The sequence below is a fragment of the Salvelinus fontinalis genome, chromosome 12, assembly GCF_029448725.1.
Source record: "Salvelinus fontinalis isolate EN_2023a chromosome 12, ASM2944872v1, whole genome shotgun sequence".
In the NCBI taxonomy this organism is placed as follows: Eukaryota; Metazoa; Chordata; class Actinopteri; order Salmoniformes; family Salmonidae; genus Salvelinus; species Salvelinus fontinalis.
In genome coordinates this window covers 14,011,731-14,146,388 of record NC_074676.1, presented here as the reverse complement: position 1 = coordinate 14,146,388, position 134,658 = coordinate 14,011,731, and the positions used below count along the sequence as shown (strand labels likewise).

At 43.3% G+C, this 134,658-nt stretch overlaps 4 protein-coding genes and 1 pseudogene across 7 annotated transcripts in view; 3 read left to right on the top strand and 2 right to left on the bottom strand.

Annotated features, from left to right (window-relative positions):
- Positions 1–13,724: 13,724 nt before the first annotated feature.
- On the bottom strand, positions 13,725–63,216 carry LOC129867693 (zinc finger protein 536-like; annotated as a pseudogene).
- Positions 63,217–72,786: 9,570 nt separating this feature from the next.
- Positions 72,787–85,090, bottom strand: LOC129866844 (unconventional prefoldin RPB5 interactor 1-like). The gene is made up of 10 exons (XM_055939817.1): positions 84,708–85,090; positions 83,502–83,536; positions 83,193–83,271; positions 82,658–82,793; positions 81,410–81,501; positions 75,102–75,364; positions 74,690–74,951; positions 74,414–74,565; positions 73,981–74,221; positions 72,787–73,712 (listed from the first exon to the last, which is right to left on the bottom strand). The coding sequence occupies exons 1-10, from the start codon at positions 84,777–84,779 to the stop codon at positions 73,530–73,532; spliced, it is 1,515 nt and encodes a 504-aa protein (XP_055795792.1). The 5' UTR covers positions 84,780–85,090; the 3' UTR covers positions 72,787–73,529.
- A 1,621-nt stretch (positions 85,091–86,711) lies between these two features.
- zgc:112052 (protein C19orf12 homolog) lies at positions 86,712–95,437 on the top strand. Of its 2 annotated transcripts, XM_055939816.1 has the most exons (4): positions 86,712–86,857; positions 87,167–87,211; positions 87,604–87,764; positions 94,403–95,437. In XM_055939816.1, exons 3-4 carry the CDS (start codon positions 87,605–87,607, stop codon positions 94,666–94,668), a joined length of 426 nt encoding a protein of 141 aa, XP_055795791.1. In that variant the 5' UTR covers positions 86,712–86,857; positions 87,167–87,211; position 87,604; the 3' UTR covers positions 94,669–95,437. The 2 variants fall into 2 exon arrangements, with proteins under 2 accessions (XP_055795791.1, XP_055795790.1); XM_055939815.1 differs by lacking the exon at positions 87,167–87,211.
- A 14,834-nt stretch (positions 95,438–110,271) lies between these two features.
- Positions 110,272–114,117, top strand: rxylt1 (ribitol xylosyltransferase 1). The gene is made up of 6 exons (XM_055939814.1): positions 110,272–110,924; positions 111,133–111,312; positions 111,491–111,593; positions 111,702–112,016; positions 112,375–112,545; positions 112,864–114,117. The coding sequence occupies exons 1-6, from the start codon at positions 110,777–110,779 to the stop codon at positions 113,264–113,266; spliced, it is 1,320 nt and encodes a 439-aa protein (XP_055795789.1). The 5' UTR covers positions 110,272–110,776; the 3' UTR covers positions 113,267–114,117.
- Positions 114,118–120,806: 6,689 nt separating this feature from the next.
- The window catches only part of LOC129866838 (SLIT-ROBO Rho GTPase-activating protein 1), a 163,266-nt gene continuing 149,414 nt past the window's right edge, over positions 120,807–134,658 (top strand). For all 3 annotated transcript variants that reach the window (XM_055939809.1, XM_055939811.1, XM_055939810.1), the window contains exon 1: positions 120,807–121,309. In XM_055939809.1, the coding sequence (XP_055795784.1) occupies positions 121,246–121,309 (64 nt within the window). In that variant the 5' untranslated portion in view covers positions 120,807–121,245. The remainder of the gene's footprint in view (positions 121,310–134,658) is intronic.

Here is a 134,658-nt window from a genome sequence, read left to right as displayed (position 1 = left end):
GCCACCAACAGTGCCTGGGACATGTTCCAGAATTACCGAGCGAGGTCAAGACCCCTTCCACAGACATCTGCTTCAACTTCATATTTAGCGTGTCAGCTCTGCTGCACCAGGGAGCTAAAGGTATGACACCGTACTCCTAAAAGTCATGTATGACTACTTAAACATCCTTAAACATACTTGTATGATCATTTACAGTATGTGTTTCTTAACTTAAGGTCTAAGGAAGTTTCTAAGTTTCTTATGGCTCAAAACTGACAAATGGCGTGGATTGTACATCCCTCATAGTGACGTCTGCCATCCCATTGTGAGGCAAACATGCAACAGCTCTGTGCCATTTTATCTTTCCTTATTTCCGTGCCTCCTTTATAAAATCCCATCGGAGTAGAGGACCCAAGGTTCCTCTCCCCGGACCTCCAAACAGTAGCAGTGCGTGAGTAAATCACTGGGGAAGCCAGAAAAAAAAGCCATATTATAACCTATTTGTTGTGATAATTGCATTGTTTGCCGCTAAACAACTATTGATTTAGAACCATGGAGAGTTACCACAAGTCACAAAGAAAACAGGAGCTGCCTCCACTATTCCATTTCAACTTCAACATTTCAACATTTTCAAATCACCTCTGCTTAGTCTAATACAGTGACAACTGAAAGATACCAAAAGCAATTTAGTTCAATCAACGTAAGCTAAATATGATGTAACTGTCCATGTTTCTGAGATCTGTGTGCATGTGTGTGTTCGTGCGAGCACGTTCGTGCTAGTAGAAAAACATGTTGACTCAACCTACTTGTAGAGAATGCCAATGCCATCCTCCTCTCTTTCATGTTGACGAAACGGTATATTACTCTGTCATGCAGTACACACTTATATTTTTTGTTGTCTTGGGGTACCTGGCTAAAATGCCTGCTCGCTAGCCTAACTTTCTTTCATGGGCAACGTTAGCTAGTTAACATTAGCCTTTATATTGAGCTCCCATCCTCTCAGGTTCTTAACTGACTTGCCTAGTTAAATAAAGGTTAAATACAAATACAAATATTGAACTTCTGTCCTCTCAGCTACGGGCACAACAATGTATGAATTAGTGGTTGGATCAGAATCACCATTATACTTATTGGACAGTATAGAGAATTAAGTAAAACCACAAGTCCAAATCCCTATCTCCATCCATGGCTAATTTAGGAAAGGGCCAATTTTAGCAAGCTAGCTAGCCACTGGAAGACAACACAATGAGATGCAACAATTCAAGTTGTTTCCGTCAATGACGTATACTCTCGATGCGATTTGATTGGAGTGACGCCAAATCCAAACTGGCTTCCCTTGACACTTTTTTTTGGTGCGCCAGGACCATTCACAGTTGAGCTCACACAGTTTATCTCAATGCTGATTGGCTATTTTATACTTTTTTTATCAAGGGAGGCCAAATGCTCGCTGGCTTCCATTGCATTCAATGCTGAGGGCTGGCTTCCCTTGGCAACCATGAATACACGCCATTGAGTTAAGTGATTAAGTTAAGTGACCAATGTTTTTATTTCACCTTTATTTAACCAGGTAGACCAGTTGAGAACAAGTTCTCATTTACAACTGCGACCTGGCCAAGATAAAGCAAAGCAGTGCGACAAAAGCAACAACACAGAGTTACACATGGGATAAACAAACGTACAGTCAATAATACAATAGAAAATCTGTATACAGTGTCTGCAAATGAAGTGAGGAGGTAAGGCAATAAATAGGCCATAGTGGCAAAGTAATTACAATTTAGCAATTAACTCTGAAGTGATATGTGCAGATGAGGATGTGCCAGTAGAAATAGAAATAGTAGAAATACTGGTGTGCAAAAGAACAGAAAAAAACAAATATGGGGATGAGGTAGGTAGTTGGTTGGATGGGCTATTTACAGATGGGCTGTGTACAGCTGCAGCTATCGGTAAGCTGCTCTGACAGCCGATGCTTGAAGTTAGTGAGGGAGATATAAGTCTCCAACTTCAGTGATTTTTGCAATTCGTTCCAGTCATTGGTAGCAGAGAACTGGAAGGAAAGGCGGCCAAGAGAGGTGTTGGCTTTGGGGATAATGAGTGAAATATACCTGCTGGAGCGCGTGCTACGTGTGGGTGTTGCTATGGTGACCAGTGAGCTGAGATAAGCCAGGGCTTTACCTAGCAAAGACTTATAGATGACCTGGAGCCAGTGGGTTTGTAGCAAGGACCAGCCAACGAGAGCATACAGGTCGCAATGATGGGGAGTATATGGGGCTTTGGGGACAAAACGGACGGCACTGTGATAGACTGTATCCAATTTGTTGAGTATAGTGTTTGAGGCTATTTTGTAAATGACATCACAGAAGTCAAGGATCGGCAGGATAGTCAGTTTTACGAGGATATGTTTGGCAACATGAGTGAAGGAGGCTTTGTTTTGCGAAATAGGAAGCCGATTCTAGATTGGAGATGCTTAATATGAGTCTGGAAGGAGAGTTTACAGTCTAGCCAGACACCTAGGTATTTGTAGTTGTCCACATATTCTAAGTCAGAACCGTTCAGAGTAGTGATGCTAGACGGGCAGGCTGGTGCGGGCAGCGATTGGTCGAAGAGCATGCATTTAGTTTTACTAGCGTTTAAGAGCAGTTGGAGGCCACGAAAGGAGAGTTGTATGGCATTGAAGCTCGTTTGGAGGTTTGTTAACACAGTGTCCAAATAAGGGCCAGATGTATACAGAATGGTGTCATCTGCATAGAGGTGGATCAAAGAATCACCCGCAGCAAGAACGACATCATTGATATATACAGAGAAAAGAGTCGGCCCGAGAATTGAACCCTGTGGCACCCCCATAGAAACTGCCAGAGGTCCGGACAACAGGCCCTCCAATTTGACACACTGAACTCTATCTGAGAAGTAGTTAGTGAACCAGGCGAGGCAGTCATTAGAGAAACCAAGGCTGTTGAGTCTGCCGATAAGAATACGGTGATTGACAGATTCGAAAGCCATGGCCAGGTCGATGAAGACGGCTGCACAGTACTGTTTTTTATCGATGGTGGTTAAGATATTGTTTAGGACCTTGAGTGTGGCTGAGGTGCACCCGTGACCAGCTCGGAAACCGGATTGCATAGCGGAGAAGGTACGGTGGGATTCGAGATGGTCGGTGATCTGTTTGTTCACTTGGCTTTCAAAGACTTTAGAAAGGCAGGGCAGGATGGATATAGGTCTGTAACAGTTTGGGTCTTGAGTGTCTCCCCCTTTGAAGAGGAGGATGACCACGGCCGCTTTCCAATCTTTAGGAATCTCAGACGATACGAAAGAGAGGTAGAACAGACTAGTAATAGGGGTTGAGACAATGGCGGCGGATCACTTTAGGAAGAGTAGGTCCAGATTGTCTAGCCCGGTTGATTTGTAGGGATCCAGATTCTGCAGCTCTTACAGGACATCAGCTGTCTGGATTTGGGTGAAGGAGAGGCGGGGGGGATTGGGCCAGTTGCTGCGGGGGGTGCAGAGCTGTTGCCCGGTGTTGGGGTAGCCAGGTGGAAAGCGTGGCCAGCCGTAGAGAAATGCTTATTGAAATTCTCGATTATTGTGGATTTATCGGTGGTGACAGTGTTTCCTAGCCTCAGTGCAGTGGGCAGCTGAGAGGAGGTGCTCTTATTCTCCATGGACTGTACAGCGTCCTAGGTTTCTAGACATGCAGAGTTAATGTGTGGGGGCACCAGTTAGTCGAGGTAATTGAGGTAATATGTACATGTAGGTAGAGTTATTAAAGTGACTATGCATAAATAATAAACAGAGAGTAGCAGCAGCGTAAAAGAGTGTAGCCATTTGCAAATAGTCTGGGTAGCCATTTGATTAGATGTTCAGCAGTCTTATGGCTTGGGGGTAGAAGCTGTTTAGAAGCCTCTTGGACCTTGCGCTCCGGTACCTCTTGCCGTGCGGTAGCAGAGAGAACAGTCTATGACTAGGGTGGCTGGAGTCTTTTGACAATTTTTAGGGCCTTCCTCTGACACCGCCTGGTATAGAGGTCCTTTATGGCAGGATGCTTGGCCCCAGTGATGTACCTCCTTTTCCTGTAGCCCACAATCATCTCCTTTGTCTTGATCACATTGAGGGAGAGGTTGTTGTGGCCAGGTCTCTGACCTCCTCCCTATAGGCTGTCTCATCGTTGTCGGTGATCAGACCTAACACTGTTGTGTCATCGACAAACTTAATGATGGTGTTGGAGTCGTGTATACACGCTAGTATATACTGTTTGACAGTTATTGACTGATAGCCTATGTCTGTTTGTGCTCTCTTTCCAATTCCATTTATGTCATGTGCGTTGGCAAAACAGCACAATCCCATTTGAGATTAAAACTTGGTACAACAATAGGTCCATTAAGCTGGAACTTTGATCCAGGGGTCATCTGGGGGACTGACAGGAGAGTGATGATGCTATATAACGCATCATTTCCCTTACATGACATCAGGGCGAACAATTAAAGGTTTGTTCTCACTAAGGATGTATTCCAGTCTCCGGGGTGGGCCGTGAAACTGATCTCAGGAACGTAGTTGACAAACTATGCTGTATACATACATTCAGACACAGACACACAAATGCACATGCACACATAAGCATGCACACGCACACACACACACACACACACACAGATAGGCACACACATGCACATATAGAGACAGAGAGAGATATGGTAACTCTTGAACAATATAACATACACTCTTAGAAAAAAGGGTTGCAAAAGGGTTATCCAGCTGTCCCCATAGGAGATCCCTTTTATGTTCTAGATAGCAAGTTTTTTTTCTAAGAGTGTAGTAGTAATGCTTATAGTAAGTAATACAAAGATGTAATCTGCTCAAGGTGTTGTCTTCCAGGGCTATTGTTAAATGAAAGTATGTCACTTATCCACCTCCCCTCGCTCCCTCCACTACCTACATTGTCGGGACACGTTTAACAACTGGAAGCACCATGTTTTCCTGTCACACATACACTCCTAGCGAGGCAAGGCCCTTCGAATACGCACCGTGTCATCAGTGAGGTGCTACAGCTTGTCAAGGTATAGAAGTGTCAGAGGGCCTTGACGGGACCACACGTTACCTCAGATGGAAATGACCCAATAATGTCAAAGGCTGTGAACCAGAGGCTTCCACTCTGTCCGTCCATCAGCACGGTGTCTCTGCACAATACAGTCAGTGTCTCTCTGCTGAAGCCCGTCTGAGTGTCCAGGTACTGTACACAACATCATTAGCAGCCTGTGTTACACATCGCAATGCCATGTAGGGATTGACCTCATGTTCTGAAAAATGATACACTATTGAATTCTCATTGAAAAGCAATTGATTGATCTGTGCAGTGAGACACACGTCTAGAGATAACAATGTTATGTACACACGCACGCAAAAACACACGCACACGCACACATAGACACACATACGTACACCAAATGTTTTTGTTAGGGCAAATCAAGGCTGATATTTGTAAGTGGAAATTACAACCTTTTGAAGCCTTTTTAAAACTCAAATATAATAATCTAATTAACACACACATGGAGAGAGAGAGACCCCACCCCCAGCCTTTTCAAGCTGAACCACAGTATCTACACCACAACTGACCTGAGACTGACCCAGTCTATAGGAGTGAGACTGACCCAGTCTATAGGAGTGAGACTGGCCCAGTCTATAGGAGTGAGACTGGCCCAGTCTATAGGAGTGAGACTGACCCAGTCTATAGGAGCGAGACTGACCCAGTCCATAGGAGTGAGACTGGCCAAGTCTATAGGAGTGAGACTGACCCATTCTATAGCAGTGAGACTGACCCAGTCTATAGGAGTGAGACTGACCCAGTCTATAGGAGTGAGACTGGCCCAGTCTATAGGAGTGAGACTGGCCCAGTCTATAGGAGTGAGACTGGCCCAGTCTATAGGAGTGAGACTGGCCCAGTCTATAGGAGTGAGACTGGCCCAGTCTATAGGAGTGAGACTGGCCCAGTCTATAGGAGTGAGACTGGCCCAGTCTATAGGAGTGAGACTGGCCCAGTCTATAGGAGTGAGACTGACCCAGTCTATAGGAGTGAGACTGACCCAGTCTCGAGGAGTGAGACTGACCCAGTCTCGAGGAGTGAGACTGACCCAGTCTCGAGGAGTGAGACTGACCCAGTCTCGAGGAGTGAGACTGACCCAGTCTCGAGGAGTGAGACTGACCCAGTCTCTAGGAGTGAGACTGACCCAGTCTCTAGGAGTGAGACTGACCCAGTCCATAGGAGTGAGACTGACCCATTCTATAGGAGTGAGACTGACCCAGTCTATAGGAGTGAGACTGACCCAGTCTATAGGAGTGAGACTGACCCAGTCTATAGGAGTGAGACTGACCCAGTCTATAGGAGTGAGACTGACCCAGTCTATAGGAGTGAGACTGGGGCTGGAGGACTCCAAGGTAACAATGAAAACACAATAAATAATACATAACGTAGGAACCAACGTATAATTAAGCAGATGTTTCATAATGAAAAAGACTACAAAGATCCATGATAATGGGATGAGACCAGAGACATGATAATGGAATGAGACCAGAGACATGATAATGGGGTTGATGATGATGATCAAATCAGTCGAAAGCAGAGGGCACGTTTCGAAATCTATATTCATGTAGATCCCCTGGCTTGACATCTATGAGCCTCTGTGGAGAGAAAAGATGATTTAGAGTTGGTGCAATGTCAAAGGAACAAACCCTCATGCTTACACAGTTTACTTATATATAGACAAGAAGAATAAATCACATCAGAAGTTGAAAAAGATAAGCACAAGGACATCGGAAGAGACAAAAAAGGAGCTATAATATATTAAATATAAAATGTTATCATTTTAATGACATCAAAAGCACTCAGGATTAATGGCGTATCAATCTGTAATTAAAGTTGTTTATCTGAGATTTAATGATATCCATGACCTGATAGAAAAATACATGAGATTATATTTTCATTAGAGTTGAACTAATGATGAGCCTGACCTCTAAGAAGAAGTACAATGTTAATAATCCAAAACAGACAGTAATCATGCTCATTACAGGAAGTACTAAGTGGTCTGTGAATCTGTTTTGCTCTGCATCATCATTACTCAACATTGCACTATATTATCTTTAGGAGGAAACAATAACAATGTCAAGATCATCAATCTAAAAAATGTATTCAACATGTTTGTCTTCTCACCCCTGATCATTTTCTTTCTTTACAGTCCTTTGTTTGAATAGTTTAATTCTTTCACTCTCAGAGTTTTTACTCTTATATAAGGGAATACACCTTCATATACTCTTGTGCAAAAAATAGACAACAAAGATAGCAATAAGTACATGGATTGAGAGAACAGAGCATACAATACCCACATCTCGATTTTTTTTTTTAAGTACAATTTTGTGTGACCTCTCTACGTCTCCCTCAACACTTATGGGTGGGCTGTCGAGAAGGGTTCACTTCAACGTTTTTCCCATCAACCCATGGCGCAAGAGATGGCACCAACACCTTCAGAGTCAGACATATGACATCTAGTGAAGCTATGCAGAGAGACAGGAAAACAAAGACTATGTGTATCTCTGTAGTGCCAGAGACTGAAACACATCCGTGTGCCAGGTTATATTCAACCTGATTTGTTAGCATTTGAACATCCTTTATGAAACCCAAAAACTCTTGGCACTTTCAATGTCATTCACAGTGAGGGGGGAGATAACAGTGAATGTCACCCTTCTCTGATCTTTCAATCATCCACTTTCAATCTATCCCTGTCCCAGGGTTTTTGAGACAGCTTGGTGATGATGCCAGTAAAATGGGATCAATAGAATAAGGGAGAAACCGACCAGACAATCTCTTACCCCCTTGAACTTATGTACTCATGATTGATTTGTCCCTTGTCTCAAGAGAGGAGGCATTACAGCAAAGGAAACATGAGGTACGGTGTGTGCGTGCGTGCATACTTGCGAGTGCATGGATGCATATGTGTGTGTGTGTGCGGGCATGCTTGCATACATGTGTTTGGGTGTGTGCGTGTGTGTGTGTGTGTGTGTGTGTGTGTGTGTGTGTGTGTGTGTGTGTGTGTGTGTGTGTGTGTGTGTGTGTGTGTGTGTGTGTGTGTGAGTATGTGCGTGTGTGTATGACGTACTTTCACACTAAGCCCAGTGATTGATGATCTGAAGCACACACATCATCAGTAAGGCATTTGTGAGGTGTGTGAGTCAGCTATCACCCCCCTTAGTCTCCCCCAGCAGAGCCTACTGTGGCTGATTTATAGTAAATCATTAAAATCTGCTTATTATTGCAGCAGCTCATCACCCACCTCCTCCCTCAGTCCCCATAACCAGCCCCTCCCCCAACACTGCCATTGCAGAGAGAGAGAGAGACCAATTCTTCAGAGCCAGACAGGACTTGACCAGTCCTCACCCACTCTACCCTAGCCTGACACACAGAAGCCATGCAAACAAAAATGAGTCTCTAGGACGTCCCCAGAACATCCGGAAGTGATCATCTGAAGTGATCAGAACGTTGTGTCGTGGTTTTTGTCTAGGTCTCAGCGTTTTCCCAAGGACGTTTTTAGGATGTTCTTAGGACATTGTGTCATACATTTGAGTTAATCTCATTTAAAGTAATAATTGTATCCAACTCAAAATAACAAGTTCTCCCAGCTAAGGGGTAGCATCTATTTCTCAATGTGTTGCTTGGCATGGCAAAGTAAAACATTGCCGTTTACAGAAATGTATCCCGAAGAGACACACAAACAACCACACACACTTTCATAGCCTCGCTTGTGTGATACTGACAATGCAATGTGACGACCCAATGACAGGTGTATATTTGTCAAGGACGTGGCTGTCTCTTCAAATCAAGATACAGAACCATCCACTAGAGGAAACTTTCCACTTCTGAAGGTTGGGTCTGACATGATTTCATCAAAAAATGCTCACCGGTCTGTCCCTCAATATATAAAGATGCACAATAAAAGGGTTTGAGGGTCAAGCCACATTACTAGTGTAAGACATGTCTAGTGAATATCCTAGCATCTGTACTGTCAGTTAGCATTGTATCGTCTGGTAAAATAGATTTCAATTAGAGGTCCTAACTCAAAGCTGTATCACATCCCCCATGTAGTGCTTATAATGGAGTTTGCAGTGGTGCAGACGTTTATAACGCAAGACAGGTCTTATCTGCAAATAGCAGAGAGAAGGCCTCAAACCCAAATTAACTTCAGGGGTAAACAGACACGATTGGCTGAGCATTTGACTGATACTCCATGTACAAATTGAACCTAACCGATTCACAATGTATGTCGTCAGCCTATACTTTTAATGCATTTTCTGCAAAAGGTGGGTGTCACGCCCTGGCCATAGAGAGGCTTTTATTCTCTATTTTGGTTAGGCCAGGGTGTGACTAGGGTGGGCATTCTAGTTTCTTTATTTCTATGTTTTCTATTTCTTTGTGTTTGGCCGGGTGTGGTTCTCAATCAGAGGCAGCTGTCTATCGTTGTCTCTGATTGAGACCATACTTAGGTAGCCCTTTTTTCCACCTGTCTTTGTGGGAAGTTGACTTTGTTTAGGGCACATAGCCTTTGAGTTTCACGGTTTGTTTTTGTAGTGTTTATTGTTTAGTTCGGCGTCATTTTGATTAAATAAAAGAAAATGTACGCTCACCACGCTGCACCTTGGTCCTCTCCTTTGAACAGCCGTGACAGTGGGTAAACACTCGCACAGAATAAAAAAGGTGCGAAAACAGTTTTTACGTGCATTTACCCTCCACTACACCACTGGTCATTCCTGTGTATGACAATGTGCATTTATTTATGTAGATTAGGTTCATCTCCCCATTATGTATGTGGGTTTTGGAATCCAAGCATGCAAAGTTTCTCAGGGCCCTCTCTCGCTCTCTCTCTCTCTCTTTCTCCTACCTCCACCCCCTCTCTTCTCTCCCACATCAAAGCGTCTTCCCTCTTTCCAGCCTTCTCTAAATCCCCCTGGAGGTTTAGAGCACAGGTGCAGGACTCAGGGGCTCCAGTCTGCAGGCCGGCAGCTACTGTAACAGGAGAGGAACGTACACACGGAGAATTATCCAGCCTCCATTTCTCACACTGGCATAATCCTTGTGTTTGATTTGTAATATTTTTTTATTTATCTTGAGCTTGTGTTCTTTGGCAAGCACTCAATCCCAGCCTTGGGACATGGGCGGCTGTGGGGACAAAATGTGTGCCTAGTTGCTGTTAACGGGCATTAGTTTCTTTGTAACTGTGACTAAACTCGCACGTCTCAGTTATGTGGGAGGGAGCGTGTCTCGTTTTTTGACAGACAGGCCTCGACTGGATTCTGTACTTTAAGTCTCACACGGTCTTGTCAAACGTGTGGTATGTCAAAAGCATTCTGTACTCAGCCCCCACCCCCCACCCCCCCCACCCGCCCTGCCTGGCCTGCATGTCTGTCAGTCAAACATGTAAAAGATGGAGAGTCATGTTGATATGTCGAACCATTATGTCCCTGAATTGTTCTAATGTATAGACCATGTTTACCTCGACAAGATGTCGCTAGTCTTGAGATCTGACATGGAGAATGTGAGTATATTCTACAGTGGGCTTGGTTTCATCACACACTCTATCCTACCTGACAACTATTTCAGTATTCAGCAGATGTCACCGCAAGTACACTGAGGGTGTGTTGAGATGTCTGAGGTTGTAAACTGTCGGGGGGGAAATCTGTTAAAACTGTGGCACTACGATGCCAACGGTCTTAAATAGTGTTTTCACAACTGTGCGAGCTCATTTTTCATGGCGGTGTTCAGTGTGAGGAACACAGTGCCTGTGTCCCAAATGGCACCCTATTCCCATAGGGCTCTGGTCAAAAGTAGTGCACTAATTATGGATAGGATTCCATTTTGGATGCAACCGGTGATTAGTGTTCCATTAGTTCTCATTACCTCTCCTGTCACAGTGTTTCCTTTACTTCCTACAGGCTGATTAGCTCAACATGACCTGTCTCTTAGAACTAAGAGTTACAGTAGTGTATGTGGTGGCCAACTGGAAAGAGATCATAATGTGAATGAAAGGTTGAGTGTATTACACTTGAAAACACAATGATGACAGCGCTAACCCATATTTTAACTTGGCAAACTTTAACCTTAGTGAAGTTGTGTGGAGGCACATTTTTAAAGAGATGCTCAGAATGTGAATACTGTAGTAAGTGACTGAAAGGTGGGATGAGTAGGTTTACATTACTGTAAGTTGTATTACACTTAAAAACACAGTTATGAGAGCGGTATCCCATTAAGTTACATCAACTTTAACTTGGCAAACTTTGAATGTCCTCGAGGTTCCTTCACATCTTTACTTTAGTGAGACGTGCGCACATCAGTGCTGAACATGTTAGGACTATTTTCCCCATCAGATGTAGTCAAAGGTTAATTGTTTGGGAGTGAGAAATGACATTTCCTCCAGGGTCTGATGGAGACAAGGCTATTTCTGGATGTTACGCAAAATGTATTAACAAGGTAAGCATCAAACATACAGGTGGAAAACAAAATACAACCCATGTTCGTGGTCTCCTCTGCTTCTGTTGAACTGAGTAGTGAACCCCTCTCAGTATGACATTGGCTTTGGTGCAAGATGACAACTGAAACATTAATCACGATTAGGAGTAATTAAAAAAGCTGATTAATGGGGTATGCTTTAAGAGAAATTGTACGTAATTAAGAGTTTGACATGACAAGGTTTGGGGTGATGTATACTGAGTCAGGTGTGTGTGTGTGTGTGTATGTAAGTTTGTTCACAGAGTTTGTTCAAAGACACAGGTTTTAATAGTCACTCTAAACTCTGTGTCCTCTGTCACACATCACCCCACCCCAGACAGGTAGGGTAGGGTAGGGTACAGCATAGCCAGGTTTGGCATGGCCTGGGCAAGGTATTAACAGGTATGACAGGTCTCTGATTACCCAGTCAGCTGGGCTTTGTCACCTGTCAGGTACAGAGATGGAGGGATGAGTGAGCAGAGAGAGGGAGGAGAGGAGGAGGGGGACAAGACAGAGAGGAAGAGAAGGAGTGGATTTGAGAGAATTCGAGTAATCACCAATGACAACAGACAGCACAAACATTAAATACATAGATGCAAATAATTGCCTCATACTGTACACAAGCAAACCTCACAGGGACTTAACATATGCAAGAGTCCCCTGCAGAGTTGTTGTGATCTCCTTCAATACCAGCACAGATCATTTCCCAGAAAGACAGACAGACAGACAGTTGAAACCCAAGGAATTGTGGGGATTAAACGGCACCCATGTCTCAGAAGGGAAATGGAAGGAAAAGAAAGAAAGACAGACAGAAAGAAAGAAAGATAGAAAGAAAGAAGTGAATGTGAGGGAGGGGGAGAGTGTGGACTGCCAGGCAGTGAGGGAGAGCAGGAGAGGAGAGCTTTGACAGACATGTCTCGCCCAGGCTGACAGCTCCGTCAATAGCCCCGGGATGGCCGCCCTGATTGACAGCTAACAGGTGGCTGGCTGAATGGAGTTGTCAGACCACCTGTCAATCAAACACATCGCCGTGGTTACTGCGACCAGCTGCAGACACACAGCTGCCCAAGGTGAGCTCTTGTTCTACAGTCTGAATGTTGGCACACTGGTGGAGCTGCCGCCTGCCTGAATCATACTAACATTACTGTAGAGAGCCACTACTGTGTGTGTGTGTCTGTGTGTGTCTGTGTGTGTCTGTGTGTGTCTGTGTCTGTGCAGGGCTTACTTAATTAAAATTGGCCAATATATAGTAAGTAGGCTTATCCACTGAGTGTACACAACATTAAGAACACCTTTATAATATTGAGTTGCACCCCCTTTTTTGCCCTCAGAACAGCCTCAATTAATCGGGGCATGGACTCTACAGGGTGTCGAAAGCGTTCCACAGGGATGCTGGCCCATGTTGACTCCGATGCGTCCCACAGTTGTGTCAAGTTGGCTGCATATGCTTTGGGTGGTGAACCATTCTTGTTGAGCGTGAAAACCCCAGCAGTGTTGCAGTTCTTGACACAAACCGGTGCGCCTGGCACCCACTACCGTACCCCGTTCAAAGGCTCTTAAAACTTTTGTCTTGCCCATTCACGCTCTGAATGGCACACATACACAATCCATCTCAATTGTCTCAAGGCTTAAAAATCCTTCTGTGACATGTCTGCCCCCCTTCATCTACACTGATTGAAGTGGATTTGAAAAGTGACATCAATAAGGGATCATACAGCTTTCACCTAGATTCACCTGGTCGGCAGGCTATGCCATGGAAAGAGCAGGTGTTCCTAATGTTTTGTATACTCAGTGTATACATATATGGATGGTTTATCATCTTTGATTTGTAATGCATTTCAGTGCAACCATGATATCAATGAATCTACACAGTTTTCCATTTCCTTGGTTCCCCTTAATTGAGCATTGTTGCATTGTTCCACAGAAGAGGGCATGAAGCATTGGAGTTAATGGGAGATAATGATACGTGTGCGAGGCTTTACCCCCCCCCCCCCCCCCCGGGGGGAATAGAGAGCAAATGGAAGCATTCTACTCCATTACATCTGCCATGATTACACCCTGAACATCTGGTGTAGGATTCTGACTGATAACTGTTCTGAAGAACTCATATCAGGAGATATTAACAAAAACACAGGCATTTCTACTGCATGAAAGAGCTTAGCTTGGGGGAGTTAGTTTGGTGCCTGCTCACGATCCGACAATCAGTCGGTGTTGAACTGATAGATTAATGTGGGTAAATATAAATCATTATGACACTGAGTATAAATGAAGTAAAAAGCACTCAATCTCTCCGTGCTACACATACCACAAAACCTTTTATTATAGGCCGTTTGTTTCTTACAGATAAATATATTTTGAAGTCCACACTGGAATGTACATCAACTTTTCTTTAAATCTCTTCCAACTCCATCTCCAACAACAACCCTATCCTCCGTCTCTCATCCTTCACATGTGAAACTAAACAACGTATCAGTGATTTATAAATGTCTATATGTAGTTGCCATAACAATGTCAAGTCCCACACAGTGATGTCACGGTGATATCTCTCACAGTGGGTGTAGGCCTAGGGGCGTCTCCCAAGCCCATGATGCTTTGGGGCAGGTAGGAGGAACCAGCGGAGCCTTCCTGGGAGGTCACAGGGGCGTTGGTATGGGTCCGTCGGAGGCGTCTGTCTGGGTACAGGCTGCTGTCGAAGGGCCTGCGGTGGACACACAGGACATGGGTTTTCAGGTTACCCTTCTGGGTGGCGCTGTAAGGGCAGTACCTGCACTGGAAAGGCTTCCCACCTGGCAGAAAGGAAAGCATTGCTTTAGACAAATCAACCTCCCAGCCCTCCCTCATTCATTGTTACTACTGCCAACTCTTTATTGGTAATCATAAAATATTGTCGACTAAATCATAATAACACCAGCAGTGGAATAAGGGAGAAAATGATTCTGTTTGCACTTTGGGAACTCCATCCCCATGTGTTCCACATATACAGTAATTCCACCTCTGACTAGTACTACATGCTACAGGTGTGGTTTCTTCATTTTACCAGATTCTCACAGCAGGAAAACAACCCTGCAGCAACAGGAAATGTTAAATATTGTGTGGATTATAATTAATGGCCATTTGTGGAGGGTTTGATTAATTTTAGCTAGGGCAAATCAAGTCAAATTACAAACTTTAGAAGCCTTTTTAAACCTCTACCTCTTTAAACACTACAAGGTTGCATTTCCTGCAACTACAGGGTGATCAAATTAAGACATCTGTACATACTACTTTCATTGGCAACAGAAGCACACACACACACACACACACACACACACACACACACACACACTTCCTGGGCTCATGGTGGTGATGAGTGTTGGGCTGATGAATGACAGACGTCTGCAGCTGGCTTCACTAAGACCTGCTAAAGCTTCCTGACTGTTCCCCTCTCTCTCTCTCTCTCTCTCTCTCTCTCTCTCTCTCTCTCTCTCTCTCTCTCTCTCTCTCTCTCTCTCTCTCTCTCTCTCTCTCACTCTCTCTCTCCTCTCTCTCTCTCCTCTCTCAATTCAATTCAATTCAAGGGGCTTTATTGGCATGGGAAACATGTGTTAACATTGCCAAAGCAAAGCAAATCTCTCTTGGATAGTCTAGCCTAGACACAAATGACCATAACACACCAATGTCCTCTATTACTTGCTTCCAGTACTGTCTTATTTAAACAAGCACTTTACACCCAATTTGAAGACCAAAGCATTGCATCTCATCTGACACATTTCCACTGGATTATACTCTGTTTTTACTTTGCCACCAACACAATGTCTATTTCAGGCTCAGTTACTTCACCACTACAGCACCATGCTTCCTTTCCTTCTAAAAACTCTGGGACTTCTTCTATCATTCATGATTACAGTAAACCGTTATGGGATGATGTCATATGACATCACTTCCCAAAACACAAGCTGCCACAACCTTTTAACCTCTCCTCCTCTCCCTTCTCCTGTAGGCTATGAAACTGAAAGCTCTCTTTCACATCTACATAAAAAGTAATTTTGGGGAAAAATGTAAAAAGCCCACAGAAGGTGTTGGGCAATAAAAGTTAATGCTCCATCTGTTGGTGTATAATAACCTGCTGGTTATAAAGGACAGCAGTACAGGAAATGAGACTGAGTGACACATCTGAATACCCTCTGAATATCACTAACCTGTCTGTCTGATAAGCAACATATGTCTGAATATCACTGACCTGTCTGTCTGATATACAACATGTCTGAATATCACTGACCTGTCTGTCTGATATACAACACGTCTGAATATCACTGACCCGTCTGTCTGATATACAACACGTCTGAATATCACTGACCTGTCTGTCTGATATACAACACGTCTGAATATCACTGACCTGTCTGTCTGATATACAACACGTCTGAATATCACTGACCTGTCTGTCTGACATAGAACATGTCTGAATATCACTGACCCGTCTGTCTGATATACAACATGTCTGAATATCACTGACCTGTCTGTCTGATATACAACACGTCTGAATATCACTGACCTGTCTGTCTGATATACAACACGTCTGAATATCACTGACCTGTCTGTCTGATATACAACACGTCTGAATATCACTGACCTGTCTGTCTGACATAGAACATGTCTGAATATCACTGACCCGTCTGTCTGATATACAACATGTCTGAATATCACTGACCTGTCTGTCTGATAGACAACATGTCTGAATATCACTGACCTGTCTGTCTGATATACAACATGTCTGAATATCACTGACCTGTCTGTCTGATATACAACACGTCTGAATATCACTGACCTGTCTGTCTGATATACAACATGTCTGAATATCACTGACCTGTCTGTCTGATATACAACATGTCTGAATATCACTGACCTGTCTGTCTGATATACAACATGTCTGAATATAATCTTGGAAACCCAGAACTAAAATCTTGCATAAATGCACTAGATGTTACGTACTCTGTCTATGAAAGACTATTCTGAATATGACATGTCTGTCTGAATATCACTGACATGTCTGTCTGAATATCACTGACATGTCTGTCTGAATATCACTGACATGTCTGTCTGAATATCACTGACATGTCTGTCTGAATATCACTGACATGTCTGTCTGAATATCACTGACCTGCCTGACTGAATATCACTGACCTGCCTGTCTGAATATCACTGACCTGTCTAATTGACACTGGGAGCTAAGATATAATTACTTTACTAATTTAAAAGCTTTTTCATTGTATTGGAAGAAGAAAAAAACAACATTTAAACTCTGACTTGGCAGTTTAGGGATGTAATATATAGTTTAATGCAGAATTAAATGTGTTTGGAACAGGTCAGGGCAGTACATTTGGTTAACCATATGTTTCAAGGAAATCAAATTACTACCAAATTTACTTTTTTCTTAGAACCATTACAAAATGCAAGTAATTTTTTTCTTCCTCCACATTAAGCAACATCAGCAAATAATACGATGTATAGCCGGTCTTATCCGTACACGTATAGTGCTTTCCCTATCTCTCCCCTCTTTCTCTCTCCTCTTCCTGTGTCGTACATTCTTTCTTCCTGGTATTTCCCTCCCACTGGAGGAGAGGGGAGGTCCAGGACAGGGCAACCTCCAAATAAGTTCCATTAATCACAGGCCACAGTCTAATGTAACTAATATTTTACAATTAGAGGAGACAGGACTGAGCCCAGAGCCATCCATCTCCCCAGCACATGATCATCCATTCATAGGCTACACACTAGCCTGAGACCAGACCAGCTCACACACACATTTACCAGGAAACAAGAAAGGATGGGAAAAGGGGAGGGAGAGGGAGAAAGTGTATGTGTGAGCGTGTGTGTGTGTTGCAGGCAGAGATAATGACCATGATGACAGTGGCGGGGCTGTGGGGGCCAGAGGAGCTGAATGGTGACGGATGACACAGCGCGGAGCTCTGATGGCACACAGACAGTGAGTGATGACTGCACATCATTCCCAGCGCTCCACCCTTCATTATCTCTATGGGGAGACCCAGTCACAAAGGCAGCCCGCTCTGCCTGCCCTCTCTCTGCCCTCAAACGACATCTGCTCATAGAGACAGCCACACTAGCCTCCTTCTTTCACCTCTCTGTCTCGCCATCTATCTCCATCTATATTCCCTCTCTCGCTCTCTTTCTCACTCTGTGTTTCTCTGTCTCTCTCTGTCATCCTTTCAGTAGAGGGTTTACACCCGGCAGACAATGAGGTAATGACTCTATCCCCTTTCAAATCAGCTCTTTTCTTTCTTTTTCTTTCTTTCATTCTTAGATAATCCGCTCTGTATCAATCTACTCATATTTACCAAGCCTCACGTGTTGGGAGGCCCAATCTGATGTCTCCCATATGTGGAGGATGTGGTATGCAAGAGTCGCTGTCCTCTCATCTATTCTCTCATATAGGATGAAACTCCTTTGTCAATAACATTCCGTATATACTGCATTATCTAATGACACATTAAATAGCAACGGACAGTGAACTAACGTGTAAATATTTCCTAACATGGCATGATGCCTTGAGCAAAGTAAATATGTAACCACAGCTATATGATTATATCGCCATCTAGTGGCCATGGGTGGGAGATGTAGTGACAGGGCATTAGCCATGAGGGAGGACTCTATATGAAACTAATGAGCATGCAGACAGATTCATCCAGGGGTCACCATCTGGCCAATTACCACTGTTGGCACACTGTGTCCGACCTGAACTGTCATCGCACACACATCGCAAATCACTCCATGTCCACGGTGCCCTGCAATATGTCACAGAGTGACTAGACCTAGACCACATTATGGGGACATAGGGATAGGAGGCAGTTACTTGACAATGCCACCTAGTTAATACTGCAAACAGGGCAGGCAGAAGCAGTTTGCGTGATGAGAACAATGTCTGACTGGCCACCTGCTTGTTGTTTGTAGTTAGAGCAGCCAAGTCACCAGTGATACAAGTCAGTATTCGATGTCCATCCATGTCTGAGGAGGTTGGGAGATAATGTGGAAACCAGCCACTAGGGGCAACAGTGAGCGCTGTTACCTTCAAGTAGGTTTCGTAGGTTTCGTAAGCATCTGCCTCTGGTGCCAAAGGTTGTATGTTTGTATCCAGCGATAGAAGGTTGTTTTTGAAATTATTTCAATAAAGTACGACTGGAATTTATATATAAACGCCTGGAATATTTCCATTTTGGAGAATCTCTTATAAAATGGATTAAAGTTATGTATAGTAACCCTAGGTGTAGAATAGCAAATGGTGGCTACTTCTCAGAAAGTATTAAAATGTCAAGAGGATTAAAACAAGGTTGTCTATTTATTATGGCCATTGAAATGTTAGCTGTTAAAATCAGATTCAACAATAATATCAAGGGGTTATAAATCAAGGGCTATTTGGAGTATCTAGATACTTTTTGTAACCTCTCTGGATTACAACCAAATTATGATTGGATTGGTATTGGACCACTAAAATATACAACTTTTACATTACCGCGTAGTTTACCCAAATAATTGTCTGCCGGTGATGTGGACATACTCGGTATACATATCCCGAAAGAAAGAAATGATCTCACAACAATCATTTTATTTACCCCCTTTTTCTCCCCAATTTCGTGATTGCGATCTTGATTCATCGTTGCAACTCCCCATTGGGCTCAGGAGAGGTGAAGGTGGAGTCATGCGTCCTCCTCCAAAACATGACCCACCAAACCAGACTTCTAAACACCCACTCTCTTAACCCAGAAGCCAGCTGCACCAATGTGTCGGAGGAAACACCGGTCAACTGACGACTGAAGTCAGCACGCAGACGCCCGGCCCACCACAAGGAGGCGCTAGAGCGCAATGAGCCAAGTAAAGCCCCTCCAGCCAAACCCTCCCGTAACCCGGACAACGCTGGGCCAATAGTGCGCCGCCCGGTCACAGTAATGACACTGCCTCGGATCGAACCCCAGGCTGTAGTTGACGCCACAACACTGTGATGCAGTGCCTTAGACCCCTGCGCCACTCGGGAGGCCACCACAATACATTTTTTTATAGAAAGTTAGCAAAAATAGATACGATTTTGCTACCATGGAAAGGAAAATACCTGTCTATTTGTGGAAAAATCCCCCTGATTAACTCTTTAGTCATATTCTCTCCAAGGTGGCTTAGCAGTTCAGACGTCTTTTCCGTATTGTCTTGTCGTGTCCTGTATATATATATATATATATTTACACCTTTTCTTCACATATCTTTTATTTATTTTATTATCCAAGAACTCAACTACAAAAGCTTTCCTGCAAAAGCTTTCTTGCAACCCGCTTCACCAATTACAATAAGTAATATTTACCTCAATCTGAAAATCCATCGTGGAAGATAGCCAGGGGCTAATTCAGAAGCTAGCCTGATAGCTAACCAGAAGCTACTCCGATAGCTAGCCAGAAGCTAATCTGTAGCTGCCCCGAAATTAGCCGGTTTGCTAGCTAGCGTTGGTGTTTCAGCTGCCCACGTTTTGCGGTCATCAGCTATTCCTTTAGCTCGATAATCTACCGGCACTTTTGTGCAACGCGACTCGGACCGGAGCATTCCGGGACTTTTTTTCTCCCAGTTTCCCCGGATTCCAACCGCAGGCTCTGGACACTTGCACCTTGATTTCGCAGCTAGCTAGCTGCATACCGTGTGACTATTGGCTTACGTCGACCCCGGAGCAAACTCAAATCATGCTGGAGCTAGCCAGCTGAGGAGTTCCATCACCATCCGGACCCGTTTCTTTTGTTGCTGCTGCAGATACGGAACCCCACCGGGCCTTCACGACTGACTGCCGACGTTATCTGCCCGAGGGATTTATCCAACCGGCAATTCCGTCCCGACGTTACCTGAACGCTCACCTGAGGCCCGCTAATCGTTAGCTGTCCAATCGGCTGCTATCTGAACAAAACCCCACTACACGGAACCTACCGACGGAAACGCACGAGGTATCTACAAACAGACCTCCATCCTATGCTGCTACCGATAGCCATATACCCGGCCAGCTGTCTGGATCGCCACGACCCCAACCAACCTCTACTCACTGGACCCTTACTGATCACTCGATTAAGCATGCCTCTCCTTAATGTAAATATGCCTTGTCCATTGCTGTTCTGGTTAGTGTTTATTGGCTTATTTCACTGTAGAGATTCTAGCCCTGCTCTCTATACCATATCCAACCTATCAGTTCCACCACCCACATATGCGATGACATCACCTGGTTTCAATGATGTTTCTAGAGACAAGATCTCTCTCATCATCACTCAATACCTAGGTTTACCTCCACTGTATTCACATCCTACCATACCTTTGTCTGTACATTATTCCTTTAAACTATTTTATCGCCCCCAGAAACTTCCTTTTACTCTCTGCTCTAGTAGCTCTAGGCGACCAATTCTCATAGCTTTTAGCCGTACCATTATCCTACTTCTCCTCTGTTCCTCTGGTGATGTAGAGGTGAATCCAGGCCCTGCAGTACCTGGCTCCACTCCTATTCCCCAGGCGCTCTCTTTTGATGACTTCTGTAACCGTAATAGCCTTGGCTTCATGCATGTTAACATTAGAAGCCTCCTCCCTAAGTTTGTTTTGTTCACTGCTTTAGCACACTCTACCAACCCGGATGTTTTAGCCGTGTCTGAATCCTGGCTTAGAAAGACCACCAAAAATTCAGACATTTTTATCCCCAATTACAATATTTTCAGACAAGATAGAACGGCCAAAGGGGGCGGTGTTGCAATCTACTGCAAAGACTGCCTGCAGAGTTCTGTTATACTATCCAGGTCTGTTCCCAAACAATTTGAACTTCTACTTTTAAAAATCCACCTCTCTAAAAACAAGTCTCTCACCGTTGCCGCCTGCTATAGACCACCCTCTGCCCCCAGCTGTGCTCTGGACACTATATGTGAACTGATTGCCCCCCATCTATCTTCAGAGCTCGTGCTGCTAGGCGACCTAAATTTGAACATGCTCAACACCCCAGCCACCCTACAATCTAAGCTTGATGCCCTCAATCTCACACAAATTATCAATGAACCTACCAGGTACCACCCCAATTCCGTAAACACGGGTACCCTCATAGATATCATCCTAACAAACTTGCCCTCCAAATACACCTCTGCTGTTTTCAACCAAGATCTCAGCGATCACTGCCTCATTGCCTGCATCCGTAATGGGTCAGCGGTCAAACGACCTCCACTCATCACTGTCAAACGCTCCCTGAAACACTTCAGCGAGCAGGCCTTCCTAATCGACCTGGCCGGGATATCCTGGAAGGATATTGATCTCATCCCGTCAGTAGAGGATGCCTGGTCATTTTTAAAAAATGCCTTCCTCACCATCTTGAATAAGCATGCCCCATTCAAGAAATTTAGAACCAGGAACAGATATAGCCCTTGGTTCTCTCCTGACCTGACTGCCCTTAACCATCAGAAAAACATCCTATGGCGTTCTGCATTAGCATCGAACAGCCCCCGTGATATGCAACTTTTCAGGGAAGCCAGAAACCAATATACACAGGCAGTTAGAACAGCCAAGGCTAGCTTTTTCAAGCAGAAATTTGCTTCCTGCAACACAAATTCAAAAAAGTTCTGGGACACCGTAAAGTCCATGGAGAATAAGAACACCTCCTCCCAGCTTCCAACCGCTCTGAAGATAGGAAACACTGTCACCACCGACAAATCCACTATAATTGAGAGTTTCAATAAGCATTTTTCTACGGCTGGCCATGCTTTCCACCTGGCTGCCCCTACCCCGGACAACAGCACTGCCCTCCCCTCTGCTACTCGCCCAAGCCTTCCCCATTTCTCTTTCTCCCAAATACAGTCAGCTGATGTTCTTAATGAGCTGCAAAATCTGGACCCTTACAAATCAGCCGGGCTAGATAATCTGGACCCTTTCTTTCTAAAACTATCTGCTGAAATTGTTGCCACCCCTATTACTAGCCTCTTCAACCTCTCTTTCGTGTCGTCTGAGATCCCCAAAGATTGGAAAGCAGCTGCGGTTATCCCCCTCTTCAAAGGGGGGGACACCCTTGACCCTAACTGCTACAGACCTATATCTATCCTACCCTGCCTTTCTAAGGTCTTCGAAAGCCAAGTCAACAAACAGATTACCGACCATTTCGAATCACACCACACCTTCTCCGCTATGCAATCTGGTTTCAGAGCTGGTCATGGGTGCACCTCAGCCACGCTCAAGGTCATAAACGATATCGTAACCGCCATCGATAGGAAACAATACTGTGCAGCCGTATTCATTGACCTGGCCAAGGCTTTTGACTCTGTCAATCACCACATCCTCATTGGCAGACTCGACAGCCTTGGTTTCTCTAATGATTGCCTCGCCTGGTTCACCAACTACTTCTCTGATAGAGTTCAGTGTGTCAAATCGGAGGGTCTGTTGTCCGGGCCTCTGGCAGTCTCTATGGGGGTGCCACAGGGTTCAATTCTTGGACCGACCCTCTTCTCTGTTTACATCAATGATGTCGCTCTTGCTGCTGGTGATTCTCTGATCCACCTCTACGCAGACGACACTATTCTGTATACTTCTGGCCCTTCTTTTGACACTGTGTTAACAACCCTCCAGGCGAGCTTCAATGCCATACAACTCTCCTTCCGTGGCCTCCAACTGCTCTTAAATACAAGTAAAACCAAATGCATGCTCTTCAACCGATCGCTGCCTGCTCCTGCCCGCCTGTCCAACATCACTACTTTGGACGGCTCTGACTTAGAATATGTGGACAACTACAAATACCTAGGTGTCTGGTTAGACTGTAAACTCTCCTTCCAGACCCACATCAAACATCTCCAATCCAAAGTCAAATCTAGAATTGGCTTCCTATTCCGCAACAAAGCATCCTTTACTCATGCTGCCAAACATACCCTTGTAAAACTGACCATCCTACCAATCCTCGACTTCGGTGATGTCATTTACAAAATAGCCTCCAAAACCCTACTCAATAAATTGGATGCAGTCTATCACAGTGCCATCCGTTTTGTCACCAAAGCCCCATATACTACCCACCACTGCGACCTGTACACTCTCGTTGGCTGGCCCTCGCTTCATACTCGTCGCCAAACCCACTGGTTCCAGGTCATCTACAAGACCCTGCTAGGTAAAGTCCCCCCTTATCTCAGCTCGCTGGTCACCATAGCAGCACCTACCTGTAGCACGCGCTCCAGCAGGTATATCTCTCTAGTCACCCCCAAAACCAATTCTTCCTTTGGACGCCTCTCCTTCCAGTTCTCTGCTGCCAATGACTGGAACGAACTACAAAAATCTCTGAAACTGGAAACACCTATCTCCCTCACTAGCTTTAAGCACCAGCTGTCAGAGCAGCTCATAGATTACTGCACCTGTACATAACCCATCTACAATTTAGCCCAAGCAACTACCTCTTTACCTACTGTATTTATTTATTAATTTATTTTGCTCCTTTGCACCCCATTATTTCTGTCTCTACTTTGCACTTTCTTCCAATGCAAACCAACCATTCCAGTGTTTTTTAGTTTTTATTTTACTTGCTGTGTTGTACTCACTTCGCCTCCATGGCCTTTTTATATTTTATTTATTTATACATATATCTGTTTGCCTTCACCTCCCTTATCTCACCTCACTTGCTCACATTGTATATAGACTTATTTTTTTTTCACTGTATTATTGACTATATGTTTGTTTTTACTCCATGTGTAACTATGTGTTGTTGTATGTGTCGAACTGCTTTGCTTTATCTTGGCCAGGTCGCAATTGTAAATGAGAACGTGTTCTCAATTTGCCTACCTGGTTAAATAAAGGTTAAATAAAAAAATTAAAAATAAAAATTAAAAAAAAATATCCCAGCCTATTTATAAAATGAATTCGGAGGGCAGAAATTATTAAATATTAAAGCATTAGACCTCTCACTAAAGGCTTCGTCATACAAAAGTTATACTTAAATTCGAACTGGTTCTCTAGCAGATTAGTAAAAATGTCTCACCCCATGTTCAAGAATGGCCTTTTTTCCCTTTATTCAGATTACAACCTCTCACTTTCGTTGATTTGAAAATGAAGTCATCTCCAAAATATCGCAATTTAAAAATAAAATAAATTATTTCACCAACTTGGGACATTTTGTTAGTCCCCATGAGGTCAAATGCTATTTCTATGGGGTTTAGGGCAAAGGTTAGAATGAGTGTTAGGGTTAGAATTACGTTAAAGTTTAGGGTTAGGAGTTAGGGTTAGTTTTAGGGTTAGGGTCAACGGTTAGGTTTTTTGGTTAGGGTAAGAGTACGGGTTAGTGTTAGAGGTTAGGGCAAATAGGATTTTGAATCGGACTGAATTGTGTGCCCCCACAAGGTTAGCTGTCTGTACAAGACCGTGTGTGTGTGTGTGTGTGTGTGTGTGTGTGTGTGTGTGTGTGTGTGTGTGTGTGTGTGTGTGTGTGTGTGTGTGTGTGTGTGTGTGTGTGTAACGATGTGCGCTGAGTGTCGGGAAGCAAGTTCAGGGAGTGAGTGTTTTAATAAATAAACACAACATAATACAAAATAAGAAACACGAACAATGCACAGGAACAATAACGCCTGGGGAAGGAACCAAAGGGAGTGACATACAGTTGAAGTTGGAAGTTTACAAACACTAAGGTTGGAGTCATTAAAAGTAGTTTTTCAACCACTCCACAAATGTATTGTTAACAAACTATCGTTTTGGCAAGTCGGTTAGGACATCTACTTTGTGCATGACACAAGTCATTTTCCCCTTACAATTGTTTACAGACAGATTATTTCACTTATAATTCACTGTATCACAATTACAGTGGGTTAGAAATTCACATACACTAAGTTGACTGTGCCTTTAAAGAGCTTGGAAAATTCTAGAAAATGATGTAATGACTTTAGAAGCTTCTGATAGGCTAATTGACATCATTTGAGTCAATTGGATGTGTACCTGTGGATGTATTTCAAGACCTACCATCAGACTATGTGCCTCTTTGCTTGACATCATGGGAAAATCAAAAGAAATCAGCCAAGGCCTCAGAAAACAAAATTGTAGACCACCACAAGTCTGGTTCATCCTTGGGAGCAATTTCTAAACGCCTGAAGGTACCACGTTCATCTGTACAAACAATAGTACGCAAGTATAAACACCATGGGACCACGCAGCCGTCATACCGCTTAGGAAGGAGACGCGTTCTGTCTCCTAGAGATGAACGTACTTTGGTGCGAAAAGTGCAAATCAATCCCAGAGCAAAAGCAACGGACCTTGCTGGAGGAAACGGGTACAAAAGTATCTATATCCACAGTAAAACAAGTCCTACATCGACATAACCTAAAAGGCCGCTCAGCAAGAAAGAAGCCACTGCTCCAAAACTGCCATAAAAAAGCCAGACTATGGTTTGCAACTGCACACGGGGGACAAAGATCCTACTTTTTGGAGAAATGTCCTCTGGTCTGATGAAACAAAAATAGAACTGTTTGGCCAAAATGACCATCGTTATGTTTAGAGGAAAAAGGGGGAGGCTTGCAAGCCGAAGAACACCATCCCAACCATGAAGCAAGGGGGTAGGAGCATCATGTTGTGGGGGTGCTTTGCTGCAAGAGGGACTGGTGCACTTCACAAAATAGATGGCATCATGAGGATGGGAAATTATGTGGATATATTGAAGCAACATCTCAAGACATCAGTCAGGAAGTTAAAGCTTGTTCGCAAATGGGTCTTCCAAATGGACAATGACCCAAAGCATACTTCCAAAGTTGTGGCAAAATGGCTTAAGGACAACAAAGTCAAGGTATTGGAGTGGCCATCACAAAGCCCTGACCTCAATCTTATAGAAGAATTTTGTGCAGAACTGAAAAAGTGTGTGCGAGCAAGGAGGCCTACAAACCTGACTCAGTTACACCAGCTCTGTTAGGAGGAATGGTGCCAAAATTCACAAAACTTATTGTGGGAAGCTTGTGGAAGGCTACCCGAAACATTTGACCCAAGTTCAACAATTTAAAGGCAATGCTATCAAATACTAATTGAGTGTATGTAAACGTCTGACCCACTGGGAATGTGATGAAAGAAATAAAATCTGAAATAAATCATTCTCTCTACTATTATTCTGACATTTCACATTCTTAAAATAAATTTGTGATACTAACTGACCTGAGATAGGGAATTTTTACTAGGATTAAATGTCAGGAATTGTGAAAAGTTTAAATGTATTTGGCTAAGGTGTATGTAAACTTCCAAAGCATCCTTCACTCATGATGCCAAACTTACCCTCGTAAAACTGACTATCCTAACGATCCTTGACTTTGGAATGTCATTTACAAAATAGCCTCCAACACTCTACTCAGCAAATTGGATGTAGTCTATCACAGTGCCATCCGTTTTGTCACAAAAGCCCCATATACTACCCACCACTGCGACCTGTATGCTCTCATTGGCTGGCCCTCGCTTCATATTGGTCGCCAAACCCACTGGCTCCAGGTCATCAATAAGGCTTTGCTAGGTAAAGCCCTGCCTTATCTCAGCTCACTGGTCACCATAGCAGCACCCACCCGTAGCACGTGCTCCAGCAGGTATATTTCACTGGTCATCCCCAAAGCCAACTCCCCCTTTGGCCACCTTTCCTTACAGTTCTCTGCTGCCAATGACTGGAACGAATTGCAAAAATCACTGAAGCTGGAGTCTTCTATCTCCCTCACTAACTTTAAGCATCAGCTGTCAGAGCAGCTTACCGATCATTGCACCTGTACACAGCCCATCTGTAAATAGCCCACCCAACTACCTCATCCCCACATTGTTATTTTTTTCTTCTTCTCCTTTGCACCCCAGTATCTCTACTTGCACATTCATATTCTGCACATCTATCACTCCAGGGTTTAACTGCTAAATTGTAATTATTTCACCACTATTGCCTATTTATTGCCTTACCTCCCTAATCTTACTACATTTGCACACATTGTATATAGATTTTTTTATTGTGTTATTGACTGTAGGTTTGTTTATCCCATGTGTAACTCTGTGTTGTTGTTTGTGTCGCACTGCTTTGCTTTATCTTGGCCCGGTCGCAGTTGTAAATGAGAACTTGTTCTCAACTGGCCTACCTGGTTAAATAAAGGTGAAATAAAAAATAAAATACCAGTAGATGGCGTAGTATAGGCTTGGGCCTTTAGCAAATGATTTGTCTGAGAATGATAAAGACACAAATGAGCCTTGTCTAGAATAACCGACTGAGCTGCAAAATAGAAAGTATTTATGTTTTAGGCTAGGCCTATTCCGTTATCTAAATATGGCATGCTGTTGTGTATTATTTAATAGCCATATAATTGTATAATACATGTTTATAGCCGTGTGGGGCTACTGTGGTGATCATGTAACTTAATGAATCACACTTTTTCCAGTATTTGGGAGCACGGACTGTAGGCCTTATATTAGGCATTTTGACTGTTGTATTTGTGAATTCCACTCTGTGTGTAGGCTTGTTATAGCCGTTTGCATTGCACAACCTCATCACGCAGAGGCTATAACCATATCAATAAATGAGACAAAACAAAATATTGATTAAGTATTGGCTATAACCTGTCCTGAGCGAAATAGCCAAGGGGCCCCAAATGGTCAAAACTATCCATGGCCTATTCTTATTGCCAGATCTGTTGTCCCTATCAGCCACTGCATGTGCTTCTTCAAGTATTTTGTTAAAAATCTATTAGGAGGCTATAATTAGAGGCCTGTGAGCTAAGGTCTCTTGTTAAGGGGAGCCCTGTAATAAAAACAGTTATAAAACACAAATAGAGTTCTAACATTATTCTGCAAGACACCAGTACCAAAATAATAGCCTGAATGGCAATGCCTCCAAGTTGATGGCCTATTTTGTATTTGGATATGCCTAAATAAAACATTGACCTGAAGTGATAGGCTAAAGAACTTTAGAGAATTTCGATAGTTTTGAATACACACATGGATTTCAACAAACAAATGGATAAGACTGTTCTATTCTCTTTGATTTAGTTCCTATTGCAACTCAGACAAATGACTGAATGGATGACATACTGACTGAACTGAATAAAAGATTAATTAAATGTTCAAATATGTTGGAATGATGAGTTGCAGGCATCATGCATGCTCTGCACTTTATTTGGCTAGTAGGCAAATAGGCCCACATTAGGGTATAATGACTCCATGGCTGCAGGCCTCCAGAAGGGCTTCCTTTTAGGCTGAGCTTTTCTTAAGGGACATTGTGCTGTAGTGCTGCATAGAGATCACAAGCTCTTCAACTGGGCAGCAGTGTCACGGTGGCGGGAAGAGCCTATACGGAGACTAAGACCACTGCAACAGAGTTATTGTAAAGTGTGGAAATAAGATTGTCAGACTTAGCCTCTGTTTAACCTCTCTCTTGTTCATTTCAATGTCCATATGTTCATGACCCGATTTATATAAATCGTGTCAAATGATTTAAAAAATCATATTAACCCCTCCTACAGAATATGTTTTGGCAAGATTTTGAGTGATGAAATAAATAAATAAATATTATATAAAAAATATTTTGAGTGGCAAAGATTCCAGTGGTCATGCATAATTCATAGATTCACCAAACATCTGTTATTATTCTGTTTCATTATTCCTGGTAGATACTACTGGTTATGATTGCAGACAGAGCCCAGAGAATAGGATGGTGCAATATTGAATTAATCTTATTTTGATAAGGTGGATGCATGGGGATGTCCACGTCACCCAGAGATATGCTGTACAGATACACCTGGCGGTCCTAGCGACTCACTGTCGTAGGCATAATACAGCTCGTGCTATCTAGATTTGTGCTGGCAAACAAATCCATTACATTAGCTACCTAAATGTTAAGTATACTCAGCTGAGGAGTAATAGAGACTTTTAACTTGAAAACATGCAGGATACCTCTTTCAGGTTTCCCTAACTTCCGTTTTTTTATATTGTGTTATGCTTGTTTGCATAGCACTCCTCACAGGCCGTTTGGTGTACTTTTTTTTAACTGCCAAAACTCTGAAAGGTATTATTGTACTTCAGAATTGCAACACAAGATTTGTTCAAGCCTTAAATGTTTGTCCGTAATTGTAGCATTGTAGTTTGTATGTTCACATATGACATTTCACGTTTATGTTTCACGCATTACCATTGCTTTTCTTACGATCCTAACAATTTACCCATGGATTTTCTTACGATCCTAACGATATGTACATTTTGGCAGGTATCTAGCTCCATACATCTCTCCCTGTCAAACATATGTGCAGTGTATTTTCGTTTGCAGGATAGGTTAAGCGCAGTTTCGACATGGTGGGATCTTTTTGTGTCAGTATAATTAATTGTTCAAGAAATGGCGGTGGAAATGCCTTTATGCGCAAATATTGATATAATAACCATCATATTGAAAGTAAACTTGGAGTCACACGATGATATGTAGTCCTCCCACTACGACTCGGAAAAGCATGCAGTTTATTTGTCTACATATGAAATAAGTTATGATGAACTTCACAGGGTGGTGAAAGTGCACGGCGTTGAGTTTGATGCATCTTACCAATAAATATCGAGAGTCTTATTCTGGTGACATGATGATCAATGCTTGACTGCCGTTTGACAAATACAAACAATGTCATAATAATAATAATGTCCATAATATTCTCATCATGTAGGTAGCCTACCTGCACTGTATCTGTCAGCTGTTGGTAAGAGCTCATGTGCCAAGACCAGCGTTTGCACATTTGCAATGTAATGCAACAGTTTCTGTGACAAAATCAAATAGGGTTGAACGTGCAATGGAAACCCATTTCACTTGTATTTTTTATTCGATACGTTGGAATTTAACCGCAAAGGTGATTTTTTATGTGCTCCACGTCATCACGCACAGCCTTTTATCCAACAATAAGACAGTTTGATGGAAACACATCTCTAGTAGGAAAATGCGCATATTGTTTTATGCAGATTTTAGAATATTCATATGAATATCTGTTGCCAAGTAGATGGACACCTAGCTCCTGACACATTTGTTCATGTGTCATTGGTGCTCGTGGCCTGTGTTCGAGACTCGCTATGGGAATCACCCTACTCTCATATTCTTAGCAAAATTGTATATGTGGTGTATATATTTTTTAAAGACCATAGAGTTCTCTTTGAGATGCTCAGCTATATAGAATTAATACATACTATTCATTCATGAGGTAATGGAAATGTGGTCATAATTCGTGCTCAAGGGGAAATCCTACACATTCCCATTTTTCAATGACAAACTCATTTAGATCAGAGAGGTGTGTTGTAACTGTTGCTAAATAATGACATTAACATATTTTGCTAAGAATATGAAAGTAGGGTGATTCCCATAGCGAGTCTCAAACACAGGCCACCAGCACTAATGACAAATGCCCTAACCACTGTCCCAATATGGGATATCTCTAGGTCGTGCTTATTGGGCCAGTATAGTTAGGCCCTGTACTGTCCAGAAGAAACCCTACCCCTCCTCCCTAGGCAATTGGGTAGATCCGAAACAACTTGATAGGTGTAAGGCTGTAAGCAATAGGATGAATGCACTTTGAAGTAAATCTCAGCTCTGTTAAAAGTAAACTCAAGAAAAACTTTTATTGATCATAGTGATTCAGAAGTATCATTAAAACAGGTTAATATGCCCACCAACATTAGACAACTATACTGAAAGCCCTTAAATTGCTGAAATAAGTAAATGAAATAAATGATGAGACTAGTCAGATGAACTCGTACATGACATGGACATGGTGGCGCAGCAGGAAGATCGGCGCACCGTGAACCAAGAGGTTGTGAGTTTTAATCCCAGGTGAAGACTATTGAATAATAATTACTTTAGAAATTAACATGCACAATTTTATCATTTATGTCAAAGTGTGTCAGTTGAAAACACCGTAGGTGTCAGTATCTCTAACCTTGCCGGCAGACAAAGAGCTACGAATGGATCAGTGGTTCACCAATCAGGGCCTTGATTGGCCCCGGCAACAGTAACAGGACGTGATGTGTAATGATACCATTTTTTGGTGGGGAGAACGTTTCTTTGGTTCCATCAGCCGACGTCGTGACAACTGATACACAGAAATGTTTTTGCAACGTTCCCATGAAACGTGTCTAGAACATTAATATCTTGTGTTCTGAGAACATGGCAACCACAATCTGGGTATGTTCTGTTTGACATTCTACAAAGGGTGGGTCTAATTCTGAATGCGGATTGGTTAAAAGTGCATTCCAGCCGGTGTCTATTCCACAAGTTACCACCAGCTAAGTTTATGACGTTAAAATGCCTATTTACTCTGTTCCATCTGTTCCATCCACTGTCTCATCAGCCCAGCCAGGGAAGTTATAAACTTGATCTCCACTATAAATGGAACATTTAGAACGAACGACTGGGTCGCGTCCATAGACACAGAACAAAAAGACTGAATGACTGGGTGGCGTCTCTGGCAACCGAACTAATAGAACAAACAATCAGCCGGCTTGGCTTTGGTAGCAACCCTAGATTTGTTTCGGGACTATATCTTGTGGAAGGATGAAATAGTATGAATAAATTAATCAAAATAACATTTTTAATGAAAATATGTCAATCATTATTTGAATATGTTGGTAACCCGTTGTATAAAGTGATAATGCCCTCGAAGCCAGTGTTTGGAGGATATATCGGCATGGTTTGCCAGCCCTCCACTTCGTATCGGGCCTAACAACACCCGAGCCAATATATCCTCCAAACACCGGCTTCTCTGGCATTATCACTTAATTAAGGGAATGTTCTCCTAACTATGACACCAAAACATGCTAACATAGAATGTTCTCCTGACTAACAGAATACTGGAAATTCAAACATTAGAGGAACATTACGGGTAACATTACAAAAACATTCTCTCTACACTAGAATTGTTAGCTGGGATACTGTACACTTTTGAAAGCAGTAAGTCACACAAGAACAGAACAGATGTTGTGCCCAAACAGAGTTGACAGGCACTTTAATGTCTTTAAAGAGCATATTGTGTGTCATATTGTGTTTCTGCATCAGATGGATCAGAATGACAGAGTTTCGAGCTGCACTCATATTACATGCATATAATATCAAAGGATCCCAGCTGTCTGAAAGATCTCTCTAGAGAGCCAGGTGATTAAATCTTGCTCTCTGCAGGCGTATCACACAAGAGTTAAGCCACTCTATCAAATGGGTCCCATTGCCTGGGTGATTTGTTACTGATCAGATGGTGAAATTGTATCTTCCTCTAAGTGGGGATGTAATCAGTGCCACACACCTATGACTCCAATACCCTTGTTTTAGTCCTTCTGAGAATCACAATCAAAAGGGTTTAAACTAACTGCAGTGCAACCGTTTCCTCTGACACATTGTCTGCTGAGGTAAGCCTATCTACCTAATGAAACAGTGTTCTAAAGATCCAAACATATAGGAGAGGATAGTATAGGAAAGGCATATGATGTTATAAGGAGGCAGGATCACTACTTGACCACTAGATGGCGTTGAACGCTCATGTAATATGAAGTTACTACGGGGAAAGAGTAAGATTAGGAGACAGAGGTACAGATGACATCATTCATGGGGTAGAGAGAGAGGCACTCACCTGAAGTCTCTGCTCTCTCCATGGGCCCTCCACCGCCACCATTCAAGCTGGCTGCATGGCCGTTGAGGAGCATGTGGTTCTGGCCCCTGGAAGACTGGAGGACTGACAGGAGGTTTCTGTGGAGGTGGTGGTGGTGAGGAGTCGGCACTGGCTTCAGCAGCTCCAGAGGAGAGAGGAGAGGCTGAATGACTGACCTGTCCCACTGGGCATGCTTCTCCTGGGGACACTGAAGGGCCTCACTGGGCCCATGGGGAAGGCCAACCATCATCTCTGTCATCTTCTCACTCAGCCGTGCTTCGCTGCTGCTACTCTTCATTATCCTTAGCTTGTTGAATTCCTCTTCTTCCTCAACTTTGTTAAACGCATGGCTCTCGAGTGCACAATCCTCATTGTGAGCTGAGAAGTCATAGTTGTGTTGGTCGTCCTGCTCTGTGGGCATCTCCAGGTCACCAGTGCCAGATCCAATCTCTGACTGTTCAGCCGTGTGTTTCCCAGTGTGTGCCTGGAGCCTGTTGCTATTGGAGGAGAGGGAGCCATTACACACACTGCTGTGCTGCTGGAATAACCCAGTCAATCCCCCTTGAGACCTGTCCATGTGGGCTGAGCCAGCCTGAGGCGACAGCACCCAGTCTGGCCTGAGAGACAGATCCAGAGGCTCATACTGGGACTTCCTGGTCCTGGGTGTGACTGCAGAGCCACCAGTACCTGTCTCCCCCTCACTGTCCCGGTCACTCCCCTTGACTCCAACACGGTCCTCCCCCTCAGAGCTCCCCTGTCCTCCCCCCCGAGTGCTGACCATACCTCCCCCTGCCCTCCTCTTTCTGTCCCCTCTCAGAACACTAGATGTCAGGCCATTGATGAAGGTCTGTATGGATTGATGAAGACCTTGTGGCTTCACACTGTTGTCCTCCATAGCTGGAGGTCCTCCATAGGCCTGGTGCAGGTTGGAAGGGTTAGGCAGATTGGGTGCTAGCCTGTCCATGTGCAGAGTTGTTGGGTTTCTCCTGTTCTCATCAGGATCCTCCAGCCCACTGTAGAGGCCAGAAGTAGGGCTCCGGTCCTTGGGGCGGGGGGTCTGTGGGGACGAGGGGTCTATGTTGTCCCTGGTGTCATGGTTCCACTGGGGGTGGTGGTGGAGGTGGTAGCCTTCCAGACGATAACTGAGAGAAACTGACTGTGGGCTGGTGTAGTCACTGGGGGGACAGCTGTAGGGCTTCTCCTCACCTGTTAGAGCTACAAGACAGAACAACGGCACAGCCTGAATCAGACAGTCTCGATTACCAATCTTTCACATTCATATTTCTATGGATATTTGTCAGTATGTGCTATATTTCAGAGACAATTGTCTGACTTGTACAACTAAATCATTGGCAATTCTGAAAACCAACCTAAAGAACCTGAGCGATTGGATCATCTCTGTGAACTTGGGAAATGTGTGTGTAAATATGGTCGCCATTTCTGAACATGAACAATGTTTGCAGCGCCACACAATACTGAGTTGAATGATTTAAGTTGTGCTCTGCAGTAAATCAGGCTTGTAATCAGCTTTCAGGCCAAGCGATGCATCATCGCACAGTATGGAGTGCAGAGCACCATACGCAATGAATTTACTCAAAGATGTTAGCAGCAAATAAGATTCTTTATAATGACATACTGTAGTAGCTATCTTCTAAATGAAATGAAAGAGGGGCACATGTTGCAGACAGAGGGCCCCATTCTATGGAAAGCAACTAACTGGGTTTCCAAGTCAAAAAGAACATTCTTTCTCTGCAACGAGAGAGAATTTCAGTTAATTTTTGCAGAGTGAGGAAAATTATATTATTGTCTTTTCCACAGAAACTTGGTGAGCAACTTGGATTGACGTCTCACCTGTACGATGTTCATATCAGGCCAAAGTCACATGTCCATGTAGCTTGTGTTTGTCAGAGCTTCTAGGAGTGTTGGGTGGTATGGAGTCAAACGCAGAGAGCACAGTTAAGGTACGTGGATTTATTTTCCAATACACGGGAAATCCTGCCCTAACACATACGGGCACATCAGAAAAGTCCAAATAACACCAGACTAAACTGTTCCGAGGAAACTAATAAAATCCACTACAAGAATCCTACACCAACGTAACAGTAAGTAAGCCCGCACAACAGCCAGCGGGCTACCTAACCTTATATATCCTACCCAACCAACCTAAACTAAAACAGGTGCACCCAATCAGCCCAAATTAACAGAAACCAAAACGAAAGAAACGATGGCAGCTAGTAGGCCGGTGACGACGACCGCCGAGCCCCGCCCGAACAGGAAGAGGCACCATCCTCGGCGGGATTCGTGACAGTACCCCCCCCCTGACGCGCGGCTCCCGCAGCGCGCCGACCCCGGCCTCGAGGACGACCCGGAGGGCGAGGCGCAGGACAATCCGGGTGGCGACGGTGGAAATCAGCCAAGAGGGAAGGATCTAAAATATCCTTCCCAGGTACCCAGCACCTCTCCTCCGGACCGTACCCCTCCCAGTCAACGAGGTACTGCAGGCCCCTCACCCGGCGTCTCGAGTCCAGAATAGCTCGTACAGCGTACGCCGGGGACCCCTCGATATCCAGAGGGGGCGGAGGGACCTCCGGCACCTCACCTTCCTGAAGGGGACCAGCTACCACCGGCCTGAGGAGAGACACATGAAACGAGGGGTTAATACGATAATAAGAGGGGAGTTGTAATCTATAACACACCTCGTTTATCCTCCTCAGGACTTTAAATGGCCCTACACACTGCGGCCCCAGCTTCCGGCAGGGCAGGCGGAGGGGCAGGTTTCGGGTCGAGAGCCAGACCCTGTCCCCTGGTGCGAACACAGGGGCCTCACTGCGGTGGCGGTCAGCGCTCCTCTTCTGACGCTCACTGGCCTGCCTGAGAGAGGCCTGGACTGCCCGCCAGGTCTCTCTAGAGCGCTGGACCCACTCCTCCACCGCAGGAGCTTCAGTCTGGCTCTGATGCCACGGAGCCAGGACCGGCTGGTACCCCAATACGCACTCGAATGGCGACATGTTAGTTGAGGAGTGGCGGAGTGAATTCTGGGCCAACTCCGCCCACGGAACATACCTTGCCCATTCTCCAGGCCGGTCCTGGCAATACGACCTCAGAAACCTACCCACTTCCTGGTTCACCCGTTCTACCTGCCCATTACTTTCAGGGTGATACCCAGAGGTAAGGCTGACCGAGACCCCCAGACGCTCCATAAACGCCCTCCATACCCGGGACGTGAACTGGGGACCTCGATCAGATACGATGTCCTCTGGCACCCCGTAATGCCGGAAGACATGAGTAAAAAGAGCCTCCGCAGTCTGTAGGGCCGTAGGGAGACCAGGCAATGGAAGGAGACGACAGGACTTAGAAAACCGATCCACAACGACCAAAACGGTAGTGTTCCCCTGAGAAGGAGGAAGATCAGTCAGGAAATCTACCGATAAATGAGACCATGGCCGTTGTGGAACCGGGAGGGGTTGTAACTTCCCTCTCGGTAGGTGCCTAGGAGCCTTACTCTGTGCGCATACCGAGCAGGAAGAGACATAGAGTCTCACGTCCTTAGCCAAGGTGGGCCACCAGTATTTCCTCCTAAGATCCCGCACTGTTCTCTCAATCCCCGGATGACCCGAAGAAGGTAGTGTATGAGCCCACCGAATCAAACGATCACGAACACCAAGCGGTACGTACTTACGGCCAGTAGGACACTGGGATGGCACAGGTTCTACCCTTAACGCCCGCTCGATGTCCGCGTCCACCTCCCATACCACCGGGGCCACCAGACACGAGGCTGGAAGGATGGGAGTCGGATCGATGGACCGGTCATCCGTGTCATACAGACGTGACAGCGCGTCAGCCTTGGTGTTAAGGGAACCTGGTCGGTAAGAGATCTTAAATCTAAAACGAGTAAAAAACATGGCCCACCTAGCCTGACGCGGACTCAGTCTCTTCGCCTCTCGGATATACTCCAGATTTCGGTGGTCAGTCCAGATGAGAAAAGGGTATTTGGCCCCCTCAAGCCAGTGTCTCCACACTTTCAGGGCTTTTACCATAGCTAGTAACTCCCGATCCCCCACATCATAGTTCCGCTCCGCCGGCTCCAGCTTCTTAGAAAAAAAAGCACAGGGACGGAGCTTCGGTGGCGCGCCCGAGCGCTGGGATAGCACGGCTCCAACACCAGCCTCGGACGCATCCACCTCCACTATGAACGCTAACGAAGGGTCCGGATGCGCCAACACGGGAGCTTCAGTAAACCTTGCCTTCAACTGGTTGAAGGCTCCATCTGCCTCAGCCGACCACCGTAAACGCACCGGCCCCCCCTTTAGCAGTGAGGTAATTGGTGCCGCCACTTGACCAAAACCCCGGATAAACCTCCGGTAGTAATTGGCAAACCCTAAAAACCGCTGCACCTCCTTTACCGTGGTTGGAGTCGGCCAATTACGCACGGCGTTTACGCGGTCACACTCCATCCTCACCCCCGAGGTGGAAATGCGATAACCCAGGAAGGAAACGGCTGGTTTGGAGAACACACATTTCTCAGCCTTGACGTATAAGTCATGCTCCAGCAGTCGCCCAAGCACCCTGCGCACCAAGGAGACATGAGCAGCGCGTGTGGCCGAATAGATCAAGATGTCATCAATATATACTACCACACCCAGCCCCTGCAAGTCTCTGAGAATCTCATCTACAAAGGATTGGAAAACGGCTGGAGCATTCTTTAACCCATACGGCATGACGAGGTACTCATAGTGGCCTGATGTGGTACTAAACGCTGTTTTCCACTCGTCTCCTCCCCGAATACGCACCAGATTATACGCGCTCCTGAGATCCAGTTTTGTGAAAAAACGCGCTCCGTGGAATGATTCCATCGCCGTAGCGATAAGAGGTAGTGGATAACTAAATCCCACTGTGATTGAATTTAGACCTCGATAATCAATGCACGGACGCAGTCCTCCCTCCTTTTTTCTCACAAAAAAGAAACTCGAGGAAGCGGGTGACATGGAGGGCCGAATGAACCCCTGTCCCAGAGCTTCCGTGACATATGTCTCCATAGCCAACGTCTCCTCCTGTGACAAAGGGTACACGTGACTCCTGGGAAGTGCAGCGTTCTCCTGAAGGTTTATCACGCAATCCCACCGTCGATGAGGGGGTAATTTAGTCGCTTCCTTCTTACTAAAAGCGATAGCCAAATCGGCATATTCTGGGGGAATGCGCACAGTGGAAACCTGGTCTGAACTCTCCACCGATGTGGCACCGATGGAAACTCCCACACACCTACCTGAACACTCGTCTGACCACCCCTGAAGAGCTCCCTGTCGCCAGGAAATGAGGGGATTGTGAATGGCTAGCCAGGGAATCCCCAATACCACTGGAAAACCAGGTGAATCAATAAGGTAAAAACTGATCTGCTCCCTATGATTCCCCTGGGTTACCATGTCCAGCGGAATCGTGGCCTCCCTGACCAGTCCTGACCCTAACGGTCGGCTATCTAGGGAGTGCACAGGGAAAGGAGGGTCTATCTGCACCAACGGGATACCCAACCTACGGGCGAGTCCGCGATCCATAAAACTCCCAGCTGCGCCTGAGTCGACTAGCGCCTTATGCTGAAGAGAGGGGAAAAACGCAGGGAAAAAAATAACCAAAAACATATGACCTACAGGGAGCTCTGGGTGAGTCTTGTGCCTACTCACCTGAGGTGGCCGAGGAGTATTCCGCCTGCCATCCCGACTCCCAGATGGACTCCTCCAGCACCGGTCCGAAGTGTGTCCTCTCCGGCCACAGTAGGTGCAGGAAGAGCCACCTCCTCCGGTCCCCCTAGATGCAGCTCCTCCCAACTCCATTGGAGTTGGAGCGGGAGAGCTGGGAGGTGGAATGGACAGGACCCCCTCTGAACGCCCGCGGGCAGCTAGCAGGTTATCCAGTCGAATCGACATGTCGATCAGTTCATCTAGAGATAGTGTGGTGTCCCGACAAGCTAGCTCCCGACGGACGTCCTCCCGAAGGCTACAACGGTAATGATCTATTAAGGCCCTGTCATTCCACCCCGCTCCAGCAGCCAAAGTCCGGAACTCTAAAGCGAACTCCTGGGCGCTCCTCGTCTCCTGTCTCAGGTGGAACAGACGCTCACCCGCCGCTCGGCCCTCTGGTGGGTGGTCGAACACAGCCCGAAACCGACGGGTGAACTCTGCATAATGGTCCCGAGCAGAGTCTGGGCTGTTCCATACCGCGTTGGCCCAGTCCAGGGCTCTCCCCGATAAACAGGAGACAAGGAGGCTTACCCTCTCTTCCTCCGAGGGAGTCGGACGCACGGTAGCCAGGTATAGCTCAAGCTGGAGCAAAAACCCCTGGCAACCAGCCGCTGCTCCATCGTACTCCTTCGGTGGGGTGAGACGCAAAGAGCTGGTCCCAGCCGATGACCCTGTGGGAGTGGGTTGTGTCGTCTGCAGGGGAGCTGTAGGGGGCGTCGGGAGACCACTCCTCTCCCATCGTTCCATCCTCTCCATCATCATGTCCATCGCTGATCCGATACGCTGAAGTACAGCTGTATGATGCTGGACACGCTCCTCCATAGTTGGGAGAGGGGTGGTCGTGGCTCCTGCTGACTCCATAGGTGGTGCGGGCTTCTGTCAGAGCTTCTAGGAGTGTTGGGTGGTATGGAGTCAAACGCAGAGAGCACAGTTAAGGTACGTGGATTTATTTTCCAATACACGGGAAATCCTGCCCTAACACATACGGGCACATCAGAAAAGTCCAAATAACACCAGACTAAACTGTTCCGAGGAAACTAATAAAATCCACTACAAGAATCCTACACCAACGTAACAGTAAGTAAGCCCGCACAACAGCCAGCGGGCTACCTAACCTTATATATCCTACCCAACCAACCTAAACTAAAACAGGTGCACCCAATCAGCCCAAATTAACAGAAACCAAAACGAAAGAAACGATGGCAGCTAGTAGGCCGGTGACGACGACCGCCGAGCCCCGCCCGAACAGGAAGAGGCACCATCCTCGGCGGGATTCGTGACAGTGTTAAAGTAATTTGTGTACCTGTCCTAATATGGACTCTGTATACATGAACATTTCCCACCATGTGTCATGTTAGGTTGAGCTGTGTAATAACAGCCTTTCCTATAGGGTTACATAAACTTCCATAATTTTGAGTTAGTGCTTGTCTGAGAGATCCTTGGCTGTGTCCCAAATGGCACCACATCCCCTATATAGTGCACTACTTTTGGCCAGGGCTCTGGTCAAAAGTCGTGCTGTATATAGAGCATAGTATGCCATTTGAGACACACTGCTTCAATTCCTCTGTCTTTAAGCAGCCCAGCTGTTTCGGTGCCATTCCAATTACTGTAAAAGTCATCCGCCGCCATTAAGCCACAAATATTGGCAGTTTATTGTCCAACACTCTCCTGGCATTTGAAGGTCAGGTCATATATTATACTGTGTCTTTTAGGGATGTGGCGTCTGGGATGGCGAGATAAAGCCCAGCGCTGTTCATTTAATTCTATGCATATTGATGCCTTATTGTTCTTCTTTAATGGACTAATATCTGACTTACAACAGTCATTCCTTCCCCTTGGCTGAAATATACATTTTATAACAACCCCAGATCAGACCTGACCCTGAGGAATTTCTCCCTGAGGTCAATCTCTAATGATCTAGAGTTGTTTGTTATGCTGTCTCCAACTTTAATACTAACACCGTCCATCATTTAATGATAAATTATTTTATTTTTAAAGAGCCTTTCTTTAAATATCAGAATTTTAAACGACATAATATAGCTAGAGGAGAGAGGAATATGAATGAATTGGATGGAGCAGATCATAAAGCCCCACACAAATAATGAGGTAGAAAGCACTGCTAGTCACATATAAATGACCTTGAACTACACACAGTCAACTACACACAGTGTGTGTGTGTGTGTGTGTGTGTGTGTGTGTGTGTGTGTGTGTGTGTGTGTGTGTGTGTGTGTGTGTGTGTGTGTGTGTGTGTGTGTGTGTGTGTGTGTGTGTGTGTGTGTGTGTGTGTGTGTGTGTGTGTGTGTGTGTGTGTGTGTGTGTGTGTGTCCAGCCAGGACAGTGAGCAGGTAAGGAGCCTCCTCAGAAACACCACACCCATTGTCTCCCCACTGGGCACAGACGTCAGTTCAACGTATAGTTTTGATTTACATTAGATTGAGTTGTCAACTAACGTGAATAACAAAAAAATTTACTATGTTATTCGATTTAGGTAAAAATTCCATTACCTTGATCCAATCAGTTTTCCAAGTTGATTCAATGTCCTCACATTGAAAATGTTGGTTGAAATCAAGTGGAAATAACATTGATTCAACCAGTTTTTGCCCAGTGGGTCCAGTAACAAAAACACCTACTGCTTAACGGCCGTCTTTCAGACAGACACACTAGCTAGGTTTCGATCCAATTGGTGACAGATTTTCATGCAAATATTAAAACATTTGCATGATGAAAATATGCGCATATTCACACCAGTAGTGTATTTTCACAAACTGGCTTGTTGCGGATAAAATAAAATAAACATTACCATGAAATTACCAGCAGGCCTAAAACGCAGAACACAGACATATGTGACCTTATCTTTGGCCACTGTCTCTTTCATAAACACATTTGCTCGCTAATACCCCCCCAGAGCAGCAAAACCAAACAAAGATTCAACACCCGACTCTCCCCTTTTCTCTTGTCTTTGGACGGGTGCCATCTTTGTAATTGTGTTGTTCATGCTAACTTAATCAGTTTTAGATTTACTTACACTGCTGAGGCCCACATTATGTGCGAGAGTAATTTTAGCGCTTCGATTGATCAACCAAACTCCAATTACTGTATCATTACAGGGCCCTGCCTCTCTCACCTAACACAGAGGATCATACAATGAAGTGATGCATATGAGTTATACAGCCTGCGATTAGAAATGCAAAATAAGAACTCAAATAATGTGCTGTGGCAAAGCATCCAGCTGGTGGGGAAAGTGATTCATTTCATATGGAAATGCATTCTTTATTCAATGTATTCACCCCCCATGTATACGGACACACATGCACACACACACAAACACACATGAGTGTGCACACAGACACGTGTACACACACACATGTACACACACACACGCATTATTGTTCTATTGTAAAAGTATACATGCAGTATGAACTAAAGCACCTAAATGAATAAACCTAGGTGGTTTGCTTTAAGATGAAACCATCTGAGAGGAAGAGACACAAGACTGCTGGGGAGAAAATAAGTGCACCAGATGTTCTTTGATGTTTATAATAGCATATATTATTAATATTAATTAGACCACATCGTCAATGACGCATTTGGGACATTTCCAAGTCAATTAAGCCAAATGGCATTCAGGAGACGTGGAACAATATTTCAAGGCAGGTGTTCACAACTCCCACGGTAAATCTTTTTATCAGTGGCTAGGAAAACAAGCATTTTGAGCTTCGTTTGAGCCTCATACCTCTTATCTGCAATAATAATTAAAAAGAGGATTAAGGGACAGAAGTGAGAATGGGAAGTCAAGCCAAAAGGTAATCCGGTTTACAAATCAGAAATCAGAAGTGTTCAAATCTACTTGTATAGGCCCAGTTTGTGCATTTAAAAAACCCCAGCTATGGTAGACATTTAAAGGGATTGTTCAGCAAAATTACAAATGTAGATGTTTTTTCTGAACTATCCCTTTAAGCATCACCAGATGGAACTAGAAGTTAGAACGATTAAATACAGTTGCACTGATTTCTATACCCCTAAACATGATCCTTCCTTCCTTGTCTCTCTGTAACCACTCGTAACGTGTTAACATGTATACAGTAGAAGTAGCGTGAAGGACGCGGAACGGAACAAAGACTAAGTGAGGACGATATCATTACATGCTCATTGACCTTGGGGTTAAGAGTTTGAATAGGACTAATGAACAACTGTCAGAGGATTTCAGGCATGTTTATGTTCCCAATTCAAATCCAGACACTCTGATGTAGGTCAGGGGCCTCTAAAGCACTCCCATTAGTTTATCTTTTTAAAACGAGCAATTATTCACGATCTAAGATTAGAATTAGACTTTTTCATCTGTCTTGATTAGATTTTAAGAACACCATTCTCAACACTAGCTACTATCCATATGAGTAAACAGACCATAATCTAATATGTTGACACTTGTATCACTACTGTATTTGGACAACTTTATCTGCATGTACTGTATCTAGTAAAGCAGCCGCTAACTCTGACAACTGTATCCGCTATCCATGTTGGAAACATCAGTATAACTTCATGACTACAGCCATTTTGGATAGGAATAAAACGGCCACTTATTCAGGCCTAATCAATGTGTCTCAAGCTGAAACATCTGGCAACAATGATAATTCCTCAACATCTCCTGAATTAGAACTCCTCCAGCCACTGTAATACTCCAGCCCATCGAGACACACTCGATCAGTTCGCAGGCGCAGCAAACTTATCCCATTCCTAAAGCCCCTCATCAAGACTTGCACTTAGTGCCTGTATGTTCTCCATATGTGTAGGATTTACCTATCTGTCCCGCAGCAGACCTGCGTGTTGAGCCGGGGCCAGCAGTGTGTGATTGTGTTAATTAGTCTGTCATTGTGAGCACGGGGAGCAGCTGCAGAGGTCTCGGGGATATATTGTCAGAGCAAAACAATGCAGTCCTTAAGCCCCTGAGTGAGTCCTCCATTACACAGGAACTAGGGGAACAAGATGAGGAGAGGCGAGCCGGGATCCATCATTTAAAGAAGCACTGACGCCTGACCTTTAAAATGAATTAGTTTCCATGCTTAATATCGACTCAAATTACACTCTGATACCGAACGTGGCAGCCCAGACTTCCTCCGATTCATTCTCAGCTAGCTTTTACAAACATAGGCCTGTAGTATTGGCTGGGGACTGGGGAAGCAGGAGAAGCTGAAAATACCATAGATTGTAGCTGTTTTGTAAAGGGCTGTGGCAGGATTACCCTTAAAATGCTGGTATTTACATGTGCATACAAGTATAAGTAGACAATATGTCAACAAAACATTTAACAAGATTAGACCTGATCCATTTATCTCTGTTTCACGGCCTTCATTTGGGGAAGCAGTGGATCAAATCCCCCAAAACCGTGTCAGAGACACTGACTCTCACCAACCCTGCTAGAAGATCAAACCTGGGTTCAAAGACTATTTGAAACATTTCCAATACTTTGCGTGTTTGCTTTAGTCTACCTAGAGTGCTCAGGTGCCTGGTGGGAGTTTGCACTTTGGGGATGTTTCTATTGGTTCCATTGCAACACGCGAGCTCAATCGACAACAGCTAAAGTATTTGAAAGAATTTCAAATAGCATTTGAACCCAGGTCTGTAAAAGATCCAGAATTCTAAGCTAAGGAGGAGATGAGGAAGCTTATATTTTGATTTGAAAATACTAGAACTGCAGCTAGAATCCAGACAATGTGTTAACAGGATGCCATGACACGAAAAGCATGCACCCAGGGAGTCAAATCATCAAAATCACCAGGTGGAACAGAAGACTATCAATAAAAATACCATGTGGTATATCAAATCATAAAAATCACCAGGTGGTATATATCAAATCATTAAAAACACCAGATGGCATGCATTAACATATTGTGCCCCGTAGGAAAGGCAAGGGGTTGGAATTGGACTGATATAAAATAGCAGAGGCTAATTATCTCCAGCATTCAACATGACAACATTAAAGTTAATAAGCAAAGAAAGGCCTTATTATTACTGATTATATTTTTTTGTATGAATATGCTGCTGTACTGACCCTGTGCTTCAAGACAAGTTCACCTGAATACATTAGTGAAGTTTAGCCAAAGGCATAGTTTTATCTCCTAATGGAATGGTGCAGTTGTGTTCCATTCTAGTCTATGCATGATGGGAAGGATAGCAAATGGTATACATTTGGAACATATGGCCGATTTATGGAAGTTCTCAAACATCCTCTCTATATAAATGTTCTATATGAAGTCCTCATATGCTGGTCATCTATTTGACCTTGACCCTGAAACTGAGGATATGTGAGTTACTGTAAAATATTGACCATAGAATACAGAATGCATTAACAGACCTATAACAAATCATTTAGAAAAACCGAAACAACAATGTCTTAAACAATCTGCAGCCACTAAGTAAGGAAAGATGGTTATGTACCTGAGACTGGGGAGGAGGGTAGGCTGCTGTCATCCTGGGTACTGCCAGTCTGAGAGAAGCATGGTCCTATGAGGCTCTCCTGCAAGACATGGCTCAGTCCTGGGCTGCTAGGCCTACTAATAGCCTGGTTCTCTGGGTCGCTCACAGACGCTTGTCCCTCATCTAATGACACCCTCCGCTTAGCCAGGTAGGCCCGCTGCTGTTCTTTAGCTGTGTATAGGTCTCCCTGATCTACAGCCGGTCCTGGTGCCATGACCTGCCAGCCTGGGTAGCTGTTGAGGTTGTCTCCCTTGTTGGCAGAAGCCTGTAGTTGATACTCCCTGCTGCTGGCAGTCAGAGGAGGCACCAGATTATTCAAGCCCAACAAAGAGCGATTATTCTCCCCCTCAGTCATTGAATCATGTCCTGGTGCCAGCATCCTACCCAGCATCTCTTTCACCTTCATCCCAATGCCAGTCGTGGCGAAGATCTGCTGGAACTCCGAATGGCCCGCTCTCTCAGCGGAGAGGAACCTGCTGTTGAGGCTTGAGATGTACTGGGAGTAGAGGTGGATGTAGTGGGCATCCTGGGCTACACTAGTCATGCTGACAGATACCCCCGGGTCAGCGGGGAGCTGCTTGTTCTTAGTAGCCAGCTTGTTGAGGTGGACCTTCATGTGGTTCTTGAGGAACCAGGGTTCTTTGAATCGCCGGCTGCAGATCTGGCAGCAGTGCTCGAACGAGTCCTTGTGCTTACGCATGTGTCCCTTGAGGAACCAGGCCTGACTGAAGGTCTGACCGCACACCTCGCAGGGGAACTCCCCACCAGGGTGCTTCACGCCCCGACCGCTGCCCAGCGCGGGCCTCTGAGTCTGGGCCGACTCGGAGGCGATGTGGGTCGTCTCCACATGGCTGATGAGCTCCTCCTCATGGGAGGTGGCGAACTCACACAGGGTGCACTTGTAGGGCTTGTGGAGGATCCGGATGTGGCGCTCTAGCTCCTGCTGCTTCCTGAACTTGCCCTTGCAGAAGGAGCAGCGGAAGCCTGCAGAAGGCTGGGCCTGGGTGTGATCCTCCTCGCCTGTGATGGTCATCTTGGGGGAAGTGGATGGCAGTGATAGAGTCTCTATAGGGCCAGAACCTGTGAAGGTCAATGGGAGCTGGGTGGTGGTAGAGGCAGGCTTGGGTTGCTGGGGCTGGGCTATGTGGGGTCGTGGTGGCTGGGGCAGACCACCTAGACCACCCCTGATGTGCCTGTCCCTCAGGATGGCCCTCTCCTCCAGCTCATGGAGCAGTCTGTTCTCCTCTCTGATCCGGCCACGGCCTTTCCCAAGGTTGCCCTGCTTGTGAGTGCGCAGGTGGATCTTGAGGTTGCCCTTCTGTGCTGCCCGATGGTCACAGTAAGGGCATTTAAAGGGCTTCTCGCCCGTGTGTGTGCGCATGTGCAGCGACAGGATGCTGTTAAAGCGGAAGCGCTTGCCACACAGTTGGCACGGGTACTTCCTGTTCTTGCGCGTGTCTTCCTGGGTGCCATTGACCTGGGTCATGTGACCCTGGTTCTGTACCCTCAGGAACTGTGGGAAGTGGTCCACCCTCCCATTTATGCCACTCACAACCCTGGCTGAATCCATCAGCTGATTGGCTAGCAGTGCCATCTGGCTCCTTTAGTGTGACTGTCCTCGTCCAATGGCGTGGCGGCTTTATCTACTCAGGGATCTGTGGACTGTTACAGTATGGAGGTCAGAGATTGGATGTCCCAGAGTCCTTCAGAAGCTTCTGCTTGTGGTTGATGGTATAGCGACCTTTGATACCTTTTCCTCAGAGATGGGAGTTGGACACACCTAGGCACATAATAGAAACTTCCACCTAAAAAGAGAAAATAATAGAAAAGACACATAAGGCATGAACGTGAGCAATAAGTGCAATAGAGCCCTCATATTACATACAACATTTACAGAAAACTCAGAGTGAAAATGATGAAGTATTCTATTGAAGATTTGGTGGAAATGTTCTAGTTAAAGGCCCAGTGCAGTAAAAAACAATTTTTCCATATTTTGTTTCATATTGTAAAACAGCTGAAAACTAACACTCTAAAAGTGTGAAAGTTGGTCAGTGTTATTTCCTCATACTTGCTGGTTGAAAATATCAGCAGGTTTGCATGGGCGGGAGTTTTGGCTTGCCTGTTGACATCACCAGTCGATAAATTGGATAATAGACCAATAACAAAGAGAGTTTAAAACCTCTCTGCCAATAACAGCTAGTTTTCAGTTTTCCCCTCCCCAGTCAGACCACTCCCAGACAGTCCTAGAATAATTATTGCTTGAGAAATATTTTTCTTCTAAAAGCTATTTTAGTTTTTTGGAAAACTATTACAGTAACGTTGTAACGATCTGAGTGTCGGGAGGTGCGAAGTCAGACGCAGGAACAGCAGAGCTTCAATATGTTGAGTCCTTTAATACTCAACTTGAAAACACAATGTCCAACACGGACATACTGGGTGTCACATACAACGGTCCAACGACACGAATAAACGAACCCAGTCCACAATAATAATATCCACTCCCGAAATCCAAAAGCCACAATGAAACAATCCCGCACAAAGAAGCGTACGGGCTGGCTGACTAATAAAGCCACACTAATTAACAATTAACTGAACACAGGTGATACAAATAAACACATAAGGAGGGGGGGGAAAAAGAGTCAGTGGCAGCTAGTAGGCCGGTGACGACAACCGCCGAGCGCCACCCGAACGAGAAGGAGAGCCTGCCTCGGTTGAAGTCGTGACAAACGTACTTAATTGTTACCATGAAATGTTTAAATATTGATATAAAAATGGCTGCATCGGGTCTTTAAACATATCTGACAAATGAAGTATGTATGTTGTTAACATGCTTTGATCATTTCAGCTCGGAGATAATGCACCTGAAATAGGTAATCAAGCAGAGTAAGACAAATACTGCGTGTTTCTTATTCCTGTCTTTAGTATATTTGTGGTCTCACCTTATTGTTGTAGGAGCTAAAAGCTGATTACGCCTAACAACAAAGTCTTCCTCTCCATTTACACAATACCAATACTATGATGTGAGATGGAAATCTTTCTCTTGGTCTCATTTTAGACGGACAGTAGGTAGCTACAATACTTAGCAAGCATAAACAACACAGCACCAAGCAACGTATCAAATCACGTCCTGCAAATCCTACCAGATATTTCGCAAATATTTCAAATTGTTGTACAACTAAAAGCCAAAAACCAATGAAACATAACCTCTTCTCCACCGACTCATTTCCTCTCCATCTCTATGTACTAACAAACAGAGGCAAGTTCAAAACGTGCTACGATGGCATAGGTTACATAAATACTATAAACAAAAAGTTCTATATAAAAGTTATTTGGCTTGTAACCATAGCAGATACCTTTTTGGTACTATATAATTAAAAAATATATATAATTACAATCGATATAAATCAGAATTAAACAACAATTGGACTGATCCTACAGCCTTCTTAGACTCAACAACCTTGAATCAATTATCAGCCGACAAAATAATCACTAAAAACAGAGAAGACCCAAAAATATACATTAGACACTGTTAAAATATTAGAACGGAGAGAAGCACCAAGAATGAACGGCTTTCCCATAGAATTATATTTAACATTTTGGGATAAAGTAGCGCCCCTACTTACACAAATACAAAACACCTCACTCAATTCAGTACTTCCTAGTTCCATGTATCAAACAGTTATTTCAGTTATATTAAAATCAGGAAAATCTGGAGAGTCCCCTGCTGATTACAGACCCATAAGTTTAATTTACATTTACGCCATTTAGCAGACGCTCTTATCCAGAGCGACTTACAAGTACATACATTCATATTTTTTTTGTACTGGCCCCCCGTGGGAATCGAACCCAAAACCCTGGCGTTGCAAGCGCCATGCTCTACCAACTGAGCCACACGGGGCCCATTAATACATTGTGACAATAAAATAATAACAAAGCTCATAAGCAATAGAATGACAAAAGTCTTATCAGACTTGATACATATCAATCAAACAGGGTTTATTAAAAATAGACAGTTACAAACAAATACAAGAACATGTTTTAGTTTAATACAATACGCAAAAAACAAGATATAGGTTGATCAAACTTTCGACCATCTTAAATGGCATTTTCTATTCAAATCTTTGGAAGTTTTCAACTTTCCAGCTGAAATAACAAATGTAATAAAAGTATTATATAAATGTCCTAAAGCAAAGATATACACAAATAATACATTATCTGATGAAATTGATTTAGCAAGAGGCACAAGACAGGGATGTCCTCTTTCCCCCTCATGTTTGCACTGTCAATTGAACTGCTTGCAGAAAGAATTAGACAGGTATCAGTATTGGTAAACATGAATATAAACTAAACATATTTGCAGATGATCTCCTGATATACCTGATCAATATTGAAAACTCAATGCCCCCCTTGTAAACAAATACAATAAAATCTCAGGCTCTAAAATTAATGTGGGAAAAAAAGGAAATAATGGCAATAGGAAAAATATAAATAATAATTATACAGCAATCCTTTAAGTGGACCACAAAAAAATGTTAAATACATAGAATGCTTAATAAGTGACAACAAATATATAAAGATAACTTTATCCCGTTCCTTAACAATATGAAAGCAGATCTAATTAAATGGAACAATCTTCCCATAAATCTTACAGGTAGAATAAACCTTTTCAGAATGGCATGGCTCCCAAAGTTTTTATAGTTATTCTCAGTAATACCAATTACCCCACCGAACATATTCTTTAAAAAAGTATACTCTGTCATAACAAACTTTATATTGCTAATAAAACTCATAGAATAAAAAGGAGCGTTTTACATCTTCCTAAGTCTGAGGGTGGTTTTAATCTTCCAGACATGAAATTGTATTAACTCGCCACCCAAGGCTTTTACTTGTGATATATAGTTAAATGCAGTAAAGAGGAACAATGGGTACATAATGAAGAGGTGCAAGCTACATAATGAAGAGGTGCAATATTTTCACGTGTCTGTTTTCAAAGGAAGGAGCAAAGAACATTAACAACTTCATAATTAAGAACATTAGAACAACATGGAAGAACCAATATCACTCCCCACATAGCATTCCCAGAAGGCATGGATTATTGAGTCATTGTTCATTTTAAACTTAAGACATGACTCAGCCATTTTGCTGTACAATTCATATTTAAAAATCTATACATTAGTTCATAGTGAATTATATGTACATTCTATGCCTTTAGATTTTCATGTGGACCAATGTATCTGTGAATTCTAAAAAGCTATCCAAGGATTGTTCCATAATGACTCAATAATCCATGCCTTCTGGGAATGCTATAAAGTCCAAAAGTTATGGGCGGGGTTAGAATGTTGGCTGCCAGAAGTATTACAATGTAAATGTACTTTTAACCCTCCTGTCAGCATATTTCAAGACATGGTATTTGAGGGTGCAGTGAGATACCCGATGGGTTGGACAATACTTTTCTTGTCAATCATCTTGAAAAAATGTATACTTAAAAAACTGGAAATCAACCAATCCTCCGTCGTTAACACAATGGAAAGGTCAAATGCTTTATTATCTAAATGTTGTCAGTGTGTGGGCTATGGAGAGAAACAAAATGGTGCAGTTTGAGGCCATGTGGCGGAGAGTGATGCTGGAGATGGGGGTATGAGCAGGTGAGTCTGGGGCTGGGCAGGGTGATGTTGTTGATGTTTGTGTTTGTATGCTGTTGTTTGTATGTGTATGTTTTGTATTGTTTTTGGGTTTTTTTACTTTTTCTTAAGGTTTTATAAAGAACCATTACATTTTACAGTTGAGTAATTCAGCAGAAGCTCTTATCCAGAGTTACTTACAGTAGTGAGTGCATACATTTTAAGTGCATTCATTTAACAACATATTTATATGTATATATTCTTATTCCATTCCTTTACTTAGATTTGTGTGTATTAGGTAGTTGTTGTGGAATTGTTAGATTACTTGTTAGATATTGCTGCACTGTCGGAACTAGAAGCACAAGCATTTCGCTACACTCGCAATAACATCTGCTAACCATATGTACGCGACCAATAAAAATGTTATTTGATTTGATGCTCAAAAGGTTCTGAATAGAACCTGTCTGGTGCTATTAAGAACCCTTTTCTGATACTGGCTCTCATGAGGACCGCCACAGGAATGGAAAACCCAGAGTTACCTCTGCTGCAGAGGATAAGTTCATTTGAGTTACCAGCCTCAGAAATTGCAGGCCAAATAAATGTTTCACAGAGTTCAAGTAACAGACACACCTCAACATCAACTGTTCAGAGGAGACTGCATGAATCAGGCCTTAGTGGTCGAATTGCTGCAAAGAAACCACTACAAAAGGACACAAATAATAAGAAGAGACTTGCTTGGGCAAAGAAACATGAGCAATTGACATTAGACCGGTGGAAATCTGTCCTTTGGTCTGCAGTCCAAATTGGAGATTTTTGGTTCCAACAGCTGTGTCTTTGTGAGGTGCGGTGTGGGTGAACGGATGATCTCCGCATGCGTATTTCCCACCGTAAAGCATGGAGGAGGTGTTATGGTGTGGGGATACTTTGCTGGTGAGAATTCAAGGCACACTTAACCAGCATGGCTACCACAGCATTCTGCAGCGATACGCCATCCCATCTGGTCTGGCCTTAGTGGAAGTATCACTTGTTTTTCAACAGGACAATGACCCAAAACACCTCCAGGCTGTGTAAGGGCTATTTGACCAAGAAGGAGAGTGCTGCATCAGATGACCTGGCCTCCACAATCCCCAGACCTCAACCAAATTGAGATGGTTTGGAATGAGTCCGACCGTGGAGTGAAGGAAAAGCAGCCAACAACTGCTAAGCATGTCAGAACTCCTTCAAGACTGTTGGAAAAGCATTCCAGGTGAAGCTGGTTGAGAGAATGCCAAGAGTGTGCAAAGCTGTCATCAAGGCAAAGGGAGACTATTTGAAGAATCTCCTCTCATATTCAGACCCTTTGACCTTTTCCACATTTTGTTACAGCCTTATTCTAAAATGGATCAAATAAATGTTTTCCTCATCAACCTACTCATAATAACCCATATTGACAAAGTGAAAACAGGTTTTTAGGAATTTTTGCAAATGTATTAAAAATAAAAAACAGAAATACCTTATTTACATAAGTATTCAGGCCCTTTGCAATGAGACTCGAAATTGAGCTCAGGTGCATCCTGTTTCCATTGATCATCCTTGAGATTTTTCTACAACTTTATTGGAGTCCATCTGTGGTAAATTCAATTGATTGGACAGGATTTGGAAAGGCACACACCTGTATATATAAGGTCCGACAGTTGACAGTGCATGTCAGAGAAAAAAACAAGCCATGAGGTCGAAGGAATTGTGCATAGAGCTCTGAGACAGGATTATGTTGAGGCACAGATCTGGGGAAGGGTACCAAAATATTTCTGCAGCATTGAAGGTCCCCAACAACACAGTGGCCTCCATCATTCTTAAAAGGAAGGAGTTTGGAACCACTAAGACTCTTCCTAGAGCTGGCCACCAGGCTAAACTAAGCAATCGGGGGAGAAGGGCCTTGGTCAGGGAGGTAACCGAGAAACCGATGGTCACTCTGACAGAGCTCCAGAGTTCCTCTGTGGAGATGGGAGAACCTTCCAGAAGGACAACCATCTCTGCAGCACTCCACCAACCAGACTTTTATGTTAGAGTTGCAAGACGGAAGCCACTCCTCAGTAAAAGGCACATGACAGCCCGCTTGGAGCATGCCAAATGGCACCTAAAGGACTCTCGGACCATGAGATAAAGTTTCTCTGGTCTGATGAAACCAAAATTGAACTCTTTGGCCTGAATGCCAAGCGTCATGTCTGGAGGAAACCTGGCACCATCCCTACGGTGAAGCATGGTGGTGGCAGCATCATGCTGTGGGTATGTTTTTCAGCAGCAGGGACTGGGAGACTAGTCAGGATTGAGGGATAGATGAACGGAGCAAAGAGATCCTTGATGAAAACCTGCTCGAGAGCCCTCACCAAGGCGAAGGTTCACCTTCCAAATGGGACAACGACCCTATGCACACATCCAAGACAGCACAGGAGTGGCTTCGGGACATGTCTCTGAATGTCCTTGAGTGACCCAGCCAGAGCCCGGACTTGAACCAGATTGAACATCTCTGGAGAGACCTGAAAATAGCTGTGCAGCAACGCTCCCCATCCAACCTGACAGAGCTTGAGAGGATCTGCAGAGGAGAATGGGAGAGACTCCCCAAATACAGGTGTGCCAAGCTTATAGTGTCATACCCAAGAAGGCTCGAGGCTGTAATCGCTGCCAAAGGTGTCTCAACAAAGTACTGAGTAAAGGGTCTGAATACTTATGTAAATGTGATATTTCATTTTTATATTTGTAATACATTTGCAAAAATTTCTAAAAACTTGTTTTTGCTTTGTCATTATGGGGTATTATGTGTAGATTGATGAGGGGGAAACAATTTAATCATTTTTAGAATAAGGCTGTAACGTAACAAAATGTGGAAAAAGTCTGAATACTTTCCGAATGCACTGTTGGTTCTACAAAGAAAACAATGGTGTCATATGAAGCTCTACTGCTTTCTCTGTAATATGTGTAGCATTATGATTTCAATAACATTTAAAAATATAAACATGAATATAGAAAATTTACTATTTTTGATTTGCCATTTTTTTTATATATATTCTTGAAAATAATGTATTCTACGGGCATATCAAAGTTCCAGAGTGGGATCTCTGCTACTTTTAAAGATATGATCCAATTTGTCAGCATTACCAACAGAGTGAATGTGAAAATGGACTCAAAATGGTTGCCCTCTGCTGGTGATCAACAGGAATTCAGCAAAAAAATTATAATATCTCAGAAATCAGTTCCTAAGCATTCCCAAGAATAAAAAAATAGACATATGTGATCAATGTAATCAAGGTATGAAATTATTGCTATTTTCAAATATAATCTCTTATTGGGCTTAGTTAAGGTCAAAGTTCAGTGTACAAATTATTATAATTATGTTCCGGCCCACTGACCATCCGCTATGACCTAAAATCAGCCTGCGGCTGAATCTAGTTGCCTATCGCTGATTTACATTATATTGTTACACACAGATAATGAGCTAGCCTACTAGCTAAAGTCCAAACAGTACTTTGGTCCCATGTCTAATCAGGAATCTACAATACAAAGTATAGTATCAGTTTTGCTTTTAGATAATGATGAAAAATATTATATGGACAGGGCGGACCTGATCCTAAAATACAATCTAATCTTCCTGAAGCTAAGCACATTTGACAGGTGTGAGAGAAACATTGAAAGACATCCACCTCATGTTTGAAGAAGCGCTGTCCTGATCATCTAGGTGTGTAATCACAAGGCTTAGAACCATGATCAGGTACTAGTTTATATGACAGGCTGGATAATGTGGTGGTGGAGGGAGACAGGGTTGCTGGCGAAGTGAATAGGCAGACCTGTCAGGTGCTATCTGTCAGAGTGAATTACACTCTTTCAGGGGGAGATTGAGAGAGAGGGTGATTGGTATTAAGCATTGTGTGATTTGATTGTGCTCCCAAGATGTGGCCGTGCATATACACTGAACAAACATATAAACGCAACAAGTAAAGTTTTGGGCCCATTTTTCATGAGCTGAAATATAAGATCCCAGAAAGGTTTCATACGTAAAAAAAGCAAATTTTCTCTCAAATTTTGTGCACAATTGTTTTTTAAATCCCTGTTAGTGAGCATTTCTCCTTTGCCAACATAAACCATCTACCTGACAGATGTGGCATATCAAGAAGCTGATTAAACAACATGATCATTACATAGGTACACCTTGTGCTGTGGACAATAAAAGGCCACTCTAAAATGTGCAGTTTTGTCACACAACATAATGCCACAGATGTCTGACTTTTGAGGTTGCGTGCAATTGGCATGCTGACTGCAGGAATGTCCACCAGAGCTGTTGTCAGAGAATTGAATGTTAATTTATCTACGATAAGCCACCTCCAATGTCGTTTTAGAGAATTTGACAGTACTGTACATCCCGCCAGCCTCACAACCGCAGACCACGTGTATGGCGTTGTGTGGGCGAGCGGTTTTCTGATGTCAACGTTGTGAACAGAATGCCCCATGGTGGCAGTGAGGTTATGGTAGGGGCAGGCATAAGCTACGGACAACGAACACAATTACATTTTATCTATGGCAATTTGAATGCACAGAGATACTGTGACGAGATCCTGAGGCCCATTGTCGTGCCACTAATCCACTGCCATCACCTCATGTTTAGGCATGATTATGCACAGGCTCATGTCACAAAAATCTGTACACAATTCCTGGAAGCTGAAAATTTCCCAGTTTTTCCATGGCCTGCATACTCACCAGACATGTCACCCATTGAGCATGTTTGGGATGGCGTGTTCCAGTTCCTGTCAATATCCAGCAATTACGCACAACTATTGAAAAGGAGTGGGACAACCTTCCACAGGCCACAATCAACAGCCTGATCAACTATGTGTGAAGGAGATGTGTTGCGCTGCATGATGCAAATGGTGGTCACACCAGATACTGACTGGTTTTCTGATCCACGCCTCAACCTTTTTTTTTACTGTATATGTGACCAACAGATGCATATCTGTATTCCCAGTCATGTGAAATCCATAGATTAGGTCCAAACTGTAACTCAGTCAAATCTTTTAAATTGTTGCATGTCTCATTGATATTTTTGTTCAGTATATATGCTAATGACATGCATTTTTATGTCCCTTATTAGGTATGCTCATTGACTAACTGCTAATACAGACCAATGACACTTCTAGAGCAGGTATTCCCAAACTGGTGTACGGGGTACGCGCAATGCCGTCAGCGGTACCCCTAATAAAAATGTGATTCACATTAAAAAATATATAAACATCTTTTTTTTCTCACATTTTCAAACAGTCCATTTATATTTTCCAACGGGGCTATACATTTGGGGGAGTTTTTTTTCCCGCCTGAGTAGCCTCGATTCACTACCAAAAATGTAATTAAACCATCTAGTGTTCAGCGAAATAACAACACAATGTCAAATACAGGTAGCGTCGTTAAATAATGACATCTTGTCACATTAACCGTTACTCTCCACTAGCGTCCGTATGTAGCCAAACATAGCTGCTGCTCATGTTGGTATTTGTACTGATGGCGCAAAAGCCATGACAGGAAGACATAGTGGAGTGGTAACGGCGTGCAAGCAGTTGCTCCCGGCGCCACTTGGGTACACTGCAGCATCCACAGAGAGGCTCTTGCTGCCAAAGGACTGCCTGACAGCTTGAAAGACGTTTTGGACAATGCAGTGAAAATGGTTAACTTTGTTAAAGCAAGGTCCCTGAACTCACGTGTATTTTCTGCACTATGCAATGACATGGGCAGTGACCATGTAACATAAAGAAGTGCGCTGGTAATCAAGGGGCAATGTATTGACACTGTTTTTTAATTGAAAGATGGGCTTAAAGTTTTCTTTACTGACCATAATTTTACTTGTCTGACCGCTTGCATGATGATGGGTTTCTCACACAACTGGCCTATCTGGGTGATGTTTTTTCTCGCCCGAATGATCTGAATCTAGGATTACAGGGACTCTCCGCAACTATATTCAATGTATATATTCAACTATATTCAATGCAACTATATTCAAATTGAGGCCATGATTAAGAAGTTGGAGCTCTTCTCTGTCTGCATTAACAAGGATAACACACAGGTCTTTCCATCATTGTATGATTTTTTTTGTGTGCAAATGAACTCAAGCTTATGGACAATGTCAAATGTGATATAGCAAAGCACCTGAGTGAGTTGGGTGCACAATTACGCAGGTACTTTCCTGAAACGGATGATACAAACAACTGGATTCGTTATCCCTTTCATGCCCTGCCTCCAGTCCACTTACCGATATCTGAACAAGAGAGCCTCATCGAAATTGCATCAAGCGGTTCGGTGAAAATTTTATTTAATCAGAAGTCACTGCCAGATTTCTTGATTGGGCTGCACTCAGAGTATCCTGCCTTGGCAAATCATGCTGTTAAGACACTGATGCCCTTTGCAACCACGGACCTATGTGAGAGTGGATTCTCGGCCCTCGCTAGCATGAAAGTAAATACAGGCACAGACTGTGTGTGGAAAATGCTTTAAGACTGAGACTCTCTCCAATACAACCCAACATTGCAGAGTTATGTGCATCCTTTCAAGCACACCCTTCTCATTAACCTGTGGTGAGTCATTCACAATTTTCAATAAACAAATAAGGTTTAATATGTAAGATGGTTAAATAAAGAGCAAAATTACTGATTATTATTATATTATTATTTGTGCCCTGGTCCTATAAGAGCTCTTTGTCACTTCCCACTAGCCGGGTTGTGACAAAAACTCACACTCATTCTTATATTTAATAAATGTATCGTAGAGTGTGTGTGTGTGTGGCAGGCTTACAATGATAGCAAAAAACAACATTTGAGAGTGTGCTGACCCTGGTGCTAGAGGGGGTACAGCTGGAGGTTGAATGTTTGAACGGGTACGGGACTATAAAAAGTTTGGGAACCACTGTACTAGAGCATTGGACAGATTCTCAACAGACATTGAGCAGATGTAAAACCAATTGCAATCAAAATTCTGATTCTAACATGTTCTAATTTCAAGTAGGGGTATGGTTTATGATGCAATGTTGCACCTTTTCAACTGTGGAAAAAGAATACCATGTTGGCTGAGCCTGCAATTGCTTTCAATTAACAACAAACAGCAACCTAAGCCAAGTTCTATAACAACATAGTACCACACTAATGTTGTGACCTACACTTTTTTTACATGAATGAAGAAGAACATAAACAGCAGTCACAATAGTTGTCCCACTTGGACTGAATAACCCAGAATCCTTGGCTTAGCCTTGTTCATCATGACCATGAAAGAAGACATGTTGTCAAACTTTTCACATAAACGTCTGATTTAAAACTTCTATGGAGATACAAAGGATAAGAATTACTCATTGCAAAAAATGTAGCTCATGTATAAAAATCGACATTTGAAAAATCTAAGTACATATAGGCACCCTGCTTATCCATTGTGCATATCCACCCCACACAGCCTGTGGATTGTCAAACTGTTGATAAAGAGGATAGGCCTACTGATAATGCAGCTGACCGCCATGGCCTAGCCCTAGACAGAAGATACTCACAGCTCTTCTGACAGGGGGATTAATGAAGCCCTATAGGAGCTTCACTGTAGGCCCCCAAAAACCCTGACTGATACAGAATGGCCTAACCAGTCCCATTCATTACTGCACAACTACAGCGCACAGAAAGAGCACGTGAGTAATAGAGAAGACTCATATACGCTTGTTGTGCATGCAGTATCTTTACCAGTCTTTTGGGAAATATCCAAATTCTAGTAAACGATATGTCAAACAAAGGAGGCAAAGGGAAATGCCTTCATTCACAACAATGCAAGACAACGAGACAAGGATCATGAGGGTCTGTCTTCACGCTGTGTAATTTGAGGTACACATACAGTACGTTCACAAAGGCCTGTTTAACATGGCTTTTACTCAGTGTTTGCACACACAAGGCATGTGTGAACAGCACCATCAGGAAACACACACAGTGACAAACACACAGTGATATTAAATCACTAACGTGTAAACAGTTGCACTTGTTTGCACAGACCAACTGTTCATTCTGGACAAAAACAAAGCTCTGGCTCAAATTACAGGAAGTGCTAACACTGAGACAGACAGGGAGGGGACGTCTTTCACCTGAGCAGTGGATCAGTGTGTATCTGCATGGGGTAGTCCTCTTCAGATGGTTAGACTCTTCAGATGGTTAGACTCTGCAGATGGTTAGACTCTGCAGGGGAACAGCCCTCTCCAACCATCTCTAACACAGCTCAGAATAGCATAACTCCAGAACACGGCCAAATCCTTCATGTTCACCAACATGCTGCTGGGTGCCCTTTTTCATTTTGAGTTCCTGCTCCCTGAAAGATCCGTGCACGGCCCTGAGTCAGTGTACGTTTTACTTTAAATATTCGGATTTACTATAATTATGTCTTGCTTGGCAGTGATTTGTCATCTGTTGTGATACATACTACAGGGCACCATAAGACCCAATAGGGGCGGCAGGTAGCCTAGTGGTTAGAGCGTTGGCCAGTAACCGAAAGGTTGCTGGATTGAATCCCCGAGCTGACAATGTAAAAATCCGTTGTTCTGCCTATGAGTAAGGCAGTTAACCCACTGTTTGCTGAAGACGTGGATGCCGATTATGGCAGCCACCCCCCCCACCTCTCTGATCCAGAGGGGTTGGGTTAAATGTGGAAGACACATTTCAGTTGAATGCATATCCCCTTTCCCCAAGAAGGAAATGTATATTTTAAGACTATATTTCCTAAATACTATATCCACCAATTTTTCACATTTGTGCCTTTTTATCAGAAATTATTGCTTATGTGTGTGTAAAATATAACTGTTCTCCAATTTTTTTCTTAATAGATTTTAGATGTGTATGAAAATCGTTTTTTTTTGCAAAACGCTATGTATGTTCTTATCCTGTATATGTGACTGTGATATGTGGTTGTCTCACCTAGCCATCTAAAGAGGCACTTACTGTAAGTCACTCCGGATAAGAACATATTCTAAATGACTCACATTTAAAATGTAAATGTTTTACGTACAGATCTCATATTACTGTATTGAGTATTTTTTTCCAAACATTAAATATTGATGTCACAAATGTATCATTTGCACAGTTATTTATAAAGAAAATTGTTATTTGTTACTTTTGTAGGTGTAAAACCTAGCAGGACTACTTACACTATATACACACCATATATTCAAATTAGTGGAATCGGCTATTTCAGCCACACATATAAAATCATATAAAATCGAGCACACCGCCATGCAATCTCCATAGACAAAAATTGGCAGTAGAATGGCAACTGAAGAGCTCAGTGACTTTCAACATGGCACCGTCATAGGATGCCACCATTCCAACAAGTCCGTTTGTCAAATTTCTGCCCTGTTAGAGCTGCCCCGGTCAACAAGTGCTATTATTGTGAAGTGGAAACGTCTAGGAGCAACAATGGCTCAGCCGTGAAGTGGTAGGCCACACAAGTTCACAGATCAGGACCGCCGAGTGCTGAAGCGCAGAGCGCGTAAAAATCGGCTGTCCTCGGTTACAACACTCACTACCGAGTTCCAAACTGCCTCTGGAAGCAACTTCAGGACAATAATTGTTCATCGGGAGCTTCATGAAATGGGTTTCCATGGCCGAGCAGCCTAAGATCACCATGCGCAATGCCAAGCGTCTCCTGGAGGAGTGTAAAGCTCGCCGCCATTGGACTCTGGAGCAGTGGAAACGCCTTCTCTGGAGGGATGAATCACGCTTCACCACCTGGTAGTCCGACAGACGAATCTGGGTTTATCGGATGCCAGGAGAACACTACCTTCCCGAATGCATTGTGGCAACTGTAAAGATTGGTGGAGGAGGAAGAATGGTCTGGGGCTCTTTTTCATGGTTCGGGCTAGTTCCCTTTGTTCCAGTGGGAGGAAATCTTAACGCTACAGCATACAATGACATTCTAGACGATTCTGTGCTACCAATTTTGTGGCAACAGTTTGGGGAAGGCTCTTTCCTGTTTCAGAATGACAATGTACACAAAGCGAGGTCCATACAGAAATGGTTTGTTGAGATCTATGTGGAAGAACTTGACTGGCCTGTACACAGCCCTGACCTCAGCCTCATTGAACACCTTTGGAATGAATTGGAACGCCGACTGCGAGCCATGCCTAATCGCCCAACTTCAGTGGCCGACCTCACTAATGCTCTTATGGCGGAATGGAAGCAAGTCCCCGCAGCAAAGTTCCAACATCAAGTGGAAAGCCTTCCCATAAGAGTGGAGGCTGTTATAGCAGCAAAGGGGTGGACTCCATAATTTCAGAATGAGTTGTTCGACGAGTCCACATACTTTTGGTCATGTAGTGTATTTCTCTGAGAGTGAGGTGGATATACAGCATTTTGCAAAAATAAACAGGATTATTTGTTTTTCTGAAATGAAACCATCAAGTGATATATTTTAAACAAATACACATCTGTCATTGAACCCCATGCCATAATTAGATAGTGGAAAACCCCACCATTCTCTTTCCTAATTTCTTTAAACAATAAAAGCTCCTTTACCAACATTTCTGAAAAATGGATATATAGCGTTTTGGAATGAAACTCTTCATTTCTAGTTTACGCAGCGACACTAAGAAGCACTAGAGCAAAAGTAATTAACCGAGTCATCACAAAATCACAGCAGGCCTACGGTAATGCCACTTATCTCATTAAGGCTATGGCATCGACAGAAAACTGACAAACAAAGAAGCTAATCCACGGCACATTAAGTGTGCTGGTAATTCAATAGAACCTTCATTTGGCAGCCATCTTGCTCTTCGTTCGATGATGCTCTTTCTTTCCAAACAGTATAGCACACAGACCCATCATAAGGACTCATATGGTCTCTCTCTGTCTTGCTCTCTCTCTCTCTCTTGCTCTCTATTTCCTAGAAAAAAAAACATCAACCATTAGACAATGGGTAGCAGTCTTAATTAGAAAAATGACTTCCTTTGCAATCCTGGCTAAGTAGTTTACATACTGTAATTACAGGGACCAAATCATCTTTTCATCATTTCACTGATTGAGCTCATCAACCCAGTAGGATCTCTTGTGTTGTGCTGCTTGTGCTCAGGGAACATCTGGGCTCAGAGAATTAGCCTTTATTGTAGCAAACATTACTACATGTACCCTCCTGCTGCATTACATTACTACATGTACGCAATACTACAAGTTCCCATTTCACTTTATTGTGATCATTTCTGCGTTAGATAGATCACAATAAAATCTGAATACATGGGCAGGTAAATATTTGCAATCACTGATTTCCCAAGGACATCATTTGATGATGTTTTAGGGATTGTGGTTCGGCTATGAAGCTCCACATTCACTGTGGAGTATAAACACGTTGCACTGTGGTTAAGTAGAGTAGATGTAACCAGCACATTTCGAGATTTCATAAACTTTTCTATGCCTTCAGTTCACTGTGACAATGACCCTTAGACTTTGGTCAACTTAGTACATTGAAAAATAGTGAGGCTCATTCTATGCAGAGGATTTTTTTCTGCATCTTTGGTCACACATAATCTCCAGTCTAAACTACCTGTCACCTTTGAGTTCATAAGGTGAAGTTTTTCTCTCCCGGTCCTATGATGCAACTAGATCTGTCACTATGTGTCGCCAATAAAGCCAATAGTTTAATGAGGCAGCTGTTGGATTTTCACTAATCACTCTACCCTGATTACTCTGATGAGTGGATGATGCTCTTAAATAATCACCCATACAAAAAATTGGCAAAATAATTATCATCATCTCCCTAAGTACTGCAGCTGCACCGCCTGCAATAATTACAAATAGAACAGAGCGCTTTCTGTCATCCTTTATAACCACTTATTATTAGAGCTAATGCTGAGTGGAGCAGTACTGTAAAGACAGTACTCTGTAGCACATCAGTTGAATACCTAGCTACATAAAGACTTCATAACACATTCATAACCCATAAATAAACCATTCATAAGCAGTACATAAGGAAAGCTTATATTAACAACGTCAAGACGTCCTTTATACAACGTCATTTATACTGCCATTATTATTAACCCTAACTTATTCTTCATGGGATTTATCATATAATACCTTGTTTGGTTTTCACAATACCTAGATGGAAGTATTGTAGCCAGTTTTGTGGTATTGACAGTGCATACTGAGTGAGGAACACTGATAGGGAGTGCAGGGAGGGTAGTAGACTTCATATCAGATCCCCGTGGATCTGTTGTTGCCCTCACCCAGCCACTCCTCCCCCTCGCCCAGTAACGGCCTGGCAGACACAATTAACATTTCCATAAAAACAATTCCCTGCTTCCAATAGTCCAATGCAATTTGTTTTCCATCTCTGTTCATTAATCATTGTTTAAATCAGTGAGCCATCTTTTCCTCACTGCCATCTGCACTCAGCTGTGTTACAGAGATGACACCTCGCCTCTTAATCGAAGCTGACAGCCAAGAGGACGCCTGTCCAAATAGCTTTCTGCATATTTGCACCACTTCTCCACTCAACGTCCCTCCTTGCAACCATCAGGTAAAAGTGGGTTATTCAATGGATTTCTAATTAATCTAAGAAGTGCACACACACACGTGCACGCAGGCACGCACACATGTATGCACACGCACACACACACACACACACACGCACACAAACACACACACGCACACACGCACACAAACACACACACACACACACACACATCAACAATTTCATTTCTGAAATGTAACGCTACGGCTGCTCGTAAAGAGAAAAGGAGAACAACAAACGCAACAACAAAGGAATCTTCTACATTCCACAATTTGTTCAAGCTGGCAGGATCATTTTTTTCTGTTAAATGAGTGCACTTTTTCCTATACAACACTATTGTTTTCCTGGAATTGGGAGCAAGGTTATTAATTATTCACTCTTTAGTGTTCTTGTATGAGGGAGCTGTGCTTTTCATTCCATTGCCTCATAGTTCACAGACTTAAGGCCATGGAGCTTTGGCAATTTCTTCAGGCAATATGCTGAAAGAGTGTTGTTTATCAAAAGCCAGCTATTAAAATGAAACTTCACTATGTTAAGATAAAAGTAACAGTTTGGAGGGTTGAGAAGGTTTTTGAACTCATTTATCCTTCTCTGACTGGATACCAGATTGACCAGTGTACTGCCGAGGACCAGAGCGTCCAGACGAACACCTCAAAAAACTTTGGCTTCACACTTTTATCAAAGTGTTTTAAGCCGAACGGCAAACAGCTTTGACCTTTTGTGAGAAAATCTGACATGTGGTGGCAAGAGAGTGCCAACAAATTAATTTGGCCTGTTCATCTGAGCTTGGATTACAGATATTCAAATCATGTGCTTGGTGTTTAAACAAGTGATTCCATCAAGGGAGAAAGTTGCTAAGCATATCTTTGCCATGTATTGCACTCTAACATCACTTGCAACATAGTAAAGAGGATAAGATACTAGCACCTGACTTGACGTTGATTTCAACTTCAGTCAACCTCAATCTGAATTTTTCCTTTTCGTTTCACTCACATTTACTCATATTTTGTAAAAAAAAAAAAAAAATTGTACTTCCCTGTTGTATTTTGCATTATGATAGAAAAAAGCTATTCTAACATAAGCACAATTCCATTAGCCAGGATGTCAGTCTGTTCTGCTTTCTTGCCAACTTCTCATGGAATTACCATGCCAAACTCTGGTACCCAGGCTACAATTTCATCATAATAAACATGTAATATTCTGAGACATTTTCAAATCAAGACATGCCTTGCATTTCACAGCTTGCTTATTCTCTCATCAACAACAAACATTTATCAACTAGCTCCCATTTTTGCTTTTCTAATAAAGAGGGTTGCGGTTAAATTATGTGTAAATTCCAAGGCTGAATATTTAATGCTGATTGATCGTACTGGCTGCAACCCACCTGCTCCTCCTCCTGTCCCCTTGGAGCCTGTGAGAGGAGAACTCTGTATTGGAAAGGAACAGAGCATCATGGACTCTTAGCTCACATATGACAGATGGGGCATCATGGCTTCAAAGGCAAGCATTTGCAGATGAGAGGGGGGAGTGTAGGTAAGGGCTAAGGGGTATTTCAACAACACCTCTCTATCTAGGTGAGAGTGATAGATATTAGACTAGAGGTTCTCTATTATCAAAGCATTCACTGCACCCATTCACAACCTCTGTGTGTCACCATTCACATTACACACAATATTATACATAAGGAGAAGTCTGACAATAATGAAATATCTGTACATCCAACAGACCTCAACACAATTACCAGGGTGGATGACTTGATATGTGTTGCATTAAAACGAGTGTTTACTGCAACAGATTATCTATGATGAGAAGATCACAGTGGACTGTCATTACACCACATCACATTGTCCTTTTCATTGAAAAGAGAGAAAGAAAAGAAGCATTAACCCGAGAGTCTAATTAGGAATCAACGATCAGCCACACACAGTATATTTTGACATACAGTCCTTTAAAAAGTATTCCCAGCCAATGTTCCCTAAAGAAATGTCGGCACTGAGCAAATGTCAGGTCTGCTGAGCGCAAACTTGAACCTTGTGAAAATTCTGTGCAACTTCTAAGTTAGTTATAACAGTGGTCAAGTAGGCTGCTGTGGCTATTTGATAATGATGTAGGCCTATCAGAGTGCCTACCATCAAAAACAATGCAGAAAATGCATCCCAAAATATTTTTACATGAAAACAGCTGTTTTGTCATTCAGCCTACAGTAGCAGCTAATGTGTAGTGTTCAATGTAGGCCTACATTCCGTAAGACTTTTGGAAAAAACATGCAGGGCTTGACATTAACCTGTTTATCCACTTGTTCATCAGACAAGGAGACTGAAAATGTGTTGTTTGATGCAAGAAACTACTTTACAAAATAAAGATTATTATTATTCCCATACCATTACTATAGAGAATCAGACAAATTGTGCTACCCTCTGCCTATTGGCTACTTCACTTAATCAAGACCGTCTCAAAATACAACACTGCCCCTTTAAGACAGAAAAAAGCTCTGTACCTGACTTGGTTTTCAAATATGTCTAGAAATGTACATGTTTTGTGCTCTTGTTGGAAGCAACCACACCCCCATTGCTGACTAGAAATGATCTATAACTGGGTTAATAACTCACTAACTAGCAAAGGATATGAACAAATGTGCACAGGTGGCTACATGCAGTACTCGCTTTGATCTCAAACCAAGCATATCTACTCACGACCACTCATGCTGTAAACACAGTCTAGTTCAAAGTGAATGGCACAGATCCATATATGGCAATGGTCTTTTTGCATATAAGGATAATGCAGCTCTGATTGGTTATGCCTCACCGGTCTGTAGAGTACAGGCCGAGGGCCTGTCAATGCAATAGAATCCTACTCCGATGCAATTTGCCTACAAGAAAATCTCTTGCATAGTTAGTTTTGTATACTAAGTCTTGCATAGTTCACTTTGTTTAGGTATGTTGCATTGAAAGTGGCTAATATTGGCAATTCCAACAGTAGAGGGAAACTAGAAAGTTTAGTGAAGTTCATTCTCGTGCTTCTCTGCGCAGGCTAGTATTTCTTCTGTGCAGCAGGCCCGGGGGAGCAGTTTAGAGGGAACATTGTTCACACATCTTGACAAAGTAGTATTAAAATTGATTTCATTGTCATTTCTTTCCAACTATCCACACAAAATACTCTGTAATGTCAAGAAATTAAGAACAATTCTAACATTTTCTTTTTTTTATGTATGAAAAATACAAGAGTAATATATCTTAATTAGATAAGTATTCACCCCCATGAGTCAATACATGTTAGAATCACCTAAGGAAGCGATTACAGCTTTGAGTCTTTTGGCGTAAGTCTCTAAGAACTTTGCACACCTCGATTGTACAATATTTACCCAGTATTCTTTAAAAAATTACTTGAGCTCTGTCAAGTTGGTTGTTGATCATTGCTAAAAGCCATTTTCAAGTCTTGCCATAGATTTTCCAGCCGATTTCGGTCAAAATTGTAACTAGGCCACTCAGGAACATTCACTGTCTTCTTGGTAAGCAACTCCAGTGTTTATTTAGCCTTGTGTTTCAGGTTATTGTCTTGCTGAAGGGTGAATTTGTCTCTCAGTGTCTGTTGGAAAGAAGACAACCAGGTTTTCCTCTAGGATTTTGCCTGTGCTTAGCTGTATTCCATTTATTTTTATCCTAAAAAACTCCCTCGTCCTTGCCGATGACTAGCATACCCATAACATAATGCAGGCACCACCATGCTTGAAAATATGAAAAGTGGTACCCAGTGATGTGTTGGATTTGCCCCAAACATAACACTTTGTATTCAGGACAAAAAGTTTAAAAAAATTGCCACTTTTTTTGCAGTATTACTTAAGTGACTTGTTGAAAACAGGCTGCATGTTTTGGAATATTTGTATTCTGTACAGGCTTCCTTCTTTTCACTCTGTCATTTAGGTTCATATTGAGGAGTAACTACAATGTTGTTGATCCATTCTCAGTTTTCTCATATCACAACCATTAAACTGTGACCGTTTTAAAATCCCCATTAGTCTCATGGGGAAATCACTGAGCAGTTTCCTTCCTCTACGGCACTTGAGTTAGGAAGGACACCTGTATCGTTCAGTAACTGGGTGTATTGATAAACCATCCAAAGCCTAATTAATAACTTCACCATGCATGATCGTTGCCCTTCTTTGCAAGGCATTGTAGAACCTCCCTGGTCTTTCTGGTTGAATCTGTGCTTGAAATTCACTACTCAATTGAGGGACCTTACAGATAATTGTATGTGTAGGGTACAGAGATGGGGTGGTAATTCAAAAAGCATGTTAAACACTATTATTGAACTCAGAATGAGTCCATGCAACTTATCTAATTTGTTAAGCACATTTTTACTCCCGAGGCTTGCCATAAGGAAGGGGTTGAATAGTTATTCACTCAAAACATTTCAGCTTTTCATTTTTTATTAATAAAAAAAAAATCTACAAAAAAAATCCAAATTGATATTATGGGGTGTTGTGTGTAGATCAGTGACACAAAATCTAAATGTAATAAATTTTAAATTCAGGCTGTAACTCAACAAAATGTGCAAAAAACAGGGGTGTGAATAATTTCTGAAGGCACAGTACATAAAACCTGCTATTCCACCATCATACACAATCCTGTTTTGTCCATTCGACATGACTTATGAATGAATTTGGGGTCAATTCAAGCATTGAAATACATACACTATCCTACACTGTATGACTACCCCACCTATACTTACTTTTTGACTATATTTCCCAAGTTCCCTTCACTTAATAGCCTACTGACTTTGGCATTACCAGGGGCAGCCAACCTCTCCATAAGGCGCTCATGCATGCACGCACACAAATCTATTCTGAGAAACCATGTAATTCTGAGAAAACGGCATTCGAATAAGCTGAAAGTCAGAGTTGCTGGAGATGATAAATACGTTTGACTGAATATTGTTTAAAAAAAATCCTTACCTGAGCATTTAGATGAGCGCATGTAAAAGACTCCAGCGCGTATTGGACTCGAAGTGACAGCTTGAGTTCAGTAAGTGACAAGTGATGGCCTGTGTATCTGACTTTTCCGTGATCCTGCGCTAAAGGGTAATAATAAAATCAGACCTCCGTCAACATCCTTCAACTATTAAACATGCATGCTTTCGAAATGAAGTATGGAAGCATATGAGCTTATAGTTTAATGTCCGTGAGAAGGAGGGGATGTGACCACTTCGAGATGGCGTGGACTCCCCCATCTGGTAGTTGACAAGCACTGCGTAAATTATGCATAGGTTATTTACACTCCAAGATTATCAACTACCCGTTTCACTTAAATTAGTCATCATGATGCACATAACATTCAGTATTTTTTTGCTCTGTAAAAACGTCACATTTAGTGGGTTATTTTAAATTAGGCCTAGTCACCATGCACATTAATTGTTGTGAATTTTGGCACCGTAAAAACGTCACATTTAGTAGGCCTGGCAGAGTTAATTTTCGGCATCCTCTTGTTTGTGACAGACACAGGATGAGGTTTGGTATGACTTTGGTATGGCCCACTTCCTTATCATCTTAATCTTTCCAGATCTCTCTCTCTCTCTCTCTCTGTGGTGTGGTGTGGTGTGTGTGGTGTGTGTGTGTGTGTAAAATGTTTGATTGAGCCTTGCTCCTTAAACCCCTGGACTGTGTCAACATCGAAAAAGTAGCCCTGTGACCTCCGATCGTCTTCTCAAAATATTTATAATGAGGATTTTAGCCACTCTGACCCTTTGTAAAACATAATGAATAATGCAGGATACCTCTGACTTGTGATTCAGCTGTTTTTACAGTTAGTGCTTAGAGCGCTCATAGGCTTCTTTTCAGAAAGCTTAATTGGGTGCTTCTAACATCCATCACACTCCTGCCATCCCAATGACCTTCCCAATGGATTATTTTCTAATAGAGAGATGGAATTTATCTATACAATAACCACACACAAAAAAGCACCTATTGTGTATACATCTTCAGGCATTCTACTTAGATGAAATGTATAGCCTCAAAGTACTGTACTGATGTTAGCTGTTGTTAGCCGCTGGTGCACTTTGACACCATTTACAGAGGTCTGACTTTCATTCAAATTAACTATATGACCCCAGATTGCTGAAATATTAAATAGATGCAAGAACATGTGCGTGTGTGCATACTTACATTATATAGACACAGATTAATGTAACACTTCAGGGGATGTTTCATAGACCAAGCAGTGATTCTCTATGGAACATGTTTTGAAGTACAGGAGTAGGCTTTATCTGGGCCCATGAAACCGGTCCAGGTGTACAGCAAGGAACAGTTTAATGCCCCATTTGTAGCTGGGAGCATGAGCCTCTTTTCTGAGCAACTGTCTGGTCAACAATACCTGCTTGTCTCTGCAAGGAGATCCTAAATAACCTAACTCTTAAATCCTGTTTAAACCCTGCAATGTAGATCTCACTGTTGTGTTTCAGATTAAAATGTTCCTTAGATCTTTTTGAACTGTTAAGTATATGGTCCAACATCTACCTTCAAATATGAGCTTTTTAAGTCCAATGATCTGTGTCTAACCAACGCTCAAGCATGTTAACCGTTAGCTAATTTGTCTCGTGCTACCTGGATTGGGTTTTCATATTGCAGCCCTAATCCTGATGGTGAGGGGATTACCTCAGGACCAGTTCAGTTTAAAAGCTGCTTATCAAACCCTGCACTCTCACCACTTAGCAAGCAGCAAGTGATACAGTGCCGTGAAAAAGTATATACCTTCTGATTTGATCTATTTTGGATTGATTCATTTTTTACACTGAATGTTATCAGATCTTCAACCAAAACCTAATATTAGATAAAGGAAACCGGAGTGAACAAATAACATGTTGATACTTATTGAATATATTTAACTTAAAAAAATTATGCAACACCAATTGGCCCTGTGTGAAAAAGTAATTTCACCATCACACTACCACCAACATGCTTGACCGACGGTATGACGTTCTTACTGTGGAATGCAGTGTTTGGGACAGACATAACCGGACCCATGTCGTCCAAATAGTCGACTAGAATTTGCCAAAAAGCACCTGGATGATCGTCAAGATTCCTGGAAGAATGTTCTATGGACAGATGAGTCAAAACTAACTTTTTGGACGACATGGGCCCCGTTGTCCGCGAACACCAAACACTGCATTCCACAGTAAGAACCTCAAAACAACAGTCAAGTATGGTGGTGGTAGTGTGATGGTTCTGGGATGCTTTGCTGCCTCAGGACCTAAACTACTTGTCATCATTGAAGGAACCACGAATTCTGCTCTGTATCAGTTAATTCTAAAGAAAAATTTCAGGCCATCCATCCATGAGCTGAAGTTGAAGCACAACTATGTCATGCACCAAGACAATGATCCAAAGCCTGCAATCAAGACATCAGAATGGCTGAAAAACAACACGTCTTGGAATGGCCTAGTCAAAGTCCAGACCTAAGCCCGATTGAGATGTTATGGCAGGACCTGAGACGAGCAGTTCATGCTCGAAAACTCACCAATGTCGCAGACTTGTTCAGTGGTGGAAAAAGTACCCAATTGTCAAAGTACAGATACAGTACCTTATTAGAAAATGACTCAAGTAAAAGTGAGTCACCCAGTAAAATACTACTTGAGTTAAAGTAAAACAAGTATTTGGATTTAAATATACTTAAGTATCAAAAGTAAATGTCATTGCTAAAATATACTTAAGTATCAAAAGTATACATTATTTCACATTCCTTATATTAAGCATACCAGACTGCACAATTTATTTTGTATCTTTTTTTACAAATGTCCATAAAAAAATGTACATAGGAAAGATGATCTATTGTTGGTCATTGTGTTTTGACATTTTCAAGATACAAAAGTATGTGGATAAGCCTTCAAATTAGTGGACTTGGCTATTTCAGCCACACCCGTTTCTGACAAGTGTGTAAAATCTAGCACACAGCCACACAAACTCCATAGTTAAACATTGGCAGTAGAATGGCCTTACTGAAGAGCTCAGTGACTTTCAACGTGGCACCGTCATAGGATGCCACCTTTCCAACAAGTAAAATTTCTGCCCTGCTAGAGCTGCCCCGGTCAACTGTAAATGCTGTTATTGTGAAGTGGAAATGTCAAGGGTTTCCATCCCCTGCGCAATACCAAGCATCGTCTGGAGTGGTGTAAAGCTCGCCGCCATTGGGGCACTGGAGCAGTGGAAACATACTCTGGCGTGATGAATCACACTTCACCATCTAGCAATCGAACGGACTAATCTAGGTTTGGTGAATGTAAGGAGAACGCTACCTGCTCGAATGCATAGTGCCAACTGTAAAGTTTGGTGGAGGAGGAATAATGGTCTGGCTTTTCATGTTTCGGGCTAGACCCCTTAGTTCCAGTGAAGGGAAATCTTAACGGTACAATTCTGTGCTTCCAACTTTGTAGCAACAGTTTTGGGAAGGCCCTTTCCTGTTTCAGCATGACAATACCCCTGTGCACAAAGCAAGGTCCATACAGAAATGGTTTGTCGAGATCGGTGTGGAAGAACTTGATTGGCCTTCACAGAGCCCTGACCTCAGCCCCATCGGACACCTTTAGGATGAATTGGATTGCCAACTACAAGCCAGGCCTAATCACCCAACATCATTGCCCAGCAAGTCCCTGCAGAAAAATCCCAGAAGAGTGGAGGCTGTTGTAGCAGCAAAGTGGGTACCAACTCCATATTAATGCCCATGATTTTGGAATGAGATGTTTGACGAGCAGGTGTCCACATACCTTTGGTCATGTACTGTATGTGGCATACCTGTTACGGACAATAAAGACCAACACGAACATCAGCAGTGAGCAGCCATCCTATCACCTCTGACCAAAGAACATCAGCAGTGGGCAGCCACCCTGTCACCTGACCAAAGAACATCAGCAGTGGGCAGCCACCCTGTCACCTCTGACCAAAGAACATCAGCAGTGGGCAGCCACCCTGTCACCTGACCAAAGAACATCAGCAGTGGGCAGCCACCCTGTCACCTCTGACCAAAGAACATCAGCAGTGGGCAGCCACCCTGTCACCTCTGACCAAAGAACATCAGCAGTGGGCAGCCACCCTGTCACCTCTGACCAAAGAACATCAGCAGTGGGCAGCCACCCTGTCACCTCTGACCAAAGAACATCAGCAGTGGGCCGCCACCCTGTCACCTCTGACCAAAGAACATCAGCCGTCATCTTGTTAATTTCCCGACAATTCTACATGTTGAATCACCACCCTCTTTGACACTCAGCAGGTGATCTACTGCGCACAGTCAACGATTGTGTTGGTCTGGCTCGTTCTTTAGTGAAAAAAGGAAAAAAGGTTTGAGAAAATCTACCCAAATGGGAGTAACACGTGACTTCTCCCCAAAAATCTTTTATTTTCCTTCCAGTTTACAACAATATTTATTCTGACATAAAGCTGGTCACAGAGGTGGGCATTAGGCAGGTACAAGGGGATTGGGGACAATAAAGGGCAGTCAGCATATGACACTGTGTAGAATAATAATAGAAAAGAAAAAAGGAAAAAAAGAAATGACGCAGAACATGTCGTTTTTAGCATAGCAGGCAAAATGATGGATCAAACAAATAGAGTGGTAAACCCCTAGCCTTGTCAAGACACTGACACGAAAGCAACCACCATAAAATGAGCACATAGGCACTGTGGACTAGTGTAGTGCCATAATGTTGGAGGATGAGGGCTCTAAATAAACAACCTCTTGACTTAAATACATATTGCAATGAAGTGCTTACTTAGCAACAAAAGCTTGATGTTCCTTACAAGGCAGGTAAATGGGTAAAGGTAAGGGCATTGGGCTGCGTTCTAAGCAATGCTATGCTTCTCTTACAGAGTACTGCCTCTTATAGAATAGTCATACTGTAATAGATACCCTGTGTACTAACAGGAAGAGCTTTATGAAAGAGAAGAAGAGAGGCTTGAAGAGTGATGACAAAAAAAAGAAGAGACATGGCAGATATTAGGGAGGCTTCACAGTCTGTCCAGCTCAAAGTGCTGGAGTAGAAAATCTATGTTAAAAAGGAGCCAGTAGTGTGGATCCTGGAGAATGGCTTTGCAGGGTCACTTCTGCTGCAGCCGGGCAGCTTTGAACTTGGACACCCGCTTAGGGGCCTCCCGGGGTGCTTCGGGAGCTACCTCCTCCAGCTTCCGCTCTGGGATAGTGGGCAGAGCTGGAGGGGCGATGGTTAGGTGGGGGATCGACGAGGGAATAGGCTCCTTCTCCACCACTGTGCATGAAAAGGCCTGGATGATCAACAAAAAAATAACAGGAGGTTAATGAGAGGCTGTAGAGCTGGAGAGTGCACAGACACACAACTTGTTCAAGGTGTATCTCTATTCAACATTCAAAGATCATGATTAGAAAAACTAAATCAGCAGAGGACCAGGGTCGTATTCATTAGGGCCTGCAACGGAAAATTAATGTTTTTTTATTGCACAAGATGTTCAGGTAGTCCATCTGTCAGTTGTCTTCCGTTTAGTGTCTAATGAACACGACCCAGCTGAGTTTTACCTCGAAGCGTCTGATGGGGTGTAGAGGGTTCCCGGTGGGGCTGTCCTCCTCGGTGATGCCATCGCTGGTGTCACTGCACGTGTTCTCGTCGTGGCTCAGGGAGCGTCCGAACGTCCTGCGCTCTTCGAAGTCGGCAGCGCTGCTCTCGCTGGTGTCGCTACACCCGCTGTTCTCTCTGCTCCGGGACTTTAGGATGGACTTCCTGGGGATGGGCTCGCCATTCTTCACATCCACAAACAACCTGACAAAAGTCCACAAACATAGGCCTTCAGATCGCAGAACTTGTTAATAGACACCATTCCGAATCAGAACAAAGTACCTGGAAACATTCAGAGTAAATAACATTTAATATATGCCAATACATTGGACACAAAATGTTGCTAATAGGTATGCCAACCAAGATCTAGATAAGTGATGTGTAGTGTGGGTTTACTTGTAGATGTCTGTGGGCGTGGTGATGTTGTGGAGCCCGTGGTGAGAGTGACCGTTGCTGGTGCCGTTCTTCTTTTTCCTCTTGGCTTGCTGCTTCTGTTCTTTCAGCTCACTGAACTTCAACATGGTGTTCTTCCCTGTGTTTATCCTCACCTGGAAACGAAGCGACAGAGACAGAGAAATGTAGTACATTGATTTACGTGACTCAAATAACATAATTGACTACATTGTTGACTGTTGACTGCATTGAGTTAAATACGATTAATAAAACACTGACCTTCTTGGGTTCCACCGTATGAGAGAAATAGATGGTAGGCAAACCGTTGCCTTCCTCCTCCTCACCCTTGTCTTCCTCCTCCTCCCTGTCCCTGGTTGTACCGTTAACTTGGCCACTGTTGTGAGGCACAGTCATCTTGCCTTCACTCCTCTCGTCATGTCCGTTGACGCGATGATGGCCGCCACCATCTCCCTCCTTCTCTTCCTCAGAGGAAGAGGATGTTGTGTCCTCATTGCCGTTGGTGTCTGCACTTCCAAAGTGTCTGAAAACAAATCAAAACAATGCATCATGAGAAATCTAATCTTCACCTTTGCAATGAAACAGGTGTGAAGGTGGGAAGAGGGCGCTGAATCACTTCTCAATGTGAACGTCCATGTGTTCTGTGTGCGTGAGTGTGTGTGTGCAACTCTACCGGTCATGCTCCTCCTCAAGCTTCTCCTTTGCTTCCAGCTCATCCAGTCTGGCCCACAGCTCCTCCTCAGACAGCACTCCTCTCCTACTCCCTCCATCTCCATCTCCCTCTCCCTCTCCCTCTCCACCCTCCTCCTCCATCTTCACAATAGCCTCCATTTTGGGCTTAGAGTGGGGCTTAAGGGCCACACGCTGCTTTCCTTTGCTCACAAATTCTTCAATACTTCTAACCTCTTCTCTGATGTCCACATAGTCCCCTTTAGCCTGAGGAAACAGAAGGGTAGAAGCCAGCATGTTAACAATATCTGCTCATACAAATTGCTTTATCTGCACAGATGAGTTGTCTATCAGATAAGCTGGCTGAAGAGGATCCTCAAAGCTCTTTGTTTTCACTGTAATTACACTTTTTTATATATTTAACCTTTATTTAACTCGGCAAGTCAGTATAGAACAAATTCCTATTGACAATGACAGCCAACAGGCTGTCAACACACACATCACGACAAGAGAGACACCACGACACTACATAAAGAGATACCTAAGACAACAACACAGCATGGTACCAACATAACATGGCAACATGGTAGCAACATAACATGGCAGCAGCACAAAACATGGTACAAACATTATTGGGCACAGACAACAGCACAAAGGGCACGAAGGTAGAGACAACAATACATCACGTCAACCAGCCACAACTGTCAGTAAGATTGTCCATCATTTAGTCTTTGAATGAAGAGATGGAGATAAAACAGCCCAGATTGAGTTTTTTTTTGCAGCTCGTTCCAGTCTCTAGCTGTAGTGAACTGAAAAGAGGAGAGACCCAGGGATGTGTGCGCGTTGGGGACCTTTAACAGAATGTGGATCGAGCCTTGGGTTACTCCCTTGGTGACAGGCAGTGGCTGAAACAGCAGATGTTCTGACTTTATACACTGTGCTCTTTGAGGTAGTTAGCAAACCAGGCCAAAAACCCCACAGAGACACCAATACTCCTTAGCCGGCCCATAAGAATGGAATGGTCTACCGCATCAAAAGCTTTGGCCAAGTCAATAAAAATAGCAGCACCACATTACTTAGTATCATGGGTAATGGTGACATCATTGAGGACCTTTAAGGTTGCAGTGACACATTCATAACCTGAGTGGAAACCAGATTGTATACCCGAGAGAATACTCTAGACATCAAGAAAGCCAGTCAGTTGACAAGTTATTCCTAAACTTTTGATTAACAGGTCAAAATAGAAATTGGCCTATAACAGTTAGGATCAGCTTCATCTCCCCCTTTAAATAAATGACGCACCGTGGCTGCCTTCCAAGCACTGGGAACGTCCCCAGAGAGGAGAGACAGGTTAAACATGTCAGAGATAGGCGTGGCGATGATAGGGGCAGCAACCTTAAAGAAGAAAGGATCTAAACATCTGACCCAGATCTTTTTTGGGGTTCAAGTTTTTAAGGAGCTCCTTTAGCACCTCGGACTCAGTGGCTGCGGTCCAAACACTTAAAAGACAAACCCTATCCCCTCAGCCCTCAAATTAAGTGAACACTTCTGATGACGTATGACAAGTATACACTTGCTGGGCGAGGGAGGCAGAAATTATTTTTTAAAATGGACCACCCTTGACCGGAAATTCATCACTCGTTCATCCCGCAATGATTGCCTTTTCAGCCACCGGTAATTTGTGGGTGCTTTATATGCGCAACAGTCAATTATGATTGCATGTCTACTTATATTAAATAAATATTAATATACACCACCGTTCAAAAGTTTTGGGTCACTGCGTCCGTTATGGGTCCGCGGTCAAACGACCACCCCTCATCACTGTCAAACGCTCCCTAAAACACTTCTGCGAGCAGGCCTTTCTAATTGACCTGGCCCGGGTATCCTGGAAGGATATTAACCTCATCCCGTCAGTAGAGGATGCCTGGTTGTTCTTCAATAGTGCCTTCCTCATGATCTTAAATAAGCATGCCCCTTTCAAAAAAATGTCACTCCAGACCTGACTGCCCTTGACCAGCACAAAAACATCCTGTGGCACACTGCACTAGCTTCGAATAGTGCAAACGATATGCAACTTTTCAGGGAAGTCAGGAACCAATATACACAGTCAGTTAAGAAAGCAAAGGCTAGCTTTTTCAAACAGAAATTTGCATCCTGCAGCACTAACTCCAAAAAGTTTTGGGACACTGTAAAGTCCATGGAGAGTAAGAGCACCTCCTCTCAGCTGCCCACTGCACTGAGGATAGGAAACACTGTCACCACCGATAAATCCACGATAATCGAGAATTTCAATAAGCATCTCTCTACAGCTGGCCACGCTTTACACCTGGCTACCCCGGCCAACAGCTCTGCACCCCCCGCAGCAACTAGCCCAAGCCCCCCCCGCTTCTCCTTCACCCAAATCCAGACAGCTGATGTTCTAAAAGAGCTGCAAAATCTGGATCCCTACAAATCAGCTGGGCTAGACAATCTGGACCCGCTCTCCCTAAAACTATCCGCCGCCATTGTCGCAACCCCTATCTCTTTCATATTGTAGTCTGTTCTACCTCTCTTTCGTATCGTCTGAGATTCCTAAAGTTTGGAAAGTGTCCACGGTCATCCCCCTCTTCAAAGGGGGAGACACTCTAGACCCAAACTGTGACAGACCTATATCCATCCTGCCCTGCCTTTCTAAAGTCTTCGAAAGCCAAGTGAACAAACAGATCACCGACCATCTCGAATCCCACCGTACCTTCTCTGCTATGCAATCCGGTTTCCGAGCTGTTCACAGGTGCACCTTAGCCACACTCAGGGTCCTAAACGATAGTATAACCACCATTGATGAAAAACAGTACTGTGCAGCTGTCTTCATCGACCTGGCCAAGGCTTTCGACTCAAACACCTTTTTCTTATCGGCAGACTCAACAGCCTTGGTTTCTCTAATGACTGCCTCACCAACTACTTCTCAGATAGAGTTCAGTGTGTCAAATCGGAGGGCCTGTTGTCCGGACCTCTGGCAGTCTCTATGGGTGTGCCACAGGGTTCAATTCTCGGGCCGACTCTTTTCTCTGTATATATATCAATGATGTCGCTCTTGCTGCGGGTGATTCTTTGATCCGCCTTTACACCATTCTGTATACATCTGGCCTTTCTTTGGACACTGTGTTAACAAACCTCCAAACGAGCTTCAATGCCATACATCACTCCTTCCATGGCCTCCAACTGCTCTAAAATGCAAGTATAACTAAATGCATGCTCTTCAACTGATCGCTGCCCTCACCCGCCCGCCCGCCTAGCATCACTACTCTGGACGTTTTTGACTTGGGTATTTATAGTGATCCACATATTCTAAGTGTCTGGCTAGACTGTAAACTCTCCTTCCACTCATATTAAGCATCTCCAATCCAAAATAAAATCGTCTTCCTATTTCGCACAAAGCCTCCTTCACTCATGCTGCCAAACATGCCCTCGTAAAACTGACTATCCTAACGATCCTTGACAAAATAGCCTTTTTTCAACAATGAAGAGGCAACTCTGGGATGCTGGCCTTCCAGGCAGTTGCAAAGAAAAAGCCATATCTCAGACTGGCCAATAAAAAAAAGATTAAGATGGGCAAAAGAACACAGACACTGGACAGAGGAACTCTGCTTATAAGGCCAGCATCCCGGAGTCGCCTCTTCACTGTTGAGACTGGTGTTTTGCGGGTATTATTTAATGAAGCTGACAGTTTCTCAAATCAGAAACTCTAATGTACTTGTCCTCTTGCTCAGTTGTGCACCGGAGCCTCCCACTCCTCTTTCTATTCTGGTTAGAGCCAGTTTGCACTGTTCTGTGAAGGGAGTAGTACACAGCATTTTACAAGATCTTCAGATTCTTGACAATTTCTCGCATGGAATAGCCTTCATTTCTCAGAACAAGAATAGACTGACGAGTTTCAGAAGAAAGTTATGTTTCTGGCCATTTTGAGCGTGTAATTGAACCCACAAATGCTGATGCTTCAGATACTCAACTAGTCTAAAGAAGCCCAGTTGTATTGCTTCTTTAATCAGTACAACAGTTTCCAGCTGTGCTAACATAATTGCAAAAGGGTTTTCTAATGATCAATTAGCTAATCCAAGTTTATCATTTTAAAAGGCTAACACAAAGTGTCATTGGAACACAGGAGGGATGGTTGCTGATAATGGGCCTCCGTACACCTATGTAGATATTTTTTTTTTTTTTTTAAGAATCTGCCATTTTCAGCTACAATAGTTATTTACAACATTAACAATGTCTACACTGTATTTCTGACCAATTTGATGTTATTTTAAAAATGGACAAATATTTTGGGAGTTTTCTTTCAAAAAACAAGGATATTTCTAAGTGACCCCAAACATTTGAACAGTAGTGTCTGCCTACTGTATGATAGCAAATGAATTAGCTAACTGTCATTAGCCAACTGTCATTAGCCTGCCTAGCTGTAACTTCTGAAGTAACGTTTTTATTTCTACAATTTCCAAAAGATAACCAAACAAAAACATATTTACGAGACGTGTTTGTGCCGTCGTGTGCATTAGTAGCACAATTTCTAACTTATTTGCATTCGTTTTTACTTACACTTGTATGTTGACTTCTCCATTGATGTTGTTTTTAAGTTCACAGACTTTTCTTAGCGGATGTACAATCGCCACAAACTGAATTATGGGGAGTTTCAGGCCCCGGAGTGAACATAACTATACACTCACAAAGCCGACTAAAAACGAGGGCTGAGGGCCTTACGTTGCAAAGTTCCCTTGCTTGGCTAATCATTTGGACCACCCATCCAAGATGTCGACAGGGATTCCCCCAAGGGCATAAGGTGAGGGTAAGTGGACGAAGGTGTGTCTTTTAAGTGTTTGGACCGCAGCCAGTGACCGCCTGCAGGGAGAAACTTTGTAGCGGGGCAAGAGAAAAAGAGGGAGGAGCATTGGGGATAGTCGCATTAGAAGGGGTGGGAGATGAGGAAATGTTGGATGGGCAAGAGTCAAATAGGAATCCTGACTTAATGAAGTTGTGACTAAAGAGCTCAGCCATGTGCTCCTTGTCAGTAACAACCGCATCATCAACATTAAGGGACATGGGCAGCTGTGAGGAGGAGGATTCATTCTCCAGGTCTTTAACCATTTTCCAGAACTTCTTGGGGTTAGACCCACAGAGAGAGAACTGCTCCTTAAAAGTAACAAACTTTTGCCTTCTGGATAGCCTGAGTGGACTTATTTCTAATTTGCCTGAACGAGAGCCAGTTAGCCTGAGTATCCGTGTGCCGAGCGATTTGCCAAATGGAATTATTGAGGTGGAGTAACTCTGCCAGATCTCAGTCGAACCAGGGGCTGAACCTGTTTTGAATTCTCATTTTCTTCATGTATCTGTTAACGATAACACTGAAAATATCAAAGAAAGGTCCAAGAGTCTTCGACAGAGGGGATCAAGCTGATTCTATACCAATTTACAGAGGCCAAGTCATGAAGGAAGGCTTGCACATTAATGTTTTTTAGCAAGCGTCTATGACAAATCAGGACAGGCCGTTTCACTGAGCAGCCATTGCGAGCACAGGCTGTAAAACAGTGATCACTAAGGTCATTACAGAAAACACCAGGCTGATACCTATCAGGATTATTTGTGAGGATAACGTTGAGGAGAGTAGACTTTTCTGGGTGTTTGGAGTCATACCTTCTGGGATTGGTAATAATCTGAGAAATATTTAGGGAGTCCCATTGCTTTAGGACCTGGTCAGGTGGTTTAAGCATGTCCCAGTTTAGGTCACCTAGCACGACAAATTCAGACTTAGTGTAAGGGGCCAGGAGAGAGCTTAGGGCATTTAGGGTAAAGGCCGGTGCTGATGGTGGCCGATAACACCCAGCAACAGTCAACAAAGAGTTATTTGAAAGTTTAATGCGTAAAACCAGCAAATCAAATTGTTTGGGGACAGAATTGGTGGTGACAACCGAGCACTGAAGGTGTTCCTTGGTAAAGACTGCCACTCCAACACTAACATCAGTGTTCAAAACACAGTTTCTTAACCACGTCTAAGTAATGACCAACACATCTGGTCTGGAGCTGTGAACACACACTTTTAGGTAACAAGCTTCTAGTGTTAACGTGCAGAAAACCCAGGCTTTTTACAAGAGCAGAAGTCAGTGAAGCAGATATCGGAGCACAAATCAGAATTGGGGCTAGCAACAGTAGATGGGCCAGGGTGTACATGCACATTTCCAGATATAAATCAGCAATAACACAATCAGGGCATGGCAGAGGACAGTGAGAAGTCTGCAATGTTGATTTAGAACATTTGAATGTGCTTTAGATGGCACTTACGCCTGAGAGCTTTTCTAGATCCTCTGTGAACCCAACTCTGGCTTCAAAGTTCTTTGTCGTCTTGTGCAAGTCATCCAGCGCACTCGTTACATCTAAAAAACAAAAATATTTGATTTGATATAATTTGACAAACAAAGCACAAAAATTGTGTGATTAGTGTGGAATTGGAAAAATGTGTGTGAGGGGTCAAGACATGCAGCTTGTGAACCAGTTTGGTCGCAGTCAGTAGAAAAGAGAAACAAAAACCACAGTATTCGGACCAGTAAGGGGTTAAATCCTGAACACACTGACAAAAAAGGGAAAATGATGACACAAACAGTTCATAATATCTCATGCCCTCGGTGCTACTTCGGATCATTAAATCTTCACAACAATTAAACCCCCATTTGCTAATGGCAGCAAAGGGCCCCGTCGTCATGGTGACGGCGAGCCCTCAAGCCGTACGTCTCCGAAACGTTGGGGAAAGGTCAAACACGGACAGCCTGACAACTCAGCGGGGCTGTTTGACAGATCTCAGCCAGCCATGTTTGCATTATGGCACTTAGCTGCGTAAAAGCAGCCTGGGCAGGGTCAGGGAGGGGTGGGCAGGGTTATGGCACATTCACGCTTCGGTAAACATCAGTCTAATAAAGCTCCCATCACTATCACACATTGTTATTTAGGCCGATTTGGCACAATATTAAATAGCTTTTCGGGGCGTAGGGTGAATACCAAAGGAAGCAAGGGGAAACTGCTTTCTCTTACATGGTTAAGAGAAAGAAAGAACGGCCAGCAGTGGAATGGACAGGAGGATTTTTAAGGCTGGACTGTTGTGACAAAATGATAGCAGAACAGGGTCAAATCGACTTGAGTAACCAAACAACGGCTTTATCAATGTGCAACGTTCTGGTCACAATTCTACATTTTCAATAGTTAATTGCCCACCAGCAAGACTACATCAAATATTATAATAATCCAAGTATTCACAAAATGAGTAGCCATTCAACTTTCCTTGACAACACTGAGTGATCACCTCTTTGTTTCTGACAGCAAGTCTATAACAACAGCCTCCTCTGCTGGGCAAATGGTGGGAGTGTTACGACATTCATAATATGACCTCAATCTTTCACAATAAGCATAACCACTACCATACATATACAATTGACGAGTTAACTAATATTATAAAAAGACTAGAGAAGTGAGTGTCAAAGTTTGGCAAGGAATCATGGCATCTGAGAAAATTCTACATGTCTTCCAAAATAAACTCACATTTCTTCCTGTGCTCCAAGAGTTTCTGGGCCTGCTTGGCAGAGCACTTGGCAAACCAGTTGTCTCCCAGTAGCACAGTGATCTCATTGGTATGGACCAGCTTCCCAGGCATGAATGCCAAAGGGCCAAATGGCACCTGTTACAGCAGAGAGGGGAGGGAAAAGGTTTTTAAAATAAATACTGCATTATTTAAGTTGAGTTCAAGTTTCATCTCGATTAAAATCATTTTTATATAACGGCAATTCAAACATGGTTCTGCATATTTTTTACAAACTGAAAGTGAAACTGAATAGCTGAAAGAAAAGGAGAACAAACTTGTAGTCAAAGATAAGGCCTTCCCTGCACACACCATGTATATACACATCATAGGAGCTGTATTAATTGTTGTGTGTTTCATTCCAGATCAAGACAGGACAATTTATAATAAGGATGCATGGCCTGGGAATTCACTCTGTGACACACCTCATATAATAAACTTTAAATAAGCCCCTGCTACGGAAACTATCCCCGGTGCATTTAATAAGAGAGAGCGTACCATGATGTCATAGGACACCTCATCTGGAAGAGTTTTGAGTTGATCCTCAAGGGCTTCATAGTCACCTTTTACCTTCTCCCTGAAAGTTCAACATTTTTAATTTTAGTTAAGTAACGGCACACACAATGATCCACATGCCCTTCCTGGTCTATCGGTTATCCCAGAACTAATGTTTAGCCTATCTATGTACTATCAAGGATGTGGTGAGGGACTAGGTGTAACTAGTAATCTAGGAGAACAGTAGCATCATATGAGATTCTGTTTGACTCCTACGCCAGTCACTACGCGGAATCGCTACACAAGACTCACCAGTGCTGGATCTGAACTTCACAGCCTTTCACCACCTGTTGTTGACAGAGTGACAATTCTATAGGTCAAACGTTGCATTTTTATTCTCCATTAAAAACAACTCTGAATAACCCCCTCCATTTTACAGTTATTTACACTTACTCAATGTTGGGGAAGCAAATTCTCAGGAAGTTTAGGGTGTTTTGATTTAACAGCTGTCAAAGATTAATTGACAAAGGCTTTTCTGGAACTCACAGGATATACTTACACAGAAGCACCAACTTGGGGACAGGAAGAGGCATCTGTACACTTTACAGTGGATGTCATACTAGGAAGTAGCCAAAAAAATACTACACTTTTGATAGGGGTATGAAATATGACGTGTACTATGGAATGCGGCAGATACAATTCTTTACTCAATACGACAGAGATTTAGCTAAGCATGTCTGGTCAACACATTAGGCCTGTTCCTATTTGAAAGTAGGCCTACAGTAAAGTTGCACCCTCCTTCATGAATCAAATTCGACTGTAATAACAACACGAGCATTACTTTTCCAACTGACTAGCTAGCTAACTAACTTTACTTTGGTCCTGCATTGCATTGCCATCAATGCATGCTAATAAACATCCAATCAATGCCCAACATTGTGTATGGATATTCTCTGAACATTTAGATACGATTATACTAGCTCTAGCTAGCTATGGATGTTTTATCTAGGTCAGTGTTGAAAGGTCAGTAGTAAATTAGCTAACGTTAGGCCAAACAAGGTAATGTGTGCATAAGTGTATGGTAAGTTCATTAAATTATCCTTCACGCATTGGGCAAGTACATTTGTTTATTTATGCATTATGTTTGCTGAAAAATATAATTCAACATCAGAGCAATTGACACACTTGACTTTGCATATTCGATGGTTGTAGTTAAACAACATGGTTTGGCCAGGATCCAAGATGAAATAAACAAGAAGCAACATGTGACCGCTGGCTAAAGGAAGCTTCTAGAAAAGGTTGAACTAGCTAGAAAGTTTCCACGAAGAATTATGTGTCGAAGATGCCACACGCGCATAAATGAATTTGCAACTAAATAGCTAGCTTGCAACACCCTGAAAGAGAATGCACGTTAGGATGTCTCATTTAATGAACATGTAAAACAATTTGATAATTATAAGTCGACCGCGTACATTGTCAGACAGAGCACGCACAATCCATCTAGCTCGTTTATTTTACCTTCTTATGCTCCACTCGAAGTCTGCCAACTCCTTGTAGGACCTCTATGTTCCTTTTATTTCTCTCAGCCATCTTCCTATGTAATAATCAAATGAAATGTGACGTTTGTGAATCCAAAACAACGCTCAGGGGTTGTAAGTCCTAAAGAAATGTTTATGAATACAATTGCAGGTATTCCTGAGACGCGTTTTCCTCTTATTCATCAAAGGGGCAGTGATAGATATCCAAGACTTCGGAAGTGAGACCATTTCACACTCTCATTTTAGGATTTCAGCATGATCTCAAAAATATCCACGTAATATAATCCTAAATGTTCAGCGTCCTCCTCATCGACCATGCGCCATGTTCCCCTGTCTGTTTCCCGGTGTACTCTGGGTAAAATGCTCACTTTCACAACAATGCATGGAAAGGATCACATTATGTAAGACTGTATCCAATAGGCTACATATAAACAGGATTTCCCTCTCTTGTAATGTTATTAAATTAAACATATTTATCTTTATTCCCCATCAAATGCTTTAATAACTACATTTTAAACCTTGAGTGTTTACCTTATATTGCAAATTACATCCCTAGTTACAGTTGTAAATTCACTAGTTACAGAGCTGAGACACATTTACAGAATAAAGAAACAATTCTCACTCAATAATATTATCCCATCAATCCAATCAGTAGGATGACTGAGGTTGTAAAATTACTGTAATGATGGTATTTTACATTCTTTGGCATAATGCAAAATCGAATAATCTATTTATAATGTTGCTCCAAGATGCACATGGTATAAGTAATATGTCGGATGAACTCTGAACACCGGAGATGTGTCAATGAAGTCACATGTGTAAACACACTGCCTGTTGACCACGTGGTCCACTGCGCTCAGCAGAGACTCAGGGAAGTAGAATAAAGTTGCCCTGATCTGGGTCGTCACTAGTTACCACAGCCACAAAGTCAAAATTATGGCTAAACCCCGACTATTTCTACAATTTCTCTTCTTAAAATCTGATTTTAAACCTAACCTTAACCACACTTCTAACCTTATACCTAACCTTAAATTAAGACACAAAAATATATATTCATGAATTTCTAAGATATAGACCATTTTGACTTTGTAGCTGTGGTAACTACTGACAACACCTGATCAGTCTGAGGTACATTTTTGCATCGTCTCCACTCCCGAAGTCATATCAAAGACAGTACTGTGGCCATGTCTTTGTTATTTGGGACAAGTAAGCTGATCCTAGATCTGTGTTTCAAAGACAACTTCTACCAGCAATGTTTATCAATCTAATTGATTAGAGATGTAGGCTAATTTAATGTAGTTTGACTCCCAAAATGGGAATATTTGAATAGCCTATTATTGAAAAAAACATCATATTAAATACTATCAAGCCAACACGATAAAGGTTATTTTCAGACCTCTTCCCATTGGCTCATCGCTCTCTGACGTAGTGGCTTTACAGGAAATGAACCAGTACCATAAAGCAATGCGACCGTGACAAGGAAGGAATTCGATTAATGCCCCGGGTACGCCGGGTTAGTGCTGATCGCATTAGTTTTTAAACTGGGCTGCCTCCTGGTGGTGAGCCGGGTGAAAACTGTCAAATCAGACGCTGAAGTTCTCTGAAAACAAAAGTGACGTATGTTAAGCACGTGGATTAATGAGTTAGGATTCAGTGTTTTACATTACATTTTACATTTAAGTCATTTAGCAGACGCTCTTATCCAGAGCGACTTACAAATTGGTGCATTCACCTTATGCGTTTTCACATGCAAAAGTGTTAGATCTTTATAAAAACGCATATATCGCTTTACCCACACTTCCCAAGGAAAACTATTTGTAAAGAAATTGTAAAATATATTATATATTAAAAAAATACATGCTTTGTGTTTCTGAACGATTCATCATGTTTTGTTGATATTATGGGCAGAAGATGCTCGATGAGAAGGTTGCTCCTCCCTCAAAGCGTTTGCCTGGTAATGTAATGTGATGTGCCATAGACCGGTTTTCCCCGGTTCAGTCTAATGGAACTACCTCAATGCTCGGGAAATCAAGAATGACGCTTGAAAAAACCTCTAGTTTTGACTGGCATTGAACATTCATATAAATATAGCAAGCAAATAATATACAAGGAATTTAGTTCATCATCAAGGTATGTTGACTATTAGTTTATATTACAATATTTGTATCTTATCGATGCAACTTCGTTTAGCGAAACAATGTAAATCACATGCAATGTCAGAGAGTAAATTGACTTATCATCGTCACGTGATCATCTTTAAGGTCCCGAAGTGATACATTGTACCTTGAATTGTAGCAAATAGAATAAGCATTAAATGTATTGTTGAGTTAATAAATTAAAAATGTCTTAACCAAAACAAGCAGAATACTTACATTTCGATTATAGACTATATACTGAAATAACATGACATTGATGACAATACTTATCTATTTATTTTAGCCACATATTTCCTGCTGTTCAAAGGTCATGCATAGGGTTTTTAAGGTAATCATATACCCATTTGATTCTTATAAAATGCAATTCAAATGCTTTATGACCTTAGTACAGCTGTCTTATCATAGCCCAAGATCTATGGCTGTATTAGTCAATGTTTGTAAACAATTTATAACTTATATGTTTTAAACTATCATGACAATCTCAGACTGTCAAACCTTGCATCCATAGCGCTGTCTATGAATTTTAGAGTGTTTACATTTCCCCAGCCCCATCCCTCAGTTTACCCCAAAAGTTGGTGGGTCAGACTGTTGAACTGGCAGATTGTGGCTTTAAACAGCAATAGCCTATTATGGTTTTCCCCTCAGCCCATTCACTCTATGCAGCTGTCATTGTTGAATTATTGTAAACGTGAGTCTAAACCCTTAACCTTTGTTCCCCAGAATGTCGCAACGAATTAACGATGTTGTGCGGCTGTGTTGCGAGTTATCTGCCAACCAACAGATAAAGACCACGGTGAAGGGATCTTCCAAAGGGGCGGTGGCAGCAGGGGGACTAGCCTTTGCAGGAGGACTGGTTGGAGGCCCCCTTGGCATCGCTGTGGGTGAGTGAGGATTATATAAATCACGAGTTGTTTGTCTTCCATCTAAATGAGAATACTTACACAACTTGTCCTCTCATATAGTAGTGCGAACCACCACATTTAACCATGGAAAAAGGTCTGGGAATATGGCTGAATATAAACAGTGTAGTTATTCTCTCCGCAAGGCAATCAAACAAGCGAAATGCCGGTACAGGGACAAAGTGGAGTCGCAATTCAACGGCTCAAACACGACACGGGGCAAAAAAGTATTTCCACCATAATTTGCAAATAAATTCATAAAAAATCCTACAATGTGATTTTCTGGATTTTTTTCTCATTTTGTCTGTCATAGTTGAAGTGTACCTATGATGAAAATTACAGGCCTCTCTCATCTTTTTAAGTGGGAGAACTTGCACAATTGGTGGCTGACTAAATACTTTTTTGCCCCACTGTATATACTGTATTTTATACCATCTATTGCACCTTGCCTATGCCGCTTGGCCATCGCTCATCCACATACAGTTGAAGTCGAAAGTTTACATACACCTTAACTCCCACAATAAGTTGGGTGAATTTTGGCCCATTCCTCCTGGCAGAGCTGGTGTAACTGAGTCAGGTTTGTAGGCCTCCTTGCTCACACATGCTTTTTCAGTTCAGCCCACAAATTTTCTCTAGGATTGAGGTCAGGTCTTTGTGATGGCCACTCCAATACCTTGACTTTGTTGTCCTTAAGCCATTTTGCCACAACTTTGGAAGTATGCTTGGGGTCATTGTTCATTTGGAAGACCCATTTGCGACCAAGCTTTAACTTCCTGACTGATTTCTTGATGTTGCTTCAATATATACACAAAATTCTCCAGCCTCATGATGCCATCTATTTTGTGAAGTGCACCAGTCCCTCCTGCAGCAAAGCACCCCCACAACATGATGCTGCCAGCATGGGATGGTGTTCTTCGACTTGCAAGCATCCCCCTTTTTCCTCCAAACATAACGATGGTCATTAAGGCCAAACAGTTCTATTTTTGTTTCATCAGACCAGAGGACATTCCTTCAAAAAGTACGATCTTTGTCCCCATGTGCAGTTGCAAACCGTAGTCTGGCTTTTTTATGGTGGTTTTGGAGCAGTGGCTTCTTCCTTGCTGAGCAGCCTTTCAGGCTATGTCGATATAGGACTCGTTTTACTGTGAATATAGATACTTTTGTACCTGTTTCCTCCAGCATCTTCACAAGGTCCTTTGCTGTTCTGGGATTGATTTGCACTTTTCGCTCCAAAGTACGTTCATCTCTAGGAGACAGAACGCGTCTCCTTCCTGAGCGGCATGATGGCTGTCTGGTCCCATGGTGTTTATACTTGCGTACTATTGTTTGTACAGATGAACGTGATACCTTCAGGCGTTTGGAAATTGCTCCCAAGGATGAAGCGGACTTGTGGAGGACTACAATTTTTTTTCTGGGGTCTTGGCTGATTTCTTTTGATTTTCCCATGATGTCAAGCAAAGAGGCACTGAGTTTGAAGGTGTGCATTAAAATACATCCACAGGTTTTTTAATTTTTTTTATTTCACCTTTATTTAACCAGGTAGGCTAGTTGAGAACAAGTTCTCATTTACAACTGCGACCTGGCGAAGATAAAGCAAAGCAGTGCGACACAAACACCACAGAGTTACACATGGAATAAACAAACATACAGTCAATAATACAATAGAAAAAGTCTATGTAGAGTGTGCGCAAATGAGGTAGGATAAGGGAGGTAAAGTAATAAATCGGCCATAGTGGCGAAATAATTACAATATAGCAATTAAACACTGGAGTGATAGATGAGTGTGCAAGTAGAGATACTGGGGTGCAAAGGAGCAAAATAAATACAATAAATAACAGTATGGGGATGAGGTAGTTGGATGGGCCATTTACAGATGGGCTATGTACAGGTGCAGTGATCTGTGAGCTGTTCTGACAGCTGGTGCTTAAAGTTAGTGAGGGAGATACGGGTCTCCAGCTTCAGTGATTTTTGCAGTTTGTTCCAGTCATTGGCTGCAGAGAACTGGAAGGAAAGGTGGCCAAATGAGGAATTGGCTTTGGGGGTGACCAGTGAAATATATCTGCTGGAGCGCGTGCTACGGGTGGGTGCTGCTATGGTGACCAGTGAGCTGAGATAAGGCGGGACTTTACCTAGCAGAGACTTATAGATGACCTGGAGCCAGTGGGTTTGGTGACGAATATGAAGCGAGGGCCAGCCAGCGAGAGCATACAGGTCGCAGTGGTGGGTAGTATATGGGGCTTTGGTGACAAAACGGAAGGCACTGTGATAGACTGCATCCAATTTGCTCAGTAGAGTGTTGGAGGCTATTTTGTAAATGACATCGCCAAAGTCAAGGATCGGTAGGATAGTCAGTTTTACGAGGGTATGTTTGGCATCATGAGTGAGGGATGCTTTGTTGCGAAATAGGAAGCCAATTCTAGATTTAATTTTGGATTGGAGATGCTTAATGTGAGTCTGTAAGGAGAGTTTACAGTCTAACCAGACACCTAGGTATTTGTAGTTGTCCACATATTCTAAGTCAGAACCATCCAGAGTAGTGATAATGAATGGGCGGGCAGGTCTGGTCAGTGATCAGTTGAAGAGCATGCATTTAGTTTTACTTGCATTTAAGAGCAGTTGGAGGCCACGGAAGGAGAGTTGTATGGCATTGAAGCTCGTCTGGAGGGTTGTTAACACAGTGTCCAAAGAAGGGCCAGAAGTATACAGAATGGTGTCGTCTGCATAGAGGTGGATCAGAGAATCACCAGCAGCAAGAGCGGCATCATTAATGTATACAGAGAAAAGAGTCAGCCCGAGAATTGCATAGCGGAGAAGGCACAGGGAGATTCGAAATGGTCGGTGATCTGTTTGTTGACTTGGCTTTTTAAGACCTTAGAAAGGCAGGGTAGGATAGATATAGGTCTGTAACAGTTTGGGTCTATAGATTAATGATGTCGCTCTTGCTGCTGGTGATTCCCTTTGAAGAGGGGGATGACCGCGGCAGCTTTCCAATCTTTGGGGATCTCAGACGATATGAAAGATAGGTAGAACAGACTAGTAAATAGGGGTTGAGACAATTTCGGTGGTTAATTTTAGAAAGAGAGGGTCCAGATTGTCTAGCCCGGCTGATTTGTAGGGGTCCAGATTTTGTAGCTCTTTCAGAACATCAGGTTACGTGAAGGAGAAATGGGGAGGCTTGGGCAAGTTGCTGTGGACCCCCCACAGCAACACAGCAACAGCAACTTGCCCAAGCCTCCCCATTTCTCCTGGGGAGCAGGGCTGTTGACCGGGGTAGGGGTAGCCAGGTGGAAAGCATGGCCAGGCGTAGAAAAATGCGTATTGAAATTCTCAATTATCGTGGATTTATCGGTGGTGACAGTGTTTCCTAGCCTCAGTGGGCAGCTGGGAGGAGGTGCTCTTATTCCACATGAACTTTAGTGTCCCAGAACTTTTTGGAGTTTGTGCTACAGGATGCAAATTTCTGTTTGAAAAGGCAGGCCTTTGCTTTCCTAACTGCCTGTGTATATTGGTTCCTAACTTCCCTGAAAAGTTCCATATCGCTGGGGCTATTCGAAGCTAATGCAGTACGCCACAGGATGTTTTTATTCTGGTCAAGGGCAGTCAGGTCTGGAGTGAACCAAGGTCTATATCTGCTCCTGGTTCAGAATTTGAATGGGGCATGCTTATTTAAGATGGTGAGGAAAGCACTTTTAAAGAAAAACAGGCATCCTCTACTGACGGAATGAGGTCAATATCCTACCAGGATACCCGGGCCACGTCGATTAGAAAGGCCTGCTCGCTGAAGTGATTGACAGTGATGAGGGGTGGTCATTTGACCACAGACCCATTACGGATGCAGACAATGAGGCAGTGATTACTGAGATCCTGGTTGAAGACAGCAGAGGTGTATGTGAAGGGCAGGTTGGTTAGGATGACATCTATGAGGGTGCCCGTGTTTACGGATTTGGGGTTGTACCTGGTAGGTTCAGTGATCATTTGTGTGAGATTGAGGGCATCTAGCTTAGATTGTAGGATGGCCGGGGTGTTAAGCATGTCCCAGTTTAGGTCACCTAGCAGCACGAGCTCTGAATATAGATGGGGGGCAATCAATCCACATATGGTGTCCAGGGCACAGCTGGGGGCAGAAGGTGGTCTATAGCAAGTGGCAACGGTGAGAGACTTGTTTCTGGAAAGGTGGATTTTTAAAAGTAGAAGCAAATTGTTTGGGCACAGACCTGGATAGTATGACAGAACTCTGCAGGCTATCTCTGCAGTAGATTGCAACTCCGCACCCTTTCGCAGTTCTATCTTGTCGGAAAATGTTATAGTTAGGGATGGAAATTTCAGGGGTTTTGGTGGTCTTCCTAAGCCAGGATTCAGACACGGCTAGGACATCCAGCTTGGCAGAGTGTGCTAAAGGAGTGAATAAAACAAACTTAGGGAGTAGGCTTCTAATGTTAACATGCATGAATCCAAGGCTTTTACGGTTACAGAAGTCAACAAATGAGAGCGCCTGGGGAATGGGAGTGGAGCTAGGCACTGCAGGGCCTGGATTAACTTCTACATCACCAGAGAAACAGAGGAGGAGTAGGATACGTCTAAAGGCTATAAGAACTGGTCGTCTAGTACGTTCGGAACAGAGAGTAAAAGGAGCAGGTTTCCGGGCATGGTAGAATAGATTCAAGGCATAATGTACAGACAAAGGTATGGTAGGATGTGAATACAGTGGAGGTAAACCTATGCATTGAGTGACGATGAGAGAGATATTGTCTCTAGAAACATAATTTAAACCAGGTGACGTCACCGCACGTGTTGGAGGTGGAACTAAAGGGTTAGCTAAGGCGTATTGAGCAGGGCTAGAGGCTCTACAGCAGGGGTCGGGAACCTTTTTGACTAAGAGAGCCATGAAAGCAAATAATTTGGAAATTTATTTCAGTGAGAGCCATATAATATATTTTAAAAGTGAATTCAACTAAATGTCAGTATAATAAGCCTCTGAATTTGTCGAAGTGCCGCTTTACATTCGACCGTTTCATCGATGTAATTTTGTCATTGCAAATTAGACACACCGCAGAACCTGCTCTCTCCACAAAGGCGAATTCTTCGGTCCATTCGTCCTGAAATGTACTATACTCGTCATCTTTTTTTCTTTTCGCCATCTTCTTCGTCGAAGGGTTTGAGCTAATGACCGAGCAGACTGATTCAAAAGGAGGCGTTTACCTGTTTTACCTAGCAACGGCCAACGTAGGCCAGTATCATTTAATTAAAATAATGGACAATTGCTCCTGCAGCCCTGAACAGGACATGAGCAGTGAAAATCGATGGATGGATTAAAACAAGTGAGAATAGGCCTCCCGGGTGGCGCAGTGGTCTAGAGCTCTGGGTTCGCGCCCAGGCTCTGTCGCAGCCGGCCGCGACCGGGAGGTCCGTGGGGCTTTGCACAATTGGCTTAGCGTCTTCCGGGTTAGGAAGGGTTTGGCCGGTAGGGATATCCTTGTCTCATCGCGCTCCAGCGACTCCTGTGGCGGGCCGGGCGTATGGCTTCCGGGTTGGAGGCGCGCTGTGTTAAGAAGCAGTGCGGCTTGGTTGGGTTGTGCTTCGGAGGACGCATAGCTTTCGACCTTTGTCTCTCCCGAGCCCGTACGGGAGTTGTAGCGATGAGACAAGATAGTAATTACTAGCGATTGGATACCACGGAAATTGGGGAGAAAAGGGGATAAAATTAAAAAATAATAATAATAATAATAATATTCTCACAATTTTTATTTTTTTTTATTTTATTTTTTTAATCTGCGAGCCAGATGCAATCATCAAAAGAGCCACACCTGGCTCGGGAGCCATAGGTTCCCGACCCCTGCTCTACAGTGAAGTAAGGATATAATCACTAACCAAAACAGCAATGGACAAGGCATATTGACATTAGGGAGAGGCATGCGTAGCCGAGTGATCATAGGGGTCCAGTGAGTAGCTCGACGGGCTGGAGACACGGCGATTCAGACAGCTAGCGGCCGGGGCTAGCAAGCTAGCAGAAGGGCCTTAGAGGGACGTCGCGACGGAAGAAGTCTGTTGTATCCCCCTCTTGCTGCTACCGTCGGCAGTGAAATAATCTGTCTGTAAACAATTGTTGGAAAAATGACTTGTGTCATGCACAAAGTAGATGTCCTAACCAACTTGTTAAAACTATAGTTTGTTAACAAGAAATTTGTGGAGTGGTTGAAAAATTAGTTTTAATGGCTGCAACGAAAGTATGTAAACTTCCAACCTCAACTCTATTTATATGTACCAATTCTCATTCAACCCTTTAGATGTGTGTGTTTTAGGTAGTTGTTGGGAAATTGTTTGAATACTTGTTAGATATTACTGCACTGCCGTAAATAGAAGAACAAGCATTTTGCTACACTCGCATTAACTTCTGCTATCCATGTGTATGTGACCAATAAAAATTTGATTTGATAATGTTGTGTGCAGGGTTGAGATCACACGTAAGAGGTCCATACACAGAAACATGTATAAAAAATGGCTCATAGTCTATAACACATTTTAAACAGTGTTAAAACAAGGTTTCCAAAGAAATTGATGATTGATTTCAGACATACATCCTTACCTCATCATCCTTGCCTCTTTCTCATTATCTCTGTCAGGGGGTGCTGTCGGTGGCCTACTGGGATGCTGGATGACCAGTGGACAGTTCAAGCCGCTGCCTCAGATCATCATGGAACTGACCCCGGTGCAGCAGCAGAAGCTCTACGATGACATCATGGCCATCATGGGCGAGGTCCAGTGGACCGACATGGCCCAGCTGACTGCTCTGGTCATGGGCAACGCCACCCTACAGCAGCAGGTGACCGCTGCCCTCCTGGGCTATGTGACCAAAGAGCTCCAGGCAGAGGTGCACTATGTAGACTGACAAGGCCTCTATCAGAGAGCACATCTCTTTAGGGTTTTCAAAGGAAAATGGAAACGATGCTGGTATGACATTTTGCACAATGTCAAAGGACAATTTAAAAATGAAGGACAAGAAATGATTTATTAAAAGTGGGGCTGTACACTCAAGGATGAAAACCTCCATGGTCTCTGAGAAGGGAAGGAGCCACTGATTGAAAGTGCATGAAATGAGTTGTGGCTAATTATTTCAAGGGTTTGTGTGACTGTATTGACAACCTGAGTTAAGAATTGTGTGAAAAGAAATACAACCTTTTAATCCTTTCAATTCTGTACTCCTGGATGTCACTTATATACATCTGTGAAAGCTGGCACTTATCAAGTAAGTTGTTTCTCATAGACTGGTGTGCTCTGCAAGTTTAACCAGCGAAAATATAGGGGCCTAAGTAAGACCGCCTAACACTTGTTGAGGGTTTGGTCAGTCATACTCAGACCACAGTCTTTTTATGCATTCGGTGCCAAAAATCAAGATCATTTAAATAAGTAACATTTTGACAAACTGACATTCACATGCTGATACACCGGGATTCACACCCATCTGGAATGTGTTGATGATTGTAATATTATCGCTGATTATAGAGCAGGGGTGGGCAACATACGGATCCGGCCGCGAAGCTATTCAATATGACACGGGGGAGGTTTGAGTAAAAAGAATACATACTGAACAAAAAATATAAAACGCAACAGTTCATATGAGGAAATCAGTCAATTGAAATAAATTAATTAGGCCCTAATCTATGGATTTACTTGTTTCTTTTTTTAAATGACACTTCTCCAGAACGACTTACAGTAGTGAATGCATACATTTTCGTACTGGTCCCCCGTGCGAAACAAACCCACAACCCTGGCGTTGCAAGCACCATGCTCTACCAACTGAGCCACACAGGACACATGACTGGGAATACAGATATGCATCTGTTGCTCACAGATACCTTAAAAGAAATGGGCCTCACAATTGTCCTTAGGATCTCGTCACGGTGCATTCAAATCGCCATTGATAAAATGCAATTGTGTTCACTGTCTGTAGCTTACGCCTGGCAATACGATAACCCCACCGCCACTATGGGGCACTCCGTTTACAACGTTGACATCAGTAAACTGCTCGCCCACATGACGCCATACACGTGGTCTGCGGTTGTGAGGCCAGTTGGCCAATGTCGTCCTGACTGCAGGAGGACATTCCTGCAGTCAGCATGGCAGTTGCAAGCTACCTCAAAATTTGACACTTTTTAGAGTGGCCTTTTTTATTGTGCTCACTAACATGGATGTAACAAATTTTGCACAAAATTTGAGAAATAAGGTTTTAAAGCATATGAAAAATGTATGGGATCTTTTATTTCAGCTCATGAAACATGGGACCAGCACTTTACATGTTTCATTTATATTGTTGTTCAGTGTACAGGGGGGGGGGGGGGGGGGTATTTTGGGGGAAAGAAACACTCCAGGCCATTCTAAAACATCAAACTATATAGAAAGTATGTCAAAACTATAATGGACTTAAACATTTTCAAATAACTTTTTCTTGCCCACAAATTGCTTTTGGCAAACAAAAAAGTAGAGTAACTTTTCTTTTCACCTAAGAGTTCTCAGCCAGACCCATCTTTAAAAACATACACTACATGACAAAGTATGTGGACACCTGCTCACCGACCGTCTCATTCCAAAATCATGGGCATTAATATGGAGCTGGCATTGCACATGGTGATCTTAGGCTTGTGTGTGGCTGCACGGCCATGGAAACCCATTTCATTAAGCTCCCGGCGAACAGTTCTTGTGCTGACGTTAAATCCAGAGGCAGTTTGGAACTCGGTAGTGAGTGTTGCAACTGAGGACAGACAATTTTTACACGCTTCAGCACTCGGCGGTCCCGTTCTGCGAGCCTGTGCAACCTACCACTTCGCATCTGAGCCAACTTACAGTTGACCGGGGCAGCAGAAGTTTGACTGACTTGTTGCAAAGGAGGCATCCTATGACGGTGCCATGTTGAAAGTCATTGAGCTCTTCAGTAAGGTCATTCTTCTGCCAACGTTTGTCTATGGAGATTGCATTGCTGTGTGCTAGATTTTATACACCTGTCAGCAACGGGGTGGCTGAAATAGCCAAATCCACTAGTTTGAAGAGGTGTCCACATACTTCTGTATACATAGTGTACTAGAGGGAGGGAATGGAGCTCCAACTTATATCCCACAACAACTGTGTCGTCGTCCGGGAACTCGTAATAGGACACCTCCAGGTTGAGGCGTGCGGGTCTGTTCCTAATCCTCCCCGAGGCATCATAGTGGGAGCTGTGGCAGGAGCAGTAGTAGTGTGTTATTATGAGTTCCTGGACGTTTTCCTGGACTCACTGCTCTCCTGGGAGAACTTCTTTGGGTCCAGTAACTCAAGACGACGGTAATCTGAGAAGACTGGGACCTTGAGGTCGGTGTGGGCCAGCGGAGGCTGGTGGGAGGAGCTATAGGAGGACAGGTTCATTGTAATGGCTGGAATAGAATTAATGGAACCGTATAAAACACATCAAAGATTTGGAAACCACATATTTGACTCAGTTCCATTTATTCCATTCCAGCCATTACAATAGCTCCTCCCACCAGCCTCCACTGGTGTGGGCCATGCGAATTCCACCAGGGGCTGCATATGAGACATATAATATTTCAAATAGCAACAACATTATGTTCACAATTGAAGAAAATGGTTCAAGTTATTAGACAGGTTCTTTATGGGCAATTCCACAGTAAAAGACTCAGATGTTTCACTTTAAAATGTACACCAAACAAAAACCAATGATTGCAAAGTGAAACTATGCGCAATGACTATACAATTTGATGCATAAATTGGATTTATAACAATTTCCACTGAAAATGTTACAAAAACGTTTACTTGAAGAACAAGAATGACTATTTGCATATTCTGCACTGTTCTTCAAGTAAATGTGTTTTTGTAACCTTTTCAGTGGAAATTGTATGCGTAGAATTTACAGAAATAGTAGCAAAAGGTGAATGTTTAACTTTTGTTGCACACATATCCAGTAAAAGTGCTGGATTACATTATGAAAAAAGAATCTACCATGTGGTTGTCATGTGTTGCTGCCATGCTATGTTGTCTTAGGTCTCTCTTTATGTATTGTTGTTTTGTCACACTTGTCTTGATGTGTGTTTTGTCTGAAATTTTTTATCCCAGCCCCCATCTCCGCAGTCCTTTTGGTAGGCTGCCATTGTAAATATGAATTTGTTCTTAACTGACTTGCCTAGTTAAATAAAGGTTAGATAAATAAATACAAATAAATGTATTACATTACATTGATGCAATGACCTTGTCTGTCTGATCAAGGGCGCCATTCTTGATCACAAAACATGAAGTTGACCAGACAACCATAACAAACTAAAGCCAAGGAGTAAAGTACCAAAACAATCTGGTTGAGACTTAAATCAACCAAATCCCAAACCAAAAATGAGTCATAGATAGATCATGTCACTGACATTGAGGCGGGTTAAAAATTACTCTCTACAATGCTCAAGTAAAGTAAGCCCAACATCAGCAATTAGCTAGCTAAATGCAATTTTGCGACCTTACCACTGACACAGCTGGAATAGCGGGCGCCGTCTTTGAGCTGGATTTCAGCAGTGAATCTCCTTTCACGCAGTGTTGCCAACTCCTTATATCCAGAGAAAGAACTATAACACTGTAGTAGTATCTGCAAGTGAGAGAGGGAATGTTCTGGGTGTGTTAGAAATAAGTCCGCAAAGAGTGATAACTTATGGGTATGGGGGCCCACCTCAAAGCCATGTATGTCAGGGCAAATTCTAATAGCCTCAGCCAACGGTTCGATGGCGAGGGCAAAGAGGTTGGGGCTAATTGGGCAACCTTGTCTGTTCCCCCTATAGAGAGGGAAAGAGGAGGAAGTAATCCCATTGGTAGCAATCCTAGCTTTAGGAGATTTGTAGAGTGATTTTATCAAATTTACAAACACGGTACCTAAACCAAACTTTTCCAAGACGCGAAAGAGGTATGGCCATTCAACCCTATCAAAGGCCTTTTCAGCGTCGAGGGAGATTGCGACACTAGGTATTTTGTTTTTGTTAGCAAGGTGAATTATATCAAAGAACCTTCTGAGATTATTGGAGGACAATATTAATTATGAAGCCAGTCTGATCTGGGTTGACCAACAGGGGAAGACATGACTCCAGTCTCTTAGATAGCATCTTGGTGACCAGTTTACAATCTGTGTTGAGAGAGATTGGTCTATAGGAGGCGCACTTTAGCGGGTTTTTCCCTTTCTTGTGGATTACAGCAATCACTGCTTGAGAGAAAGACTCTGGAAAGCAGTTGTCCTCCCCGGCTTTTTTTAAGTACCTCCATAAGGTAGGGTACCAACAACTCCCTAAATTCTTTATAGAACTCTGGAGGGAAGCCATCCTCCCCAGGAGATTTATTAGAAGGTAAGGATTTAATGGCCTCCAACAATTCAGGAACTGAGAACTGTTCACTTAGGCACTCTCTGTCTTCCTCTGACAGGCATGGGAGGTTGAGAGAGGAGAGAAAGGAGTCGATCTCTCATAGATCATCGCTTGATTGGGAAGTGTAGAGGTCTTCGTAGTATTTCTTAAAAGTATCATTACGTTTTTTCAGTATGGTCGAAAGATATCTCATTAGTAAGAGTTTCTATAGCATTAATTGTCCTCTTACTTTCCTCTGCTTTCAGTTGCCATGCCAATACTTTGTGTGCTTTCTCTCCAAACTCGTAGTAACGCTGTTTTGATTTAGTGATGGCCCTCTCATGGCCCTCTTGATAAGTGTTCAGAGTATTATATTTCAGTTTTTTATTTACCAAAAGCCTGTATAGACCTTTAGTCGGGCCTCTTTGGTAGGTTTTCTCTAGCTCAGAGATTTCAGATTCAAGGACATTCAGTTCCGCACCGTGTTTTCTGTTCAAACCTTTAGTATAGGAAATGATCTGTCCCCTCAGATAGGCCTTCAATGTGTCCCAAAGAATGAAACTGTCAGGAGCGGAGGGTTTGTTTGTCAAAGTAAAAATATTGATCTGCTCTTTGATGAATGCACAAAATTCAGGTTGCTTCAGGAGTGTAGAATTTAGTCTCCATCTATAGGCTGCATTTACCTTTGGTAGGAATGGAGATTGATAATACCAGAGGAGAATGGTCACTAAGCAATCTGGGGAGATACTCTATGTAACAGTTGGGTCGATAGTAAAAAGTTATCTATGCGTGTGTGTCTTGTGTGGGTGTGAATAAAAAGAGTAGTCCCTAACCTATGGGTGCAACTGTCTCCAGATGTCTAGCAAATTAATATCTTTCATGAATGACATGGTGAGCTTGCCGGCTTTGGTAAGAAGAGAGGGTTTATCAGAGGACCTATCAAGAACTGTATCTAAACAAAAACTAAAATCTCCTCCAGCCAGTAGCCATCCTGGTGGTGCTTGAGCAACCTGAAGGAAAACATTCTGAATAAACATATGGTCATCGAAGTTAGGAGCATAAATATTCAATAGGGTCCAAGACTCCGAAAACATATGCCCCTGCACCAAAACAAACCTGCCTGAGGGATCAGAGATGGTGTTGTTGATGCAGAAGGGGATGTGTCTACTTATCAAAATTGCAGTTCCTCTTGCTTTGGAGTTAAAAGAGGACACAAAAACGTGTCCTACCCATTCCCTCTTCAATTTCTTGTGTTCACTGGCTGTAAGATGTGTTTCTTGTAAAAAGCCTTTAATTTCTTAAGGTATGTATAGACTCTTTTCCTCTTAATCGGGCTGTTAAGACCTTTTATGTTGAATGTGACATTTTAGTGGATTAAGCATAGGTTGGGTTTCAGATATGTAACCGAATGGAAATCTCTCATATGTAAATAGTCAGGTAATGTTTCAACTTTAGTTTGAACACTGAAGTGACCTATGTGTCTCTTTAGGAAGGAAACAACAATAAACATAGAAGAAGAAAAAAACAGAAACCCCACCCACCCCGACTGTCGGACTAAAACAACAATCAAACATGAATACACTTGTAGAGATACGTTGATGCTCACTTTCCATCTTGCTCTTACTAGCTAAACCTTGGCGTAAACTAAAACCTGCGAGCTCTCTTAAGTTGAAAACAAACGTTGTGAATAGACATTTATGGCTGAATATTTACTGCCCACAGTAAGGCCTGCTTGAGTCTCTTTTCAGGAGAGGAGAAACATAAATGGGGGGAAAGCAGTGGCCCACTAATTTGCTTCGCCCAGTGGATGTTGACTAAACCAAAGTATACTCTCTTGTAAATGTAATAGAACTCACCCGGGGGGAAAACGGTTAGTTGAAAATGTATAAATCAATTATAGCGACCGGATAGCGGGGTAAACAGATCCAAATTCCAAGACGTTATCAGCAGTTCAGTCCCAGGACAGCACGGATAGGAAAAAACAAACAAACTTCATCTTATCCCCCAGAGAGACCATCCTGGTTCAGACGCGGTTCAGTTCTTGGAGAAAAGTGAACACTTTTCCGGTGTGTTGAAGAGATGGCTTCGGCCTTTGTACTGAACTATCATCCGCGCAGGGTGGATGAGGTAGCCGGAGATGTTCTTCTCCTTCAGTGCTTTGGCAGCAGGTCTGAACTGCTTGCAACGTCTGGCGAGATCCGCGCTCATATCCCGGGAAAAGGCTGACCCTCTTGCCATCGATGGTGATGTCCCCTTTGGCTCTTGCGAGTTGCAGTATCTCCTCTCTGTCCTGGAAATGGAGGAACCTGATCAGGACGGCCCGTGGGGGATCATCTGGCCGGGGTTTCAGCGCTGACGTTCTGTGGGCGCGTTCGATTTCCAACGGCTTGGTGAAATTGATTATGCCTAGGACATCCGGGTTCCATTGAGTGAAGAAACGGACCGGGTCACGGCCCTCGCTGTCCTCTTTCAATCCCACCACACGGATATTGCTACGTCTGTTCAGGTTCTCCATCTGGTCTACCTTGTTTTTGAGGTAGGCATTGTCCTTCTGCAGTTGTATCAGAACCTGGTCATGTCGAGTGATGGTATCTTCAACTGTACTAATGCGCAACTCCGCCTCAGTCGTTCTCGAAAGGAGATCATTCATGGAGGATTTCATGTCGTCAAAGAAAGAGAGTTCAGCCGATTTCTTGTCAATTTTCAGAGAAAGACCTTTGTTTACTATCCTGAATTTCCCGGAGGAGAGTAGCAAGCATTGCGAGCCTGCCGAGAGCAACAGTCTGGAACTGTCGTCTGAGTTATGAGGGCTAATGCTAATCTTGCTAGCTGTAGCGTTATCGTTATCTTGGGAATCAACAATGTTTTGGTCGTCCTTCTTGCCTCTCGGTCGGAGGTCCATGGCTCTTTGGGAAGGTAACTACTTGACAATTTATCTGCCAATGTTAGAATATTGTTTCAACGTTGTTATTTAGGTAATAATGGAATAACTTTGAAGAGCTCGGTTTGTCAACGTCTGCTCAGCTCCGCGGCATCACGTGCTCATGGATGGGCACTTTTAATGTAACTCTATGGCAATACCCAAGGGGCTTGAATTTTCGAGCTCTCCCCGTAGATTTTGCGGTGACATACTGTCCCCATGAGTGACAGCCATTCACGGCACAATTAGAGAACATTACCAACCCCTAAGCTCTGTATTTTCCACTGGCTGCCCCACCACCAGAAAAAGCACTGAGCTAGGTTGAAATACCTGCATTTTGGAGCTGCTTTAGCTAAACAGGTGGAGCTCAAAACAGGCGGGGCTCTGCTATTGGGCAAATCTCCTTTGCAGCAGTCAAGCAATCTGGTTGCGGACGCAACTAGACCTCGTTTCAAAGGTTTAAATCAATAATTGTATTTGTATGCCTAGCAATCACAAATTATATTAGTAGCTAGTTTTAATCCAATTGGCGATAGATCTTAATGCAATATACTAAATCTGCATAAATAAAATGTGAATTTTTCATCCAGTGGTGTGTTTCCATCAAACAGTCTTGTTGCAGATAAAAGTCAGTGGATGATGATGTAGAGCACACAAAATGTACTTTTTCGCTTAAGTTTTCATGTATCGAATACAAATCTAAAGATCAATGTGTTTCCATCGCATTTTCAACTCTACTCATAGTTTTGTCACAAGAACTGCGTTAAATAGTAAATGTGTCTACTCGTCTTGGCAAGTGCGCTCTAGACAACAGCTTGCAGATACAGTGTGTACATCAAATGTCAAACTTAGGGCCGAGTCACAGATAGATCTTTCACCACATGTATAAAACTAAAACAGGAAGTACCAGTGAGTCGCTCAATAATGAAGTGGTCAGATGATGCAGGTGCTAAGCTACAGGACTATTTTGCTAGCACAGACTGAAATATGTTCCAGGTTTCATCCGATAGTATTGAAGAGCATACCACATCAGTCACCGGCTTCATCAATAAGTGCATCGACGTCGTCCCCACAGTGACCATACGTACATACCCCAACCAGAAGCCATGGATTACAGGCAACATCCACACTGAGCAAGGGTAGAGCTGCCGCTTTCAAGGAGTGGGACTCTAACTCAGACGCTTATAAGAAATCCCGCTATGTTATGCCCTCCGACAAACCATCAAACAGGCAAAGCGTCAATATAGGACTAGTATTAAATTCTATACTGGCTCTGATACTCGTCAGATGTGGCAGGGCTTGTAAACTATTACGGACTACAAAGGGAAGCCCAGACACGAGCTGCCCAGTGACACAAGCCTACCAGACGAGCTAAATGACTTCTATGCGCACCTCGAGGCAAGCAACACTGAAGCATGCATGAGAGCACCAGCTGTTCAGGACGACTGCATAATCCTGGTCTCAGTAGTCGATGTAAGACATTTAAACAGATCAACATTCACAAGGCCATAGGGCCAGACTGACGTGTACTCAGAGCATGCACTGTCCAACTGGCAAGTGTCTTCACTGACATTTTCAACCTGTCCCTGACCAAGTCTGTAATACCTAAATGTTTCAAGCAGACCACCATAGTCCTTGTGCCCAAGAACACCAAGGTAACCTGCCTAAATTACTTCCGACCTATGCACACACATCTGTAGCCATGAAGTACTTTGAAAGGCTGGTCTTGTCACACATTAACACCATCACCCCAGAAACACTAGAGCCACTCCAATTCGCATACCGCCCCAACAGATCCACAGATGACGCAATCTCTATTGCGCTCCACACTGCCCTTTCTCACCTGGATAAAAGGAACACCTACGTGAAAATGCTGTTCATTGACTACAGCTCAGCGTTCAACACCATAGTGCCCTCAAAGCTCATCACTAAGCTAAGGACCCTGGGACTAAACACCTCCCTCTGCAACTGGATCCTGGACTTCCTGACGGGCCACCCCAGGTGATAAAAGTAGGGAACAACACATCTGCCACGCTGACCCTCAACACGGGGGCCCCTCAGGGGTGCATGCTTAATCCCCCCCCTGTACTCCCTGTTCACCCATGACTGCGTGGCCAAGCGTGACTCCAACACCATCATTAAGTTTGCTGACAACACAACGGTGGTAGGCCTGATCACAACGATGAGACAGCCTATAGGGAGGAGGTCAGAGACCTGACAGTGTGGTGCCAGGACAACAATCTCTCCGTCAACGTAAGCAAGACAAAAGAGCTGATTGTGGACTACAGGAAAAGGGCTGAGCACGCCCCCATTCATGGCAACGTGTGTGTAGTGGAGACGGTCTACTACACCCCAACGGTGTCCACATGACTAAGGACCTACTATGGTCCAAACACACCAACATAGTCATGAAGAGAGCATGACAACACCTCAGGAGTCTGAAAAGATTTGGCGTGGGTCCTCAGATCCTCAAAAAGTTCTACAGCTGTACCATCGAGAGCATCCTGACTGAATGCATCACCGCCTGATATGGCAACTGCTCTGCCTCTGACAGCAAGGCGCTACAGAGGGTAGTGCGTACGGACCATTACATCGCTAGGGCCAAGCTTCCTGCCACCCAGAACCTCTTTACCAGGCGGTGTCAGAGGAAGGCCCTAAAAATGTCCAAAGACTCCAGTCACCCTAGTTATAGACTGTTCTCTCAGCTACCGCACGACAAGCGGTACCGGACTGTCAAGTTTAGGTCCAAAGGGGTTCTAACACGTTCTACCTCCAAGCCATAAGAATGCTGAACAGCTAATCAAATGGCTACCCGGACTGACCCCCCCCCCCCCCCCTGCTACTCGCTGTTTATTATCTATGCATAGTCACTTTACCCCTACCTACATGTACATATTACCTCAATTACCCTGACTAACCTGTAACCCCGCACATTGACTCGGTACCAGTACCCCCTTTATATAGCCTAGTTATTGATATTTTATTGTTACTCTTTTACATTTTTTTACTTTAGTTTATTTAGTCAATATTTTCTTAACTCTTATTTTTCTTAAAACGGCATTGTTAAGGGCTTGTAACTAAGCATTTCACAGTAAGGTCTGTTATATTTGGTGCTTTTGACAAAATACATTTGATTTGAAGTGGCCGGCAGTGGGAGAAGATGGAACGAGATGATTGTGGCCGACATTCTACTAATTTTCTTATCAAATAAACATTTGACCTCAATTCAGCTTTCTGTTCCCAAAACTACAATCTGTTACGAACAGAGTAGACTAAGGTTTGTAGACTTTACCCTTTACCAAAGTTTGAAAACATGTCATTGTTTAGAAGGTGTGCAAAGGCGAATTGAGTTATTGCATACGCACACTTCAGAGTAGGCGATCCCTAACGGAAATATGCAAATGTAGCTGGAACGCACCAATAGGATCTCACTAGCTTGTGCTTGGCTCTGCCGACCTCCTTGCTTGTTCTGCCCACTATGACTAATTTGTTCGCATTTGAAATGACGTGCTGTGGTCTATCTTGGTTTAGTTATAAAAATCTTTGGCCGAGTGTCTATGGGTTTCTTCTTCTTTAGGATTTGGTTGGCGGATCGCATCCAACTTTTGGGTGCGTACACGGCCACGTACTGTACTGGTGTGTGAGGCCATTCACGGCCTACGTACATTCAATTCTTGATACAGTAATATAGAAAATTGTGGAAAAGGAACATTTCCCCGCCAACAATTGACCCTCTCCAAATAAAACACTACACTAGTTCACTATTTAACCCAATCTAATTCTACTCCAGACCAATGGTCTGAGAGGACAGAACACTACCAATCAACACCCCCTACAACTGCTCTGCAATAAATCCTCGCAATCCCAAGTACTTCTCTGCCACTGCCACCACAACCTCTATTTTCTGTGACCTATGATCCATTTCTGCAGTACAATTGACAACCATGGCTATAAATGCTGAAAAGCCCACCTTACTGAAGCACATGTTCTTCCAATCACTCTCTCTTGGTCTCTGCCTATCCACAGGAATCTTCTCAGTATCCCTCACCCGGTACCCATCTTCCTCTACCCCTCACTTCACTGCTTCGGCATACACCACTTTCCGTACTACTCTAACCCTGGCAACCTAAACCTGCCTCTCTCTCAAAGGACACCTCCAATCTCCATCCCCATGGGCAATCTCATAGCTAACAAACACACACACACACAACTTTCTCCACCGATACTAGACATTCCTTCGACTCATGCCCTCCTGCACACTTCTCACATCTAGGAATCTCCCTCCTACACACTGCTGCAACATGCCCATAAACTTGACACCTGAAACACCGTAGTATTTTTAGAACAAAAGCTCTCAAGGATAACAGGTAGCCTAGTGGTTAGAGCATTGGGCCAGTAACCAAAAGGTTGCTAGATCAAATCTCTGAGCTGACAAGGTAAAAATCTGTCGTTCTGCCCCTGAACCCACTGTTCCTAGACCGTCATTGCAAATAAATGTGTTCTTTTAAATAAAAAAAATTGTAATTTTTTTTATCCCATTTTCTCCCCAGTTTTCGTGGTATCCAATCGCTAGTAATTACTACCTTGTCTCATCGCTACAACTCCCGTACGGGCTCGGGAGAGACGAAGGTCGAAAGCCATGCGTCCTCCGAAGCACAACCCAACCAGCCGTACTGCTTCTTAACACAGCGCGCCTCCAACCCGGAAGCCAGCCGCACGAATGTGTCGGAGGAAACACCGTGTACCTGGCCCCCTTGGTTGGCGCGCACTGCGCCCGGCCCGCCACAGGAGTCGCTGGAGCGCGATGAGACAAGGATATCCCTACCGGCCAAACCCTCCCTACCCCGGACGACTCTATGCCAATTGTGCGTCGCCCCACGGACCTCTCGGTCGCGGCCGGCTGCGACAGAGCCTGGGCGCGAACCCAGAGACTCTGGTGGCGCAGTTAGCACTGCGATGCAGTGCTCTAGACCACTGTGCCACCCGGGAGGCCCTAAATGTGTTCTTAAGTAATTTGCCTTAAATGACTTACACTTCCTAACTTGACCTTGTCAAGACTACATCAAAATTTAGCAGGACAGACAATGTCTTCTCCATTTCCCCAGTCTCGACACCGGATCTGCATCGCACCAAACAGCAGGCATGACAGGTACTGGGAATCTTTAATTTCAACTAATCCTCCTCAACACTTAATGCCTCCCCCTTTATCACTCCTCTCCACGACACCCTGCTCTAGAGAGCAAAGCAAGTCACATTTCTTGTCTCCGGAGCACCCGCTCCCTCTGGACTGAAGAAACACAAATCATCACTAATCCACTCTGAGTTACTCTCACCAACTAAACAGTCCCCCAACCTGACACCACATACGGATCAGCCAAAATGCAAGGATCCATTCTCTCCACAAACCTCACCCCCCACCTGGCCAGAATCATCCTTTTCATCCTCGGTACGAGGCCCGAACTCGGCGGTCCTCACCGCCTTCTTTTGTGACCTGTGCCTCTCGCAGTCTGCAGGTTTCTTCCTCTTTTAAGTTTTATGGCAGACTACACCTATTGGTGTATTGCCGCCACCTACTGTACAGGGACTTCTTTGATATTATGGCGGGCCGCAAACAAATACTATCGGTGCATGCCGCCACCTACTGTTTTGGCTGTATATCAACCCAAATAATAAACACAATTATTTGGTTGATTCTATTATGTCCAGTTTCTTTATTTTGTGCAGTACAATTAATCACATGCACAATAAACATAAAATCCATCTTCTTCACAATCAGCATATCAGTTTCCCTCAACTGTTTAACAGCCCTCAATCTCCACAGTCTGCGGAACATCCAACGCCATATCTTCAGCTCCCTAACCTCCTTCAAATATTTCACATGCCTCCGTGTATACCTGCTGTATAGCCCTGACCCTCCGTGTAGGAGACCTGCTGTATAGCCCTGACCCTCCGTGTAGGAGGCCTGCTGTATAGCTCTGACCCTCCGTGTAGGAGTCCTGCTGTATAGCCCTGACCCTCCGTGTAGGAGACCTGCTGTATAGCCCTGACCCTCCGTGTGCGCGACCTGCTATATAGCCCTAACCCTTGCCACTTCATACTCTTTTATCCTAACCAAGCACTCCGGGGAATTGAGAACATGGTTGCCATCACAATTACAACATTGTACACCCTCAGATTCTTCAACAACATTCCTTCGGCACACACTTGATACATGTCCATAGCTTTAGCAATTTCGGCAAAACAACGGCTTGAACACAAAGCTTTCTTAACATATCCCACCTTCACATGTGAAGGGAGATACTCTTCGTCAAACATAAACAATACTGACAGACTTTCTTCTTTTCCCCCACCCACTACACGGTTCATCCGGTGTACTCCAACTACTCCTGGTATGCTCCTCGTAACCATGAGTCCTCCACATCCAACGTAACATCAGAGATGACACCTTTTAACAGTGCTTTGCTACAAAAATCTAAACTCTTCACTTCAAAAGTTAATCTGCGGGTTTTCACTGCTCCCTTGTACTTGATTGATTAATTAAGGTCACTAATTAGTAAGGAACTCGCCTCACCTGGGGTTTAATTGAAAGGGAAAACACTAAAACCTGCATACACTAGGACAGGGGTGTCAAACTCATTCCACGGAGGGCCTAGTGTCTGCAGGTTTTTGGTTTTTCCTTTCAATAAAGCCCTAGACAACCAGGTGTGGGGAGTTCCTAACTAATTAGTGATGTTAATTCATCAATCAAGTACAAGGGAGGAGCGAAAACCCGCAGACACTCGGCCCTCCGTGGAATGAGTTTGACACCTGTGCACTAGGACCTCCTTAGTATGAGTTTGACACCCCTGGTCTACATGATGAGATTATTATGCATATTTTTATTTGTCATAAGGCAGTCAAGCATCAATCATCATGTCACCAAAATAAAACCCTCAATATTTATTGGAAAGGAGCATCAAGAACCCCTGTGCACTTTCACCTCCCTGTGAAGTTAATCATTTATTTAATCTGTAGCCTCATAAACTGCATGGTTTCCCAAGTCATAGCGGGAGGAACACACACCATACCATCGCGTGACTCCAAGTTTACTTTGATATGATGGTTTGCACATAAAGGCATTCCACCACCATTTCTCTCATTATTAATTTTACCAACACAAAAAGATCCCACCATGTCGAATCAAAGAATTCTGTCGGCATTTATAAAATTGTACAGAAAATACCTGTTTCCATCACAGCTGTTTGGATTTTTGGGGGGGAATGGTGTGACTTTACTCACATAAAAAATTGGGATGGAAACACCATGTGTTTGATGACATTCCAATTGCTCCTTTCCAGACATTTATTATGAGCCATCCTCCACTCAGCAGCCTACACTAATGGAAACATAGTTACTGACTCAAATTAATGAAATTAGTATAAATAATTGTTCCTTTGACTGAACAAATCGAAAAGATCATAATGAGTAAAAAGAGTCAACCTTCCCATCGCTAGAAAAAGACCAGTGAAGTCTTCCCCATGCCTTAACCAGAGATACTTTTAAGGAGATGCAAAAATCCACTGGAATCGTAATAACACCCATCGTGTACGTTGCCCATGCGTTATCAATGAGCCGCGCGGTGCATTCTGGGACAAGGAGAGCTCTACTTTAAGGTGTAAGGAATCAATTGGGTGCTAGCTCAAAAAATATATATTGGCATACGTCTCGTCAACAAGAAGTACAAACTAACAAATATTTTCGGAGATGTGAGATAATTAACTTATCTGTAAAATCACATAGCTTTGGAATCTTGACATTAAGTACTTTCGAGGAAAATAGGCAGGTTTCTAGATATGCGATTGGTCGACAATGTGCTGGGTGAGACCTTATACATTCACCCATTTATTGCCCAGTGGGATTCATATCTCCTCCATTCTCTAATAAATCTGCCTTAACCACAGAGTTTTTAAACCCATAGGGTGCAACATTGCGAGACTTTCGGGAAAGCTTGTGAAGCAGACCAGGCCGGGGTTTGAGTAGTCAATGAGAGAAGTTTTATATATTTTTTATTTATCGAAATCTAAAGGCACAACCTAGATTCGAGCCAATGTTTTAAGTAATTGTACATGTTATTAGTCCAACCTGTTGAAAGTGATAAACTGCACCTTTTCATTTTCGTCAAACACTATTTTATATTGGATTGCCTTTGATTTGATGGCATGCACATGCGCAGTTTGGCGTTTGTCGACCGTTACATCCGATTACGTGTTTCTGCGCATGAGTTTTGCTAGACAAAGTCTCCATGACATCGCCTACGAGCGCGATCGTGGATTTATAAAGGATAAGCAGTTTCTGTCTTTTCCTTAACTGTCAGCTCGCTCCGCCTTACGTACGTCCTGGGTAACATCCGGGAATAGGATTCAGCGCGCAGTCTCAATTCTTATAACATCTTTAAGCAATTTGTTCTGTATTTAATTTCAATTATGCCACACGAGTCGCTTTAATTATCAAAATACAAATCGGCTCTGTATGACGATAAGAAGAAAATGCTCACGTAGATTAATTCCAAAAGGGGAATCATTTTTCTCCGGCAAATCTTATGCCAGCCTTTGAGCTGGGTCCTTGAACTGTAAACAGTCGCCTTTGATTGCTTTCTCAGTGTTTCCGAGACAACGAGCTGTACATATATTGGTCACTTTAACTGATACTCGAGTGCAGAATGGTAACGTGAGAAGGAAAACATGAAAAAACATCACCGAAAAATATTCATCCTGATAGTTTTTGTGTATGTGGTGTTTTCCTTGTATGCTGCATACAATGTATTTTTTAATACGAAGGTGATCACCCGTGTCCACAGAGTGGTGAAGAAAATTACAGTCGCAACCTCAGGTAAATTACCTAGCTAGCTACTTATCTGACAAAATAAACTCACTGTCCATAGTTTGCGGGTCATGTCCAATGTTGTATATGATCATATACAGTCAACACGTGAGTACCCTGACATGGTAATGGACTGGTCATGTGAATTGGCTATTTGAAAACCACTAACTAGCTAGCTCCAATAAGTGTTCTTGTACTGTTGTTTTGGGGATTACAGGTGGTGGTGTTGTGGCTCCTTACATTGGGGATGATGTGTGGAACCCTTGGGAGGATGAGCAGGCTAATGCGCTTTCTGCTCTGCACAAACAGAGGGAGGCTTTCAGACAATACCAGGAGCGCATTGACAAGAACAGGCCCAAGAGATACAAAGTTCAAATCTGGGGGAAAGCGGCCATAGGTAATGCTTTTTTAGGGATCTTCTGTGATTGTATAATATTGCTTGATATCTCTTTGTTGTTTGACGCTTCCTCTTACAATGTTAGGTTACATTATGGAGTAAAAAACATTATGGAGTAAAAAACACAAAATATTCTTATGGATATTGTCCTTCTGAAGTAACTCCTCTCTTCTATCAGGACTTTACCTTTGGGAACATATTTTAGAAGGTCCCCTCAGCCCCACTGACATACAAGCACAGTGGAGAGAGGGGGAGATACAGGTGGGAAAGATAGATTTCAGGTAAGCCATCACAAATAAGACTCCTATCACAATATAAGATGCATATGATCTAGCTGATGTCAGCTATTCTGACAGCCCTCCACCCACCATCTGTCGGTCTGTCTGTAGTTTCTACACAGGCCCAGCGGTGATCCAAGGCCACGTTCCTCTGGACACAGACAGTGTGGTTCTGGTGCTGAACGGCCGGGAGCAGCAGAAGATCTCCTACGCCACCCGGTGGCTGCAGCATGTCCAGACCTTGATGCAGTTCCACGCTGTGAATCGTGTGGCTGTGGTTCTGCTGGGCAGCGAGCGCTGCACCAACGACTGGATCAGCCCCTACCTGAGGAGGCATGGGGGCTTTGTGGACCTGCTCTTCCTGGTCTATGACAGCCCCTGGGTCAACGACAAGGATGTCTTCCAGTGGCCCCTTGGAGTAGCCACGTAGGTCATCTGAACCCTTATTCATAAAGTGTCAGAGAAGTAGTGCTAATCAAGGATCAGTTATATCTTTGAGATCATAATTATATGGAAAGAGGACCTGATCTTAGATCAGCACTCCTACTCTGAAATGGTTTGTTAATACAGGCCCTGATTTAGTTTGAGGGTTTCACTGAGTTTGTTTCTCATGTTTCAGAATTCTGCACTTGTTTGTCTTTCTTCCCTCACCATGTACTTTTCCCTTCTTTCACTCATGTTTCCATTGTAGGTTACATAATAGTAAATTTTAACACTTTAGGTATAGCATTGCACCAGAGAGGAGCATATTTTAAAAGTGGATTTGTATGCCCACTCTGTTCAGATACAGGCAGTTTCCTGTGGTCATGCCAAACTCTCATATGGTGAGCTCCACAAGGCCCTTCCTCTGTAACTTCCTGGGAACTGTCTACAAGAACTCCTCGAGGGAAGCACTCATGGGGATCTTGAAACAAACAGGACTGGACAAAGAGTGCATCACTACTGGCAGAGAGAAGTATTTCATTATGCTATGCTGTCACTGTCAAGCACTGTATCAATTCACAATAATGGTTTTCAGTCCAATTTTTGCATCCTGTCTTTCTCAATGAGGTTTGGACCTCTAGTAGCTCACTTCACTTGAAATACTTTTGTTGGTAGGCTTTGTTTACCAGTGAAATATCAATTGAGTCAGCACACTCAAATAGAAGTAGCGCAAAGGGAATTCACAAGTACTATATGAATATATTCACAACAGAAGCACTGTTTAAATATGTAATACATTAAACTAACTCCCTGCTCACGAGATGTTAATATTCCTCCTCTTCTGCGTCAGGTGGCTTCCTCAGGAGACAGTGGAGAGTCTGAGACGGTACCAGACAGCCCTGGCCCAAAGCGAGCTCACCCTCTGCCCTGTGGGAATCAACACGGAGTGCTACCGCATCTACGAGGCCTGTGCCTACGGCTCCATACCCGTGGTGGAAGACATGGTGACCCCAGGTGGGTGCTCTGCTGCACGCAGCTCCCCACTGCGTCTCCTCAAAGCTGCAGGAGCCCCCTTCATCTTTCTCAAAGACTGGAAGGAGCTTCCAGGCCTCCTGGAAAGGGAGAAGATGATGAGCCAGGAGGAAAGGACTGAGAGGAGGAGGAGACTGCTGGAGTGGTATAGCAGTTTCCGCCAGCAGATGAAGGACAGGTTCACCGAGGTCTTAGAGGAGACCTTCTTCAAAAACAGCTAAGTCTTTTTAAAGCTCAGAGTAAAACACAAAATGGCACATAATTACGAGGTACAATGTGGATCTCATTGGCAGTGTGTTTAAGGGAGAAAAGCCACATTTTTGTGGGCTTATGGCTCCATTTTGTAAAGTTTCCACTGGTAGCTGACAACTGTCTCTCACAAGATAATGTTCAAACAAACCATTTATTTCAGGTTATGGGTGACTTATATTAGAATGAGGTGGCTGTAAATCTTGTTGTTCTTCATAATTTATTTTACATTAGTTCAAGATTTACATGTATTTATGTTGTAACTTAAAAGATTAGGGATTTCAGTTACTCTTGAACTACTTGCTGAATGCACACTCCAAAGCAACATTGTATTCGACCTTTCAGTAAGGTCCAGTTATTGTAATTTTTACCCGAGGAGGGTGGAGCTATAGGAGGACAGGCTCGTTGTAATGGCTGGAATGGAATGAAATGAATGGAACTGTATGAAACACAGTAAACATATGGAAACCACATGTTTGACGTTCCATTTATTCCATTACAATAAGCCCGTCCTCCTATAGCTCCTCCAACCAGCCTCCTCTGATATCTTTCCCATCTAGATTTTTGTCGGGATGGATATCTCCTTTACATTTATCATAGACCTGTCCTTGAACTATGTAGGGCTTGTTATTGTGACAGGAGTAGGTCTATCTCCAGTGCAATTGCAGTAAACCATATCCTGTGGTAAACCATAACCTCATGTTTTCATGCTGTTAATGCATTAGAGCTTGAAAAATGATTAACACTGTTCCTGTAGCATCTTGTTTTCTGTGAAATGTTGTAAACTGTTTGTTTTGCTATTAAAATGTGTAATGTTTGTTAAGTTGTAAATGTTTTATTTTTTCATGACTGGAGAGAAAATGAATCTGTACCATAACATGATCACCAGCAGATGGAGCAATAGAACCACATTAATTTCAGTACACATTGCTTTGCTGAATATATAAATATATATAGTACCAGTGAAAAGTTTACATAGTGTTGATGTCTTCACCATTATTATTCTATGTAATAACATATGTAATAAACAGTGTTAAACAAATCAAAATATATATTTTATATTTGAGATTCTTCAAAGTAGCCACCCTTTGCCTGACAGCTTTGCACACTCTTGGCATTCTCAACCAGCTTCACCTGGAATGCTTTTCCAACAGTCTTGAAGGAGTTCCCATGTATGCTGAGCACTTGTTGGCTGCTTTTCCTTCACTCTGCGGTCCAACTCATCCCAAACCATTTCAATTGGGTTGAGGTCAGGTGATTGTGGAGGCCAGGTCATCTGATGCAGCACTCCATCACTCTCCTTCTTGGTCAAATAGCCCTTACACAGCCTGGAGGTGTGTTGGGTCATAGTCCTGTTGAAAACCAAATGATAGTCCCACTAAGCGCAAACCAGATGGGATGGCGTATCGATGCAGAATGCTGTGGTAGCCATGCTGGTTAAGTGTGCCTTGAATTCTAAATTAATCACAGACATTGTCACCAGCAAAGTACCATCACACCTCCTCCATGCTTTACGGTGGGAACCACACATGCGGAGATCATCTGTTCACCTACTCTGCATCTCACAATGACACGGCGGTTGGAACCAAAAATCGCAAATTTGGACTCATCAGACCTAAGGACAGATTTCCAACGGTCTAATGTCCATGGAAAGTCTCTTCTTATTGGTGTTTTTTAGTAGTGGTTTCTTTGCAGCAATTTGACCATGAAGGCCTAATTCCCCCAGTCTCCTCTGAACAGTTGATGTTGAGATGTGTCTGTTACTTGAACTCTGTGAAGCATTTATTTGGGCTGGAATGTCTGAGGCCGGTAGCGCTAATGAACTTATCCTCTGCAGCAGAGATAACTCTGGGTCTTCCTTTCCTGAGGCAGTCCTCATGAGAGGCAGTTTCATCATACTGCTTGATGGTTTTGCGATTGCACTTGAAGAAACTTTCAAAGTTCTTGAAACTTTCCGGATTGACTGACCTTCATGTCTTAAAGTAAGGATGGACTGTCGTTTCCCTTTGCTTATTTGAGCTTAGTTTTCTACCAAATCAATGTTTATTTGTCACGTGCGCCGAATACAACAGGTGTAGACCTTACAGTGAAATGCTTACTTACAGGCTTTAACCAATAGTGCAAAAAAGGTATTAGGTAAACAATAGGTAAGTAAAGGAATAAAACAACTGTAAAAAGACAGGCTATATACAGTAGCGAGGCTATAAAAGTAGCGAGGCTACATACAGACCGGTTAGTCAGGCTCATTGAGGTAGTATGTACATGTAGAAATGGTTAAAGTGACAGCATATATGATGAACAGAGAGTAGCAGTAGTGTGAAAGAGGGGTTGGCGGGTGGTGAGTGGTGGGACACAATGCAAATAGTCCGGGTAGCCATTTGATTACCTGTTCAGGAGTCTTATGGCTTGGGGGTAAAAACTGTTGAGAAGCCTTTTTGTCCTTGACTTGGCACTCTGGTACCGCTTGCCATGCGATAGTAGAGAGAACAGTCTATGACTGGGGTGGCTGGGGTCTTTGACAATCTTTAGGGCCTTCCTCTGACACTACCTGGTGTAGAGGTCCTGGATGGCAGGCAGCTTAGCCCCAGTGATGTACTGAGCAGTACGCTCTACCCTCTGTAGTGCCTTGCGGTCAGAGGCTGAGAAATTGCCATACCAGGCAGGGATGCAACCAGTCGGGATGCTCTCGATGTTGCAGCTGTAGAGCCTTTTGAGGATCTCAGGACCCATGCCAAATCTTTTTAGTTTCCTGAGGGGGAAATAGGGCTATATTCTGTATACCACCCATACCTTGTCACAACACAACTGATTGGCTCAAAAGCATTAAGAGGGAAAGAAATTCCACAAATTAACTTTTAACAAGGCACACCTGTTAATTGAAATGTCATCCAGGTGACTACCTCATGAAGCTGGTTGAGAGAATGCCAAGAGTGTGCAAAGCTGTCATCAAGGCAAAGGGTGGCTACTTTGAAGAATCTCAAATATAAAATAGTTTTTTGGTTACTACATGATTCCATATGTGTTATTTCATAGTTTTGATTTCTTCACTATTATTCTACAATGTAGAAAATAGTCAAACAAAGAAAAACCCTTGAATGACTAGGTGAGTCCAAACTTTTGACTGGTACTGTATATTTGGGGAGTATATTTAAATATATACTGAGCAAATATGAACGCAACATGTAACAATTTCAAAGATTTGACTGAGTTATAGTTCATATGAGGAAATCAGTCAATTTCAATTAATTCACTAGGCCCTAATCTGTGACTGGGAATATAGATATGTATCTGTTGGTCACAGATACCTTTAAAAAAGGTAGGGTTGTGGATCAGAAAACCAGTCAGTATCTGGTGTGACCACCATTTGCCTCATGCAGCGGGACACATCTCCTTCACATAGAGTTGATCGAGCTGTTGATTGTGGCTTATGGAATGTTGTCCCACTCCTCTTCAATGGCTGGATATTGATGGGAACTGGAACACGCTGTCGTACATGATGATCTAGAGCATCCCAAACATTCTCAACGGGTGACATGTCTGGTGAGTATGCAGGCCATGGAAATACTGGGACATTTTCAGCTTCCTGGGGTTGTGTACAAATCCTTGCAACATGGGGCTGTGCATTATTATGCTCAAACATGAGTTGATGGCGGCAGATGAATGGCATGACAATGAGCCTCAAAATCTCGTCACGGTATCTCTGTGCATTCAAATTGCCATAGATAAAATGCAATTGTGTTTGTTGTCTGTAGCGAATGCCTGCCCCTACCATAACCCCACCACCACCATGGGGCATTCTGTTCACAATGTCGACATAAGCAAACCACTCGCCCACAGGACGTCATACCCGCTGCCCGGTACAGTTGAAACCGGGATTAATCCATCCAGCACACTTCTCCAGTGGCCATTGACGGTGAGTACTTGCCCAATGAAGTCGGTTACGACCGTGGTGAGGATGATGAGCACGCAGATAAGCCTCCCTGAGATGGTTTCTGACAGTTTGTGCAGAAATTCTTCAGTTGTGCAAACCCACAGTTCATCAGTTGTCCGGTTGGTTTAGAGTGTCCTTTTATTGTCCCCAGCACAAGGTGCATCTGTGTCAAGACCATTCTGTTTAATCAGCTTATTGATATACCACATCTGTCAGGTGTGTGGATTACCTTGGCAAAGGAGAAATGCTCACCAAATTTGAGACAAATACGCTTCATATGCGTGGAAAATTTCAGGGATCTTTTATTTCAGCTCATGAAAAATGGGACCAACACTTTACATGTTGCGTTTATATTTTTGTTCAATACAGGTATAGATGGACCTTCTATCAATTAGATTTGCTCATCTCCTGCGTCCTCTTTCCTCCGTCTTCTCTCACCTCCTTCGTCCTCTCTCGCCTCCTTCTGAAAAGGGTCAAAGTTAATCGATGAGAGTTGGTGATGGATGAAAATTGGTTTGCTTGAAATGAGACGGTCCTTCTCCGCTCGCATCATTAGGCAAATTATGTTTACAGGGGTGGATCCCAAAATAACTGTGCTTCCTGAATATTGCAATAAAGTAACATATTGTTTTTAAAGGTGTGTGTGTTTTTCTCTTCTGACACAACAAAAGGTGATTCAAAAGGGGTGTGGCAGATTTCCAAACTCTTCCGTGGTAGGATAGACATGAGTCTCCTCAATGAAAGTTGGCAATTGAGGAGGGGAGGGCGCTTCCGTTTATCTACTAACGAATTGGCACTCCTCGACCACTTATCGTTTTCCAGGTCACGGAGGAGAGAGGACCGAGGACGGTCTTTTTCCCAAACGAGGAAACCCCATAATGTGCACAATTGTTACTCAGTTACAATGGGAATAGTTGAAATATTATAAGGTCTCTTTTCACAAAGAATGTTGATTTCCAAATAGGCTCTATATTCTCATAGTGTCCTTACCAGGGACGTTGATCCTGTTAAAGAAAACAACTTATGTAAGTTGATGTCACTTTTTACATAAGATAATTTCATACATATATTTTCACTGATCTGTAGGTTCTATTCTCACCGTAGACGCACCTAAATTGAGGTTTATGTCACACACCACAGATTAGCCAATGGATGACTTGTAATATTGTATTGAATATATTTTATTTTACAAAACGATTTTGAAGTGTAGAAACCGCCAAAGCTATTTCACCAATGGGAATATTGTAACACTGGTAGCAGGTGAGGCCTAATTTGTATAATCATTTCAATGTCACTGGTGCCACTGATGCAATGAACAGCCGTGCTTATAATATCAACACTGCCTTGGAGCGTATGTATATGTGGATCACACCCTGTACGTACATACCTGGGGAACTTTAGCAGGGATTTCACCGATATTATCAGAATATATAATCGGTCATCTAGCAATTCTGGCAAATTCCAGATGGGCTGGACACACAAAACTGACACACAAAAATATTTTTATATATATACAAAAATAAATAAATTAAAGGTGACAAGGCCGGTGAACCATTGGCCTGTTAAGGTGATATATATATATTTTTAAATTCACAATTTCTCTGTTATACTAATCTATGATGAGCCTTTGGCTGGTCATTGAGCAACGACCGGTCCCCCTACCAAGATTGGCAGGCCCGGTTTAATGATAGGCTGAGCTGAGGTCACGCAAACTCACATTCAAAGTGAAAACGCAGCATCAGCATAGAGACCGGTTCCGACTCTGTCATCAGTTAGACAGCCAAGATCATGGATGGTAAAAAATGGAAAGGGTGCCTGTCAACATAGAAAGAGTACATTCTACATTGTCCTCTCACTCTAAACGTTCTATTTTGCAGGTGGCTAAAGCCATGACTTGGTCAAACAGTAATGGATTATCCTCATGATTCCTGTAATGAAAGTGTGTGCTGTGCCCCTGTGTCTGTTTTGCTGGGGCCTGCTGCTGTAATGAGCGAGCCACTCTCCTCTCCCCCGTGCGCTCGAGAGAGAAATGTGTCCTGGTCGTATAACGTTTAAATATGCAATTGCGGGAAAGACACCAGTGGAGGCTGCTGAGGGGAGGACGGCTCATAATAATGTCAGGAACGGCGCAAATGGAATGGCATCAAATAGGTGGAAACCATGTGTTTGATACCATTCCACCCATTCTGCTCCAGCCATTACCACAAGCCTGTCCTCCACAATTACGGTGTCACCACAGGTGCCTCCTGTGAAAAACACAGCTTTGGAAGCTTCGTACCCTTGTCCCTGTCAAAGGGGGGGGGGGCCTTCTCCTGGGTCCTATAAATCGTCAAGTCCGCCCCTGCTTCCTATGTTTACCAAAAACCAAAGGAAGCGTTCAAAGAAAATAACATCCTCACTACAATCAATTATGGGGAGGTTTGACAATGTTGTGCGGTTGCTTTGCTGCCTCTGGTACTGGAAGCCTTGCAGGGCCGGCTCTAGACTTTTTGGGGCCCAAGCAAGGTTTAGTTGGGGGGGCACCTCTTCTCGCAGCAAAACATTTTATTGGCCTCCCTCTTGACAGTGGAGAGAATTTAAAAAAAAATATATATTTCCTGCAATTCTACACATTTTGCAATGGGGCTGAAAGAAAACATTGCAGTTTTACAGCTTATTTCCTGCAATTCTACCCATATTGCGATGGGGTGAAGATAGCATTTTTTAATCCAGTTTTAAAGCTAATTTCATGCAATTCTACACATTTTGTAATGACTTATGCTATGCCATGTTAATATGATATCTGAGTGGGAATGACTAACAAAGTCAACGAGGGTCCCCCTGGAGGTCAGGGCCCCTGGGCACGTGCCCTGCGTGCCCGGTTGGTATTCGGCCATGATTCCGACAAGTTTAGATAGCTGGCTAGACTAACTACCAATCTAAACATTGTAGCTGACATGGCTAATTGAGTGACTGTCAGTGACTGACATAAAAAGAGAAGAATTGCTGATGCACAACCAAGTTCTAAAGCTAATCTCATGCTATTCTACACATTTTGCAAAGAGCTTGAGATAATCAAGTGTTTTTAAAGCAAATTTCCTGCTATTCTACATTTTCTCATAAAGCTAATAGAAAAATTAGAAGTTGTATACTTAATCTCATGCTATTCTACACATTTTGCAATGAGGCTGAGAGAAATGTGCAATTTTAAAGCTAAGTTTAGATAGCTGGCTAGACTAACTACCAATCTGAACATTGTTAGCTGGCATGGATAACTGAGTGACTTTCAGTGACTGACATAACAAGAGAAAAATTGCTGATGCACAACCAAATTTTGAAATTGCAGTTTTTCTAAAATTTTAACTCTCAGTAGTAAATTGAAACCAGACTGAGTTCCTTTTGGGGGGGGGGGGGGGGGGTTCCGACCAAATCATGGGCTGGTATGAGGTTGTTGGAGGATCGCAGTGATTGTGGGCTGGTGTGGATAAAATGCCAGGCCCGAAGTCCGCCCCTGTAATCGACCCTACTGGTTAGACAAAAATCATGTCAATCCATGTCTTGTTTCCGTTATGCCTCTTCGATCCCTCCCATTTCCACAGTGACTCCCCGGCAGCTGAGCTGCAGTCAGTCTTGTCTGTGAAAAACAACGAGGCAAATGGGAAGTGTGGGACCGGGGAAACTAGATCATCAAAGGAAGTATAAGATTAAAGTCTACATACTATATATTGGTACTCCGAGTGCAGTAAAACATCGCGCCTTCTCTACCTGCGTTGAAAATTGTAACGTTATACTTTACTGCGTGGTTGATCTGATTATCAAAGGTTATGCTGTTGCCCCGACTCGACATCTTCACTCTGCCTGCCGCGGCATAGCCAGCGGTTATCTGTGATTTCATTGATTGATATCAGGATTTCGTGTTGGCCTAGTCTTTTCCAGCAATAGTCTACTCGCGTAGGAGAATGGACTGAACGTTTTCTTGAAAAGGAACTTTTTTTGTGTTGACTAATAGTTTAACTTCCGAACTACTCAATCGACCTAAAAATGTCTAATACAAAGTTCAAAAAGGATAAAGAAATCATTGCTGATTACGAGAGTCAAGTTAAAGGTACGTTTGTTTATAATGTTGTATGAACATAATTTATGTTCATTTTATTTTATCCCCATGAGGCTAACTTCTATTCAATGACAAACCAAATCCGTGTGTCCAATGTCTAAACTCAGACCATAAGATGAATGGGTCAGTGGCATACCGCAGTTTCAAGGTCTGAGTAAGAATTGCAGTTCTATAACTCATCTCATGCTATTGTACAGATTTTGCCATGAGGTTACGATAAAAATTTTATATTTTAAAGTTAATTTTCTCCAATTCTACACATTGCCATGGAGCAGAGTTGTATAGCTAATCTCATGCTATTCTACACATTTTGCAATGAGGCTGAGATAAATTTGCATTTTTAAAGCACTTTTCCTGCTATTCTGCACATTTTGGCAATGAGACTGAGAGAAAAAAAAAAGTGAATTTCCTGCTATTCTACACATTTTGTGTGTTGCCATGGTTTATGTGTTCATATCAGTGGAGGCTGGTGGGAGGAGCGATAGGAGGACGGGCTCATTGTAATGGTTGGAATAGAATAAATGGAACGGTATCAAACATATGAAAAACACATGTTTGGCTCCATTCTATTCCAGCCATTACAATGAGCCCGTCCTCCTATAGCTCCTCCCACCAGCCTCCACTGATTCACACGCTATCTTCGGGGTGGGGGGGCCGCTGTTCCTGACGCTGTTCCTGCAACTGCCACCACACCCTTTAATCCATTTTAATGGTCTCTTGTGTTCATTAAATGGATCAAAACATTTTCTTTGCAACTTTGGGTAGAAATCCAATAGCTTTTGCTTATTATGAAAATGTATTATGTGGTCAAGCCAGTCCTCCATGAAAGCAATTTCATTTGGCCTTCTCAACCAAACTACTTGAATAGATGGCAGCTCTCTGAGATGGCTATTGGTACGGTGCAGTTCCCATATGAAGACTTTTCCTACAAGTCCCAAACTTTTGAATGAGAAATTAGCTAGTGACTAAAATGTGACAACCCTAATAAAATAATACAATTATAAACCATTGCATGGCACTCAAATGGTTTTCAAAAAATGTATTTAAAAAGACATCTCTATATGTAGTGTGAACAATGACATTTACCATTCAACCCAACACCATTACAAAACACTATACACTGTTTGTTTGGGACTTTAACCATCGAAGACCATAACATTGAAACCATTAGAATTGCTGTTGCCTAATGGTTCACTTGTTCACCAGGAATGTTCAAACTAATCCAGACCTTTTTTGATGGCAATAACCAAACACAGGGGGGCTGTTTTCTGGACACAAATGAAGCCTAAGAGCAGGACAAACAATGCCATGAAGTCTAAAAGTTATGGGCGGAGCTAGAAAGTTGGCATTCAGAAGTATTACAATGTAAATGAACTTTTAATCAGTCTGTGTGCATATTTCAAGACATGGCATATGAGGGTGCAGTGAGAAACCCGGTGGGTTGGATGATATTTCTCTTGTCAATCATCTTGGGAAAAAAACTATACATAACTGGAAATCAACAAATCCTCCATCCTTAACATAATGGAAAGGTCAAATGCTTTATTTAAATGTTGAATGTGCGTGGGTGACGGAGAGAAATAAAATGGTGCAGTTTGAGGCCATGTGGGAAAGAGTGATGCAAGCGCTGGAGATGGGTGTGAGCAGGTGTTATGTCATTGATGTTTGTGTGCATCTGTATACTGTCGTTTGTATATATGTTTTTGTATTGTTTAAAAAATGTCATCTTACAAAAGAAGACACACTGAATTGCTTTCCAAGAGGACTGGTTTGAATTGTGAGGATGACCACACCATTTATTTTCATCATGAGCAAAAGTTATTGGCTTCCTACCCAAAGCTGCAAAGAAGATGTTGTGATCCATTTAATAAACACAAGAATCCAGCTAAATTGATATAAGGGTGTGGTGGCAGTAGCAGGAACAGCGGCATCTATTGGGTTAGACTTTGTTCTTATACACTAATTTATGGTAAATAATGCAAGTCACTTCAATGGAAAACATCACCACATTCACAGGGAATACGTTAAAAAAGATGAAGAAGCAATACTCCAAGCATCAGCTCCATACTACTTGTTAGACATAGAGAACTGATACTGTATATTGGTTGTTGGATTGGTGTGGTGTGTGTGTGTGTGTGTGTGTGTGTGTGTGGGATTCATGGATTGCTCATGTCTTACTCATTGTTATGAAAGATTATGGTGCAAATTGGATGTTGGGTTCTATATTATTTGAAGATTATATTAAAAAATATATATTTTCAAGTCAGTTAAGAACAAATTCTTACTTTCAATGACGGCCTAGGAACAGTGGGTTAACTGCCTTTCTCAGGGGCAGAACGACAGATTTGTTTAACCTTGTCAGCTCGGGGATTCGATCTTGCAACCTTTCGGTTACTAGTCCAACGCTCTAACCACTAGGCTACCTGCCTATAAAATAAAATGTCCAATTTGGGTTCAATAAATTAGCTTAATTTCTCTGTGATTAAATTATATTTAAACAAAATAATGTTTCAGGAATGCTAATCTCATCTGTTTCTAACTACAGAAACTATTTCAGAACAATCTGAGATGGTGAGTGTCAACCCTCTTTCTTGTACTGTTTCAGGTGGAATTACTCGTATAGCATAGTTTTAACTCACTAAAGCTTTTGTCAGGCTTCAGTCACTGAGGAGAGATCAAAAAGATGTTTGGGCCACGTAAAAATAATTGAACAAACTGTTCTATTCTGGTTTAGTATCCAATATTATATACAAGTCTGACTGAATATTGAGCGAGAGATTGAAATCTATTTAGGTAGATTGAAAGATTAGCATTTGTCAGTCTGTGTTCCCTTTTATCCTCACTGTTCTCAAATGCTTTATCCGCTATTTTGGGTTCACTTGTTTTGCCTTCCTCATGTCATGTATGACTTGTTTCAAATATACCATCATCGGTCACTGTCTGCAACACAGGTCAGTAAAAGTAGTCTAACCCAAATCTTATTTCAGGCGTGTCCTAATCCTTCTCAACCGAAGGTACTGATTTAAATAGCTCCACTTTGGCTTGGAGTGTTCTTGTCACCTCAACCAAGCCTGGATCTAAAAATAACAAACACTAGCAATAAAACCTGGTGTTTATACAGGTGCTTCTCTTGATACTTAGCTTGCCGACGTGTATGTGTATTTTCCAACTTCTCCAGTCTCCTCCAAGCCACCTACAAACAGACAGAAGGTTCTTTTCCAGACAAAAGTGCACAGGAAAGAGGCAGTTGCACCTGCTCTGTGGTAACCATGAGGACTTGGCCCCCAGCCAAGGAACTGCTGTTCTCCAGAGCTGTTAGGAGCTCTGAAATGCCACCTATTCACATCTCCATAGCAAACCTTCAATCCAGAGAGAGGGCTGCTGGTGGTGGTGGTGGGGGGGTGGGTGGGTGGGGTGGGCATGTCACTTGAGGAATTACCAGGTTGTGTACGCTTGAGAAGCTCTCATTTGCGAGGAATGTGTGCAGCACCTTCGCCTGTGATGACTAAGGCCCTTCAGCCTGTAATAGAAGGGTGAATGCACAGTCATAAGGGACACTGGGTGCGGGACCTTCCGTTTGTAATGATACACGGCTGATACAACTGAGAACGACTGTACCATTCCTGATGGGGAACGGAGGTCTGAGTAGAGTACACAGACAGACAGCGTGTTACTCTATGGCCAATCAGCCTTGATCTGGCTCGTTGGTTTTACAGTTGTGTTTGTAGATACTCAATGTAGTTTGCCACATATTACGTTTTGAGAAAGATTGAATTTACCCCATGATTAGGTTAAGGGGAGTGTTCCATGATGGCATTATCCTATTATTTGCATACCTTGCTGTTAACTTTGCATTGTAAATCTCTAACTTTTGTTTATTCAGTGTAAGAAGTGTCTGTTCAAGATGATTTACCTTAGATGTGTTCTACATTCATCCTATATAGCCATCCAGTTTGTCATGAGTACTGGTAGGAAGCATGGGCTAATATGATTTCAGCAACTTTTGGAAACAAGGGAATGGACGTGATATCTCCCTAACACATTGGCCATAGACCAGTCTGTGTGATACAAGTTTGAAAGAGTGGCTATACTTCGAAAAACGTTTCCATCTTACTATGTTAAGGGTAGATTGCCACCAGTCTACTCCCAGCATCTTGATTTGTATAAAAATTCCTTGGCTCTTTCATAATCCTGACCATTACCAGGAAAGGTGTTTTAAATGTTTATACTCAGCTAAAGCTGTCACTCATTATGTTTGAAAAAAAATTGGATCATACTTTTTACAGGAATTTACTAGATTCAAGGGCTGGGACCGATACCAGTATCGCGATACTCGTTAGTATCACGGCAAGTAAACCACACAGAGGATTTAACTCCTTTAGGAAACAATTATGTTGTCATTCAGAGTAACATTTATTTATTTCTCAAGCTATAGTACACAATATTTTACATTTAGCAGGTTTTTGAAGGACCAAAGAGAGAAAATATCACAATACTGGTATCGGCCCAGTCCTGCTAGGCTCCAACCGGCTCAAAATGGAGACATTTGGTGTTACAGAAATCAAGGACATGAGTTATACTTGTAAAATAGGCTACTTACTAAAAACAACGTTCTCCATTCACTGTAAACACTAGGTTGTGAAATCCTTATGGCAACCCAGTTTTGTAGCAACTTTGATAGGGAGTCTCTAAGAGTTTAGATATGCAAGTTAGCTTGGGATTGCCCTAATATTAACGGAATTGCGCAGCGACATCGATTCTTCACTTAAAATGTATGTCAAACCAAACAACTCTATGCACGAGGACTGTTTTTACCGGTTTACACTGAACATTTTACATAAACAAATTTTACTGGAAGTACTGTACAGATGCAGAGTTTGGTAACAGAATTTCAGTCAAATCTCCAGTTTGTGACCCCATTTTCCAAGAACTCTGTTAAATATCTGTTAAATATCTGCTCCACATTAAGATTCAAAGATGTCAGCAGAAAGAATGGGGTGTCAGCTATGACATGACACCTTGACTTTGAAAAAAATCAGTGGGTGAGGATGTTGCTTACAGTAAATATAAAGAGAGGGGGCTCATGGGTAGGTGTCAGTAAGGGCTAGGAGAGGTGACATTAATTGGAGAGGAGAGAGGGAGAGTCCAGACTGTTTTCACATCTTGCTTTGACCACCAGACAGAAAGAGAGAGGAAATAGTATTGAGCTGAACATAACAGTATGCCAGTGGAAGGGAGGACCGTAGTAGGTGACCCAACTGTGGTTTGTGACTACTATGATTTCCCATTGTAACCAATTCCATTACTGATTTTTCAGAAATTCTGTTACCAATTTGGTAACAGGATTTTGCGTTTTAAACACATTCATAAACAAAATGAATATCAGTAAAAACACAATAACTAATTGATAGGCCTAGTTTGTTACTTCTGTTAACTTTCATTATTCTCCCTCATGAGGGAGAGAAATTAGAAAATATCTTTAAGATATGTGGGTTTTTGGTAACGGAATTAAGTCAATGTTTCTTAAACTTACAGAAGGCAGACATATTTTTTTCTGAAAGTAAATATGTGTTGATATTAGTTAGCAGGGTATTGACTTCAACTGTAAGTGTTGGTATTAGTTAGCAGGGGTATTGACTTCAACTGTAAGTGTTGGTATTAGTTAGCAGGGGTATTGACTTCAACTGTAAGTGTTGGTATTAGTTAGCAGGTGTATTGACTTCAACTGTAAGTGTTGGTATTAGTTAGCAGGGGTATTGACTTCAACTGTAAGTGTTGGTATTAGTTAGCAGGGGTATTGGCTTTACATTTACATTTAAGTCATTTAGCAGACGCTCTTATCCAGAGCGACTTACAAATTGGTGCATTCACCTTATGATATCCAGTGGAACAACCACTTTACAATAGTGCATCTAACTCTTTTAAGGGGGGGGGGGGGGGTTAGAAGGATTACTTTATCCTATCCTAGGTATTCCTTAAAGAGGTGGGGTTTCAGGTGTCTCCGGAAGGTGGTGATTGACTCCGCTGACCTGGCGTCGTGAGGGAGTTTGTTCCACCATTGGGGTGCCAGAGCAGCGAACAGTTTTGACTGGGCTGAGCGGGAACTGTACTTCCTCAGAGGTAGGGAGGCGAGCAGGCCAGAGGTGGATGAACGCAGTGCCCTTGTTTGGGTGTAGGGCCTGATCAGAGCCTGAAGGTACTGAGGTGCCGTTCCCCTCACAGCTCCATAGGCAAGCACCATGGTCTTGTAGCGGATGCGAGCTTCAACTGGAAGCCAGTGGAGAGAGCGGAGGAGCGGGGTGACGTGAGAGAACTTGGGAAAGTTGAACACCAGACGGGCTGCGGCGTTCTGGATGAGTTGTAGGGGTTTAATGGCACAGGCAGGGAGCCCAGCCAACAGCGAGTTGCAGTAATCCTGACGGGAGATGACAAGTGCCTGGATTAGGACCTGCGCCGCTTCCTGCGTGAGGCAGGGTCGTACTCTGCGAATGTTGTAGAGCATGAACCTACAGGAACGGGTCACCGCCTTGATGTTAGTTGAGAACGACAGGGTGTTGTCCAGGATCACGCTAAGGTTCTTAGCACTCTGGGAGGAGGACACAATGGAGTTGTCAACCGTGATGGCGAGATCATGGAACGGGCAGTCCTTCCCCGGGAGGAAGAGCAGCTCCGTCTTGCCGAGGTTCAGCTTGAGGTGGTGATCCGTCATCCACACTGATATGTCTGCCAGACATGCAGAGATGCGATTCACCACCTGGTTATCAGAGGGGGGAAAGGAGAAGATTAATTGTGTGTCGTCTGCATAGCAATGATAGGAGAGACCATGTGAGGATATGACAGAGCCAAGTGACTTGGTGAATAGGAGAGGGCCTAGAACAGAGCCCTGGGGGACACCAGTGGTGAGAGCACGTGGTGCGGAGACAGATTCTCGCCACGCCACCTGGTAGGAGCGACCTGTCAGGTAGGACGCAATCCAAGCGTGGGCCGCGCCGGAGATGCCCAGCTCGGAGAGGGTTGAGAGGAGGATCTGATGGTTCACAGTATCAAAGGCAGCCGATAGGTCTAGAAGGATGAGAGCAGATGAGAGAGAGTTAGCTTTAGCAGTGCGGAGCGCCTCCGTGACACAGAGAAGAGCAGTCTCAGTTGAATGACTAGTCTTGAAACCTGACTGATTTGGATCAAGAAGGTCATTCTGAGAGAGATAGCAGGAGAGCTGGCCAAGGACGGCACGTTCAAGAGTTTTGGAGAGAAAAGAAAGAAGGGATACTGGTCTGTAGTTGTTGACATCGGAGGGATCAAGTGTAGGTTTTTTCAAAAGGGGTGCAACTCTCGCTCTCTTGAAGACGGAAGGGACGTAGCCAGCGGTCAAGGATGAGTTGATGAGCGAGGTGAGGTAAGGGAGAAGATCTCCGGAAATGGTCTGGAGAAGAGAGGAGGGGATAGGGTCAAGCGGGCAGGTTGTTGGGCGGCCGGCCGTCACAAGACGCGAGATTTCATCTGGAGAGAGAGGGGAGAAAGAGGTCAAAGCACAGGGTAGGGCAGTGTGAGCAGAACCAGCGGTGTCGTTTGACTTAGCAAATGAGGATCCAATGTCGTCGACCTTCTTTTCAAAATGGTTGACGAAGTCATCAGTAGAGAGGGAGGAGGGGGGAGGAGGATTCAGGAGGGAGGAGAAGGTGGCAAAGAGCTTCCTAGGGTTAGAGGCAGATGCTTGGAATTTAGAGTGGTAGAAATTGGCTTTAGCAGCAGAGACAGAAGAGGAGAATGTAGAGAGGAGGGAGTGAAAGGATGCCAGGTCCGCAGGGAGGCGAGTTTTCCTCCATTTCCGCTCGGCTGCCCGGAGCCCTGTTCTGTGAGCTCGCAATGAGTCGTCGAGCCACGGAGCAGGAGGGGAGGACCGAGCCGGCCTGGAGGATAGGGGACATAGAGAGTCAAAGGATGCAGAAAGGGAGGAGAGGAGGGTTGAGGAGGCAGAATCAGGAGATAGGTTTGAGCAGAGGGAAGAGATGATAGGATGGAAGAGGAGAGAGTAGCGGGGGAGAGAGAGCGAAGGTTGGGACGGCGCGATACCATCCGAGTAGGGGCAGTGTGGGAAGTGTTGGATGAGAGCGAGAGGGAAAAGGATACAAGGTAGTGGTCGGAGACTTGGAGGGTAGTTGCAATGAGACTAGTGGAAGAACAGCATCTAGTAAAGATGATGTCAAGCGTATTGCCTGCCTTGTGAGTAGGGGGGGAAGGTGAGAGGGTGAGGTCAAAAGAGGAGAGGAGTGGAAAGAAGGAGGCAGAGAGGAATGAGTCAAAGGTAGACGTGGGGAGGTTAAAGTCACCCAGAACTGTGAGAGGTGAGCCATCCTCAGGAAAGGAACTTATCAGGGCGTCAAGCTCATTGATGAACTCTCCAAGGGAACCTGGAGGGCGATAAATGATAAGGATGTTAAGCTTGAAAGGGCTGGTAACTGTGACAGCATGGAATTCAAAGGAGGCGATAGACAGATGGGTCAGGGGAGAAAGAGAGAATGTCCACTTGGGAGAGATGAGGATCCCAGTGCCACCACCCCGCTGACCAGAAGCTCTCGGGGTGTGCGAGAACACGTGGGCAGACGAGGAGAGAGCAGTAGGAGTAGCAGTGTTATCAGTGGTAATCCATGTTTCCGTCAGTGCCAAGAAGTCGAGGGACTGGAGGGAAGCATAGGCTAAAATGAACTCTGCCTTGTTGGCCGCAGATCGGCAGTTCCAGAGGCTGCCTGAGACCTGGAACTCCACGTGGGTCGTGCGCGCTGGGACCACCAGGTTAGAGTAGCAGCGGCCACGCGGTGTGAAGCGTTTGTATGGTCTGTGCAGAGAGGAGAGAACAGGGATAGACAGACACATAGTTGACAGGCTACAGAAGAGGCTACGCTAATGCAAAGGAGATTGGAATGACAAGTGGACTACACGTCTCGAATGTTCAGAAAGTTAAGCTTACGTTGCAAAAAATCTTATTGACTAAAATGATATAGTACTGCTGGCTGGTGAAATAGGCTAGCTAGCAGTGGCTGCATTGTTGACTTTGTTTGAAAGTGTAGCTGTCTAGGTAACCTCTAACTGGCTAGGTAACCTCGACAATTACTCTAGACTACACAATTATCTTGGATACAAAGACGGCTATGTAGCCAGCTAAGATCAAACAAATCAAACTGTTGTACTGTAATGATATGAAATGTAATACTACTTCAACTGTAAGTGTTGGTATTAGTTAGCAGCGGTATTGACTTCAACTGTAAGTGTTGGTATTAGTTAGCAGGGGTATTGACTTCAACTGTAAGTGTTGGTATTAGTTAGCAGGGGGGTATTGACTTCAACTGTAAGTGTTGGTATTAGTTAGCAGGGGGGTATTGACTTCAACTGTAAGTGTTGATATTAGTTAGCAGGGGTATTGACTTCAACTGTAAGTGTTGATAGTAGTTAGCAGGGGTATTGACTTCAACTGTAAGTGTTGATAGTAGTTAGCAGGGGTATTGACTTCAACTGTAAGTGTTGATAGTAGTTAGCAGGGGTATTGACTTCAACTGTAAGTGTTGATAGTAGTTAGCAGGGGTATTGACTTCAACTGTAAGTGTTGATATTAGTTAGCAGGGGTATTGACTTCAACTGTAAGTGTTGGTATTAGTTAGCAGGGGTATTGACTTCAACTGTAAGTGTTGGTATTAGTTAGCAGGGGTATTGACTTCAACTGTAAGTGTTGGTATTAGTTAGCAGCGGTCTTGACTTCAACTGTAAGTGTTGGTATTAGTTAGCAGGGGGGTATTGACTTCAACTGTAAGTGTTGATAGTAGTTAGCAGGGGGGTATTGACTTCAACTGTAAGTGTTGATAGTAGTTAGCAGGGGTATTGACTTCAACTCTAAGTGTTGATAGTAGTTAGCAGGGGTATTGACTTCAACTGTAAGTGTTGGTATTAGTTAGCAGGGGTATTGACTTCAACTGTAAGTGTTGGTATTAGTTAGCAGGGGTATTGACTTCAACTGTAAGTGTTGGTATTAGTTAGCAGCGGTCTTGACTTCAACTGTAAGTGTTGGTATTAGTTAGCAGGGGGGTATTGACTTCAACTGTAAGTGTTGATAGTAGTTAGCAGGGGGGTATTGACTTCAACTGTAAGTGTTGATAGTAGTTAGCAGGGGTATTGACTTCAACTGTACGTGTTGGTATTAGTTAGCAGGGGTATTGACTTCAACTCTAAGTGTTGGTATTAGTTAGCAGGGGTATTGACTTCAACTCTAAGTGTTGGTATTAGTTAGCAGGGGTATTGACTTCAACTGTAAGTGTTGATATTAGTTAGCAGCGGTATTGACTTCAACTGTAAGTGTTGATAGTAGTTAGCAGGGGGGTATTGACTTCAAAATGATTGTGTTCTGATGTGTCTCTAATACCTTAAGACTTTTTCTGCTAGACGTTTTCTAAGACCCCTTTTCAATCTGTTTGACAATAAATCATATCCGTTGCTTATTCCTAATGTTTAGGATGGAAAATTGTTGAAAATATGTATATACAGTATGCCTTAAGTTCGAAACTGTATAGACTCTTAGCTTTCATTGGACACCCAATTTGACATGCTTCTATGAACGTCACATGTTGGTGCTCATGGGTCCTTTCACATGCAAATGACCATTAGCCAAAGCCTATTTCTGCAGCCGGAGGCGACTTTTGTACAGACATTGATTCCTCAAGGAGCAGAACAACAAGCATCCACAAAGGAAAGGAGAGTCTGCTTGATGTGCTACTTTCCAGCCTCATTTATTATTATTCTTTTTAGTTTTTACATGAGTACTGGTCTTTTATCCTACTAGTCGTCAAACATTGTCCACCTGACAGATATGCCTGACATCAACTCCAGTGATTCTACTTTGCAAAGAAGTATAAAGCATTTCCCACTCTCTACTGACAACTTCTGAGAGCTTCGTGGAGAAAAGCTAAGAGTGATTATTATTAAGTCAATAGTTTATCCTCTTATTTAATCCTCTGGAGTTTTTTGCAGTCTGGCTTTGGCAGTCTGTCTTGGCAGTCTCTCTTGGCAGGCTGGCAGTGTTTTCAATCAAAGCCTAATCTGTCATTCAACCGCCATTCATTTCTTAAGCATCTTACAGGAACAGCTTTGTATTCTTCCCCACCAAATAATACGTTAAAGGAAATGAGTAATTGGCTATATTACTGGGAAGTCTGCGACTGAAACTAACATCAGGTTTTAAACTTCATCAAGACGTCCATGTGTTCTATTCACTGACTAAGGCCTATACATCATGTATTATCATGAGACATTGGATAGCTCATTATTTAAGCCAGGTGAGGGGTTTGTGTGAAATGGGACTTCATCTGTCATTCTGAACCGAGGACGACAACATTCCCCTGTCTGTTTTCTCTTGACCCCAGAGGCCCCTCTTGTTGGTTGGATGTCTGGCGATGGCATTGCCGTCTGTGGCCCCGGGTCGTGACTCTGTCGGCCAGTCCCCACAAGCTGCTGACAGGGGTCCTGTCTTAAACCATCATAAAGGGTGCCCCACAGCTTTTGAAATGAGATGCTTGCCACTCTGCATTGCTGATGAGGATGGCTGGGAGTGTTCATATATATGCAAGGCAATGGGTGGGGGCACACATCATAGCCCATGTTCGAGTTATGTTTTAATAGAATGGATTTGTATTGGGGTAAAGGATGTTCATGTTGTTAAGCTTGACTACATACAGTAGATTCATATTTTGTTTTCTTGAGCAAAAACTGTCGTGTGAGTATACTGGAACAAAATAGATGGTGTACATGATTTAATAGCTCATAACTAAACCGAAGTGGACTTCTAGTTCTATGAGTAATCAAAACAAGCCCAGCACTGCCAGTACTGTGATTGGCTGGTGGGTGAGGCACAGAGACGGTAGTCTATGTGAATCCAAATGTGTGGTGGTACTCCAGAGAGCCGTGCACACTAAAGCTGCTTGCTCTTTATTTAGACATGATTCCCAGCTGTACCTGTGGCGCATCGTGCAGCTGTGTGCTGGCACCACCATTTTGAATTGCCGAAACTATGAGACCTTCTCTTTTACAGGTCATTACCAAATAGTCCTATAGAGGGAAGGCGCACGAACAAGAGCAGCTCTTAGAAAGTTTGCTAAGAATGTTGAACATGCAGGGAGTTTTCTGCTGTCTGTCTGTCTCGCTGCTCTGCCTACTAGTTTCCTAAAGACTTAACTCTCGTCAAGGATATCCTGTTTTTCATTACTTTTTCATTACTGTCCATGCCAAATAACAAAAAAAGACTGTCAGGACTTTTTTCAAATGGCCAATCTGGATGGACTTCCGAGTTACCAGCTGTTTCCTACAGTATGTAATAGACTCAATGTCCTCTACAGAGATGTTGATGACACTAAGAGATCCACATCATGTGTGGCTTTCCTATGATCACACAGACGATTTTTATGGCGGTGCCTCGGAGCATGTAATACCAGGACTTTGATTAGCAATATAGTCAAACTGTTCCCAGGAGGCTGCTGGGTGACACCAGCGAGCAGTTTATGGGCAGGCAGCTGTTTTTCCTCAGCATCTTCATTCTGGAACGGACTAAAAGGTGTCATGTGCCAGGTTATGAGCCACATTCAAACTCTGTGGTCTGTGTGATTGCGTTCTGGTTGAGGTGGCAGACAATGGTGCGAGATTAAACGGTTTGTGCATGGTCATGCTCTGTTGACGCTATGAAAGAAGTCTGTCTCACAATGGCCGTGCCTTGTTGTCACCTTTCATCCTCGCCTGGTAAACATCCATAAAGGGTGTGTGAAGTGCGAGTTAAGCTGAAGCCGGCTGTCAGCGTCATCGCCTTATTTGGGGAGGCATCTCATCTTCTCGTTAACTCTCGGGTCGCATGGCTCCATGCTGCTGACTCCTGGGCCTAGCTAATTATACTGGAGATGTGTTAATGAACACTGTTCCCCCATGCTATGCAGGGGTGAATGGCGACATGTCATTTTATTTCACCTTTATTTAACTAGGCAAGTCAGTTAAGAACAAATTATTTTTTACAATGACGGCCTACCCCGGCCAAACCCGGGCGACGCTGGGCCAATTGTGCGCCACCCTATGGGACTCCCAATCACGGCCGGATGTGATACAGCCTGGATTCAAACCAGGGACTGTAGTGGCGCCTCTTGCAGTGAGATGCAGTGCCTTAGACCTCTGCGCCACTCGGGAGCCGGAAATACAGTAATAAAATGCAAGTTCCTCCTCCTATTCTCAAAATGCGAAATGATTGATGAACTCCGTTGTTATATATTCTCTTGGACTTGATTCGTACTATACAGAAGTCGCCTCGTTAACTTTCCATG

What these genes read in the sequence shown, in the direction of transcription:
- LOC129866844 (XM_055939817.1), bottom strand. Translation starts at nt 84,779, where the DNA reads ATGGCTGAGAGAAATAAAAGGAACATAGAGGTCCTACAAGGAGTTGGC. An exon ending in AGGTGTCCTATGACATCATG is followed by an intron (nt 82,794 to 83,192) that starts GTACGCTCTCTC and finishes CTGCTGTAACAG; the next exon opens with GTGCCATTTGGCCCTTTGGC. An exon ending in ACCCCATCAGACGCTTCGAG is followed by an intron (nt 73,713 to 73,980) that starts GTAAAACTCAGC and finishes TTGATCATCCAG; the next exon opens with GCCTTTTCATGCACAGTGGT.
- zgc:112052 (XM_055939815.1), top strand. Translation starts at nt 87,605, where the DNA reads ATGTCGCAACGAATTAACGATGTTGTGCGGCTGTGTTGCGAGTTATCT. An exon ending in CCCCCTTGGCATCGCTGTGG is followed by an intron (nt 87,765 to 94,402) that starts GTGAGTGAGGAT and finishes TATCTCTGTCAG; the next exon opens with GGGGTGCTGTCGGTGGCCTA.
- rxylt1 (XM_055939814.1), top strand. Translation starts at nt 110,777, where the DNA reads ATGAAAAAACATCACCGAAAAATATTCATCCTGATAGTTTTTGTGTAT. An exon ending in AATTACAGTCGCAACCTCAG is followed by an intron (nt 110,925 to 111,132) that starts GTAAATTACCTA and finishes TGGGGATTACAG; the next exon opens with GTGGTGGTGTTGTGGCTCCT. An exon ending in ATCACTACTGGCAGAGAGAA is followed by an intron (nt 112,546 to 112,863) that starts GTATTTCATTAT and finishes CTTCTGCGTCAG; the next exon opens with GTGGCTTCCTCAGGAGACAG.